Source organism: Sturnira hondurensis, unplaced genomic scaffold, assembly GCF_014824575.4.
Source record: "Sturnira hondurensis isolate 20B ecotype Veracruz unplaced genomic scaffold, ASM1482457v3 Scaffold0017094, whole genome shotgun sequence".
NCBI lineage: Eukaryota > Metazoa > Chordata > Mammalia > Chiroptera > Phyllostomidae > Sturnira > Sturnira hondurensis.
Genome location: NW_028089725.1, coordinates 1 through 127379, shown reverse-complemented (window position 1 = coordinate 127379; position 127379 = coordinate 1). Strand labels below are relative to the sequence as shown.

At 49.3% G+C, this 127379-nt stretch overlaps 6 protein-coding genes, 2 long non-coding RNA genes and 2 pseudogenes across 21 annotated transcripts; 5 read left to right on the top strand and 5 right to left on the bottom strand.

Moving 5' to 3' along the window:
• The first annotated feature begins 2561 nt into the window (after window positions 1-2561).
• LOC119001757 (60S ribosomal protein L15-like) lies at window positions 2562-3206 on the top strand (annotated as a pseudogene).
• Window positions 3207-16225: 13019 nt separating this feature from the next.
• Window positions 16226-22815, top strand: ARMC5 (armadillo repeat containing 5). Its single transcript, XM_037067244.1, has 6 exons — window positions 16226-16718; window positions 18290-18397; window positions 18498-19284; window positions 20341-20846; window positions 21488-21620; window positions 21722-22815. Exons 1-6 carry the CDS (start codon window positions 16259-16261, stop codon window positions 22539-22541), a joined length of 2814 nt encoding a protein of 937 aa, XP_036923139.1. The 5' UTR covers window positions 16226-16258; the 3' UTR covers window positions 22542-22815.
• A 3017-nt stretch (window positions 22816-25832) lies between these two features.
• On the top strand, window positions 25833-31413 carry TGFB1I1 (transforming growth factor beta 1 induced transcript 1). 2 transcript variants are annotated; one of them, XM_037067258.1, is made up of 11 exons: window positions 25833-26021; window positions 27285-27400; window positions 27526-27578; window positions 27681-27823; window positions 27992-28079; window positions 28198-28303; window positions 28415-28609; window positions 29468-29641; window positions 29952-30030; window positions 30341-30489; window positions 30721-31413. In XM_037067258.1, the coding sequence occupies exons 1-11, from the start codon at window positions 26009-26011 to the stop codon at window positions 30985-30987; spliced, it is 1383 nt and encodes a 460-aa protein (XP_036923153.1). In that variant the 5' UTR covers window positions 25833-26008; the 3' UTR covers window positions 30988-31413. The 2 variants fall into 2 exon arrangements, with proteins under 2 accessions (XP_036923153.1, XP_036923152.1); XM_037067257.1 differs by having other exon boundaries at window positions 25836-26021; window positions 29949-30030.
• Window positions 31414-34503: 3090 nt separating this feature from the next.
• Window positions 34504-41840, top strand: SLC5A2 (solute carrier family 5 member 2). 6 transcript variants are annotated; one of them, XM_037067250.1, is made up of 14 exons: window positions 34504-34665; window positions 35231-35302; window positions 35379-35483; window positions 36344-36508; window positions 36817-36922; window positions 37159-37239; window positions 37398-37627; window positions 37956-38091; window positions 38319-38426; window positions 38546-38696; window positions 38819-38987; window positions 39063-39278; window positions 39998-40127; window positions 41380-41840. In XM_037067250.1, exons 1-14 carry the CDS (start codon window positions 34528-34530, stop codon window positions 41466-41468), a joined length of 1896 nt encoding a protein of 631 aa, XP_036923145.1. In that variant the 5' UTR covers window positions 34504-34527; the 3' UTR covers window positions 41469-41840. The 6 variants fall into 6 exon arrangements, with proteins under 6 accessions (XP_036923145.1, XP_036923143.1, XP_036923140.1 ...); XM_037067248.1 differs by lacking the exon at window positions 41380-41840 and adding an exon at window positions 40209-40628; XM_037067245.1 differs by lacking the exon at window positions 41380-41840 and having other exon boundaries at window positions 39998-40628.
• On the bottom strand, window positions 39436-60550 carry RUSF1 (RUS family member 1). Of its 4 annotated transcripts, none has more exons than XM_037067252.1 (13): window positions 60223-60550; window positions 59916-60030; window positions 49407-49452; window positions 47542-47574; window positions 47350-47455; window positions 45025-45126; window positions 43175-43245; window positions 42913-43097; window positions 42774-42831; window positions 42302-42372; window positions 41485-41628; window positions 41305-41409; window positions 39436-40806 (listed from the first exon to the last, which is right to left on the bottom strand). In XM_037067252.1, the coding sequence occupies exons 1-13, from the start codon at window positions 60520-60522 to the stop codon at window positions 40709-40711; spliced, it is 1434 nt and encodes a 477-aa protein (XP_036923147.1). In that variant the 5' UTR covers window positions 60523-60550; the 3' UTR covers window positions 39436-40708. The 4 variants fall into 4 exon arrangements, with proteins under 4 accessions (XP_036923147.1, XP_036923148.1, XP_036923150.1 ...); XM_037067253.1 differs by having other exon boundaries at window positions 41305-41382; window positions 60223-60549; XM_037067255.1 differs by lacking the exon at window positions 41485-41628 and having other exon boundaries at window positions 41305-41382.
• Window positions 47007-47343, bottom strand: LOC119001751 (uncharacterized). The gene is made up of 2 exons (XR_005069628.1): window positions 47266-47343; window positions 47007-47160 (listed from the first exon to the last, which is right to left on the bottom strand). It is a non-coding gene; the product is annotated as an uncharacterized LOC119001751 (long non-coding RNA).
• Window positions 55533-57431, bottom strand: LOC119001749 (thioredoxin reductase-like selenoprotein T; annotated as a pseudogene).
• A 552-nt stretch (window positions 60551-61102) lies between the features above and the next one.
• Window positions 61103-72216, top strand: AHSP (alpha hemoglobin stabilizing protein). 3 transcript variants are annotated; one of them, XM_037067259.1, is made up of 5 exons: window positions 61103-61191; window positions 66370-66452; window positions 71308-71376; window positions 71561-71639; window positions 71847-72216. In XM_037067259.1, exons 4-5 carry the CDS (start codon window positions 71565-71567, stop codon window positions 72048-72050), a joined length of 279 nt encoding a protein of 92 aa, XP_036923154.1. In that variant the 5' UTR covers window positions 61103-61191; window positions 66370-66452; window positions 71308-71376; window positions 71561-71564; the 3' UTR covers window positions 72051-72216. The 3 variants fall into 3 exon arrangements, with proteins under 3 accessions (XP_036923154.1, XP_036923156.1, XP_036923155.1); XM_037067261.1 differs by lacking the exons at window positions 61103-61191; window positions 71308-71376; XM_037067260.1 differs by lacking the exons at window positions 61103-61191; window positions 66370-66452 and having other exon boundaries at window positions 71198-71376.
• A 21469-nt stretch (window positions 72217-93685) lies between these two features.
• LOC119001759 (uncharacterized) lies at window positions 93686-96302 on the bottom strand. The gene is made up of 3 exons (XR_005069631.1): window positions 95781-96302; window positions 94712-94815; window positions 93686-94331 (listed from the first exon to the last, which is right to left on the bottom strand). It is a non-coding gene; the product is annotated as an uncharacterized LOC119001759 (long non-coding RNA).
• A 4574-nt stretch (window positions 96303-100876) lies between these two features.
• Window positions 100877-120003, bottom strand: IL4R (interleukin 4 receptor). Of its 3 annotated transcripts, none has more exons than XM_037067267.1 (10): window positions 119879-120003; window positions 119708-119795; window positions 118312-118450; window positions 116639-116790; window positions 115352-115548; window positions 110484-110640; window positions 107252-107348; window positions 105362-105440; window positions 103413-103462; window positions 100877-102592 (listed from the first exon to the last, which is right to left on the bottom strand). In XM_037067267.1, the coding sequence occupies exons 2-10, from the start codon at window positions 119775-119777 to the stop codon at window positions 101131-101133; spliced, it is 2403 nt and encodes an 800-aa protein (XP_036923162.1). In that variant the 5' UTR covers window positions 119778-119795; window positions 119879-120003; the 3' UTR covers window positions 100877-101130. The 3 variants fall into 3 exon arrangements, with proteins under 3 accessions (XP_036923162.1, XP_036923163.1, XP_036923164.1); XM_037067268.1 differs by having other exon boundaries at window positions 115397-115548; window positions 119879-119999; XM_037067269.1 differs by lacking the exons at window positions 119708-119795; window positions 119879-120003 and adding an exon at window positions 119197-119288.
• Window positions 120004-127379: the final 7376 nt, after the last annotated feature.

Here is a 127379-nt window from a genome sequence, read left to right as displayed (position 1 = left end):
TGCTTCTAGGATTCTCTCCTTCATTTTGGTCTTGGCTAATGTAATTATGATGTGCCTTGGTGTGTTCCTTCTTGGGTCCAACTTCTTTGGCACTCTCTGAGCTTCCTGGATTTCCTGGAAGTCTATTTCCTTTGCCAGACTGGGGAAGTTCTCCTTTATTATTTGTTCAAATAAGTTTTCCACTCGTGGCTGTTTCTTTCCCCCTTCTGGTACCCCTATAATCCGGATGTTGGAACGTTTAAAGATGTCCTGGAGGTTCCTAAGCCTCTCCTCATTTTTTTGAATTCTCATTTCTTCATTCCTTTCTGGTGGGATGTTTCGTTCTTCCTTCTGGTCCATTCCATTGATTTGAGTCTCAGTTTCCTTTCCATCGCCTTTGGTTTCCTGGACATCTCCCTTCATTTCAATTAGTTTAGCCTTCATATGTTCCTCTAATTTGTGACTATAATCTACCAGTTCTGTGAGCATCCTGAGAAATAGTGTCCTGAATTGTGCTTCTGAGAGGCTGGCAATTTCTTGGTCGCTGAGAGTTATTGGCTCTGGGACTTTGAGTTCTTCTTGCGCCATCTTTCGGGCTGTTCATGCCTGTTCCATAGCACGATCGGAGCCCTAGGTGTTCACCAGAGCAGGGCAACTCAGTTGCTGGGCTGTGACCTTGTATGTGGGGGCGGGGTCAAAGAGGAGCAATGGCGTCCTGTCTGCTGCCTCCCGCTGTTACCCCCACAGGTGCGGCAGCTGCCACCATCACCGGGGCTCGCGAGTTTCGTCCCACTGCACTCGAGTGTGCCACCACTGTCAGCCCTCCACCACTGGGTTCACCCCCTGGGGCTTGCGTGGTCCATCTCACTGTGCGCGAATGTGCGACCGCGGTCAGTCTGCCCCACACCCCGACTGGTTCCGGGCTGCCTGCGTGTCCAGGTCGGGGGATCTGTCCTGCCCGACCCAGTTCCGCTGCTGACTCCACCCCTCTTACCGGTCCTGGTTGAACGGTTCGTTGTTGTCGGACTTCTGTATAATTCAATTTTCTGTTCTTTGGCTGTGTCTTTGTTCTCCAAACCTTTGTTGTATTCAAACTTGGTTGTGGGAGAAGGCACAGTGTTTCCACCTGTGTCTCTATCTTGGTGGAAGTCCTCACAATCTTTAAAAAAATAAGTAAATAAATACCCAAAGATACCGTTTAACACACACTAGAATGGCTATAATAAAAAAGACAAATAATTATCAAATGTTTGCAAAGATATGAAAAGATTGGAACCCTCACACACAGCTGACAGGAATGTAAAATGATGCATCTGCTTTAGTTTCTCAAATAGTTAAACACAGAGTGCTGTGGTCCGGCAACTCCACTGCTAGGTATACCCCCACGAAATAAAAGCGCGTTCCCCAAGCCCTGGCTGGTGTGGCTCAGTGGATTGAGTGTGGGTCTGTGAAGCAAAGTGTTGCCAGTTGGATTCCCAGGCAGGGCACATGCCTGGGTTGTGGGCCAGGTCCCCTCTGGGGGGCACACAGGAAACAACCACACACTGATGATTCTCTCCTTTCTTTCTCTCTCCCATATCCTCGCTCTAAAAATAAATAAATAAATGATTTTTTAAAAGCATATTCCTCAAATATCTCATACATGATATTCATAGAAGCATTGTTTATAATAATCCAAAAGTGGAAACAACCCAAATATCCATAAACTGGTGAGTGGATAAATAAACATGGTGTATCCATAAAATGGAGTATTATTCTGAATAAAAAGGAATGAAGTACTGATGTATGCTACAACATGTATGAACCTTGAAAACGTGACGTTGAGTGAAAGAGGTCAATCACACACTATATGATTCCATTTATATGAAATGCCCCAAATGGGTCATCTATACAAGTGGGAAGTATATTAGTGGTTGCCTAGGGATGGGAAGATAGGAAATATTATGGACTGAATGCATCCCCACCCCAATTAATATGTTGAAGCTCTAATTCCCAGTGTGACTGTATTTGGAAATAAGGATGGGAAGAGGGTGATAAAGGCTAAACAAGGTAATAAAAGTGGGGCCTTAATCTGACAGGCCTGATACCCTTATAAGAAGAGGAAAAGACACCAAAATTCTCTCATTCTTCCTTCCTCTCTCTCTCTCTCTACCCCTCTCTCTTCTCCTTCCTCTTCCCTTCCCTCTCCTTTGTCTTACGAAACACAGTAAGAAGTTGGCTGTCTGCAAGCCAAGAAGAGAGAGCTCTCACCAGGAACCCAGTTAGTTGATACCTTGATCTTGGAATTCTCAGTTTCCAAAACTGTGAGGAATAAATGCCTGTAGTTTAGGCCACCCAGTCTGTGATATTTTGTTATGGCAGCCTGGACAGTCAAATACAAGATGATTGTGGGATTATAGCTAAAAGATGTGGGGTTTCTTTGGGGTAATAAAATTTTCTAAACTTGATTGTGTTGATGGTTGCACAATTCTGTGACTATAACAAAAGCTACTGAATTATGCACTTGTGATGATGTAAGTGTATGATAAGACACTACAGCTTCTCTCCCTTTCTGTCTGGCTGCAGCCATTAGGTAAGCCAAGATGGGCACTTACAGGTACATCCAGTAGCTATGGAGGAAGAAACAGCCTGATGTAAGGCACTTTCTTCTCAAGGTGTGCTGCTGGCACTTGGGCAAGCTCTCTATGCTCCACAGGGAGCCTCCTGTCGCCGCCTCCCCCCTCCCCCCACCCCCGCCCCCAGGCCCGATAAAGCTTGCAGGCTGGGATACAAGGCCAAGCAAGATTATGTCACATACCGGATTCGCCTGTGCTGCACTGTGGTAGCCAAAGCCTAGTTCCTAAGGGTTTGACCTACAACAATCCTGTCCCTCACGGTGTTAACCAGCTAAAGTTTGCTTGGAGCCTTCCTTCAGTCTGTTGCTAAGGAGTCAGCTGGACACCACTGTGGGGCTCTGAGAGTCTTGAATTATTACTGGATTGGGGAAGAGTCCATGTACAAATTCTTTGAGGTTATCCTCATTGATCCATTCCCTGAGGCTATCAGAAGAAAACCTGACACTCAGTGAATCAGCAAACCAGTCCTACACAGGGAGATATGAGGGCTGCCATCTGTAAGCAGCAAGAGCCATTGCCTTGGAGAGAACCACAGTCCTAGCACACTGTTGGGGGTTCTTGAGTGCACCTTGGAGAAGGCACAATACCCTCCAGCTCCATCATTACCACTGAAAGTAATATTTGTAAAGTGTTTTCCTAATAAACAATTTAAGACTATCAAAAAAAAGCGGGCACTATAGCTTCTCTCTTTCTCTGCTACCTATCCCTCACCCCTGCCCCCATCACTCTTGAGGAAGCCAGCAGCTTGTTATGATCAGCCCTGTGGAGAAGCCCACATGGTGAGGAACTGAGGCCTGCTCCTGGACTTTTGACTCAGAAACTGTGAGATAATAAATATTTGTTGTTGTAAGCTGCTAAATTCGGGGGTGATTAGTTATGCAGCAACAGATAACCAATATGGTGTCTGTAGTAGCAACAGTCATCAATGTGTGAAAATTCCCAAGACTCTGAGGTTCCTTCCAGCTCTCAAATCCTGTGATTCTGTGACATCTGCTTCCCCAGGGAGCAGAACCCTTAGCTGGCTGAAGGGGTGGCCTGGCTAACTAAGTTTCTTTGCTTTGGGCAGCAGTTACATCAAGTTAATGGGGTGAAAATGTTTACCTCAGGCCAAACCACACTTACTGGGCACGTGTAAGGAAAAGTACAAATTCCGATTGGCTTTTTGAAATGTTGAAAATAACTCTGTTCCTCATCAATACCTACACAATTTCTCCCTTCCTGAAAAGAAAGGATGTTAGGCTTGCTGGAAGAGGGTGCTTTATGCCACTTTTTTGCCTCTTTGCCCTCCAGGAAGGGAATCCAGCATATAGCTGAGGAGTGTGGTAGAAAGAGCAGGAGAGCCAAGGAATTCCCAGCTTAGTGGGAAGTTCACAGCCTGGGAAAGGCAAATTTTAATGCAGGTATGAACCCATGCTCACAAGCATGCATCCCATGCATAGTAGAATCACGTACTCATTGAGGGGTAGCTCTGGAAGGGACCTTAAAGACCATCTTATCCTATATGCTCATTTTACAGATAAAGAAACTGAGGCCCGTGGAGAAGTGATTGGGAAAGGGGTAAAGAGTGGCATAAAGAAGTTGGCATGAAAAAAAGTCTGTGGGAAACTTCTCAGTATCCAAAGAGTTTCTGACTTTACAAATATTGTGCTGAGACATGAATGTGTTGAACCTAATTCAGGTTCAAGATAATGCTGGCCATTAAGAGATGCAAGCCTTTTGAACTGGGAGAGGATATGAAGAGAAAAGGCCAAGTTATCTAATTCTAAGATTCAGGACTTTTTCTTGTTGTTCTTTTCATTTTGAAGAGGAAGTGTTGAAGTGATAGAAAAGTTATTTGCAGGAAAATAAATATAGTGATATTTTTACTTTTAAAATATCGGGTTGGCTTCATAAAGTCCATTACTTTTTTTCCATAGAATAAAAGATGTTTTTCATTTTCACCAATAACTTTATTAACTTGGATATTTTCAGTATGTCGGCTATCTCCTGCTATTGGTTTCTAGTGAGTAGAGGCCAGGGGTGCTGCTAAACATCTTCCAATGCGTAAGACAGCCCCACAGCAAAGAATTATTTGGCCAAAATGTCAATAGTACCAAGAAAATTCATAAACCACTTTTGACACATCTGATCAGTCACAACACCTTCTCCATACACTGCACAATTCTTTTTTTTTTTTTTTTTGCGTTTCAGTTGTATTTTCACCTTTCTTAAAATAATAGAGCCCTGGCTGGCGTAGCTCAGTGGATTAAGCCTGGGCCCGTGAACCAAAGGATTGCAGTTCGATTCCCAGTCCAGGCACGTGCCTGGGCCGCAGGCCAATAACCAGCAGGGGATGCACAAGAGGCAACAATACATTGATATTTCTCTCCCTCTCTCCTTCCCTTCCTCTCTAAAGATAAATAAATGAAATATTTAAAAAAATAAAATAATACACCAAAAATGTTGCATATCTTCCTCATCTTCAATATTAAAATGGCTGCACGAAAATTTACCAATTTTAATAAGATTTTTAAAAATTTTTTAAAGATTTTATTTATTTACTTTTAGAGAGAGGGGAAGGAAGGGAGAAAGAGAGGGAGAGAACCATCAATGTATGAGAAGATACATCAATCAGTTGCCTCTCACAAGCCCCCAACTGGAGACCTGGCCTGCAATCCAGGCACATGTCCTGACCAGAAATTGAGCCAACAACCCCTCTACTCAGCTCACAGGCCAGCTCTCAATCCACTGAGCCATAGCAGCCAGGGCTTCATAAGTCTTTTTTAAATGCACACTAATGTGACGGCTGTCACAATACAATCTAACAAAATTGTATCAAATTAAGTCAAAGACAACTAAGTAGTAGTAAGAGCCATCATACAGAAAAAATGTCATGGACTTTTTGGCCAACTCTCTCTCTCTCTCTCTCTCTCTCTCTCTCAATAGAAGCCCCTGGAGGAGGGGGCTCAATGCCTTTTTCCTCTGAGAAACTGGACACTGCTCATGGCCCTTCCCTCTTGAGGGATTGGCCACCTCTCTTCCCCAAGCAGATCATGTCTCAGTCTTGTTTACTTTCATTCATGGCAGATGGGGGGTGGCTTTCGAGAAAAGTTGCCCTCGCATTCCATCTTGGTTGCCTCACCCTGGAAGTAGGGGGAAAACTAGTGAAGGTTACATGTGATAGACACTGTTCACAAGCATGTGTGTGGTCAATGACAGTTTGCTAGGAGTGTGGGAAACAACCTCCAGGACAGCCCCAGTGATTCCTACTTCCCAGTAGTCAGGCCTTTGTGTAATCCCCTCCTCTTGAGTGTGCACTAGATTTTTGGCTCCCTTTTAGTAAATAGAATGTGGCAGAAATGATAGGTTGCTACTTCCAAGATAACATTACAAAAACATTTCAGCTTCTACTGGGGTGTCCTCTGTCACTCTCTTGGTTGTGCTTGGCCTGCAGAAGCCAGCTGCCATGTTCTAAGATGCCCTAAGGATTGACCTAAGTGTCAAAGAATTGATGCCTGTGTTCAACAGCCAGGGGTGACCTGAAGCCTACCAACAGCTATAACAGTGACCTTAGGAGTGGATCCTTCCCTACTCAAGCCTTGATATAACTGCAGCACTGGCAACACCTTGATTGCAACCAGAAGAACTCAACTAACCTGAGCCCAAATTCCTGATCCACAGAAACTCTGAGGTAACACATGCTTGTTGTTTTATATTATTTGTAAGATATTTTAGGTATGTATTTTGAAAGAGAGAGGAATGGATGGAGAAAGAGAGGGAGAGAAACACTGATGTGAGAGGGAAACATCAATCAGTTGCCCCTTGCCCACCAAGGACTGAACCTGCAGCCCAGGCAATGTGCCCTGACCGGGAATCAAACCAGAGACTTTTTGCTTTGCGTCAAAATGCTCAACCATCTGAACCACACTGGCCATGGTCACGTTTATTGTTTTAAGCCTCTTGGGGGAAATGAGACAGGGACCAGTTTCTTACTGCTGTTGGCTGTTTCTGATGACCAGTAAGAAGAAAGAGACATGGGAGTTTCCTATGGCAATGTTGCAGTGATTAATAACAAATAAAAATAGAAAATAATCCATTCATTTCATATATGCAGTTGAACCATATTTTTCTTTCTATGTTGAGGCCTCAGTGGCTGAAGTTGGCATGGAGGCTAGCTCTCTGGAGTTGGGCTAGACTGAAATTTTTCAAAGCCTTGTGGACCATTCATGTGAAGTTAACCTTTTCCATGCACCTTCTACTCTTTCTCCTAATACCTGCCCCAGTGCCTAGTCCCCCATCTTCATCTTTCAGAGGTGACCAAGACCCTAAACCTGACCCCTCATTCTGCCCAGATAGCAGCAATAACTATGTGTAGAAGAGTAGGTCTCAAGTTTCCAAAATCCAGCCCTCAGCTTGAACCTGGGTAAATCCACTAAATTCTCACAACTCTTGAATATTACACTAGCTACAGGCCTCCTGTTTCCAAATGTTCCCTTGTAAGCCAAGATGAGGTGGGTGGAAAGAGGGATGCAGAACAGTTCTATTTCCCCAAAGGAAAGGGCTTCTGGCAGCCCTTGAGGAGCTAAGTATTGCTTACAGAAAGGGTTTGCCCCTCTCAGAACTAAACCTATTTGCACTAAATTATTTGTAATACTGACTTGCTTATCTTCTTAAGTGGAAAAAAAAGGAAAACAAATGAAAAGACGTAAGGCCTTTCTGGGACCACCCCCATGGAAAGCCTGCATTTGTGTTCTGAAACTGCTCCCACCTCTGTGTCCCCAAAGGCTGGAATCATGTGCACCATGGACTCCTTAAGGGGTGGTCAGAGCTTATTCCTTAGACTAGAAAAGCCTTGAGAGCTGAGACCACATCTGTCTTGTTGGTGGCTGCATTCCCAGAACCTAGCATAGAAACTAGCACTTGGCAAGTGTTCAATAATAAATAATCATGCATAAATAAATTAATTAATTAAGTTACTTATTATAACAAATTTTTTAGTGATTCTGAGCCATCATTAAGGACATCAGTTTTCTTTCTTTTTTAAAAGATTTTATTTATCTATTTCTAGAGGGAGGGAGGGAGGGAAGGAGGGAGGGAGAAAAAGAGGGAAAGAGACATTGATAGGTTGTCTCTCACAGGTCCTGAGACCACAGTGCCCTGACCAGAACTGAACTGGTGACCAGAGGATGCCCAACCCACTGAGCCACACCAGTCAGAGAAAGGACATCAGTTTTGTTGCCACCCTTTAATACAGTGGCATATATTTTTGGTGAAGGTCTAACTCTCCTTACACTAATCATTCCCAAACTACCACACTGTTTTACTATTTAGATTTATTTTTCTGAAATTCTTTTTTTAAAAAAAGATTGTATTTATTTACCTTTAGAGGGGAAGGGAAGGAGAGAAGGAGAGAAATATCAATGCATTCCCAGCAATGGGAACTGGCCTGCAACCCAGGCATGTGTCCTGACTGGGAATTGAACTGCAGTCTTTTGGTTCCCAGGCCCACGCTCAATCCACTGAGCTACACCAGCCAGGGCTTGAAGTTCTTTTTGAAACAAAAAAATTAACAGAAAAGTTGAAAATCCATTATAAAGAAATTTCCCTGTATATTGTAAGCCAGGGGCAGGGGGGTGGGGCAAATGGGGATTTGTAATGGGGTTCAGAACTCAGGGTGTCCAGGAAATATTACAAAAAATATATATATAAGATATCCTCACCCCCATAAGTCTGAGATGGAGGATGGGATGCAGGGACCAGGGCCACTAAGAGTTGTTTTGAATAGGGGACTTCCGCCAAGATGGAGGCATAGGTGGAAACACTGTGCCTTCTCCCACAACCAAGTTTGAACGTTCAACGGGAACGGTAAGAGAGGCGGAGCCAGCAGAGGAGCTGGGTCGGGCAGGACAGAACCCCCACCTAGGCGCTCAGGCAGCCCGGAACCAGTTGGGGTGTGGGGCAGACTGACCGCGGTCGCACATTCGCGCACAGTGAGATGGACCACGCAAGCCCGAGGGAGTGAACCCAGTGGTGGAGGGCTGACGGCGGTGGCACACTCGCGTGCAGTGGAACGAAACACGTGAGCCTGGTGACGGTGGTGGCTGCAGCACCGGTAGGGGCTGCGGAGGCAGGTGGCAGACGGGAAGCCATTGTCCCTCTTTGACCCCGCCCCCACATACAAGGTCACAACCCCGGGACTTAGTTGCCCTGCTCTAGTGAACACTTTAGGGCTCTGATCGTGCTACAGAACAGGCACGAACAGCCCAAAAGATGGCCCAAGAAGAACTCAAAGTCCCAGAGCCAATAACTCTAAGCGACCAAGAAATTGCCAGCCTCTCAGAAGCACAATTCAAGACACTATTTATCAGGATGCTCACAGAACTGGTAGATTATAGTCACAAATTAGAGGAACATATGAAGGCTAAACTAATTGAAATGAAGGGAGATGTCCAGGAAACCAAAGGCGATGGAAAGGAAACTGAGACTCAAATCAATGGAATGGACCAGAAGGAAGAACAAAACATCCAACCAGAAAGGGATGAAGAAACGAGAATTCAAAAAAATGAGGAGAGGCTTAGGAACCTCCAGGACATCCTTAAACGTTCCAACATCCAGATTATAGGGGTACCAGAAGGGGGAAAGAAACGACCACGAGTGGAAAACTTATTTGAACAAATAATAAAGGAGAACTTCCCCAGTCTGGTGAAGGAAATAGACTTCCAGGAAATCCAGGAAGCTCAGAGAGTCCCAAAGAATTTGGACCCGAGAAGGAACACACCAAGGCACATCATAATTACATTAGCCAAGACTAAAATGAAGGAGAGAATCCTAGAAGCAGCAAGGGATAAGGGGACAGTCACCTACAAAGGAGTACCCATCAGACTGTCAGCGGATTTCTCAAAAGAGACCTTCCAGGCAAGAAGGGGCTGGAAAGAAGTATTCCAAGTCATGAAATCCAAAGACCTACATCCAAGATTGCTTTATCCAGCAAAACTTTCATTTAGAATGGAAGGACAGATAAAGTGCTTCTCAGATAAGGTCAAGTTCAAGGAGTTCATCATCACCAAGCCCTTATTATATGAAATGCTAAAGGGACTTATATAAGAAAAAGAAGAGAAAAGATATGAAAAGTGAAAAGACAGTAAACTCACAGTTATTAACAACCACACCTAAAACAAAAGCAAACTAAGAGGACAGCTAGATCAGGAGTGGAACCATAGAAATGAAGAACACATGGAGGGTTAGATACAGGGGAGTGGGAGGAGGAGAAGAGGGGAGAAGGCACAGAAAATAGCATAGACAGTAGATAGAAAATAGATAGGGGACAGGCAAGAATAGTGGGGGAAATATAGAATCTAAAGAACTTGAGACATGTGGTTATAAACTAAGGGGGTGAGAATGGTGGGGGAGGGAGTGTGCGGGTGGAGGGGAATGAAGGGGGGGAATAGAACAACTGTAATGGTATAATCAATAAAATATATTAAAAAAAGAGTTGTTTTGAATATCAACAATTTTGCAGATAATCTCTCCAGTGGTCATTTAACATATCTATAACCTTTAACTGGTTTCATAGATATGTTAAACGGCTGTGGCCATGCTTTGAGCCAGGGGAATGGGAGTGACTTCAACCCATGATGTAACTGGGAGGCAACTCACACTGGGTACAGCACCTGCATGAGAGCTCGCAGATGACTGGCTCCACACCATAGGCCCATGCCTGCCTGGACTTACTATGGCAGCCCAGTAAAGCTGGAAGAATACAGGAATGCTGGCAGTTGTAACTGTGATTGTGGGAGGAGTCGGAAACAGGGCTGCAGAGGGAGATTGGTGCAGGAATTTAAACCCAGGTGCGGCAGCCATGTGGGAGGGGCTATGTGGCTTTGGCAAAAGTTGGGACTGTGCAGGTTTAGGGTGCACCCTTTTTGCCATGTGGCTTAGGAAGCAGGAGAGATTTTGCCTGGAAGAAAAGGGGTGAAAGGATTCTTGCTGATGGGCCACGAGGAGGTGCCACATGGTTTTGGATTAACTGGAGATTGTGGTGGCAACACAGCTGATGGTGCCAGAACCAAGGGGCTGCCTGAACCACAGACGTCTACTTTTTTTCCTGAGCTACAGTCCCCCGGACTGGGCAAAGGAGAGAAGAAAGGACTGTGTGCATTTGTGGGTATTCTCAAGGACTTTAGTATTTTAATGAAGACATTAAGTCACTACTCTAAGTCTGTATAACTTTTTAAATAAATAATCTATTTCCTTTTCACCAATTCTGGCATTGAGAGATGTCTTTCCCTGGCAGTGGGCAAGGCAAACCTAGTGCAGCGGGGAGAGGTGCCCTGGAGCACAAGGGTAGGTCCACTCAGTAATAGTATATCATTCGCACCCCCCCCTCCCTGGGTATGTTCTATAACACTATTTGGGAATAAATTGATGTTTTGATGCATTATCACCTCTGAATACTTTAGTGGGTACTTCTTATCTACTAAGACTATTCTCCTATAGAACTACAACACTACCATCAAAATCAGGAAATTGCTATAGATGCCTCAAATACTGCCCAAGTTTTTCCAGTTAATAAAAAATGTCTTTTACAGCAAAAGGATTTCAGAACCACACATTTCATTCAGTTGTTATGTCTCCTTAGTCTCCATTATTCTAGGACAGTACCTCAGCTTTCTCTTGACACTAATTATTTTTAAACTTTTTCTTATTGGAATGGCACTGCCTTATGGCCTTTCAGAGCTAGGGAATAAATGGACACATACATGCAGGTATGTACACACACATATATATTGACATAAATATTTATTTCTATATCCATTTATACATTTATTGAAAAGCGTAAATCCACTTCGGTACCTCCAATTCCATCCCAGCCTCATTAAAGCCACCAGAGTTTTCTCCCTCTTCCTATTTGCGCCTCCCTTTTCTGACACCCAGAAACCTAACTCATGTCCTTAATACATGTAATAATTTGATCAATAGCTGGTGTACTGAGTCTCCTGTCTCCCCTGCCATCTTCTCCCCGCCCATGGTGCCCTCTCCTCCCCCCGCCAGAGCTCTAACATAGAAACTGTGCTCTGGCCCACTGTGCCTCCTCCCATGGCCAGCACATGCCTATTTGGCTCTGTCTGCCCCTAAAGGCTTCAGACCTGATTATTCAGGAAGGGATCAGAGAGGAAGGGAACAGGGAGGGGAACAGATGAGAGAAGATCTCCTTTGAAGTATTTTTTTTCTTTTCTCTTTTCCTTCTTGCTTGTCCCTTTAGTTTGCATAATTCTAACAACATTCTTTCTTTCTTCTAATTGCTATTTTTAGTAGCCCATTGGCTTAGAAACCAGATTAGATTCACTATTCCTTTTTCATAATACAAAGGTTTTTTGTTTATTTGTTTGTTTTAATTACTGAGTAGATTGAGAGGTCCTGGGTTTTGAGTGAGGCCTTTCCTGGGAGTTGAGAGCATGAGCTTGGTTACAGGGTCTTACAGACATCTATTTTGAACTTACAGAGATCCCCTTTTACTTTAGCCCCTGGAGCTCAGTTGGATTCTGGATGAGGGAGGCTGGCAAACCTGGGAGAAGTCACACATGGCAAGTAGGATGTTAGTCCCTCTTTTTATTGCTTAGGGAACCCCTGGCATCTATTGCAGAGTCTATAGTTAGCCCAGATTGCTGACACTGGTGTAAAGAGGTAGGTGAGTTGTGTGGGTGGGACCCCTGGGGTACAGGAGAGGAGTCATTTGGGATTCTCTGGTGACAGGTGCCCTGAGTTTAGGATGCTGGAATTCCAATCCTAGTTTCTTCCAGCTGACCCTAGGGAAAAACAATGAGCCCCCCAGTCAGAATGGAGTGGGGGTGGGGGGCAGGTTACTCCTACATGATTAATGAAGTTTCTTCATCCCCAAGTAGTTCGGCCATAGCCCCAGATGGAGCCTCTGTCTCCTCCTTTCTTCCTTTTAACTCTAAGCAGCTGCTACCCAAGGGCTGATGTGGGCCTGGGATCAAGGGAGATGAGAGGCAGCATGTCCACGATATAGAACATTGTGTGTGGGGAAGCAGTGGTAGGAAGCAGGGGTGTGGGGGAAGAGAGGCTCTGTGGGCGTTTCCCAGTAATCAAGAGACCTTAAACCCTGAGTTCTAGCCCCTAAGCTGGGACCTACCTCAAACATTCCCAGTGATCTTCATACCACTGGGATCAAAATCAGCCAGAAGGTAAGGTAGAAAGGGGAATTCTTATTATGCCACAGGGGGTTGTCATGTTTCTGGATTTCTTGCCCCTTCTTCTCCTCCCTCCCACCTTAATTGTAGCTGGGGTCAGGGAATCCCCAAGTCCCCCTTTTGCAGGTCTTAGATCTGGCCAGCCACCTACTGCCACCAACGACCTTCTCCCAAATGTTCCCTTAGTCTCTGCCCCTATCCAAGTGTTCACCCACCCTGGCACCCTGAAGTTACTAGCCCTTGGGTTAGGGACTGGGTGTGTCTGTTCTGAGCTGGTTCATCCTCCTCAGCCCTTCCTAGAACATGCTCCCTCTCTTCTGCCACACCCTTAAGCAGTGGACACATATCCCAGGGAGGAGAAGCTGAGGTCACCCAGGCACTGATCAGAACTTCTTCAAGGCTCTCTGTGCCTGCTCCACGTGGGGTGCTGTGAATGAGTCTCTGTGTTCCTGGAGTATGTCTAGGGAAGGGAGGGAGAGGGTTTGGCTTGGGGTGGGAGTGCTGTTCCAGCATCCCTAGCACCCCTCCCAAATCACTTGCCACAACACAGTTGAGTGTACAAGGGAACAGGACTCCAGCTGCCAGACCATGGCCACACCCACTCCACAGCAGGAGCCTGTGTGGGGCCCACCGGGCTCAGCTGGGGAACCTGGGTTTCAAGCCTGAGATCAGAAACAGAACTAGATTGAATTGGAATCAATCTCACTGAACCAGGCAGAAGCAGGGCCAGCCCAGCAGACACAATTTACTAACTCCCACCAAGTCCAAGACCTGATGCTGTCTCATTCATTTCTGTAACCTTAGGGAGGAGCTAGCATGTAAGCTGGCATGATGCTTGTTGACTGACACCACAAGTGAAAGGGCTCCAGACTTGGGGAAGAAAGGTGAACTGAGGTTAACAGAGTCACTCCACTGACCCAGTGTTTTATGTAGGTGATTCCATGGAATCCTCCCCACAACTTTGGGTGGGAGCCATCATCACCCCTGTTTTACAGATGAAGAAACTAAAGCTCAGAAGAGGTAGACCTGTCCAAGGTCGCACAGCTAGGAAGAGACAAGCCTGGACGTTCTGTGCTAGAAGCTGAGAGAGGGGTTACTTCACATTACTTCCCCTCAGCCCCTATTCTCTGTGGGTACAATTCTAGACACAGCAAAGTCTGACAAAAGAAGGCAAAATCTGGGAACAGGGCGCCGGATGCATGGGGCTAATAATGAAAAGAGTCCCATAGGGGTGGGTATTAGGCCTCACTCAACCTCAAAACGGCTACAGTCTGTATTCTCCCAGGAATGCAGGAAGCTATGAAAAGAAAAGGGTCTCACAATGTGGACTCTGCTCTGAGCAGAGATTATATAGTGCTTTGGGAGGACCTCCATCTGGCTCCTATATACTCTGATTTTTACCAATAGAAATGCTTGTTTGGGCAGCCCTTCCCATTGTGTAGGTGAAAGGGCCATGTTCAGTCCCCAATGTCTGAGTACAAGTGAATCCACTCGTGCTATGACAATCCACTGTTTTCCTCTATTAAGGGAACAGAGAAAGATTCTGGGGAACCTGGGAAGAAAGGAACTAAAGAAGGGAAAGGGGCATATGACAATCTTTGGGCCTTTTGACCCTGCCTATAAATGCCACAAGGCATCCCCTCAATTCAGTAGATAGGTCTCCTGGTTCTTTACTTTGGCCCTGGGCCCCTACCAGCCCTAGCTTCACCCTGTAAAGACACTCAAAGGGGTCATACACTCCAGAACTCAGATAATGATCCCAAGTTCAAATCCTCAGGTCCTTCTGTCAGACTGCAGCCTTCTCTCTGTATGGTACCATCTGGAGGACTCGCACCACCCCCTTCCCACTGCATTCCTCACACAACATGCCTGTCCTCTGGCCCCATTCCTCTAGGATGAGGTAGTTGTTCCTCTTGCTGTGATTGGCTCAATCATTCCCTAGGCCTGTGAAAGGATCTGGTCAGCAGCTGCCAAAGGAGTTCTACATCTGGAAGCAGCTGAACAGTGCTGTACAGCTCCTGCCATCCAAAGACTCTCCTTCTAGTTGATGTTCTGTCTCTGGGGCCTCACAAAACAGGCCTAAGCCTGTTACTAGGTTCTTTGAAGGCAGTGATCACAGCTCTGCCATTCTGATTCCTCCAACCTAGGGTTCCCTGATTCAGCCCATAAATCAACAGCCCCACTGGAGCAGAAAAGTTTGCATAGAGTTGCTGATCACCTCCGTCTCCTGGAGGACTGGACTGAAGTCAGAGCTGAAGTTTGGGCTGAAACTGAAGCCAGGATATATTGGCAGGGGCTGCTACCACAGGTGTGTCTGTCCTTTGGTGCTGGCCCAGGTGGAGCTGCCGGCAAAGGCCTTGCCAGACTGAAGACAGACATAGGAGTTCTAGCTGCTGTGGGCAGTCTGGTGGAAGAGCAGGTGGGAGCTCTGGCTGATGCTGTCACCACACTCACTGCTAGTGTAAGGCTTCTGATCCATGTGAGTGTATTGGTACTGCAGCAGATATGAACTGTCTACAGAACACTTCGCTGTAACTGGGGCACTTACAGGTTTCTCACCCTGCCTGTGTGTAAACTTTGGTGTTTAAGGAGCTTGGACCTGTAGCAGGTGTGCCTCGCCACACCCTGGAGAGGCAGAGTTGTTCACCCAAGTGGATGCTCTTGTGCTCAGCACACTGGGTGTATGTGCTCACTAAAGCCACGGCCACAATTAAGACACCTGAAAAGCCATTCGCCATTGTGGGTGCACTGGTAATATAAGCACTCAGCGTTTGCTGAAGTTCTCGCCACATTCACAGTGTGAACGCTGGTGATTGATCAGATAAGAGCTGCACCCAAAGCTGTCATCGCACCAGGAAGTTCCTTGGTGAATAGTTTCGGTAGGTTTAACCCTCTCATTCACCTGATCATTCAAGAGCTCCCCATCTGCGGCCGCTGTCAAGGAGTTTGACAAGTTCCGCCTAGTTCGAGATTCTTAATACCTTAGCGCGGACTTTGGCTCCCTCTTCGATGGGGGCAGCCAAACGCGCCTGAAGGAAAAGTGGGTAGCTGCTGAGGGTAACCTGGCGGCTGACTAGCGACGTCACCTGGTGCTACACGATACTGAAACTCCAAGGACGCAAGTCTAGGATCTCCAAATTACACCAACCCCCTCCCGGACCTCTGGGAGAGGGTTTCCCACCCCACCTAAACCAGGTGTGTTAAGCTTTGCGTGGACTACATATACCAGCATGCACGGCACGCGCCTCCTGGGCTCGCGCAACGATTAAATAACTACTACCCTCGAAGCGTTTTCTGCGACTGTGCAAGAGTCAGTACCGTGATCGAGAACTACAACTTCCGACTTGCTTAATAACTGCGGTGGCGCTATTTAGAAAGCGTCAGAGAGGAGGTTCCTGGCTACGTCCCTCTCTTCCAGTTCCGCTGCCTCTGATCAGCAGCGAAAGGGGGGCGGAGCCTTAGGCCTGAGCCAAGATGGCGGCTGCGAAACCAACCCCTGCGGACTCGCTCTCATTCTGCCTCTCGCAGCTCACAGCGGCGGCCGGGGAGGGTCTAGGTGGGCTAAAGGACACAGCTACCAACGAGACACCCTTAGGCCGTGCGCTCTTAGCCCTTCGCACGCGCTACGTCAAGGCAGCTGGGGGAATCGAGCGCTTCCGGGCACGCGGCGGGCTCCTCCCCCTTCTCGCGCTGCTACGGCAAGCGTCCACCGTGGGTCCCACTCCGTCCCAGACTGTCTCCGGCTCCGCCCCTTCGTCGGTGGAGTCTGAGGCTGCTGGTGGCCCCGCCCCCTCCGTTGCGTCCTCTTCGACTCCCTCGTTGCCTGCGCGCCTGCGCAAGACCCTGGACTTGGCGCTCAGCATCCTAGCCAACTGCTGTACAGAAGGGGCGTGCCGAACTGAAGTGCGCAGACTCGGAGGCATTCTCCCTTTGGGTAAGTGCTCCGCCCTCATTTCCTAGAAGGGTTCCGTGCACGCCCACTTGTTGTCTGTGTCTAGGATGGCTTGAATTCTTTGTGTTGTGTCCTGGGAGAACGTGTCTTGTGACAGTGTGGCACATACCTCTCAAGCTTTCAAGCCTCGTTACGTTTCAGCTCTGTTTATAGTCGATCCTTCCCAGATCAATAATTACAGCCATTGCCTGGATATTGGTTCTCTGGCCCCTCCCTCGCCTCTGGGCTGGTGAGGCCAAAGGGGTTATTTGGTGACTTTTAGATGATTTTGAGCCTCCATTTATGAGGTTCATAGCAAACAATGGCTCCTAAATTGACAGCCCTGTGGCCATTTGATGAGCTAGAGCTTAGAAGATGTAGTGACTCTGCAGTCAGGTAGAACCCTCCGGTGCTAAGTAAAATGGGATAATAATAACTACTTCGCAATACTAGAGTTGGGGGAAAATGAAATACAGATATAGAACTCAAGTATTCTAAGCATATACTGGGTACTAAGAACTAGTAAAGAGCAAATCCTAACAAAAGACAGCAAGCTTTTGTTTCCCAGCAAAGTTGGCGCCTCCTAGTGGCAACGTTGTAAACACAGTTTATGCAGTTTAAGCCTGTATGGAATTATGCCAGTTTTGATAAAATCTTAAAATTTTTGGATAAAATAAAATATCGGTATACTTTAAATTTGCATAAAATTCATCTGGACCAAAATATGTTTGACAACAGGCCTGGCACATTAGTTAGTCCTCAATAAATTAAAGTTTTTATTTTTAGTCATTCAGTCACTGTTTTGCCTTTTAAATATCTCCAATTCCATCTACTTCTATCCCTCTTCCAACATGTGCCCAGAGACCGGTGTCCATGTTCTGGGATGTGCTGGTAGCTGACTTGGTTCAAGCCACTTTCCTTTCTCACCTGGACTATTGCAACAAGCTCCTTGGTGCTTCTGTGCCTTATTTTTTCCCCCTAAAAATCCATTCTTCCCCCTGATTGCCAGATTCCATCACATCACTCCTATTCTTTTTTTTAAGATTTTATTTATTTATCTTTAGAGAGGAAGGGGAGGAGAGGGAAGGAGAGAAATATCAATGTATGGTTGCCTCTCGTGAGTCCCCTGCTGGGAACTGGCCTGCAACCCAGGCATATGCCCTGACTGGGAATCGAACCGTGATCATGTGGTTTGCAGGCCCGCTCTCAATCTGCTGAGCTACATCAGCCAGGGCTCATCACTCCTATTTTTAAAGATCCATGTGGCTCCCAGTTCCCTCACATTCAAGCCCTGATTCCTTGGCCTGGCATTCGAGGCTTTTCATGAGGTCGTAGCAGACATTGAATGGTCTCACCTCTGGACCTTTGCAAAGGCTGCTTCCAAACCTGAAATGCCCTGTAACAGCTCCATCCATCATCCTTCTAGTAAATACCTATCTATTTAATCTTTCAGACCCAATAAGTACTGGTTTCTTCTGGAGGACTTCCCTGACCCTCTCAGGCCACATTCTTGAGGTGATTAATGAGAGACACAAGAATGGGTATAACCCTGTAGGGGCCAAACTCTCTTGTAGTGACTATTCTTCAGTGTGTGAAGACCGACAGCATCCAGAACCGAACAGCCCGTGCTCTGGGAAACTTAGCCATGGAACCTGAGAGTTGTGGGGATATCCATTCTGCTGGTGAGCAGGCTATGATGATAGAGTTGGCTTGAGCTTGGGGTGGGAGAGGGGCTTGGGTGTCTATCTTTTCTCATTCTGTGTCCATACCTTTCCTCTTCAGGTGCTGTTCCCCTACTCGTTGAGAGCCTGACGGCCTGCCAGGACTCACAGTGCCTGCAGAGTGTGGTCCGTGCCCTCCGCAACCTGGCGGACTCACCCCAGCACCGCCTGGCCCTGGCACAGCAGGGAGCAGTGCGCCCACTGGCTGAGCTTCTGGCTGCTGCCCCAGACCCTGCACTGACCTTGGCCCTAGTCCGTGCCCTTTTGGAGCTGAGTCGAGGCTGCTCCCGGGCCTGTGCTGAGCAGCTAAGTCTGGGTGGGGGGCTAGGCCCACTGGTCAGCCTGGCCTCCCACCCCAAAAGGGTGGTACGTGAGGCAGCTATCCTGACTCTTGCCAATCTGTGTGCCCAGGGCCTGGTACGGCCTGCACTTGGCAATGCTGGTGGTGTGGAGGTGCTACTGGGTGAGCTCCAGCGGCGCCGGGGTGCCAGTGGGGCTGGCCCAGCCTCCCAGCAGCCCCTGGTGCGGGCTGTGTGCCTACTTTGCCGGGAGGCCATCAACCGGGCCCGGCTGCGGGATGCTGGTGGTTTGGAGTTGCTGATGGGCCTGTTGCGGGATCCTCGTGCCAGTGCCTGGCACCCTCGTGTTGTGGCTGCCCTTGTGGGCTTCCTCTATGATACAGGGGCCCTGAGCCGGCTACAGGCTCTGGGACTTGTACCTCTCTTGGCTGGGCAGCTGTGTGGTGATGCTGGTGATGAGGAAGAAGAGGGAAGAGAAGCTGCTTCCTGGGACTTTCCTGAGGAGCAGACCCCTGAGCGGGTAGAGGCTAGAAGCTTCCGAAGCCTCAGGTGAGTCCCCACCTGAGCTTTGGGATAGGGATCTGTATCTGCTCTCTTCACTACTCTTACTCTGCTTCTGTCTCAGTAAGACTTTCATTGACTCTGCCTCCTGATTCCTAGTTCTCCCCTGATGTGACCACTTTCCAGTCCCCATTAAACACACCTTCTCTCCCCTGGGTCCACCTTTGACCTTGGCACCACCCCAGCACCTCTGAACTTTGGGGTCCAGACAGGTGCACTGGAAGGTGGTATTTGCGCTGGTTGTAAATAGTATACTCTGGAGTCAAAGTTCTAATTTTGGTACCACCACTTCCAAGCTGAGTTATCATGGGAAAGTTAACTTCTCTGAGCCTCCCATTCCTTGTATGTAAAATTGAGGATAATAATACATACCTACCCCACAGAGTTCTTATAAAGATTAAATGAGGGAACTTTGTGCCATACATGGTACTAAACACTGCTCAATAAATGTCAGCCATCTTTGAACTCTCTGACTTCATCTCCTACCGTTCTCCTTGGTGCCTACTACACTCCTGCACAATGGCTTCCTAGCTACGTTTTTAACATGACAGGTGAGTACCATCTCAGGGCCTCTTTGGTTGCTGTTCCCTCTGCCCAGAGCACTCTTCCTCCCATGTGCCTTGACTAGATCTACCTTCTCAGTGAGGGTACCATCACTACTTTTTTTAAATGTCAGCTTTTCACTCTTCCAGCTTTTTTCTATTCCTTTTCATTTTCTCCATATGTACCCCTTCACTAACTCCACACTAACATACCTTATGCTTTCTGTGTTTATTTTGTTGTTTGTTTCTACTTACTGGAATATAAACTCTATAAGAAGACAGGAAGTTTTGTTTATTGCTATTTCCCAGCGTCTAAAATGGAGCTTAGTACATAACAAGCATCAGTGTTACTGAATGACTTTGGGTTTTTCCCCCTCCTCTCTTTCTCCCCTTTCTCCCTCTCTGGCCACTTCTCCCCCTCTCCCAGGCTTCTGCCACCTTCTTTTGGCCCTCCCCCCTTGCCTTGGCTTTGAGTTCAGCCTCCTTTTTCTCCCCTTTGCAGGTCGTGGCTGGTATCTGAGGGCTACGCTGCTGGCCCCGGAGACATCTCTCCAGACTGGTCTCCAGAGCGTTGTCCGCTGCCTCCACCACCTAAGCTGGCTGAACCAGCCAGTCCTGCCCGGGGCTCAGCCTTCATGCGGACACCTCGCATGCTGCGCACACCAGGGCGCAGTCCTGCTGCCACTGAGGAACCTTGGGGCCGTGAGGGGCCAGCGCTGCTGCTGCTTTCACGGTTCTCCCAGGCTCCAGACCCAAGTGGGGCGCTGGTGACAGGCCCGGCTCTCTGTGGTCTACTGGCCTACGTGACGGGTGCGCCAGGCCCACCGAGCCCACGTGCACTGCGTATCCTGACACGCCTCACCTGCAACCCTGCCTGCCTCGAGGCCTTTGTGCGCAGCTACGGAGCTGCGCTGCTGCGTGCCTGGCTAGTGCTTGGTGTTGCCCCAGAGGATTGGCCCACTCTGCGTTCCCGGCCCCTCACCCTGCGCAGCCAGCACCGTGAGCTGGGTGTGTCTCCCTGCATCTCTCTGCCTCATCTTCCACTTTCGCCCAGAATGAGCTCAGAACCTCGCCTCTCAACTCCTCCTTCTCTCACTGTTGTCTCAGTCCAAACAACCCTAGCCACCAGGAATGAGGAAGGGAAGGCTCCATTGGGCTCCATCCTGTTCTACTCTCTCAGCCTCCAAAGCTCTGCTCCATACTTTGCCCAAGCCTTGGGGCCCAGATACTCCCAAACCAGGCTTGGCCCCGGTAACCTAGAATTGTGCCTGTCGGCATTTCCTTCCCCAGTATACCCTTGGTTCTGCATTGTCGCCTACTGGTGAACCCAGGTTTAGATCCCATGTCTTTCCAGGTCCCACTACCATTTACAACACTACCAGGGACTGCCTTCTCCTGTGTCCTATTTCAGTCCTCAATGGCCGTGACTTACTCCCTGAGCATCCCACTTCCTGTTCCTGCCCTTGACTTCCAGTTCCTAGCACTGGACACCATCTCTCCAGAGCCTGCATCCTCCTTTCCCATGTCCTTATTTCTTTTCCTGAGGTTTTACCCATCTTCCTTTCAGGGGCCCAGAGGCCTGCCTTGTCCATCCCACCCCAATCTTGGACACCAGCTCCCAACCTGACCCACTCTGCCCATCCCTGCAGGTGAGATGCTGCTGCAGAACCTGACTGTGCAGGCCGAATCGCCCTTTGGAGTGGGTGCCCTCACTCACCTACTGCTCTCTGGGAGTCCTGAGGACCGTGTGGCCTGTGCATTGACCCTGCCCTTCATCTGTCGGTGAGGGCGATATGGGTACCTCGAAGGGACCAGGGAAGCAAGGTTGCTATTCCCCGGCCCACCCTTTTCTACCTTCTGAACGATTCTCTTTCTCCTCAAAGGAAGCCTTCTCTATGGCGCCGACTACTTCTGGACCAAGGTGGCCTTCGTCTCCTCCTCTCGGCACTAACTCGGCCAAGTCCACACCCACTCTTCCTCTTCTTTGCTGCAGACTCCCTTTCCTGCCTCCAAAGCCTGATGTCTCCCACTGCCAGCCCAGGCCTCCCAACTACAATCCCCTTGGACCTAGACCCGCCCTCCCCTTGCCTCTATGAACCTCTGTTGGGCCCAGCCCCCATCCCAGCCCCTGATCTCCACTTCCTGCTGGACTCAGGCCTACGGCTCCCTGCCCAGCGGGCTGCCTCATCTACTGCTTCCCCTTTCTTCCGGGCCCTGCTAGCTGGCAGCTTTGCTGAAGCGCAGATGGACCTAGTGCCTCTTCGGGGCCTATCACCCAGTGCAGCCTGGCCTATCCTGCATCACTTACATGGCTGCCGGGGCTGTGGAGCAGCCTTGCGGCCCATTCCCCTGCCAGGCCAACCCCTGCTGGGCTCAGAGGTTGAGGAGGCACTGGAGGCTGCAGGCCGTTTCCTGCTGCCTGGGCTGGAGGAGGAGCTGGAAGAGGCTGTGGGGCGTATCCACCTGGGACCCCAAGGTGGCCCAGAATCCGTGAGTGAGGTATTCCGCCTGGGCCGACCCCGGTTGGCTGTCCACTGTGCCCGCTGGACACTGAGGCCAGGGCAGTGCCCTCGGAAGCGGGCCCTGGCCTTAGTGGGGCTTGTAGAAGCAGCAGGCGAGGAAGCAGGTCCCCTGACTGAGGCTTTACTGGCTGTGGTGATGGGAATTGAAATGGAAAGCAAGGGTACCGGCCTAGACTGTTGACATCCCCTTGGAGGAGACCCAAGAGTTATTGGCTATGAAGGCAGCCTTCCTCAGAGTGGCACAGGGAGGAGGCTAAGCAGGAGTCACCACCGAGGACTAACGGGAGGTTGAAACTAGACCCCAAGATGATGGGCCGAAGACCCAGGAGTGAGAAGCCAAGGCCAAGGTCCAGACATGGGACTCATGATATGGAGAAGAGCCAGGGGCCCCAAGCCACCCTGGCTTTGCCCATCCTTCTGGAATTGGGATTAAAACTTTGGAGTTGGATACCCCTGTTGTGTGGTGTCTCTGCTTACTTTTCTGTGGGCATCTCTTCACCCATAAAATAGGGCCTTTGTATCCTAGTCTCTGTATCTTGCTTGATACAGGCCACCCTTGGCGGGTAAGAGTTTAATAAGTAAAATGCAGCCCTGGAATAAAAGAGTTCCCAGGCTTCTCCCTAGGATGTGGTTTTTGGCCCCTAGGGAAGCCCACTTCCTGCTCATGTGTCTTCATAGCTCACACAGCCACTCAACTGGACGCAGACCTTGGTCAGGGATGAGAGGACAGTGCTGAGGGAATGCTGTTGGTTTGGCAGTGTATAGCCAAGGACTTGGCCTTACTGTTTTCTAAGTGTCCATCACCCATCTCAGGCCTTCAATCTCTGGGTCCAAGTGCCCTCCCGCTGTTTGACTGAAGGAAGACCTACTGTGTTCATGGAGTCTCTGAAGCCTGTCTTGGTCATGCCCAGAGGGTCAAAGCCCTGGGCTGGCACTGAGGTGAGGGAAGAGCTCATATTGCTTTGGTCTCCAAGGCAGGGTCTCCACACCCAGCTCCCAGATCGCTGACCACTCAAATGGCAGCCTAACTTTGAGGAGAATGCCTGGACCGAGCCTGCCAGCCAGCCTCTGCAACACTAAGGCTGAGACTGCCGCCTCTGCCTCTGTGAGCATTTGTCCAGGTCTCACTTTATCAGGCTGTGTTAGAGCCACCCAGACAGCTTTTTAAAGGATATTTTAAAATATTGATTCCTGAGCTCTTTCTGATTGATTTGGACTGAGGGGATGGTGCCCTGGCCATCAGTTTTTAAAAACACCCCCAAGTTGGCCCTGATCAGTGTGGCATGGTTGGGCATTGCCCCACAAGCTGAAAGGTCAAGGGTTCAATTTCTTGTCAGGGCACTTGGCCGGGTTTCGGGTTCGGTTCCTAGTAGCAGGGTGGACAAGAGGTAACAGATCAATGTTTTTCTCCTTCACTTTTTCCCTCCTCCTCACTCTAAAAATAAATAAAGTCTTAAATGCCCACAGGTTCTGATTTGCTGCTGTTGCCCCTGACCCCTTCAGTTTAATTAATGTGGCCTATTGCCTTACTGGGAAAATACAGAATTAAGATTAGTTCTTATATGGATTTCAGCTCAAAATCAGGGCTATATTATAAGAGATAGTATTAGCAAATATAACTACACAGTTGAGAGGCATCTATGGCACTGTGGTTCTTACATTTTTTTCTGAATCATAGTCTTAAAACAAGTACTGGTACACTTGTTAGCCTTGTTTTTGTTTTTGTTTTTTTAATATTTTATTTATCTTTAGAGGGGAAGGGAAGGAGAGAGGAAGAGAAACATCAATGTATGGTTGCTTCTTGTGCATCCCCTGCTGGGAATTGGCCCCTGCCGGGAACTGGCAGGGAACTGGCCTGTAACCCAGGCATGTGCCCTGACTGGGAATCGAACCACGATCGTCTGGTTCGCAGGCCCGCGCTCAATCCACTGAGCTACACCAGCCAGGGCTGTTAGCCTTGTTTTAAGCATTTGCTCCATTTACAACAGAACATTGTATACCTCAGTTCCACATACAAAGAGCTATATGCTGTAAGAAAGCTTACAGTTTAATTAAAAATTATACATAAATCAAAGCCCGTGTGAAATACTAAATTCCTCACCTAATGAAACCACCATTTTGTGTGAAATAATTTACAATGATGCTTTGCTGTACAGTTTCAGCAGCAGATGAATACAGTCACACCTCAGTACTTGGCTTCAGAACTCAAATCCTGTACTCGGTGCGTTCTGGGAGGGAAAATTTTTCGCGGCCTGCTCAGAGATCCTTGCGCTTTCAAGAGCTTGTATGAGTCACAATGCCACCCCACAAGAGGCAATGCTTCATCACTCGTGTTCTGTGTTCAGTACTCGTCGGTTTCAGCACTGGTCATGAATTCCAGAACAAATTAGCCGCAAGTACTGAGGTACCACTGTATCTTGTAAATTGTTTCTAATCCTCACCTTAAGATATTTTATTGATTTGAGAGAGAAAGAGAGAGAGAAACACCCATCAAGTTGCCTCCTGTACACATCCTGCCTGATCGGGGATTGAATTGAACCCACAACCTTTTGGTGTTTGGGAAGACGCTCCAACTGAGCCTGCAGCCAGGGTTCAGCCGGCTGAATTTCTAAGGCTGAAGTGTGCATGTCTGGACTCAGGTCTGGGTCAAGGCCCACAGTTCAATGGCTGTGCACTATTGTGTGTCTATATCCATCCGTAGAGTGTCTTGATTTCTCAGGGTCTCAGTCCAAGGAAGGCTTCTTGTTCCTTTATGTCACTGAAGTCTGTGTCTTTCTTCTCTCTGTCCAACAGTATCTTGGGAAGGGAGTCTTTTGGATGAGGTCTGGGTCACCTCACTGTTAAGGAAGGTCTTTATCTCCAAGGCTGGCTGGGTGGGGTCTGGCTGCCTGGGAGTGTTTTCTGAGTCTGCATGGGGCTTGTGCCTGCATTTCAGTTAAACTGTGTCTGCGTGTCTGTTTTCCGGTCTTGGAGAGAAGGTCCTGCTCTCGGGTCTGCAGAAGGGTTCATTGTGTCTGTCTCTGAGAGATTTGTGTTTAGTATTTTGCCTTTTGGGAGCTCTGTTTATGTCATTGTTTGTTAGCATCTCTAAGGGAAGGTCTGTGAACCTGGGCCCTGACTGATGCTTAGAATATCATTTCTGCCCCCAACCCCCAAATTGTGTCTGGATCAAGTCTCACAGGAAAGGCCTGGGTGGAAGAAGGGCTCTGTCTGACACTCAGGATGCTAACTTTTGGGAGGTGTCTGCTTGCGGGCCTCAGTCTGTGTTTCAGAGTCTGACTGGGCGTAGATTCCGGGCAAGGTCTGGGAGAGCCACTTCTCTGACTCTAGCTGTTGGCGCCTGGGGCTCCTTGCAGCTGAGGCCAAGGCTGGGGTGTGGCAGCCTCCCTACGAGCAGGGGGGCTGGGCCTGCGTGGACGGCAGCCCTCCCTCCCGTATTACACGCCCCCACCCAGGATTCTCCCGTTCATTGCCCCCCACTCCCCCCACCTTTCCCTCTAACCCCATCCCAACGGATCCCGGCTTCCTTACATGGTCACGGCTGGGCCTTGAGCTCCCGGACGTCCTCCCCCACCCCCAACCACCCTCCGCCCCCACCGGACACGGCCCCCGCCCAGCAAGCCCGGCGTGGTCTGCCTGCACCCCACCATGGAGGACCTGGGTGAGTGGGGCTCGAGTCCCCTTGGACGCAGCCCTTCACCATCCCCTGGACCGCTTCCCCATCCTGGAGCCCCCTGGCACTCCCCCGCATCTCCTCATCCTGCCTCCTGTCTTCTCGCTTCTGGCCTCTGCCCGCGCCTTCTTTCCGACTCCACGTCCCCCTTCCTGCCTCTCCCTTCCTGCCTTTCCCTGGCTGGCCGCTCCCTCCCTCCTTTTCTCGCTCTGCTGGAGACAGATGGGCAGGGAGATGCAGTGCCCGCCTATGGGCGCCTGGGCTCAGGGGCTGTAGGATGGGAGCGGTTAAAGGGGTCTTGGGTCCGGGACTGGGAAAGTAGACAGGAAGGGAGGCTATGACATCAAGTTCTGGAAAAGAAAGGGGCCTGCCCTAGGGTTTTGGGAACGAAAGAGTTAAAGCTTCCTAAGTTTGGTACGGGTCATGTAGATGCCAGGGAGAGGTTAAGGGTTCCACCACAGTGTTCAGAGATGAAGAGTAAAGGGGCAGGAACTTATAGGTTCTGGAAGGGAAAGGCGATGGGGGTAGCGGGTAGTGGTGTCCCGGTGGGAAGGAGGCATTTTGTAGTCCCTGTCTGTTGGAACTCGGGCTAGAAGGCAGTGCCTTCCAACTGTGAGACAGAAGGGGTTCCAGCACCTTGCAATAGGGGGTGCTGCTCAGTAGGGGTTACGAGCTCTGGGTATGGGGAGAATAAGCCAATCAGAAAGCAGGTCCCCGAAGACTCACCAATGAGTTGCACAGGGTGGGACCCAGTCCTGGAGGTGGGCCAGAGCAGAGTGGGCTTGTTCAGGTCTGGAGAAGAATTGGGCGTGGCAAAGAAGCATCCAATCAGAAAGCTGGATGCCAGGCATGTAGCCAATTGAGCAATTTGGGGTGGAGCCAAATTTGGCTCCAGTAAAGAGCCAATTTTGACTGCATTAGGGAAGATTTTGAGAATCAAAAAAAAAAAAAAAAAACCCAAACAAACAAAAAAACCCCAGGCTGCTGTATTTGTGCAAGACTCCCAGGATGAGCCATTTGGGATATTCTGGACATAAATATACACATGCACACTCCAGACATGCTGCCTTTCCATGTTTCTGCCTTGGTCTAGCCTTGTGTTTCGTTCTGATTATTCATTTCTGCTCTTAATACTGGCTTTTGTCTTCAAATACTGCCCACTTGGAACGCTTATCCTTTCATGTCTTAAGGTCCTGACCGTGCCCTAACCTTGACCTCTCAACCTCTCACCCTGATGGCCTCTCCCTGCAGATGCCCTGCTCTCTGACCTGGAGACCACCACCTCACACATGCCAAGGTCAGGGGCTCCCCAAGAGCGACCCCCAGAGCCCCTCACATCTTCCCAGCCCTATGGCCACCAGTCACAGGTGAGATCAGATGCTATGGACTGGGTCAACCACTAGGGCCAGGCTGGCCAAGACTAGGGGAATCTGGGCCTGAGTGAGACAGAGTACAGGCCTGTTATCCCACACATGTGTCTGTCTCTCTGTAGATGAGGTCTGGGGAGTCTTTAGGAGCCTCCGGAGATAAGGACCATCTGTACAGGTAAGGGGCCTGGGAACTAGGGAATGGGAAAGTCAACTGGGACTCAAGGTGAGGAGACTTGGATTCCCCACCCTGAACCCAACCTCCCACCTTGTTTCCCAGTACGGTATGCAAGCCTCAGTCTCCAAAGCCTGTGGCCCCTGCGGCTCCACCATTCTCCTCTTCCAGCGGTGTCTTGGGCACAGGGCTCTGTGAGCTAGACCGGTTGCTTCAGGAACTTAATGCTACTCAGTTCAACATCACAGGTACCAAGGTTACTGAGATAGGTCTTGACGGGATGGGGGCAGGGCAGGGAAGAGCAGAGATTAAGGGGGATAGATTTTTCAGAGTAGCAGCTAATAGGACACAAAGCCTTAAGTGGGAGGGTGGGTAGAGCTTGGCCTGATGTCCAGAGCCCTCTCTCCTCTCTGCAGATGAAATAATGTCTCAGTTCCCATCTGGCAAGGAGACTGCAGGGGAGCAGAAGGAGGACCAACCTGAGGACAAGAAAAGGCCCAGCCTGTGAGTTTGGCACAGTTGGCAGGGCAAGAAGAGCGGTGATCAGTCTTAGATACCTGAGTTACTGGAGGGATCATTATTCTAGGAGGCTCTGAGCTGACGCAAGCTGTTTCCTCCACAGCCCTCCCAGCCCATCCCCTGTTCTCTCAAAACCTTCCGCCACCTCCGCCACCCTGGAACTGGATAGACTGATGGCCTCACTCTCAGACTTCCGAGTCCAGAACCATGTGAGTCAGACAGGGGGGTGGGCCACTGTGGTTTTGTGGTTCCCTAACCCATTGTAGACCTTTCCACATGTGCTTCCATTGCTGACTCAACTCATGTCCTCCCTGTTGTAGCTTCCAGCTTCTGGGCCAACCCAGCCACCAGCGCCAAGTTCTGGGAGTGAGGGCTCCCCACCCTCACCAGGGCCGAGCAGCAAGGGCAGCTTAGACACCATGCTGGGGCTGCTGCAGTCCGACCTCAGCCGCCGTGGCATTCCCACCCAGGCCAAGGGCCTCTGTGGCTCCTGCAATAAACCTATTGCTGGGCAAGTAAGTGGAGCTCTGTGGATAGGGTGATAGAGACCCACGCACCCATGATCTTCACTGAGAGCCAGCCTTCGTGCTGCTCCCTTTTAATAAGTAACTCTGGAAAGCGAGTATTATTGTCATTCATATATTATGAACGAGGAAAAACCAAAGCTCTGAGTCACACAGCAAGTAAGTGGCAGGGTGAGAATTCCAACCCAGTTACCATTTATTATGGTCCTTCTCTGTGCCAGGCACAGTGCTACTAGCTCCTTCACAAACCCCCATCTCATTTGATCTTCACAAAATCCTAGTTGGCTCCACCCACCAAAAGCCTCTTTCTCCTCTACTAGAGTCTGGTTTGGTTCTTGGCTTATTGACTGAGCAGATATTATTTACAATAACTGTGCCTAGTGGTTGACATAGATTGTCCTGGCCAATAAAGTGCCTGCTTCCATCCCAGAATTCCCAATTTGAGCAAAGCAGGTGGCATTGACCTCCATGGGCCTTGGGCACTTTTGCCTTCATATGTCTCTTCTTCCATAAAAAAATATTTAAAATTATATTTATGACTGTGTTAATGTAAAGATGAATACATTAATATTATATATGGAATCATTTTTCTAGCTTAGTTTTTTCTTCGGAATTTAAAAGAAATTACAACACTTTTGTGGGCTCCTAAAATGTACCGTGGGCCCTAGGCAGCATGGTGGAAGACCTGGGTTGAATCTCCCTCACTTACAAGACTGAGTGACTTGAACATTAGATTCTTCATCCTCATCTCTGAGAGATGAAACTTGAAAATACCATGCAATCCTTAGCTCATTGGGGACATGGTAGCCCAAGGGCCACTCTAACCCTGGCCTCACCCCCAACTCGAAGGTGGTGACTGCGCTGGGGCGTGCTTGGCACCCTGAGCACTTCGTTTGTAGTGGCTGTTCCACTGCCCTGGGAGGCAGCAGCTTCTTCGAGAAGGATGGAGCCCCCTTCTGCCCTGAGTGCTACTTCCAGCGCTTCTCCCCACGATGTGGCCTCTGCAATCAACCCATTCGACACGTGAGCCCTGCCTGGCCCACAAGTTCCTACACTGTCTCACCCAAGGAGCCTGTGAGATAGGCTTCTTCCACTCACAGTGCCCTCCCTCCCTCCGTCCCAAACCGCCTCCCACCCCGGCAACCCTGCACCTTGGCCTCTTCCATATTCCTTCAGATTCTGCCTTCTCTCTTTGACTCCCAAGATCCTCCTTAGGTCTCCCTTGCCTCAACTCATATTTCATTCTACCCACTCACCGAGGCTCAGGGTGGGAGAGGGAGGCAAGAAGGGATGGAGGGTAACATCGAGTGTCCACTTTCATTTCCTACAGAAGATGGTTACTGCCTTGGGGACCCACTGGCACCCAGAGCATTTCTGCTGCGTCAGTTGCGGGGAGCCCTTTGGAGATGAGGGTGAGCTTGACTCCCACCTTCAAAGCCACGGGTGTGCTTTACATCCCACCTTGCACCCTTTGGCCCAGTTGACTAAGACCTACTTAGTCCCTGGGGCTATGAATTTTCTCCTGCGCTCTTCTGGCCCCAAACCCTCCCTCCTGTGGGTTCCCATCCTATCCTCTGAAGGATAGCTGAAGCTCTGCACCATCACCCCAACCCCCACCTGTGCGCCGACCTCGTCCCCCTCTCCCTACTGCTCGCTCTGGCCCCACAGCTTTCACACTGCGTAGGACCGTTTTCTTTCAGCCCACTCGGTTTACGCCCCTAGGTTTTCATGAGCGCGAGGGCCGCCCGTACTGCCGCCGGGACTTCCTGCAGCTCTTCGCCCCTCGCTGCCAGGGCTGCCAAGGCCCCATTCTGGATAACTACATCTCAGCGCTCAGTGCACTCTGGCACCCAGACTGTTTCGTCTGCAGGGTGCGCTCTGTTGGAGGCGGGGCTTGGGGTGGATGCGCGGGGAGGGGGGGGGGCAGGGAAGTAGGATCCCGAGGTGGGTGATTATTCAGGGCAAGGTGTTCCTAGAGGCAAGGCTTCAAGTCTCAGTGGAACTGTCGGGAGAGGATGGAGAGGGGTTATTCGACTCGTAAATTGAGTTGTCTGGTGGCCGTTCAGCCGCTGATCCATTCTGTCACTACTGCCCTTCCCCAGGAATGCTTCGCGCCCTTCTCAGCAGGCAGCTTTTACGAGCACGAGGGCCGCCCACTGTGTGAGAACCATTTCCACGCGCGGCGCGGTTCGCTGTGCGCCACGTGTGGCCTCCCGGTGACCGGACGTTGTGTGTCTGCCCTTGGCCGCCGCTTCCACCCGGACCACTTCACCTGCACCTTCTGCCTGCGCCCGCTCACCAAGGGCTCCTTCCAAGAGCGCGCCAGCAAGCCCTACTGCCAGCCCTGCTTTCTCAAGCTCTTCGGCTGACTCTCAGTCCCCAAAATCCGGCCCTTCCCGAAAGGACCGAGCTCTTGAGACTCCAAGGCCTTGCTCTTTGAGCTCCGGGTTTTCCCTAACCCCACCCAATAAGCACCACCAGCTGTAGAGACCCGCCCCTAAGGTATGCTACTCTACATTCTCCCGGCAAATCCTAAGGCCACACGCCCCCCAAACGGGACACAGACTGACTAGCACCCCTCCTGAGCCCTTCACTTTATTCCTACCCTCCAGGGAACCCCGACTGCAGGAAGGCCCTTGCAATTACCACTGATCAGAAGCAGGGCTGGTACATTCCTCACCCCCCCCCCCCCCCCGCCCCCTGCGCCCACTGCTTTGTGCATTTTTTTCTACCTACATAAACACAGTCCACGTCATACTGGTGCTGTGTTTGCACCGGCAAGCCTTGCATCGGGATGCCCCGCCCCTTGTGAAGGTTCTTTCTGCAGCTGGTTCTAGGCCACCGCCTTGTGACTGGAGGGAGACCTGCAGCCTTAGCCTTCGCGTATCAGATGATCCTGATGCTGGAAAAGGCGGAGACCAGAGCCACCTTGTAAATAGTGGCAGAGCCAGCGCAGGAGCTCAAGCTGGGCCCCCTAGAACCTTCCTACTTCCACTTCCCCACCTCCGACCTCCTTCAGCTCTCTATATTTGAAATAAGCACTTAAAACTGTTCCCAATCCCCATGGTGCCCGCATTTTGTCTGATTCCCAGGGGGTGGCTTTTCCCCTTCTTGTAAAACCTTCAGAGGTGGGCTCCATCCAGAAGTGCCAATCTATGCCCACCCTTTCGATCCGGGCACTAAAGCACAGCTCCCCTCTTATTATAGTATTGATTCATAACATCTCCCCCAGGCAGAGGGTGACACTCTGTGGTCAGAGCGGTAGCTGAGGAGAGCACTGGGGGCTGGAGGAGCTAGAAGGAGGCTTCTAACTGGGAATCACAGAAGGCTTCCTGAAGGAGGTGACACTTGAGCTATGCCCCAGCAGAAAAGGATGGGGCCAGGGGGATGGCGGAATTAGGTGTGGAGAAATCCAGACTCCATCTGAATTCCCAAGCCCCAGAGGCCTTTCTGAGCCCCCAAACCTTCACCTTGTTCCCTGCAGTCCCCTAGGGAGAGGGCATGGACTCCTGGGCCCAAATTATAGGGGACTTTGAGGATGGAAATGATGGATCCTCAGAGCCGCTTCCAGCTCAAGGAGGAGTTATCAGCCAAAGGGATCATGTGTGGGCAAGAGGCAGGTGAGGTGTACCTATCCTTACTTCAGGCAGACTCCCAGGTCCTTTCCTCTCTGAGGCTCCTCTCCCTGGGTCTTCTCTGGCCTCCTGCTCCTCTCCTTCCACATATTCTCCCTGGGCAATGCTGTCCATCCCCTGGATTATAGCCACTTCCCCGTCTTGAGGATGCCCAAATTGGTCATCTCCAGTCTCCATTCATTTGCCAAGTATTTGTTAAATATTTACTGTACCAGGTGCTGGGGGACCACAGGGAACCAAGTAAACATGGTCCTTGCTCTCATGGAGCTGAAGTCTATCTAGTAAGGGAGTCAGATGACAAGTGTGATGAAGTAATGGGACTTCTATGACTGCCTAGCACCACCTTAGTCCTTTAGTACTAATCACTGTTGCAAATACATGTTCATTTGTTGCTTGTTTATGTTCGTTTCTGAAGCTGGAATACAAGCTCCCAAGAGCTTGTCAGATGACATATGTTTTTGTCATATGATACTGTCTCTCCAGTGTCTGGTATGGTATGTGGTATGTGCTCAATACATGTTTGTTTATGAAGGGAGGAGCAAGGAAGAAAGGAAAGGTGGGAAAATGAGAAGAAAACAAAGTTAGAGAACTAAGAGAAGGTAGAGAAGGGATTAATTAAACCAGACAGTGAGAGAAAGCCTCTGTGAAAATGTGATGTCTAAGCTGAGGCAGCTGAGAAAAAGCCGACCAGGCAAAGAGCCTGAGGAGAGCACTCCACCAGAGAAAGGAGAAAGTGCAAAGGCCAGGAGGTGGAAAGAGCATGGCATATTGGGAAGAAGGAAAGAAGGCCAGTGTGGCTAGATCAGAGCGAGGAAGGTGGGAAGTGGCAGGAGGTGAGATCAAAGAGGAAACAGATGCCCCATCATGACAGGCTTTGAAGGCCACAGGGGGGCACTTCATTTCCTCAGGCACTTCAAATTCATCATCCCTGGAAGCAGATACTGTGGGTGCCCTTCCTGTATCTGCTTGGCCCACCTGGGAAGTCATGCAGACAGTTCCCCGATACCCAGTCTCCCTAGCTGTTTCCTGAGCTTCGGTCTGAGGGTGCTCTCTGGTGGAGGGAGCCTGCTCTCGTAGCCCTCAGGGCTGAAGTGGGTGGGGAGGTTTTAGAAGCTCCAACTAGTTAGAGACTGAAACTGGTGAAGAAATACCCTAGCTGCCTGACCATCTGAGGGTCAGTTTTGAGGTGTGTTCTCCACAGAGTGTGAGAGTCCCCCACTGGGATTGTGTTCCAATTGTTCACAGTGGTAACCTGTCAGTGGACATATTCTTTATTGGCTTTTCCTACTTCACAACTCCTCACAGTCCTTATTGGTATCACCTCCCCAGTAAAGTCCTTGCACTCCAATTCTCACTTTGGGGTCTGCTTTTGAAGGCGCTCCTTAAACATAGCTCATTATATTCCCCGCCTCAGGCACGAACTCAGCTGCCATAGTCAGACCTCCAAGTCTGGTCAGTTCCTGAAGAGAGGCAGAGAGAGGTACAGCTATTCAGCAACTCCCTCGCTTCTTGTATCCAGCCCTGTGCTGAGCAATACAACTTGAGAGATAAATTGGGTCATTTCCAGCTCTTGGGGAGGCTCAGACCTGGACCCAGACAAGGGCCAAACTGTGTGCTTGAAACTGCATCAGAAGAGTCAGAGAAGTCTTTCCTAAAGAGGTAACATGAGATGGGTACTGAAGACTGAGTAGGAGTCGGCCATTTGGGAGGCAGGGAGGCCTCTAAGCAGAAGGTACAATTTACACAACAGTTCTGGGGCATAGAAACACAGGCCGGGCAGAACAAAGGAATAGAAAGGAAATAGAAGGAAACTAGATTTGGTAGGGGAGCAAGGGAGAGGATGGGCAGGAGTTGGAGCAGGGCAGGCCTTGAACATCAAGCTGAGGAGCTTCTGCTTCCTCCTGAGTGTGATGGAGTGTGAGCAGGGGTGTGACAATGTCAGGTTGGTGTTGGAAAGTGATCCCTCTGGATTAGTCAGAACCAGGGGGTGGGCTCAGCCAGGCTCCCTTGGTCAAGGCTGAGAAGTCGGCAGTTGTAGGGGATGAAGTGATATTGAGCCTGAGGCACTGGGGAAAGGGTAGGGGATAAGGCCCAGGAAGGAGTGTTCCTGAACTTGAAAGGGCCCACCTCCCCAAAACCAGTCTTCAGCCTTGATGTGCCCTGATTCAAGGGGGAGTGGGGACAAGGCCTGGATGATTTGTCAGCTCACTGCACCTGAGGTAACCATTAATCTCTACCCTGGGAGAATCCAAGGGCTGGTCCCTTGAGGGGCAGATGTTGGCCAGAATGGAGGAGCACACAGGGTCAGGCTTGCCACCGGGGCTGGAGGATCAGAGCGCCTTAATCGACAATCCTGCTGACATCCTGGTCATTGCTGCTTATTTCCTGCTGGTCCTTGGTGTCGGCTTGTGGGTGAGAAGTGGATGGATGCTGCTCGGGGCCAGGTTTCTGGTGCATGGGGGGAAGTCTCGGGGAGACCTCAGGTAGCAATAGGGGCAGGATGCCTAGATCTTTGAGGGAGAAACCAGGGGGTGGGGAAGAAGGAGAGAGTAAGTCTCTCCACTGTCCTCTACCCCCACAAGTAAGTCCTTTGATAGCCTCGGGGAGGCTTAGCCAACACCCATTCTTTGTCTTTCCACTTTTGGATTGGGCTAGTATTTTCCTCAGGAATAGCATTTTAAATGACTCCTCTGTTCCCCCATCTATATTATGGCTGACCACTCAGGCCTGATCCAAGGGCCCCAGGAAAGTCAGGCCAAATTTAGCCACACTCAGGCTTGGGTAGTTGGACACCAGATTAGGGCATGGGTGGCTCTTGGTGCCTGGGAAGGGATTGTGGGGGTGGGGTATGAACCATCAGGGAAGCCAAGCACTGGTTAATCTTCAGCCTGAAACAAGGCTGAGGAATGTGTCGAAGAGGCTAATGAGGTCCAGAGATGTGCCCTGAGCCCAGCTCTCTCCAACTCCTGCCTCCCAGTCCATGTGCAGAACCAACAGAGGCACCGTGAGTGGCTACTTCCTGGCAGGACGAAGCATGGTGTGGTGGCCGGTGAGAGAGGCTGGGCTGTGAAGTGGGAGGGGGCCTAGAGAAGCAGCCCGGCTTACTCATACCTCTGGTCACCCAGGTCGGGGCCTCTCTCTTTGCCAGCAACATCGGCAGCGGCCACTTCGTGGGCCTTGCAGGAACGGGTGCTGCAAGCGGCTTGGCTGTGGCTGGATTTGAGTGGAACGTGAGGCCCCTTTTTGCCAATAACCCTCATCCCCCGTTGGGAACCTTTGGAAGGGTAGTGCCTAGATAGGCTCCAGGCAGAGAGAATGTGAGGCTAGATTGTGGGGTGGGGTTGGGCTTCAAGTGAGGGTCACACGTCCAACATGGAGGCAGAAGGATGTAGGAAACGACCACTTCCAGGGTAAGGATAGGTCCTGTTCCTGTTGTTTGAGCCTGGACCAGCCACTACTTTCTGTGGCCTTGATTTACTCCTATCTGAAGTGGGATAAACAGCCTCAAAGATAGTGAAGTGCTTGTTTTTTTTGCTCTCTGAAGTTGTGGCCCAATGACAATCTCTGGGCCAAATTAAAGCCCCACTTGCAGAAGTGGGAGGGAGACAAAAGCTCTGGGACTGAGACTCACCTTGGAAAGCTGGAGAGATAAGGGCTTCAAGCTCAGGGCTTCCTGGAGGAGGAGGCCTCCAAGCTGAGCCTTGATGGTTTCTTGAATGGAGAGGAGAGTGGAAGCAGCCCTTCCTGGAAGAGGCTGGGGTCAGGTTGAGGGGTCTGTGCTTGGACTCATGTGCTTGAGGGTAGGGGTTAGGGACCCTATCTTGGGGAGGACTGGCCAGAGGCCATGGCCTGGAAAGACAAGGAGGGCAGTTAAGGGCTCAAGGAAGTGTCAAGACCATGTTCCTTAATGCCCAGGGTTTAGAGAGATCATCTGTATTTTTATCCTCTGGGCCCCAGATGCGAACTCGCCTTTAGAACAGCACACTTACGGAAAGAAGGTCTCTCATACTCCAGCGGGCGGTGGGGAACGCGGATGTGCTCAGGGCAGGATCTCAGGGAGTCACTCTCAGCTGTTGCACTGTGCCCACAGGCGCTGTTTGTGGTGATGCTACTCGGCTGGCTCTTTGTGCCCGTGTATCTGACCGCTGGCGTCATTACAATGCCGCAGTACCTACGCAAGCGCTTCGGTGGCCACCGTATTCGCTTCTACCTATCCGTGCTATCGCTTTTTCTGTACATCTTCACCAAGATTTCGGTGCGCACGTGCAGCGGGTGGAACCGGGTCCTAAAAGGGCAGGCTCACAGGGTCAGGGTCTTTAGAAAGCCTTGGAGGGGAGAGTCCAAGGAGAAATGGATGTAAGATCCTGATGGAGGCAGGGCCTGGAAGGCATAGATTTCTGGAGCTATGGCCACAGTGGGTGGGACCTGCGAAGACCAGGCCATGGATAAATAAGGGAACCTTTGAGGCCTGGCCACACAGGATTGTCGTCTGGGCAGGAAATGAACCTGGGGCCCTGCCCTGGCCTTTGGGTCCTGACTTGCGTGTTCTCCGCTTACCCCAAGGTGGACATGTTCTCCGGGGCAGTATTCATTCAACAGGCTCTGGGCTGGAACATCTACGCCTCTGTCATTGCGCTCCTGGGCATCACCATGGTCTACACTGTGACAGGTGGCTGTGGCAGGGGCTTGGGGAAGGGAACAGGCTTGGGAGACATAAGAGCCTCACTCAGCCATACTCTGCTCACCAAGCCACACCTTCTGTTTCCCAAGTGCATGAGGCTGGAAATGGGCCATCATTTTGAAATTTGTTCTCCAGGAAGTGGCACCTTTTCCATATTAAAGCGACAGGGCCTGTACTAGGAATGGCCTGTCTGGGCTGTCCCCACTGACCCAGGACCATTGCAGGAGGGTTGGCAGCACTGATGTACACGGACACCGTGCAGACCTTTGTCATTCTCGGAGGTGCCTTCATCCTCATGGGTTACGGTATGTCCCAATGGGGGAGGGGCACGGAGGTCATCATGTGTTGCAGGGCTTTCACTCTGGGCGCTGGGGCATCCCATATCTCAGGCGTGTGGGCCGCAGGGAGGGTCTTGGGCGTACGGGGCGGGGCGCCAGGTCCCCTGATGGCCTTGCCCGCACAGCTTTCCACGAGGTGGGCGGGTACTCGGGGCTTTTCGACAAATACTTGGGGGCAATGACGTCGCTGACGGTGTCCGAGGACCCGGCCGTGGGCAACATCTCCAGCTCCTGCTACCAACCTCGGCCCGACTCCTACCATCTGCTCCGGGACCCTGTCACGGGGGACCTACCATGGCCGGCTCTGCTCCTGGGTCTCACCATCGTCTCTGGCTGGTACTGGTGCAGTGACCAGGTGCGGAGTCATGACTTGCGTGGGGAGCCAGGCTGGGGCAGAACCAGAACCACTGTGTGAGGGCAGGGTGGGGGGCAACCTGAGATGGGTGGAGCCTGAAGCCATCTGGTGGAGCTGGGTCAAGGGGTGGTCTGACAGGTCAAGGACCCTGCCAGGATGGAGCTAAATTCGAGGACGTTGGATCCAACCAGCCAGGGCTGCGTATGAAGCATGACTGCTGTAGCCCTGAGCCAAGCAGGGTCTGAATTGCAGCGGCAAGTTGAGGCAAGACCTGAGGGGTAGTAGTAGCTGGGAGGGGCCACAGGTAGTTGAACACCACTGGTCACAGGTCATTGTGCAGCGCTGCCTGGCAGGGAAGAACCTGACCCACATCAAGGCGGGCTGCATCTTGTGTGGCTACTTGAAGCTGATGCCTATGTTCCTCATGGTCATGCCGGGCATGATCAGCCGCATCCTTTTCCCAGGTAACATATGCACCCCAACCCGACCAAACGACCTGTCCCCCATCCAGACCCTTTCTTGTGTAAGGATCCGGGTACCTGCTTTCCATAACCGTTAGTCAAGATTTGGGAATCCGGTCATCCAGTCCCACCTTTCAGGAATGCCCTCACCTCCATTAGAATTCCCAGACCCCACTTCAGGGATCCAAGTTCCTGGACCTGTCCTAGCCGCATCCTGCCCTTTCCCGCAGACGAAGTGGCGTGTGTGGTGCCTGAGGTGTGTAAGCGCGTGTGTGGCACTGAGGTGGGCTGCTCCAACATCGCCTACCCGCGGCTCGTTGTGAAGCTCATGCCCAATGGTGAGGGCGGGCACCCAGGCTACCCCCTGCTCACAGGTGCAGGCATACTTTGGAGAGTGCCACTGGGAGGTATCACCCATCGCCAGGCCCGCACCCTCACTGCTCCCATTGGCTCACAGGTCTGCGTGGACTCATGTTGGCAGTCATGCTGGCTGCACTTATGTCCTCACTGGCCTCAATCTTTAACAGCAGCAGCACACTTTTCACCATGGACATCTACACACGCCTGCGGCCGCGCGCAGGGGACCGCGAGCTGCTCTTAGTAGGACGGTGAGACTGGAGTGTCCCCCGCCACCCCCCCTGCCCGTCAGCCTCGGAGGAGGACAGGAAGCACTGGAAGGGTTAGGGAAAGAATGGGGTTCTGGGTGAAGTCTCATGGCTGCTCACCGCAGGCTCTGGGTGGTGTTCATCGTGGCAGTGTCGGTGGCCTGGCTACCTGTGGTGCAGGCGGCACAGGGCGGGCAGCTCTTCGACTACATCCAGGCAGTCTCCAGCTACCTGGCGCCACCTGTGTCCGCCGTCTTCGTGCTGGCGCTCTTTGTGCCCCGAGTCAATGAAAAAGTGAGCATGTGTGAACATTGTTTGCTTGGTGCTGGGCTTGGGTATCAGAAGCGGCTGACGCTCTCTATCCCGCAGGGTGCCTTCTGGGGGCTGATTGGGGGCCTGCTGATGGGTCTGGCGCGCCTTATTCCGGAGTTTTCCTTTGGCTCTGGCAGCTGTGTTCAACCCTCTGTGTGCCCAGCATTCCTCTGTGGGGTGCATTACCTCTACTTTGCCATTGTGCTCTTCGTCTGCTCTGGCCTCCTGACTCTTGTAGTCTCACTGTGCACAGCACCCATCCCACGCAAGCATGTAAGTGGCAGCCTCTGGACAGGCACCAAACAGGTACCGTGTTTGCCAGTTTGCTTCTAGGTACACCAGTGGAAGGACCTAACTTTCTGTTAAGGACTATTGAGGGCAGGCTGGGGGTCCAGTTTGAAGTTGCATTTGCAAAGCACAATGTTTTCATTTAGTGACATTTATTGGAGGTTTGGGGGAGGTGGCTTGAAAAAGTTTGTAGGGGGGAGTGATAAAGCCCCCTACTTCCTTGGTGGCTGAGAGAGACACAAAAGGGCCTGGTCTTGTTCTGCTGCAGGGCAAGTGCCTGGAGGCAGGGCTGACTGGGTGTGGGGGTAGGGGACTGGACCAAAGAGCCAGACCCTGAAGGATGGGCTCAGGACTCCACAGGTGGAGAAGTGGGGGGAAAGGCGACAGGAGGAAATATGAGCAAATATTTACATGAAGGAATACTGTGTTAGCAAGACTGTAAGACTGGAGTCTAAAGTACTACAATTTTAAGTGCAGACAACTGGGGTGATGAAGCAGAGCCAAGAGCCTTAAACACCCAGCTGAAGAGCTTGGGTTTAGCCTGAGAGCAAAAGGCAGCCATACATCATGTTTGAGCTGAGCGTGGGCTAGGTTGTACAGGCCGGACAGAGGGAGGCCAGGAAGTGCTAGTGTGGATGAGACACCAGGGTGTGGGGTTGGGGAAACAGAACTCCCACTGGGTCCCTGCTCCCACCTTTCCCCAGCTCCACCGCCTGGTTTTCAGTCTCCGGCACAGCAAGGAAGAGCGGGAGGACTTGGATGCTGATGAGGTGGAAGGTCCAGCCTCAACCCCAGTACAGAATGGGCATCCCGAGCACGCAGTAGAGATTGAGGGTAAGTCCCCAGGAGGTGGGACTATGGAGGTGGGGGAACCAAGTTCCCTCAAACTCACTGTAGGGCTTCAATTTTTCCCAGAGTCCCAATCCCCAGCACCAGGCCTGTTTCGCCAGTGCCTGCTCTGGTTCTGCGGAATGAGCAGGGGTGGGGCAGGCAGTTCCCCACCCCCTACCCAGGAGGAGGTGGCTGCAGCAACCAGGCAGCTGGAGGACATCAGTGAGGACCCAAGATGGGCTCGTGTGGTCAACCTCAATGCCCTGCTCATGATGGCCGTGGCCACATTCCTCTGGGGCTTTTATGCCTGAGGCCAACTATGTTGGGACATCGTGAGACATAGCCAGGGCAGGAGGGAAGGAGGAAGGCCACAGTTCCCCTTCTAATTTGTCTGCCTGGAGCCCAATCCAGGCAAAGACTGATTGGTAGTTATGTACTGAGGCCTTGGCCAACCAGCCACAGCCATTCCCCACGCAAAAATAAAGCTGCCTTTTCCCCATGCTCTGCTGCAGTCAAAGTTACTTGACTTCAAAGTTTCTTACTTCAGGCTTTTAAGCTGGGATCTAGCCCTCCATGTGGGCTGCTCACAAGACCTTCTTTTCTGGAGACAAGAGCCAAGTAGCCCTCCACTCATCCACCTCTAGCTGGTGCCTCTCAGTCTTCCAGCCCACATCCTGCAGTCCTGGGGAGAGGTCATGGGGTTATGAGTACTACAGGGACTCCTGGACAGGAATCTGGGCTTACCCTGGAGAGAGAGGTAAGGAGCAGCACAGGCTGGGTAGAGGCTTTATGCCCTGCTCAGGCTTCCTTTGCCTCTGCTGGGTGATCTCTGGCACAAAATGAGGCTAACACTTCATCTGGTTACAGCAAGAATTCATTGAGCTAGCACATGGTAAAGGAATGGAATGGAATAGGTGCTAAATTAAAGATTAGCACCTGCATTTGTAAGCTTCCCCTCACTCCCAGTTCCTCAGTGCCAACTGGGATTTATCACGGAGACTCAACACTGACAAAGCTTCAGGGAGCACCCTAACCTCTCCACTGCACAGACAGGAAAACTGAGGCCCAGACTTAAGCTCACAGAGAACCCAGGTCCACCACCTCCCAGGTGGAGGGGATGGGGGTAGGCACGGCCCCTGGGGAGAAGGCCTCAGAGGCCAAGGAGCCTGAAGGATTTTACCTTTCAAGAACTCTGGGAATAGCTTGTCCAACACTTGGTGTGTGTCCTTGATGATGACCCAGCTTTCTTTCTTAGAACCTGGATGGGGGTGCAGAACCAGGAGCTCTTGGGTCCCCAAGCTGAACAACCTCTCTCCACCCCACTTGGAGTTATCAACAGTCTAGACTGTGAGGCTCTTACCTGCCCGTACTTGGTTCCTCAGTTCCTCCAGCTCTCTTGGGAGGGGCCCATCTTCCTTCAGGGCTCCAAGCACCAGCCCATGTGTGGCAGCCCTTAGGATGGTCTCAGGGCCTGCCATCTGGCTCAGAACAACCTGCACTCGGTCTGGAGACCCAGAGACAGACTGGTACCAGAGAGGGCCACTCCCCAGACACTCGACCCATCACTTGCTTCATTCCTGTCTGACCCCAGAGGCCCTCACCTGGCATGGAAGGCCATCTCTCGTTCTTTCCTTTCCCACTTCACCTCCTGTTGCTCCCCAGTGCTCTGGCCAAAGCAAAATGCCCAATTTCCAAGTGCAACTTCACAGCAGCTCACCGAGGTGGGTTTATTTTGCATGTTTGTAATGGCTAGTGAGAATAAGCACCTTTTAACATTTGACCAGCAGACCAGTAAACTCTAGTACTATTTTCCTCAAGAAGTGACTGGATGGGAAAGGAAAGTGGTCCCCCTGAGATAACTAAAGGTCATAAACTAATTTAAGTGTCACAATATACAAAGTGCTTTTACATAACCACCTCATTTGATCCTCATAAAAACACTGCAGGTAATAAGGTAGGTACCGTTAGCTCCACTTTACAGAGGGGTAAAGTGAACTTTATGGCGAATGCAGCTCTAATTCAAATGCATCAAGTCTGAGTCTAGAGCTCCCTCCAGGACAGCAGGTGAACTCCAAACTGTCCAGAGCTTGTCCAGGGCTTGTGGCCCTGGGGCTGGAGGAATGAGAGGTTGACCCCAGGTGGATGAGCCTAAGGCTGGGAGAACAGGGCACACTTACTTTGTGACTGGTCCCAGTGAAGAAGGTAAGGTTCTCGGTGTCCCTCGACCAGCTGCTGCAGCTCCAAGACACTGAAGGAAAGAGTGTGGTGGGGGAGGAGAAAGCAAAGGTAGGAGTGAACAGCCACCAGTTAACTGTCCATACTTCATCTGTCCTTCACCCACTTCCCATCTATCCCTTAGCCATTACCCATGTACCCCACAGCCACCTTCCATTCTTTCCACATCTAGTCATTCATTATCCTACCCACCCATTCTTCCTTCATCTGACAAATATATTCTTTATACTGACTCTACATTACACACCCAGCCACACTCAAGCACCCATACTGACCCCATGTCTGTTCAGTGGAAATAAAGAACCTAGAGCAGAGGTGGGCCTGGTCAAGGGAGGCCACTGTGTAATTAGAATAAGGTGCATGTGTGGGGGCTGGAGACCAGTAGTCATGAGTGGGAGATACTGGGCTACTTACCTGGAGATTAAGCGATGTAGGGGGACCCCCAAGGACAGAGACAGAGATGGCCAGAAACCTGTGGGAAGTTGGAGTCAGGAGTCCCAGGAAGAGGGACAGACTGAGAGACATAGAACTTGAGACCAAGGGGGTGAGTCACCTGTCCACAATGGCTCCATCCGATTGGCTGAAGTGGGGTCAAGTACCTCCCCACTCTGAAGGAAGTGCTTCAGGACCAGGCAAAGCCGGCCTTCATTCAGGGTCTCTATGACAAGGGCATGGACTGCCCGGTAGTTGGCATAGATGTGGAGGGCAGTGAGGAGGAAGAAACAACTGAGGCTCAAGCTGGAACAAGAGTGAGGTGGTCAGCAGGGGCAGAGGCCCAGCTCGGCACCTCTGTCCCACACTTGCCCTCAGCTTACCTAGGGCAGTCTGACACGAGGGGAAGCATCAACAGGCTGACCAGGAGCCCTGCCAGGTTTACCAGTGTCTCCTGGAAGATGGCAGAGGAGTCGGGAGTTGGAGGGCTCCCCTCCCCAGGCCAGACTGAAGAGCCTTGAGTGCCTTTCACAACGTTCCTCCCTGGCCCAGAACCACCCAGGTCTCCCTACGCTGATGAGGGTGCCTACTAAATTTTTAACATTTTTAGTGAGTATGCTGTCATTTAAAAAAAAAATGCCAGCTGCTTCTCTGCCCAGGGAGATACAGTGCCCTTGAAACATTTTCTTTGTATGGCAAGTCACCTGAGTAGCCCTATGCGTAGGCAAGTAAATGTTCAGAGAATGAAGAAATTTTTTTTTGGTGGTTAAAAAAGGTTGAATTCCCCCCAGTAACTGCTGGGTATGCCATTACCAGTAGACACTTTTACAAAGGGGTCAAATTATGGCCTAGGAAGAAAGGCACAAGATTTAAAACTCTTAACTTGAGAATCAATGTTATTAAATCACTCTGGTGGCTTGAGATGGCCTGACTGAGCTCACCCTAGGAGAAGGGTGAGCCCCAGCCCGCCTGCCTCCAACTTATCATGAGGGAGGAGGAATGTGGATTGGTGCCCCTGACTACTGGGGTCTCCAGGAGAGTTGGCCCTTTAGTGGAGGGGGCCTTAAGTTGGAGAGCTTTTCTTACCCAGCCACCTGGATGAGGGGGTGAGCTAGAAATAGAGGCTGTGGGTCCGACAGTAAACTGGGACCAGAAACCTTGGGAGCTCAGGAGCAGAGGGACTGCCTCTTCCCTAGGTGGGAGCAGTCATATTTTGCAGCAACATCAGGAGAAAGCAAGGGCCTGCTGCAGGACTGAACATATCCCAGGTTACCCCTGTGATGCGTTACTGCCTCTGTGGACTGAGGAAGCCCTGGAGCCCTGGAAAATACAGGTTGGGGGTGGGGGAGGGCTGAGGGCTGGGAAAAAGAGTAGATGAGAGATGGCAGGAACAATGCTGAGAGATACAAAAGATCAAGGCTTGGGTTGTACTTACGTCTTCTTCCCTAACAATCTACAGGAGAGGTAACAGGAAGAACTAGCCCAACCAGTTCCTGAGGGAAGGGATGTGTCCAAGGGGACCCAGGGAAACTGAATTGCTCTATGCCTCACTTCGTCGTTGATAGAATGACAATGGTGAATAGCACCTGAGAAGACCACTATAGGAACTTATGAGTTCATGCAAATACATGGTTAACGCTTAACAAATACAAGGTTGGTGTGAGAGTTAAATGATGCAATGCACATAAACACTTAGCACTTGGGGTTACGGGGGGGCCCAATACCTGTAGGGTTCAGCCTGTAGGGGAGATGACATCCCTACTCCAAGCTCCCTTGGTCAGGGGAGTGGCTGGGCCAGAAGGCCTGCTAAACTGCTGAGTGGATGCCTCTGGCCAGTGACCCCAGCACCTCACAAGCCCAGCACTTTTGGACTTGCCAAGTGCTTTAACATGTGGGGCCTCACATGATCAGAACATTCCCCTCCCAGAGAGGGAGAGGGAGAGGGAGAGGGTGAGGGTGAGGGTGAGAGTGAGGGCTAGGGCTCATACTTGGGCAGTGGGCAAAGGCTAAGAAGATCAGCTTGGACTTATTGCCACCAGAGCCCATGGCCTCACACCTGATCACCTAACCTGAAAGTCAGAGCAGGAAGTACCCGTATTTTTCTGCATGTCTCCCACCCCTTCCCTGAGGAGCATTCAGGTGCTTCTACCTACACTCCTAAATTGTGAGCAAGCCTGACATGCCTGCCCACCCCGTTCCCCCTCGCACCATCCCCCTCAATTCTGCTGCTCACCTGGCTGCTATCCTTGGCTGACACATCGGCCATGTTGTTTCTCCGGGCCTGGTGCATGGTCAGCGCAGCCCGAGTGGCCCCACCAGCCACGCTCACAATGCACTGGGTGGAGAAAGGGAGGAGTGAAGGTGAGAGGGGCCATGAGCTCAGAAAACACAGGCACTTCTGTGAGTGAGCCAAGTAAATGGCTCAAACCAGCTGGAGAAAATGAGGCCTCAGGCAACCCTGCAGCAAAACCCTGCATGCTGTCCTTGGTGCTGGTTCTCACTCTGCACAGATTCTGTCATATCCACCTACCGTCTCATTCCAGGAAAAAACTCAAGTTCTGCCTGCCACACTGCTCTGTGGACCTGGCCCCAAGGACATTCAACTTTCTGAGGCCCAAAGACCATTCTTAGCCCAGAACTCCCTGCCCTCCAACTTCTACATTGGCCGCACCTACTTTGCTGAGCTCCCAGGCTCAGTCTGGTATCTAAGTTTATGCTTGCACTCTGCCTGCCATGACTAACACTCCACTCTCTCCCTGCCCCAGTCAAGGCAGAGTCAAGTCTTCCAGGACATTTCAAAACCCAGAGGTGATCCTGACCTCCAAACCCTCCCATAGAGGTTTGGATCTCTCCCTCTGCAATCTAAAGCTTATTGATGGGAGTCACTGATCACCTTCATTCATCTGATATTTACCAAACCTTTTTTGGATGTCAGGCACAGATTTAAGTGATATAATACAGGCTCAACCCCTGCCCTCAGGAAGCTTATACATCAATAGGCGGTAAGAAACAAACAAGCTGGTATGTAGACCGAGGAAACAATTTCTCAAAGGTAAGTGGTACAAATGAGCAGGAATGACCTGGGACCTGGTCACTTAGAATCTTGCAAACCTTGTTAAACTCTGTCCCAAGAGCAACGGGGCAAGGAAGTGACCTGATCTGACTTCCACTCTTAAGAGGATGACTGAGCCACTCCAAGGACTGAAGAGGGTGAGAATGAAGGTGGAGATTACTGAGGAAGCAGCTGTGTTTTTTCAGTAGCGAGGAACCACCAGGTGACATGGAGATGGAGGAGTGCCTGGACTGGAGAGACTCAGGAGGGAAAATAACAGAACTGAATGGAGATTTAGCTGAGGGTGACAGGGGCAGAAAGTATGGATGACAGCCAGGCTTTTGGTTAGTGTACCTGGGGGACAGAGGTGCTGGGCACTGAGACCAGTACTCTAGAAAGGGTTGCAAGAGAGGGGTGGAGCGGAGTAAGTTCACGGCCCTGTTTTATTCCCTTATATGAAGAGACTGAAGCCCAAAAGGCGTAGTGCAGAATCTGAAACATGGCAGAGGTCTCAATCCTTGTCCACAGCAGTGATTTTCTCTGGGGTTTCCTGGCCTGGTGGGTGAGAGGACGCTCACAGCATTTAGCGCATGGGCCAGGAAGCTACATGTCCTCCACCACAAAGAACTGGTGCATATGAAATGTCAGTAGTGTCCTGAGGAGAAACAGATACATGGCCCTTTGAGATGGGTCTGACATGTCTTCTTAAGTCTTCAGTCTGCACCAGGTACTTAACCCTGTGGTGAAGACATGCTGAACTCCTCACCGAACCTTGCTAGGCTTCAGTTTACTCACCTGGATGAAGCCAACCTGAAAGAACCATGAGGGTGAGCAGCCTGGCAGAGATGAAGGGCTTGCATTTACCCCACTTGCCCTTCTGGCCTCACCATCCAGTCTATGCTCTGTCTTGCCACCGGACCGTGACTCACACTGTTCTTTCTGCTCAGAACACCCACCCTGCCCCTTAAACTCATTCTTCAGGACCCACCCCCAAGAGAGGACCTGCTCCATCACCTTACCAACCAGATTACCTGTTGAACCCTCTTGTCCATACACTTCTCACCTGAAATATCTGGAGCTATAATTCTATACATATTTGTTTAATTTTGTATGGCTTTCTTTCAAAGATGGGAAAGCCCATATTCCATGCCAAATATGCATTAGGCACTCAAAAAATATTTTATTGAAAGAAAGGTAGCCAGGGAGCTGGTCCCAAGATGTTGGCACTGGAGCACCCCTCCCCCTCAGCTCAGAGCTCCCTCACCAGTACTGTGGCTCTACATACTTCTTTCAACCACTTGAGTCACCAGAGGGTATCTAGATGAAGAAGGACCAGAAGGCATGGTTGGGTATGAGTAGAAACGTCTGAAAGTTTTCACTCTTCTAGAAGTGTATGGCACACAGGGTCCAGGCTGGCCTCACCCGTGTGCCCCAAGTGAGTCCCCACACAGCAACACTAAGGAGGGTATCTCGGGTGTAGGGGTGCCCCAGAGGTGTAGTAGGTACCTTGGCCAGGTTGCTGATGCAGATGGTCACAGTAAAACAGATTGGGTATATGGGAGCCATAATCTCCAGGAACATGGCGACATCATTGAGGATGTCAGCAAAAAGTCTGGTGGAAGGGATCAGAGGTTAGAGGTCATAGGCGAGAGATGTTTGTAATAGAAGACTCTCCTCCCTTAAGTCCAAGCTCCTCACCTCCACTGCTTGGCATTACAGTCCAGCTTGCTCCTATTGGCAAGGAAAGGTAGGTTAGCGATTTGGACTTAAGACAAAAACATATCTTGTGGGCAGTGATGGCCATCCTTAGGCCATGGTAGGGTCTAAAGGGCTCAGGAAAAACCACACCCCAGCCAGACGCCTGTCCCAATACCCTGCTGCCTGAAATGCCACCATTAGCTGGGACGACTTTGGTGGTCACTTAGTGTTTTCCCCCCAATTAACTCACAATACACCAAGGAATCAAACTGTCTTATGGCTGCTCCCATTCTCTGGCCCTCTGCTGAGAGAGGCTATCCTGGGTTTCTCTGCCATCTCCCCTCCCCTTCCTTGCACTTTGAGGGTACTCAGCAAGAAGTCCACATATTTTGGACTGGTAAAAACTACATTATGTAACCCCCTGCATTTTCCAGATAATTAGCCCAGAGAAGGGATACGACTCCCCTCAGATCACAGGGCGAGGAGGGGAGTAGGCCAGGAGGAAAAGCCAGGTTCTGATGTCCAGGCCCAGGCTATTTCTATTATACACCACCACGATGACCACCTCTCTTCTGCCATGCAGAGTGACTCCCTGATTCATGCAAACACACCTGGGGACCACCTCCCCAATGGAGGAGATGTTGCAGCCCCCAGCACAGCTCAGAATTTGCAGCATTAGCCCTAACCTTCAACCCAAAATCTCTTAGAGAGAAAGGGAGAATTCCTGGGTAAGGAGTGGGACACACATGGGAAATTCCTCAGAGAATATATGGCAAAGGCAGGACCAGACCACATGGGCCCGGTTTAGGACTCTGCCCTCTAAAGCGCACCTGATTCCACAGAAAGAGTACAGGCTTTAGGTTCAAATTCTACCTCACTAGTTACAAGCTATGTGACATGGATCACTTCCCTCTTTTAGATTTGCTTCACATCTGTAAAATGTACACATTCAATCCTCTAAGATCTTTAATTAATTAATTAATTATCTTTAGAGGGGAAGGGAAGGAGAGAGGGAGAGAAATATCAATGTATGGTTGCCTCTTGTGTGTCCTCCGCTGGGAACTGGCCTGCAACCCAGGCACGTGCCGTGACTGGGAATTGAACCGTGATCGTCTGCTTCTCAGGCCCGTGCTCAATCCACTGAGCTACACCAGCCAGGGCTAAAATCGTTTATAAGAACTAGAGGTGATATATAAAAGTTTATGAGGCACAGTTAGAGTTGTTAATAGCAGCTAGTGTTCACTGAGCACATTATTATGTGCCATGCAATGCCCTAAGCACTTACTATAAACTATCTCACTGTACCTCACAATCACAATCAACAGAAGACAATCGATCATTCCTGAGGCTGCCCAGTACTGACTCAAGGAGGAGACAGGCAGCACAAGACCCTCAATCCCTTCTAGAGAAATGGTGACACTGATCCCATGTGAGACAGGGATCCTGATGACTTGCTCAAGCCCACTCCCCATTCAGCTTGGCAAAGTCCAACTAAGTGACTGAACCTCCACAGTGGCCTCTGGAGTACTATTATTCCTTTTGGGCTAAGCACTGTCCAGTTCCGTCTTCTCTTCCAATAAGCAAACAAAGGTAACTCAGAGCCTTGTGGAAAGTCAGTGCTCTTAAAGGCAAATCTGATCACAGCAATGGCTATGTGGATTCACTGCTACATGACCCTGGGTGAGCCACTTGTACTGGGTAGTTTGACTAAAGACTCCTTAGCTCTAATGATATAATTGCTAAATTTCCTCTACTTTGAAAACTGGTAGGAGAGAGAAGCTGAAAAACAGAGCCAGTGTCGAGACAGACATGACTACTGCCTGGGGACAGTAGCCAGAAGCCTCTGACCTGGAAGACAGACTCACCCCTTCCACCAGGCAAAGATGATGCGGCCCAGCATGCCCGCTGAATCTGGGGGAGAGAGGCATTGGTAAGGAATGAGGAAGAGCACTGGTGCCTGGCAGACCCTAGCACTGAAAATGGCTGATGGACTTGGGTCACTGTCCATGGGAGCTATCTGACACAGTAAGTTCTAGACAGAGGGAGCTGTATGAAGCTATATGACAGGTCAGCAGTGCCTGGATTTAGCAGTTTCTCAACTCAGTATGCACCCAAGAGAACTATGTACTCACGTACACGGAGAGACACGGACCAGAAATCATCTTTGTAGCACTGCTCATAACAACAAAGACTGGGAAAAATGCAAGTGCTCATCAACAGAAGCTCAGATAAATTCTGGTACATTCACTCAGCGGCATGTCAGGCAGATGTGAAGTCAATGGACCACTCATATCAACATGGATGAATTCGAGTAAAACTTCACATGAAAAAGGTCAGGAAGACTATATATAGCACAGCATACTTTTCATAAAGCTCTAAAATAAAACTGAACAATAAAGTATTTAAACCATCAAAAGCAGCAGGAAATCTTGTGTGGAAAGTTCAGATATTCAGGCTCTCAGGTTGGGCAGTAGGTTCACAGATGGTCATTAGAATATAAATAAATAAAAAGGGTCTGAACTGCAGGTGGTGACAGGGGGCTGGGGGTGTGGGCCACAGGGAGAGGCCTCTGCAGGCTAGGGAGTCGTGGAAGTCTCTGGAACCTGCCAGACCCCCAATGCACAGCACCAATGCTCACACTGGCTACCTACTCTGTGCCAGGCACTGAGACACAGGGGAGACCAGTGGCCCAGAAAATTATGGTTCCAGGCTCCAAATCTAGTGTAAAAGCAAACAGCAACCAGTATGAAAAACACTAATGTAGACCAAGGATCAGTTAACTGTGATCTGTGGGCTCCAATTCCCGTTTTTGTAAATAAAGTTTTACTATAACACAGCTGTGCCTATTCATTTATACTATTAAAAAAAAAGCCACTTTAAAATGAAGCCAGAGCTTCCACCCCAGAGGGTGGCACACTGCCTTGCACATCTCATGCCTCAAATGAGGCATGTTTACACGGGGCAAAATAATCTTTGGACTGGGACTAAAGAAACCTTGTGCCTCGAAGAACTGTTTTGCAAAGATAACAAGAAAGCAGATATTATGACTACATGACTGAAAATTAAAACCACTGTTTAGAACCAGCATCACTATGTTATGTTCTTGGCACTAATAGAAATTCCTTCCTTCTATTGATGTAATTGCTCCCCTGACCCTTCTTGTACCCGGTGAACTTGTCTCTTAATCAAAACATTATTTGGGCTTCTGTCTGATGCTTCCTGAAGAGTTATTCTTTTTTTTTAAAAAACGTTAAAAAATTAATCTAGACTTCCGCCAAGATGGAGGCATAGGTGGAAACACTGTGCCTTCTCCCACAACCAAGTTTGAATACAGCTAAGGTTTGGAGAACAAAGACATAGCCAAAGGACAGAAAGTTGAATTATATGGAAGTCCGACTACATCTAGCTGTTCAACAGGGACAGTAAGAGGGGCGGAGCCAGCAGCAGAGCAGGGTCGGGCAGGAAAGATCCCCCGACCGAGGCATGCAGGCAGCCTGGACCCAGTCAGGGTGTGGGGCAGACTGACCTTGGTCACACATTCGCGCACAGTGAGACAGACCACACAGGCCCCAAGGGGCAAGGGCTGACGATGGTGGCACACTCAGGTGCACTAGGATGAAACTCGTGGGCCCAGTGACAGAGGCAGCTGCGGTACCGGTGGGCAGTGGGGGCTGCGGAGGCAGGCGGCAGACGGGACGCCATTGTTCCTTGTTGACCCCGCCCCCACATACAACGTCACAACCCAGCGACTTAGTTGCCCTGTTCTAGTGAACACTTTAGGGCTCTGATCCTGCTATGGAACAGGCACGAACAGCCCAAAAGATGGCCCAAGAAGAACTCAAAGTCCCAGAGCCAATAACTCTAAGCGACCGAGAAATTGCCAGCCTCTCAGAAGCACAATTCAAGACACTATTTATCAGGATGCTCACAGAACTGGTAGATTATAGTCACAAATTAGAGGAACATAGTCACAAATTAGAGGAACATATGAAGGCTAAACTAATTGAAATGAAGGGAGATGCACAGGAAACCAATAGTGATGGAAAGGAAACTGGGACTCAAATCAATGGAATGGACCAGAAGGAAGAACAAAACATCCCACCAGAAAGGAATGAAGAAATGAGAATTCAAAAAAATGAGGAGAGGCTTAGGAACCTCCAGGACATCTTTAAACGTTCCAACATCCGGATTATAGGGGTACCAGAAGGGGGAAAGAAACAGCCACGAGTGGAAAACGTATTTGAACAAATAATAAAGGAGAACTTCCCCAGTCTGGCAAAGGAAATAGACTTCCAGGAAATCCAGGAAGCTCAGAGAGTGCCAAAGAAGTTGGACCCAAGAAGGAACACACCAAGGCACATCATAATTACATTAGCCAAGACCAAAATGAAGGAGAGAATCCTAGAAGCAGCAAGAGATAAGGGGACAAAGGAGTATCCATCAGACTGTCAGTGGATTTCTCAAAAGAGACCTTCCAGGCAAGAAGGGGCTGGAAAGAAGTATTCCAAGTCATGAAATCCAGAGACATACATCCAAGATTGCTCTATCCAGCAAAGCTTTCATTTAGAATGGAAGGACAGATAAAGTGCTTCTCAGATAAGGTCAAGTTCAAGGAGTTCATCATCACCAAGCCCTTATTATATGAAATGCTAAAGGGACTTATATAAGAAAAAGAAGATGAAAAATGTTAACAGTGAAAGGACAGCAAACACAGTTATTAACAACCACACCTAAAACAAAAGCAAACCAAGAGGACAGCTATATCAGGAGTGGAACCATAGAAATGAAGAACACATGGAGGGTTAGCAACAGGGGAATGGGAGGAGGAAAAGGGGGGAGAAGGCACAGAAAATAGCATAGAGGGTAGGTAGAAAATAGATAGGGGGGAGGGCAAGAATAGTGGGGGAAATATAGAATCCAAAGAACTTGAGGCACGTGGTTATAAACTAAGGGGGGAGAATGGTGGGGGAGAGTGTGCGGGTGGAGGGGAATGAGGAGGGGAATAGAACAACTGTAATGGTATAATCAATAAAATATATTTAAAAATAAAAAAAATTAATCTAATGATTAATTTCTTCCATAATAGCAATTGCAGTAAAAACCTCAATAACTTTAGCTAACCATTATGTTCTATGGTCTTCCAATTCATATTATGTAGACATTTATAAACTACAGAGCTACACAAATTTGTAACCAACCAATAGATTCTGAAATGTTAGGAATAAAACTATGTTTTTTTAAATAATTTTATTAATTTTTAGAATCTTATTAATTTTTAGAGAGAGGAGAACAGAGAGAGAAGGCAAAGGAGAGAAACACTGATAGGTTGCTCTCGCCACCCCCAAATGGGGACCTGGCCTGCAACCCAGGCATGTACCCTAACAGGGAATCAAACCAGCAACCTTTCAGTTCGCAGGCCAGCACTCAATCAACTGAAAGCCACAAAAGCCAAGGCAAAACTATATTCTAAATAGCTTCACTTAAATTTTCCTTTTTCCCTTAAATTTTTTTAAATATTCAGCTTTCCCAGTAGTTTTTCACTAACTCCATTAAGTCCTGGATTTAAATATGGCCAAAGATAAAACAATATTGAGACGGGCATCAACAAAATATAAGACACCTAAAGCTATCCTCTGAAAGACAATTTCTTCACCTCAGGCAAACACGTAAAGTTAGAATAAAATCTTAGGTTTTTCACGGTTGACCGGTCAGATACATGGGAACACCCAAGGCTCGAAGTTGAAGGGTCTAAATGCTAAAAGGTTAACTGTCACTAGTGGAATGTCCATCAGCTGGAGAAAGACCCTACACATGCTCAGCAGTGTGTTTAACCTGCAGAAGATGAGAAGTTCAAGCTGGAACAAACCAAGTTAACAAGGTTTTAGCCCTAGTCAAAGGTAACAAAATGCTATCACACCTGAAAAATAGTATCCTGTAACTAACTTCCCAGCTTAACCTGCATTGACTCTTGCCATTATATGAACTTAGGTGAACAGTTCTGGAGTCTTAATTAGAAGGATAAGCCACTCTAACAGATTTTCTGCAGACTAACTTCTTCTGAGCTGGAGACTGCAGTACATCCTACCTTGAGGCTGTCGCAACCATGAGCATCACCAGACATGCATTCACCCAATACCCAGAGACAAAGGAAGTACATAGTTGTGCCAAGTGTTTGGTGGACCCAATGTTGAACTATCTCATAACTTCTCCATAAATCCCTTTACTTCCACAAACAAATTTGGACCTATCACTTTTATTCCCAAATGGAGGCTAACGTATGTGATGCCTGTAGTTATATGACTATTTTTCTACATTATAGTTCTATTTCTGCTAAATTATTCTTATAGTTTTTAAAAATATCTTCAAAAGATACTAAATTCATTGAAGAAAAAATTTATTCAGCTTTGTTCAAGTACAACAAAATTCTGATATATGTTAGGGAAGGGAAGTTAGAAAAGTGACATCCATTCATCTAATATTAATGTTGTAAAGAAGTTCAACTAAACTTTCTTTACTTAGATGAGTTTCAATTATCCCAAAAATGGTAAATGATCTGTTGTGTGTGAATCTGGAGTGTGTTCCTTATGAAATTATCTGAGTCAAAACAAAAACTTAAGCAGATGATTGTTAAATATGTTAGTAGGTACACTGGGCAATAAATTCAAATTTTTTACTTAACATATCTGCTTAGTTTATTAAATATAAAGGCCCAGTTAATCAATCCATTAGATTGATCAAATCAAGATACCTGAACTATAAGAGGACTTAAAAAGCAGTTGGTTTTTAGTAGGTCTCTGATGATCACACACATTCAAACACACACACACAAACTGGTAGAGTACTCTGCATGTAGGATTCTCCCCATAATCGTGTATAATGCCCTGCTCACAATATGCAATATTGTGAAACCTATATAAATTGGGCATGACCAAATTAAAGATGTCTGATAAACTTATAAAGTTTGGTTGATTTTAGTCACAAATTAGAGGAACATATGAAGGCTAAACTAATTGAAATGAAGGGAAATGAACAGGAAACCAATAGTGATGGAAAGGAAACTGGGACTCAAATCAAGGGAGTGGACCAGAAGGAAGAAAAAAATGACCAAACAGAAAAAAAGAAAGAAACAAGATTTCAAAAAAATGAAGAGAAGCTTAGGAACCTCCAGGACATCTTTAAAAGTTCTAACATCCGAATTATAGGGGTACCAGAAGGGGAAGAGGAACAGCCACAAGTGGAAAACTTATTTGAACAAATAATAAAGGAAATCCAGAGACATACATCCAAGATTGCTCTATCCAGCAAAGTTTTCATTTAGAATGGAAGGACAGATAAAGTGCTTCTCAGATAAGGTCAAGTTCAAGGAGTTCATCATCACCAAGCCCTTATTATATGAAATGTTAAAGGGACTTATCTAAGAAAAAGAAGATAAAAAAATATGAACAGTGAAAGGACAGCAAACTCACAGTTATTAACAACCACACCTAAAACAAAAGCAAACCAAGAGGACAGCTAGATCAGGAGTGGAACCATAGAAATGAAGATTACATGGAGGATTAGCAACAGGGGAGTGGGAGGAGGAGAAGGGGGGAGAATGTACAGAGAATAAGTAACATAGATAGTAGGTAGAAAATAGAAAAGGGGGGAGGGCAAGAATAGTAGGGGAAATATAGAATCTCAAGAACTTGAGATACGTGGACATAAACTAAAAGGGGGGAATGGTGGGGGAGAGGTGTGCAGGGTGGAGGGGAATGAAGGGGGGGAATAGGACAACTGTAATGGCATAATCAATAAAATATATTTTAAAAAAAGATTTTACTTATTTTTAGAGAGGATAAAGGAGAAAGGGAAGGAGAAAAACATCAATGTATGGCTGCCTCTCATGTGCCCACAAGACCATGCCCACAACCCAGACATGTGCCATGAATGGGAATCACACCAGTGACTCTCTGGTTCGCAGGCCAGCACTCAATCTACTGAGCCACACCAGCCAGGGCAGTAATGTTCACATTTTAAAAAAACCATTGAGTGGATTTGTGGTAGAGAAAATAACTATAGAGTGTTATTGCATTCCACAAATGTGCATAATTCCAAAATGTGCCTGCACTGAATAACTGTCTCACACTGAGGTTTTCCAAGAGGTACACAAGCCTACCAAGAAGACACTCAGTGTGTACTAATAGCTTGCTGTCTTCAGTACAGGCCTTCCTAATGTTAGTCATGCTGCTCCTGCAAAAATTCCTTAATGTATAAGCTTTCGGTGCTGAAAGGTGGGGCTATGATCGATGATACGGACTGAATCCAAATGCATACTGAGTTTTACTTCATTGTCAAGAATCTGAACAGGCTATTGCATAGATAGAAGGTGACTAGATTCCAGTTCAGACCACACAGGTCCTCATTCAAAGTTATCTCAAATGCACCTGTCAACATGCACTGGTTCTCAATCATGTTGCTCAAGGAGAAAACCATCCTACATCCATAGGCCTTATTTTCTTGGCCCCACCTCCAGATCCTAGGAGCCTTGCATGCCAAAGAAAGCAAAGGAATCCTTGAAAACAATTATTAAGCCTATTAATATTAGTTTGAAGATTGAGAGGAAAGATGCTATGTGTGTATATATTGCTTGAGGGCGGTAATTCTCTACTTCAAGGCAGATGTCTGGGTACCACGGCTAACAACCTGCATGTACTCCTGAAACACCTGCCTGGAACCTCAGGAAACACAAATCTGGAACTTGAGCAGTGGCTCTGGGGCAACTTGAAAAACTGCATCTTTAATGTCTCACTAGGCACACTACTCAGGTTGGCCTCTGAACAAGTGTCATTGCTGCCACAAGGAGCAGTGGCAAAGGCCTCATCTTATTCTAGCCAGCCATGTCAGGCACACTCGGAGTCAGACTGCAGCCAGAGCAGGGGCGGTGAATTGCCCCCCACCCCGCACGCGCAATCTGCCAAAGGCCAAGGTCCGGGAGGAGGCAGGGATCCCAAACAGTTATTCTTCTTGATCTCAAGTGAATGCTTGTTGCCTCTCCCTTTGAAAAGCATTTTGTTTTTATGTTAGCAACAGACTGTCTCTGGATGTTTTTGTGTCACAGTGGCAGCATCAGATTGCTGTGACGGAAACTATACAGCCTGCAAAGTCGAAAATATTTACCATCGGATCCTTTACTTATTTAGACTACACCTTATACTGAGACTGTCATTATGTTCAGGAGGGGAATCACAAAAGGCCGCTGAAAACCAAACAAGTGGAAAGGCCTCATACACTGGGCACTAGAAAGGACAGATAAAACATGCAGAGGTCTCCCAACTTGCTCAAGCTTAAGGGCATGGACCCTGAAGCGGGACACGCAAGAAGGGGAGCTAGGTTGTGGAAAGGGGGTTGGGAGCTTCTCACAACACAGAAAGGTGGTGATATATACCAGCCTTCCCCATTCTCCACTGGAACGGGACGTACTCATCCTTTGCCACAGCCTCCAGCCATAGGCACTGAGGCCTTCTAACTAGATTGCCCAATCCTGGACTTGAAGGAGACTGAGAAGCACTCTGATGGACACCTGAAATATATATGCCGTTCAATCGTCACACATTCCTCACTTTGAGAGGAATCATTCCCTTTCATAGACAAAGCTTGAAGGTAGGAAAATAAAATGGGACATTTTATCAAAAAATCTGAATTTCCAGTTTTTCCAAAAGAAGCTAAAGACACAGCACCACTGGACCTGCCTTCCCTTACTGCCATAATGGGCTGGGGCTGAGCAGTGGCGATTTCGTTCAGAGGTCCAGGTACAACACATCTCCCAGTCAGCCTGCTGTACCTCTCCGTTTTTGTCTCCTGTGTGTCCCTGAAGGCAAACCCCTCAGGCTGGCTGTCATGAAGGCACTCTCTTCCCTTCAAGTACATTTTATTCCACACAAAATTTTCACTGTTCATTTAAGATTCTTGTATTGGATCAACTTAGTGGCTCTGAACATGGCAAGATTGCTTTTACTGGTTGAGAGACAGCTCACTGGCTAGACTCTTATTTTTCTTTTGACTGTGTGCTCATAACCACACAGGTGTGTGTCCTGCACACAAGGGTCACTGGCAGAAGAGGGCCTACTCTGCCCTTCATCAGAGTCAGTCTGCAAGGCCCCTACCAGAATATGGAGGTCAGCACTAGAATACAGTAATGACATATATCCTCCCTATTATCTAAAATTCAACATTGTCCATGGGACTAGGAAACTTAATTTCTACCTGCTTGTCTCTGCCTCATTTACAATTACTTGAGCTGTAAGATCTAGAAACTTTTGAGTTCTAGTAAGGGATAAGTTGTCCACAAATTGTACTTAGTTCCACTCTAAAATCCTAACTGACAAAAAGAGTACAGTGTTAAGAGTGAGACACAGTAGTCAGTGAGTCTGGGTCCAAATCCTGGCCCTACTAAATCTTGCTGTGCCTCAGCTTTCCCCTCTGAAAAAATGTACGAACAATGGCACCCACCTAATGGCTGCTGCAAAGACCAAGTTACATATTATGTAAATGTGCAAAATGCCTTGCACACAGTAGACTGCCAAAATCTTAGCTGCTAATATTATTACTGTTGTTAGGCATGACAACTGATATCCTGTTCCATTAAGAGATCTGTAACTGAAAATGACCACAGAAAAAAATTCCAAGGGAGTTTCTTTTTTTGTTGTTGTTTTTAAGATTTTATTTATTTATCTTTAGAGGGGAAGAGAAGGAGGGAAAGAGAGAAATATCAATGTGTGGTTGCCTCTCGTGTGTCCCCTGCTGGGAACTGGGCTGCAACCCAGGCATGTGCCCTGACTGGGAATCGAACCGTGATTGTGTGGTTCACAGGCCCGCGCTCCATCCACTGAGCTACACCAGCCAGGGCTTGGGAGTTTCTTATATAAAGCTCTATATACAAATTTTCTGTGTTTAATGCAAATTAATTTGTAAAATTCCTTCTAATTAAGAGGGCTTTTTATAACAACAACAGGCTCTAAAGTAAATGGATTCTTTTTCATATTTTAAAGTGGTCTTTTGAAATTAATCTAAAGATATATATAAGCATCGTGCTGGTGACAAGACTAGGGTGCTTAGAAATGACATAAAAATATCAACTACAGGCTCCTACTGCACTCCAGACGCCTAGCAAACAGGAGAGCAATGAAAGAGATCCAAATTAAGGAGTTCGGTGGTATGAAAATGTACTCTGAACTACACCTCCTGGGTTCAAATCCATGCCCTATAACTATGACAACTATGACCCTGGGCAAGTTACTTTTCTGTGCCTCAGATTCCTCATCTACAAAATGAAGGTAATGACAACACTTATCTCAGAGCTACTGTGAAGACTGGGTCAGTACATCTAAAGATTGGCATACAACGAGCATGGCTTGTGCAAGCCACAGACCACTACCACTTCTCCACTGACACCCACTGTGAGAGAGCGCCTTCCCAAAGGTAACTCACATTTGGTCAGTTTGCTCAGTCTAATAGTAAGGGTGTAACCAGGAGCCTCCTGATTCTCCAAAGATCCAGTGAGGCTCATCAACGATGTGGCCAGGCTGATGCTAGGAGCAGAGCAAGCCTGACTTTGGCCTAATTAAAGCCTCAGTAGGAACAGCAGTGAAATACAAAGAACAGTGGAGAGAGCCATGGGTTCTGATGTGGAGCACATGGCAGTTTCTCTTTTCTTCTGTTTCACTCTCCAGGTGGCAGGGCAACAAACTGTATCTTCTATTTTTTATTTGCAGGTTTTCAAAAAGCTGTGCACATTCAACACATGATTACTACAGTTACTATTTATAACACCATCGAAAACGTATTACAGAATCTAAAACGCCTTTCTTTCATTTTTCTCAGAACCTCCTAATCTCCTACTTAGAACGAACTGCAAAAATTTTTTTTCTAGTACTAACCAATTTCCCACACCCTAGGCAGCTGGCAGGTTTCTTTACTCACACAGTCCTCCACAAAGAGCCCAGGGGTAAAGGGGAGAGGCTGATTAAGTTTAGGATCTGGGCTCCAGATAATTTAGGGACTCTAACGCGGCGGCAAGGCTGGTGTGTGGGACGGGGACTAGAATATTCCAGCAGTGTGTAGCTACTCACTGAATAACGCCAATAAAATCTTTAAAACTTACTCTGCTTTTTTTTTTCTTTAGCAGTATACAAGGCACTATTCTAAGCACTAGGGAGATCTGGATCCCTGACCTAATCAGGTATAGGTCCATAATTATACTGATCACAGCACAGAGGCCAGAACACTGGGAGAGCGGTTAAGGAGAGGCTGAGGTCCCTAGCCGAAGGAAAAAGGAGAAGGCTAGAGATCGCAGGGCTGAGAGCAGCGATAGGTCAGGCTCTAGGGGCCCAGCTTACCTTTCACTATCCAGGTGGCCGTGGCAGCTGAAACAGAGGCTTTTGCATTTCCCACCCCTATGCCTAGCAAGACTGCATGGGTGGCCAGGGAGCCCGAGAGGCTGGAAGCAAAGGCCTGGAGAAGAAAAGAAAAGGGGTGAGAAGTGGGCGCAGGGGCATGGAGGTCTAAGTTCTGATATTAGCACTCCCTGGTGTGTGACCTGGCGCTCGTCACAACTGCGTTCTGGGCCTCAGTCTGCAGTCCATAAACGGAGAGACTTGGCCTTCACTCTTCGGCTTACCCCCGGCTATATGCCGCCCCGCTGACCTGCACGGAATCCCAAAGCTGGTAGGGCAGGTAGTCTGGGCTGACGCTATCAGGAAAGCCCTGAGGCAGGAACACAGCCAGGAGACGCGAGAGAGGTGGAAAGGCGGTCCGGGGAGCTCCCCCTCCGCCCGCATCTCGTCCTTCGGGGTTCGCTGTACCAGCCCCAGAGAACCCCCACCAGCACCACCCCCAGGTCTCCCACTGTAGGCTCCCGTCGGCAGCGGCGCAGCAGCCCCGGGCCGCTTGCGAGCCAAACTGCTCAGTGCACAGCGGACCCCCAATACTGGCGCGGCCAACCATCCCCGATCACTTCCGGCTGTCCAACCCGACGGAAAACGTGGCAACGTGTCGGGATGGGCTACGGCGGCTGCAGAGGGGCAATCTTCCTTCGCGAAAGGGCGGTCAGCCTCTGTGCAGACTTTGAGCAAGGCTGGGAGCTAAACTATCGGTTTGTGTCCTCACTGACTCGCCGAGGCTCCGGTGTTGGTCTTGGCCCTTGTTCTTTCTAGTATTTTGTAGCGGAGCCGCGGGAGCAATGAGAACTGACTGGCCAGCGGACAGTACCAGCATTTCTGGGGCCCGCGACTTCCAGTTTTGGGAGAATCAGAGAGCGCCTCTTAGGAAACTTGGCATTAAAGTGGTCACAGAACTTTTAGTTATGTGATTTGCAAGTTAGTGTCTCCCTCTGAGCTCCAGGTACCTTCTTTGTTGTGAGGCCCGTAGCTACATTTTACTTATACTTTGTCCCACGCAACTAACATAATAGTAGGTGCTGAAAAAATACTTGTAAATGAATGTATGATGAGAATTTGGGCCATATTCTCCCTGAGGAGGCCCTGTTAAACTTCCCTTTGTGTTTGTTTTTGGTTTTTCTTCTGAGTGGCTCTGCAGAGCTACTAGAAATTCTCTGCCCTTCAGCTCTCCCCAAGACTGAATTGTTTCTGAAAGGACCCTAAGGACATCCGAGGAGTGAGAAAAGGAAGGAATTGCAGTTAATAGTGTCAGAAAACAAGAGAGATAGGCAAAAAGTTCTTGTGTGTGTGTTGAGGGGAGTCTTCAGACTTTCTCTCCCCTGCAACTCACCTTTCTTTCTCGTCTTCTTACTCCCTCCTTCCTGTTCAGTGCAATGTACTGACTCCAATGTAGAAATTTGCCAAAAGCGCCCTCTTATTATGAGAAAAAAATACCCCCATTCCTCAACCTGGTGTGGGGGTTCAGAAAGAGTCAACCAGAGAGTGCTTTCGTGAAACATGGATTTTGAGCTAAAGGAATTTCAGCTACAGGCTCAAGAGAAACTTCTGTCCCTTCCTTAACTACCTAGAAGAACTTGAATTAGGGGCCTTGCCTGTAATGAAAAGATTATCAGCAATACTTTTTTTGACTTATGTATATGACAGGGAAAACTTTTACTTAACAAACATTTGTTCTTCTTATCCTACAATGACCCTTTGAAACCCCCAAGACACCTTAGCCATCCCTAATTCAAAATGTCTTATATACCTAGATCCCCCTTTTCTGTTTCTGAACCTTGCCTGTATGAACAAGTCTCCAAACCTCTCATGTAGGTCGGGTTTCCATATATATAAAAGATTTGGTTATTTTCTCCTGCTTATCTGTCTCATGCCTGTTTGATGATTACACCAGCCAGGAGAACCTTGAGGGTACAGGAAACTTTGTTCCTTTCCCATACTGGCGTTCTTGGACACCCACTCCCTCCCTGTTTGACTCCCTGCTTAAAACTTCTGATTCTTCCAACTATCACCTTCCTCTGTGACCTCAGCCTAAAATGCCCTTCCACCCCCTTAACTTATCTCAGACCTATATAGAGCCTCTCTGAGATGGGCCCAGGGGACTTCATTTCTCTTTTTTTAAATTTGAGTTGCTTGTTGGGTTACAAAATGTGTAATATTTTCAATGTTAGCTTCTGTGAGTATATGGAACTCTGAGGCCAACCTCTGTGAATGAATCTCATGAGGGGGCCTCAAGTTTGAGTTCAGGGTCTGTCACTTCATATCTTTGAGATCTTGGGCAAGTTTCTTACCTCTCCTTCAGTTTCATCATCTGTAAAGTGGGAATCATACTAGTACCTACCACATAGGGTTGGGATGAGGATTAAATGAATGTCTACATAAGAACACTCAAACCTGTAGAGAATTTTTATAAGAATTTGTCTGAGCCATACAGAGGATACTCCTAGAAGCAATATCTCAACAGAAAAATGCTTCTCAGAATGGCAGTTTGCAGCTTCTCTTATACATTTGGAATTAAGGAGGGAACATAGGGCACACACTCTCCTTGGGGTATGCCCACTCAAATCTTTTTTTTTTAAGATTTTGTTTGTCTTTAGAGATGAGAAGGGAGGGGAAAAGAGAGGGAGAGAAACATTGATGTGTGAGTGGTTGCGTTATGGGAGAAACTTGTTTCTTCTCACCAACGCAGAAAAGAATTACAGATCAGTGAGCCTGCTGCCATCAAGCAGTTTATTAGTGCTAAGTTCTAATGAGAAAGCAAATGCAAGGATGGCCAGAGGCCAGGTGGCTAGAAGCTGGGTGGCCAAAAGAGGGGTGGCCAAGGTCCTGGTGGCCAGAAGCCAGGTGGCCCAGAGGCCCCCATGTGGCAAAAAAGACCCAAGACTGGCAGGAGAGCGAGTCCTTTGTTCTGAGGACTTATATAGTGGTGGGTGGGGGTGAAGAAGCTACATATTGATTAAAAAGTAAAGGTGGTGCCAGCTTTCCTGGGGGACATGACTCCCTAAACATAGGTATGTGGGTCTATTACCCCCAATCCTTAGCTTGCTCCAGGCTCTATTTGTTCGTTTTGTATACATGACAGGAGACAGGCAGTTAATCAGAGTTGTTTTATGGGCTTTTCTTTGGGCCCTGTAGTCTCCCTGTTCTCCCTTCTAGGCCTTGGGATGAATATACAGTCTCAAGGTTTTCCTTTTTCCAGCTAGTGGAGATGACACACACAGACTTTCAAGGGCCACCCCCCTGCACTATCATAGTCTATTTGTGTTGCTTGGAATGCCTGGCAGCCTTATCAGACCAGGCTCAGCATTATTGGGTCAGTGGGTGAGATTTTGCTTTTAGCCTCCTGTATTCAGTTCTGGTTAGTTTGCAGTGGTGAGGGCCCTGCCTTTATTTCTGCTCTGGCTGCTCATTCTACCATAACATTTACCCCTAGCACATCCCCAACCTGGGACCTGGCCCAAAACCCAGGCTTGTGCCCCGATTGGGAATCAAACTGGTGACCCTTGGATTCACAGGCTGGTGCTTAATCCACTGAACTAACACCAGCCTGGGCTCAAATCTCTTTTTTGAGTAAATTTTCTTCTAGACTCTAAGGATCCCTGTGAGACTTGCAACAAGGAGAGCAATGGGCAGTGGTGTCTGCCCATCCCAGGCTAATCTGAAGCTGTCTCCAAGGTCACCTTTTCTCTGACTGTCCGGGGAGCTGACAGCAGCCCCATCTGGGCTTCGCTGCTTTCCCACAACATACATTGCTAGTGAGCCAAAGCAACCCCGCCTGAGCTCTCTCCTGTTGCTTCTTCTGTCTGAAGCCCTTTCTTGCCTCACTGTCCCCAGATCTAATAAACATTAGATCTGGTCTACTCTCAAAATTTAAAAAAAAGGAAGGAACATAGGAAAGTTACATGAAGGTGGGAGAAAGCAAGGCAGGAGTTGGAGTACAGGACAAAGGAGTCATTTCAAAGGTGTGTTAACCCAAATGCACAGAAAAAATGGACAGGGCTTGCTTAAGGCAAAGATATACCAGTTAAAATGCCTGGAGTGTCATCACCCACCATGACCTGCCCAGTTAAGGAGTTTATGATCAGACCACCCTGTGAGGTTACTTTCAATAGAACCCCTTTTTCGTCCATATGAATGAGAAGTTCTTAAACTATGTTTGGCATATAGTACATGCTGTTGTGGAAAAAAGGGGGGTTCTGTAATAAAACCGACAAGTCCAGAGGTGGAAAGTAACCTCACAAGGTTATCTAGCATGTCCAAGGTGCGTGAACCTAGATGTACAATAACAATGGGCAGGGCTTGCCTAAATTTTCACTAAAGAACTTCTGTGGTTCTTTCCCCACCATGTCCTGTGCAGTTAGGAATTTATGATTTATTACCACACCCCTTTTCATCCACTATGTACTACTGTGACATTCTGAGTAAGGATTAGGTAAGGGCCCCAGAAGGTTACTGAAGGATCCTGAGGACAGATGTTTAGTAATCAGAAGTCCCTGGCCCTACAGATGGGTTAAAAATGTTATCTCTGATAATCTCTTATTATGCTCAGGACCCCTACTCGTAGTTAAATTGGGGCAGAAGTTCCTCTTGAGCCCACAGTGTTTTGGTTGCCTCTAGATTAAAACAAACTGCATACCACAGAGGCACACCTTGGGGTGACTTGTTCTGAACCCCACATGGTCAGCACCTATTACAGCCCACTCTTCACACAGCTTAAAATCCCCCTGCTTAAAACCTTTCAGGGGCTACTTACTACTTTTACTGAAGAAGTTTGCAACATTCTCCTCCGAATCCTTCAGTGGTTTTTCTTTTCTTTAAATTAAATGTGTTGGAATGATCTTAGTTAATAACCCTACATGAGTTTCAAGTGTACAATTCTATAACACATCATCTGTATGTTGCACTGTGCGCTCACCACCCAAAGACTCCTTTCCTTCTGTCACTATGTATTTGGTGACACCTCTCCCCTCCTAATCCTCCCTGCATCCCTCTTCCCCTCTGGTAACCACCACACTGTTATCTGTGTCTATGAGTTCATTTATTTTGTTTGTTCTTTAGTTATTTTCTGTTTTATACCCCACAAGAGTGAAATTGTTACTGAACAGCAGTTTGGATCCCACTGCCTGCCGCCATCCTCTAGGCAAAATTCCAAAGGCAAAGGTTTAGTGATAAAGGAAAGAATTCTTTATTCAAAAGCTCCACAATTTTAGAATAACAGCTTCCCACATGCATTAGTCTCGCAAGACTATCAATTAAGGCTAAACACTCCTTAGTTGCAGCTTTAATCATTTAAGCCTACCAATTAAGGCTAAACTCTTAACTGAGTTCTCCTAGCATAGCTTGTTAGTTTTAATTATCTTATTTCTATAGGGTTAGTTTACAAATGAAAACAACATAAGACACAAAAGCCACACAATTGTGGAAGAATGGCAGGCTTCTGTCTCAGAGCCCAGTCCCTCGAGAACACCCAAAGGAGAATAGCCCTGCCTCCCTCTGCCAGGCCAGCCTGGTCCTGGGCTGTGCTAGGAGTTCCTTCCCATCCAAAATACCATTTGCTGGGAAACACAGGCAGCTGCAGCACGATCACACAGGCATCCTCAAGCAAGAAAGAGCCAGTGAGCAAGCCCAAGAGCCAGAGACCGCTAGTCCGGGAGACCAAGAGCCCTTCTTTATTTCAAATCTTTTAACCTATACTTCCATGCACTCTGGAGGCATTCAGCTTCTCAGCCAATCCCGTCCCAGACTGTTTTCCATTGCCTCCTCCTACAGCCCCTTCCTCCTCCCCAGTAATCTGATCACATCTCTGTGAATCAAAGTCATTTGGTTCTTCTCCTTTTCTGTCTGACTTATTTCACTTAGCAAGATACTCTCAGGATCCACCCATGTTGTCACAGATGGCAGTATTTCATCCTTTCTTATAGCTGAGTAGTATTCCAATGTTTATATGTACCATATCTTCTTATACAGTCATCCATCAAAGGACACTTTGGTTGTTTCCATGTCTGGCTACTGTGAATAACTCTGTAATGAACATAAGGATACATATATTTATACAAATACATGTTTTAAATTGGGGGGGGGTTAGATACTCAGAAGAGGGATTCCTGAGTCATAAGGAAGACTAGCTCTATTCCCAATTTTCTGAGGAATCTCCACACTGTTTTCTATAGTGGCTGTACCTGTTCACATTCCCGCTAGCAGTGCATTAGAGTTCCTTTTCCTCTACATCTGGCCCAACACTTGTTATTTCTTGTCTTATTGATCATAGTAGCAATGCCTTTTCTTCACACTTGAAAATAAAACACAAACTTTTCATTATGGCCCACAAAGCTCTGTATATGTACCCTGCCTACCTCTCAGACTTTGTGGCTCATCATTCACCCTTTTACTTCCTCAGCTAAAACAGCAGCTCCGGGAGGGCAGGAATGTTGTCTTTCAAACTGATATATTCCCAGGGCCCTATACCAGTATCTGTAGAAGGTGGGTACAAAATACTTTGTGGACTGAATAAATTTATTCTCTAAATAGCCTTTGTAAGGTAGGTTTTGTTTTATTCATCCTTTACAGACTTAACTGAGGCTTCTATATGTGAAGTCAGTTCAGATTTACAAAACTAAAAATGGCAAAAGCATCCATTCACTTATTCACTCAACGAATATTTAGAGAGCTGCTGCTCTTGTGGTTACTGAAGGCAGGGTTTACACCTGAGGCTGATGATTTTAGAACTATACTATTTTTCCTCTTTTAAAATATTTTTAGGAATTACAAAAAATAATAGAAGAATATATTTGTGCTATTAGATAATTCAGATAATAATACAAAGTGATAATGCCAAATTCTCCCTTGACATTTATCTTCCAACAAATGCCAGTAAATCCCAAGAAGTAAATAGTTTGCCTTTCTACATAGAGAGAGCAAAAAAGAGATTTTATACTTAACCTCCATTCTTGTACCCCCGTACTTGCTGCCTGGGATAGCCTGCTCTAACTATAGTTCATTTAACATTCATGGTCTTAGAGATATTTTCATACCAGTACCTATGTATCTACTCCATTTATTTTATTATATTATTTTTTAATTAAAAATTTTTAATTTTTTAAAAAAGATTTTATTTATTTTTCTTTTTTCTTAATATATTTTATTGATTATGCCATTACAGTTGTCCCATTCCCCTCCTTCACTCCCCTCCACCCTGCACACCCCTCCCCCACCATTGCCCCCCTTTCATTCATGTCCATGTGTCACAAGTTCTTTAGATTCTGCACTTCCCATACTATTCTTGCCCTCCCCACCTGTCGATTTTCTACCTATCGTCTATGCTACTTATTCTATACCTTCTCCCCGCTTCTCCTCCTCCCACTCCCCTGTTCCTAACTTTCCGTGTGATCTCCATTTCTATGGTTCTGCTTCTGACCTAGCTGTCCTCTTAGTTTGCTTTTGTTTTAGGTGTGGTCGTTAATAACTGCGAGTTTGCTGTCCTTTCACTGTTCATATTTTTTATCTTCTTTTTCTTAGATAAGTCCCTTTAACATTTCATAGAATAAGGGCTTGATGATGATGAACTCCTTGAACTTGACCTTATCTGAGAAGCACTTCATCTGTCCTTCCATTCTAAATGAAAGCTTTGCTGGATAGAGCAATCTTGGATGTATATCTCTGGATTTCATGACTTGGAATACTTCTTTCCAGCCCCTTCTTGCCTCTAAAGTCTCTTTTGAGAAATCCGCTGACAGTCTGATGGGAAGTTCTTTGTAGGTGACTGTCCCCTTATCTCTTGCTGCTTCTAGGACTCTCTCCTTCATTTTGATCTTGGGTAGTGTAATTCTGATGTGCCTGGGTGTGTTCCTTCTTGGGTCCAACTTCTTTGGGACTCTCTGAGCTTCCTGGATTTCCTGGAAGTCTATTTCCTTTGCCAGACTAGGGAAGTTCTCCTTTATTATTTGTTCAAATAAGTTTTCCACTTATGGCTGTTCCTCTTCGCCTTCTGGTACCCTTGTAATCTGGATGTTGGAACATTTAAAGATGTCCTGAAGGTTCCTAAGCCTCTCCTCATTTTCTGAATTCTTGTTTGTTTCTTCTTTTCTGTTTGGTTGTTTCTTTCTTCCTTCTGGTCCACTCCCTTGATTTGAGTGAGTCCCAGCTTCCTTTCCATCACTATTGGTTTCCTGTGCATTTCCTTTCATTTCAATCAGTTTAGCCTTCATATGTTCCTCTAATTTGTGACTAAAATCAACCAATTCTGTGAGCATCCTGATCACCAATATTTTGAACTGTGCATCTGAAAGGCTGGCTATTTTTGGTCACTTAGAATTATAGGCTGTGGGACTTGGAGCTGTTCTTGAGTCATAATGTTTGGTCTGTTTGCACCTGTTATGTATGAGGGGTGGAGCCTTAAGTGTTCACCAGGGCTGGGCAACCCAGTCACTGGCTTGTGCCGCTGTATGTGGGGGCGTGATCAGAGAGGGGGAAAAATGGCACTTTGCTCTGCTCCGCTCTCTCTCAGATTTCTGTCCCCTCTGTGGCCTCCCACAAGCAAACTGGGCCCCTCTGGTACTGGTTCCTGGGTGTGTGGGCTCGTGTACTCTCTAGGATCCTGTGGGTCTCTCCAACAAATTCTCTGTGGCCTGAGAGCCTCTCCCGGCCCCTTGACCCTGAAAGTTTTTCCAGTTGGCACTTTCAGGCTCTAATTCTGGTTCGCTGGGGCACTAGCCTGGGCGGTCTGTCTCATTGTTCACTCCTTCGCTTGGTTTATCTGTGTGCAAATGTGTGACCACAGTCAGCCAGTCGCCCTGCACCCTCACTGGGCCTGCCCGTCACCACCCCACGCCTGGGATCCACCAACCACCTCCACCTCTGCTCCTGGGTTGGTCAGACCAAGTGATCTTTCCAGCCCGACCTGCTGCGCTGCTGACTCTGTCGCTGACTCCGCCCCTCCTACCGGTCTGGCTGAGTGGTTCGTTGTTGTCAGACTTCCGTACAGTTCAATTTTCACTGTTTTGGCTGCGTTTTTGTTTCTAAAACTTAGCTGTCTCCAAATTTAGTTGTGGGAGGGGGTACAGTGTTCCCACCTATGCCTCCATCTTGGCGGGAAGTCAGATTTTATTTATTTTTAGACAGAGGGGAAGGGAGGGAGAAAGAGGGAGAGAAACATCAATGTGTGGTTGCCTCTCACACACCCTCTACTAGGGACCTGGCTGAAAACCCAGGCATGTGCCCTGACTGGGAATCTAACTGGCGACCCTTTGGTTGGCAGGCCGGTGCTCAATCCACTGAACCACACCAACCAAGGCGAATTTAATTTTTTTAATTTAATTTTTTAAAGACTTTATGTATTTATTTTTAGAAACACAGGAAGGGATGGAGAAAGAGAGGGAGAGAAACATTAATGTGTGGTTGCCTCTTGCACACCCCCAGCTGGGCATCCAGCCCACAACTGAGGCATGTGCCCTGACTGGGAATTGAACCAGTTACCTTCTGGTTCACAGGCCAATGCTCAATACACTGAGACACACCACATGCCTGCTAGGGCTTCCTTTTTTTTTTTTTTTTAAGAGAGAGGGGAAGAGAGAGAGAAAGAGGGAGAGACACATCGATGTGAGTAACACTAATTGGTTGCTTTTGGTTGCTTTTTTTACATGCCCGGACTGGGGACTGAACCTGCAACCCAGGTGTGCGCCCTGACCTTTTGCTTTGCAGGATGGTGCTCCACGAACTGAGCAACACCAATCAGGGCTTATTTATTTTAATAGATGCATGTCATGCCTTAGTATAAATGTGCCAAAATTTCTTTAGACTCCCATGTTAACGGACCTTCAGGTTGATTCTGCCTTTTCATTATTACAGACTGGCATGGCAAATTCCTCGTACAGAGTTTTTCGTGCATTGATTATGAGCATTCTTTATTTTTAGTTTTTTTCAACATTTTTTAAAAAATAGAGGCCAAGGTGGCATCATTGGGTTGAAAGGCATGTGTATTTTAATTTGAGCAAGTATTATCAAATTATTCCTTTAAAAAGCTTGGTCAGGTTGTATTGTAATTATTTCTTCTAGTGGCAACAAATAGTTTCTACCCTAGATCAATGAAAACATATTCACACAAAAATCTGCACACAGATATTTACAGCAACTCTGTCATGCTTGCCCCAAACTGATCAACCCAGTTGTCCGTCAGTGAGTGAATGATAAACAGGAGTGTGTCCACGGGATGCACACTCAGCAGTGAGAAGGAATGCTCGCTGCTACTTCCAACAACTTGGATGAATCTTAAAGGTGTTGTTCTGAGTGAAAGGAGCCAGTCCTAAAGGTTACGTGCTATATGATTCCATTATAAGATATCCTACAAAATGCGGAACTGTCGTGTTGGGGAACAGGTCAATGCTTGGTAGGGTTTAGTGAGGGGACTGGAGGTTACTACAAAGGGGTAGCAGGGAGGAGTTTTTTGGAGGTGATGGAAATGTTCTGTATCCTGATTGTGGTAGTGGTTACATGAATCTATGTATTAAAATTCACGAATTTTACACCAAAAAGTGCTCAATTTTGCTGTATGTTAAGAAAATGCTATAAATGAAAAAATCAGCAAATATCTATGAGTATAAAGGTGCTGTGAACTTTGAATGTTGATTTTTGAATGTAGAAAGATGTGACAGGAAGTGCACACATCTTTAATGCTGGTTACTTTGTAGAGGAAGGAACAGAAAGAATCCCCTTTTTCAGAGTACGTTTTTTGTTATGTTTCACTCATCTCAGTTAGTGCGGTGTTCTGAAATTTGAAAAACGTCTAAAACTGGAAAACATTAGGAAAATATTTAAAAGAAGAAAAAGAGTGTTTCTACTCTGTTGAGTACCTAGTGATATGTTAGAGAACAAGACATTTCCATTTCCATTCTTGCAGAACACAGCCTGGTAGATAGAGGTCAGTCCCCATATCTTACAGATGGCTCATCTGCAAATTGTGACGTAACTAGTAGCTGCCTAATAGGACTTTTTATAAGGATAAATACCTTAACAAATGCTTGAAACAGTACCTGGCATCAATGGTAAAAATAATGTAAGCTGCTAATAATATATCATCTATGAACTGATAAACTCAGTTAATTTTAGTTTTGTGAGCATTTGGAACCTGGATTCTGTGGTGTGGGGCAGAGGGCAAGGGTCTGGCTCTGGTTTGGTTTCCTGGGCCTCTCCATTTATCTGTTTTTGTGGCCTTGCTATCTCTCTCACTCCGGGGAAGCCTCTCCCTCCTTCCACTCCCCAGGTTGACTATCACTCCTCCTCAGGACCTAGATGCAGGGCGTTTTCCTCTTAGACTGACACTTAACTCCTTGCTTACAGCTAGCTTAGCACAGAGGGACATACATACCCTGAAAAGTGTGGGTGAGGCTTAACAGCACTGCTGGACCTAAAGGTAAGCAAACCTGGGAGAAACATGATTTCACAGCAGGGTAGGATTTGGAAGGTATTTGGGGGGGAGGTGACCTTGCAGGGCACCAGCAATTTTTAACTTCCCGCAAGTTAGTGGAGTGAGGGAATTGCGGGAAATACCCAGAAATGAGAGAAAAGGATACTTAAATTTTTCTTTCTCTAAACAGGCAGATGGCACTTCTTCAGGCTAATAAAGATCTCATTTCCACGGGAATAAAGGAATTTAATGCTTTGCTGAATCAGCAGGTAAGTTCAAGTAACCTGTTTCAAAAGACAGGACTAGTGTGTTGAAGGGTGGGTGAGGGCAGAGAAGAGAGAATAATTTGGAGCTGGGAGAATTGATAGAAACAACTAGAGACAGGAAATACCAATCAGAGAAAAGAGGATGGCAGAGTCTGTGGGTTATTCCCGACTCACATCGCTAACCTCATTCTCTCCCTCCCCCTCCCCCAGGTCTTCAGTGAACCTCTTGTCTCTGAAGAAGACATGGTGACTATGGTGGATGACTGGGTGAACTTGTACATCAACTATTACAGGCAACATGTGACAGGAGAGCAGGAAGAGCAGGACAGGGCTCTGGAGGAACTCCGGCAAGAGCTGAAGACCCTGTCTGTCCCTTTCCTGGACAAATATAGGGCATTCCTGAAGTCCTTGTGAGCACCCGCATCACCCAGTGCTTTTCTCCTAGCCCAGAGGCTGAGGCCTGCCTTTCAAAGAAACCCTTAATTCCTGCATCTGTATACATCGAGTCCTCAGGCTCTGCTCCTTCTTGGTGTTACTCTACCTTGACACCTCAATAAAGACCAACACTGGTTTGGCTGTCTTCTGGCTTTCCTTCAGTTGTCTGTCCTTGACTTGTGGAAGCAGTTGGTGCCTTTCCTTCAGTTCTGCTTCCTAGGTATGATCTTGGAGATTTAATAAAGTAGCAGTGGGAAGCACCAAAATAGCCTAAAAGAGGGGCCAGGGAGACAGGCTCTAAAGAGAAAGTGCTGGGGACAGGGGTCATTGAAAAAAGAGGGAGCTAGGAGTTCTCCAGAAATTGTGGCCCAGTAATGTGCTTGTCTAGAAGACAGTATTGGAGGTCTCCCAGTCTTGTCCATTCAGTGCTGGATGGAATCAAGCAAGAGTCCGCTCACCTCAATTTTCCAATCTCCTGCACTGCCTAACACACCCCTTGTTTTTCAGGGGAGAACCCCTTATTTTGGTGCCATCATTCCTTAGTCCCAGATACCAGGATTGGAGGCAGATTTTCCCCTGCCCTACCTCCTTGCCGACTCATCCTTCTGTCATTCCCCAGGCTAGACCTGCTTTCTCTCTGACCTCCAGACCTTAAGCTTCCTTATTTTAAGGTTCTGGGGTGGAACCAGGCTCATGAGCTTTAAAAACAAAACAAAACAAAATGAAGTTGTTAGAATGAGGGACCCACTGACTGGACGGTCTCTAAGCAAAGCCTCCGAGCGTGGTAGGGCTGGGGGGGGGGGGGGAGGGCTCAAGGTGGTGGGCGGGAGGGGCGGGCCTAAGAGGCCTGGCAGGCGCCCAAGGAGGGAGCTGGGCTCTCTTTGCCCTCTTCGGGCCATTGGCTATCTTGCCTCTCCATCGGGAAAGGGATGAAGCTGAGAGGGCTTGTTTTCTTATCCCAACTTCCCGCAAGCTTTCATTTTGTATCTGTGCACTCCCACCTCTGTCTTTTGGTTTTGGGGTCCCTGTCGTCTGGCTCAAGATCCAAAGGGAACTAGCTCAGTGCCCCGAAACAGTGTGAGGTGGCCCCAGACCCAGCAAGACAATTGCGACCTCCCAGGGAAACGGGGAAGCCGACACCTCTGAAGTGCGACTGGTGGCTAATGTGGAGGCAGGGCCTTCCCACTGCACCCCCAGAAAATCTTAGCCCACTAATGGGGCCCCTGGGCTGTTGAATTGGGACAATAGTCAATAGTGTCCCCTTTGCAAAAAAGACCTGATTACTGTGTAGGGGTGGAGCAGAGAGACCAAGGAACCCTGTTTTAAAAGCATTAGATTTGCTCCAAATGCTGTATAAGGTGCAGCTGAAAAGAATGGTCAGAAACCACTTTGGCTCAATTGATGAAGATAAACTTCCCATAAATGTGGAACTATCCAGCCTCTGGAGCTGCAGGCTGATAATTTCATAAATGCTCAGACAAAGGAAGATGACTAATTATCAGGTATATTGTAGTAAATGGGAAGTTCAACATCTAAATTTCATTCTAACTATTTCATAAGCTGTATGAAATTGAGAAATTCTAAAACAAACTTTAAGGACAGAAACCTGTTAAACTTCACTGCATGTTTTCACATGCTGGTTACCCAAGCATCTGGTCTTGGATCTACAAAGAAGTAAAATTTGGAATATTTTGATTTTTCAGAGATATGGTATGAACCATCAGCATCTGATGGCTCAAAATAATAAAGTTCAATGAGCAGACCAGTGAGTACCCCAAATCCATGATTGTTTCTGCAGAAAAATTAACCAGAGTTAGTAGGAAGCATAATGCTTCCTTTACTTTCACAGCAGTACCTGTCAGCATACCTGAATTAATACTTGAAATAAGATTGTAAACAGAAGGTGAAATATTATAGCCATAACCTTGCCCTTATCCTCATCCTAATATTGACCCTAACCTTAGGGCTGACTCTGAATTTGAACCTCACCTTTAACTTCACCCTGACCCTCACCCCATCCCACTTGACTTTTATCCTGAGCATGATATAGATACACTTACCCTCCCAATAGGGTAAGTGTGAGCTTCACACTGACATTGTCTCTCATTTTCACCTTCACGCTGATCCTGATGCTGAAGACCGTGAACTTTACCTGACCCAAACTTTTACCCTGACTTTGAAACTCAAGCTGAATCTTATCCAGACCCTAACCCTGAAGTTGATCCTCACTATGTCCCTACACTAATTGTGACACTGACTAACTCTGAGCATGTCCCTGACCCTAACCATGACCTTTATCTTCACCCTCTTATTGACCCTGACAAGTCCTAACTAAGGCCCTAAGTACACACTGACTCTGATTCTGAAACTGATCCTTAGCTTCACTGGGATCATCAGCCTGACACTGACCAACACTGACTTTGACCCTGAAGCTGATCCTGACACTACTACCACTGGGACCCTGATCCTGACCTTACCTCTCAAGCTGTCCTGACAATGACCTTCATCCTGACACTGACCCTGCCCCTCAACCCAATCCTTACCTTTACCCTGAATCTGCCTCTCCTGTGACCCTGGTTGTGAACAGAACACAGACTCTGAACCCCACTATATCCCTCTTTCTGACTCTAACCCAGACCATGATACTCATCCTCAATCTGACCTTTGTCACTGAGAATCTGACATTTGTACTGACCCTCATCCATACTTTGACCTGCCTCAGACCCTTACCTTCAACTTTGTTATACACCTGAGCCATACCCTGACCCTTACTGGACCTGCAGAATAAATCTAAATCAAAACTGATATTCAGCTTTACTCTGATCTAGACCTTCACACTGACCCTTACACGAACCATTAAGCTGATTATTACTCTGAATTGCATGCTGAACCTGACCAACCTGATCCTGACCCTGAACTGGACTCTGAATCTACTCTCACTCTGTTCTTGAACCTATCTTCATCCTCTTGACCTCGTTCTGAGCTTCAACCCCACCCAGTTCTGACACTTGCCTTCTCTCAGATGCTCAGTCTGATGCTGATACTAACCATGTCTCTGACAATAATAATCACCCTGACTCACCCTCAAAACTGATCTCTGATATGACTCTGACTGATTCTGAACTCCCCATACCTCAAAATTTAAACTGAATTTGATCTTCAACCTGACTCTGATACTAACCCTGACAAAACACTGACTCTGAAGTTGATTCTGAGCCTGATACACATAAGCACTCTGACCCTAACCTGACTTTGGCCCTCATGCCTTACCCTGTGTCTGACTTAGATTCTGACCCTTAACTTCACATTGCACACGACTGAATCTCACCCTGACCCTGAAACAAGGATGCTGACTCTGACCCTCACCCTGACTTTTCCCTTGATGATAATCCTGACACTGATTTCTTAACCTCACCCTGACCTTGAACTACTTCCCCATACTTACCCTGACCTGGACCTTCAAAATGACCCTGGCTATGTATGACACTAACATGACATTCAACCTGATGCAGACCCTGACTGTGACTTCAGTATGACCATCACGCTACATTGATGCTAACCCCACCCTGACCCTCATCATGTCCTTGCTTTCACACTGACACTGAACCTCTAGTCACCTGACCCTTAGTTGATGGTGACACTGGAACTCTCACCATGATCCTGGCTCTGATCCTAAGTTTTACCTAGACAGTGATCATGACCATGACTCTGACCCTGAGGTATATATGCACTCTTGTCTTGATTCATACCCATTCTGGTGCTACTTTTGGTGCTGCTTCTGCTCTATACCTAAACCTCACTGTGATGCTCACTCTTTTATTTTTTCTTAAAGATTTTACTTATTTTAATTTTTTAAAAATATATTTTATTGATTATACCATTACAGTTGCTCTATTCCCCCCCTTCATTCCTCTCCACTCGCACCCTCCCTCCCCCACCATTCTCCCCCCCTTAGTTTATAACCACGTGTCTCAAGTTCTTTGGATTCTATATTTCCCCCACTATTCTTGCCTTCCCCCCTATCTATTTTCTACCTACCCTCTATGCTATTTTCTGTGCCTTCTCCCCCTCCCACCCCCCTGTTTCTAACCCTCCATGTGTTCTTCATTTCTATGGTTCCACTCCTGATCTAGCTGTCCTCTTGGTTTGCTTTTGTTTTAGGTGTGGTTGTTAATAACTGTGTGTTTGCTGTCCTTTCACTGTTAATATTTTTCATCTTCTTTTTCTTAGATAAGTCCCTTTAGCATTTCATATAATAAGGGCTTGGTGATGATGAACTCCTTGAACTTGACCTTATCTGAGAAGCACTTTATCTGTCCTTCCATTCTAAATGAAAGTTTTGCTGGATAAAGCAATCTTGGATGTAGGTCTTTGGATTTCATGACTTGGAATACTTCTCTTCTCTTGGAATGACTTTCTCTTTTGAGAAATCCACTGACAGTTTGATGGGTACTCCTTTGTAGGTGACTGTCCCCTTATCTCTTGCTGCTTCTAGGATTCTCTCCTTCATTTTAGTCTTGGCTAATGTAATTATGATGTGCCTTGGTGTATTCCTTCTTGGGTCCAACTTCTTTGGCACTCTCTGAGCTTCCTGGATTTCCTGGAAGTCTATTTCCTTTGCCAGACTGGGGAATTCTCCTTTATTATTTGTTCAAATAAGTTTTCCACTCGTGGCTGTTCCTTTCCCCCTTCTGGTACCCCTATAATCCGGATGTTGGAACGTTTAAAGATATCCTGGAGGTTCCTAAGCCTCTCCTCATTTTTTTGAATTCTCATTTCTTCATTCCTTTCTGGTGGGATGTTTTGTTCTTCCTTCTGGTCCATTCCATTGATTTGAGTCCCAGTTTCCTTTCCATCACTATTGGTTTCCTGGACATCTCCCTTCATTTCAATTAGTTTAGCCTTCATATGTTCCTCTAATTTGTGACTATGTTCCTCTAATTTGTGACTATAATCTACCAGTTCTGTGAGCATCCTGATAAATAGTGTCTTGAATTGTGCTTCTGAGAGGCTGGCAATTTCTTGGTCACTGAGAGTTATTGGCTCTGGGGCTTTGAGTTCTTCTTGCACCATCTTTTGGGCTGTTCGTGCCTGCTCCATAGCAGGATCAGAGCCCTAATGTGTTCACTAGAACAGGGCAACTAAGTCCCTGGGTTGTGATGCTGTATGTGGGAGCGGGGTCAAAGAGGGACTATGGCGTCCTGTCTGCCGCCTGCTGCCTCGGCCCTCACTGGTGCCGCCGCTGCTGCCGTCACCGGGCCCACACGTTTCGTCCCACTGCACGCAAGTGTGCCACCACCGTCATACCTTGCCCCCTGGGGCCTGTGTGGTCTGTCTCACTGTGTGCGAATGTGTGACCAAGGTCAGTCTGCCCTGCACCCCAGCTGGTTCCGGGCTTCCTGCGCGCTTGGGTCCGGGGACCTCTCCTGCCCGACCCTGCTCGCTGCTGGCTCCGCCCCTCTTACCATCCCCGTTGAAGGGTTAGATGTAGTCGGACTTCCGTATAATTCAATTTTCTGTCCTTTGGTTGTGTCTTTGTTTCTCCAAACCTTTGTTGTGTTCAAACTTGGTTGTGGGAGAAGGCACAGTGTTTCCACCTATGCCTCCATCTTGGCGGAAGTCCCATAAACCTATTTTAATTTTTTTAGAGAGAGGGAGGGAGGGGGAAAGAAAGGGAAAGAAACATCAATGTGTGGTTGCCTCTTGCACATCCCCCACTGGGGACCTGGCCCACCCATGTGGAAAACCAGTGGGGAGCAAGTTCATATGCAGGACCACGCCCATGAAGAAGTTCATCCGTGGGAAATCAGGCCTGCATTATACCTAGGCTGCTTTGTGACTTGCTCTTGCTAAAACTTTCTCACCCTGCATTCAGGTAGTAAACGCTTGCTGCATGTCTTTAACGTAACTTCCTGAAGTCTGTGCTAATTCTCCCAAGGACTGAAGTGTAACCAGACCTGTGACTCTTATCGTTCCCTTGCATTTGCAACATTTTTCTTTTTTAATCTGTAGGAAGTAATCAGTAACATCCCTTCTGTTGCTATCTGTAAAAAGTAATTACCTAAAGCAAACCTAAGTATAATGAATGAAAACCTTCTTCGATGTATGCTATTAGAAAACCAATAAAAGCTTGTCAAGGCAAGGGTCGGGATGCTCCGAGTGGCCAGGCTGCTCTGAGGTACTCTCCCCCTGAGAAAGTAGCCATGCCATCCCTTTTCCTCCACAGGACTCGGTAGTCCATGTGAATTTATTTTGTCTCGTCCATGACACTGGACACTGTGGGCTGGTGTCTCCAACACTAGACTGGGAATTGAACCAGTGACCCTTTGGTTTCTCAGGTCAACACTCAATCCACTGAGCCACACCAGCCAGGGTTAATGCTCACTCTTAACTAGTGTCTTTCTCATCATGTCAATCACTATGACTGTGATTCTGATTCTCATTTAGACATTCTATTTAATTCTCACCCTGACCCTGATTCTATACTTGACCCTGACCCTCACACTCACCTTTACCTTCAGTTTCATCTTTATCCCGATCCTACAATTGGAGCTAACCCTACACCAGCACTTAACTTGATCTTTACTGTAGCCTGAATCTCAGCCTTATCATGACTGTCACAATGACCACAAACTTGACATTTACCTGACCCTGACCCTGACTCTACAATAATTCTCACACATACCTTCACTATGTCCTTGAAGTTGCCTTGAATGTGAAACTTATGCTGGACTTGAACCAGACTCTCAGCCTGACTCTGACACCACCCCCCCTTACCCTGGCTCAAGTTGACACCCAACCCTGATCCTGACCCTGACCCTGATCCTGAAATTGACCCTGACCCTCATCCTGAGCACGACTATGCAAATTTGCCACACTTTTGACTTTTCATCCAGGGTCTGACACTGACCCCCATTCTGATCCTCACAATGATTCAACATGATTTTGAGCATGACCCTTATATTCATCAAGACCCAATAATTCATACGAACCTCTCACTCCAAACCCGACTTTGATCTTCATCCTTAAATGTACCAGATGCCAACCTTTCTCTTGACTGAACCTGAAATCATACTCTGAATAAGACCATGCTTCTTACCATGTCCTGAACTTGACCTTGAACATGACCCTCTGAGTAAGTAAATGCTTACTCAGATCTGCATTTTTACTCTAACTTTTACTTTTGACCTCACCCTCACACTTACCTTGACCCTGACCCACACTTTGAATCTAACCTCACTGTTAGCCTAACCAAAACCTCACTCCTACACTCAAATTGACCCTGATCATCACTATGTACTTGAACATAACTCTGATTCTGATTGTGAAGCACACCCTCCCCAAGATACTGCAATTCACATCGACTCTTACCCAGACTCTGACCCTTATCTTATCCATGAACATTTGCCTAACTCAATTCACACTGTGAAACTGACCTTCATCCTCAGTCTCACCCTAACACTGATCTGACCTGGCCTGACCTTCACGCTCATCCAGTTCTGAACCTTCTCTCAGACCCTCAGCCTGATTCTGCTACTGACCATGTCTCTTACACTGATATTCACCCTGACCAGATCCTGGTGCTCATCTTGACACAAACAACTCAGATGCTTATCCTCCCTTATGTGAGAATCTCTCACAATGACCATCACCCTGTGACCCTCATGCTGACTCTTCCATTGACAATCTATTTGACCCTGGCCCTGATTCTGATTCAGACCGTTCTTCTTACCCTAACCTTTACTTGACACTCACTCTGACCCTCACACTCTTTCATACTCTCACTATGATCCAAATTCTGACCTTTAATATGACCATCACCACAACTCTGACCCTGAAGCTAATCTTCACATTGATTCTAATTTTCATTCTCATCCTGATTTACATTTTTCCTTTTATTGAATTTATTGGGGTGACATTGGTTAACAAAATTATACAAGTTCCATGACACTGAGCATGATTTGTACCCTTAAGTTCACTCTAACTCTGACACTGATGTAACCTTGTCACCAGTTTTGATTGTCCTGTCATGCTAACCTAGACCTGTTCCTCACATTGGCCTTGATCATTACCCCAATGTTGACACTCAACGTGTCTCTGATGTTTGTCATAACCTCACCTTGACATATAGCATATCTTGATGCTAATTCTCACCCTGATCCAGCCCTCACCATGGTGCTAACCTTTTAACTTGACTCTTGCTTCACCCAAACCCTAACCCTGACTTTGAACTCACCCAACACTCCCCTAAGAAATAACTTTGAAATTAAACCTCACTTTCACACCCATCTTAACCCTAAATCTTTTGGTCTTATCCCTGATACTGTAAGTGATACTAAAACTCATCTTCATTCTGACTTTTACCCTGTTTTTCACACTCAAATTACCATGATCCTGATGGTGACCTTCTACTTCAATCTCACTCTGATCATCATCCTGACTCTAACCCTAACCCTTACCCTGTCCCTGTGACTCTCACCTGAACTTCCATCCTGTCTCTAACTTTAAAACTGACCCTGACACTCACTCAGAATATGACCCTAAAGCTCACCCTAACACTGTCCATGACTGTGATTCATATGTTCAGCCTAACTCTGATCCTGATGCTCACACCAACACTGACTGATTTCTCATCCTCAACATGACCCTGAACTGGTTGCACACACTGTCTCTGACCCTGGTTATGACCATCATACTGACCATGGCACTTACTATGAGGTTGACAATAAACCTGACCCTGATTGTGACCCTCACCCTGACCTGACCCTAATCCTACTCTACAATGAATCTCATCTTTATTTTGAGCTTTATTTATTTATTTAAAAATATTTTTAAAGATTTTATTTATTTATTTTTAGAAAGAGGAGAAGGGAGGGAGAGAAACATCAATGTGCAAGAGAGATATATTAATTGGTTGCCTCTCACATGCCCTCCCTTGGGGACCTGGCCTTTAACCCAGGCATGTATCCTGATTGGGAATTGAACTGGCACCTTAGGTTCACAGGCCAACACTCAATCCACTGAGCCACACTCAGCCAGGACTTGATCTTTATTTAAAGCTTACTGTGCCCTGGCTGGTGTAGCTCAGTGGATTGAGTGCAGGCCCGCGAATCAGAGGATCGCGGTTCGATTCCCAGTCAGGGCACATGCCTGGGTTGCAGGCCAGTTCCCTGCAGGCCAACTCCCAGCAGGGGACGCATGAAAGGCAACCATACATTGATGTTTCTCTCCCTCTCTCCTTCCCTTCCCCTGTAAAGATAAATAAATTTAAAAAAATCTTTAAAGCTTACTGTGATGTTGACACTCACACTCACCCTAACCTTGACTCTGACCCTTACCTTGACCTCTATCCTAACACTAATCAGACCCTCATCCTCATCAAGACCTTGACACTTGCTGCAGCCATCCCCTGAAACCTCATTCAAACCTCGAGTTCACACTTCTCTTGACTCTATCATCACCATGACCCTGAAACTGACTGAATCTCATTCTCATTCTGACCCTTACATGGTGCTAACTGTGATGCTGACCCGGACCTTAACACTCACTATAATGCTCACTGTGACTCTGAACCTGACCATGACTTTGATCTTCACCATGACACTTTTATCCAAACCATTAACTGATCATTAAACCTATATGTACCCTGAATCTGAACCGCCACCTTGATCAGACTTCCACTTAAGCCTAAAATAAGTCTCATTTTCACCTTGACACTTAACTCGATGCTTACTCTAACTTTGATCCTCATCCTCACTTTTACCCTGGCCCTGACATTAATTCTCAAACTGATGCTTACAGTGATCATTATTCTGAACCTGATCCTGAAACATATACTCACCCTCACCTTAACTCTGACTTTTACCCTCTTGCTGACACTTGTTTAAACCTGACTCTTTTCCATAACTCTCAGCCTGATTCTGACCATGATGTTCACTTAGACACACCAGTTCTCATACTCACTCTGACCTTGACTATCACCCTGAACTTGAGCTTGACCATGCATGACCTTCACCCTCACACTGATCTTCAACTTCCCTATCACCCTTACTCGGATTCTAATTTAATATACCCTGGAAGGTTATCATCACTTAATTGACAATATCTTCCATGCAATTTAATATATCATAAGCCTTATCAATTTAATATAAACCTAATTAGTTCAATATCTCTTTTTTTATAAGGGGCCCTCTAGAGCACCTCAGAGTTATCCTTAGGTCAGTAAGACTTCATTTAGAATGTACCAAAAAGTTAGGACATTTGACTGAAAAGGTCGTAGATTACCGTGAAATAATATTTAACTATGCACTTAACCAAAGTGATAATAAAAGATCTCAAAGACAAATACAGAAGGTTATAAGACTGTAACTCAAACTTCAGCTTTTATAATTGAGAAGATTCAGTTTTATTATGTAATCAAGAACTTCAATAAGGCAACATAAAATAGAATATTATTTTGATAAAACATAGATTATTTATTTTGTAGGTAGAAAACTTTTCACAATATCATACCAGGAGCAGACCAATATACAGGAAAACCACCCTTGTAACAGAAAAAGAGAGAACCAAGTTCTAATTTTGCATCAGCTTACTTTTAAAATTTATATTCATTTACTTGATTATATTTATTCAATCTTATTCGATGTGACCACACATAAAATTTCTTTTTTATTTTCCATTTTTAAAGATTTTTATATTTTTAATTGTTTAATATACTTTATTGATTATGCTATTACAGTGGTCCCCCTTTGATCTACTCTACCCAGTATTCCCATTACTTTCAGCAATCCCCTTCTCTTAGTTCATGTCCATGGACCATGCATATAAGTTCTTTGACTTCTCCATTTCCTATACTGTTCTTAATATCTCCTATTTTGTACTTATCAATTACACTTCCTAATCATGCACTTTTACCCCTATTCTTTTCCTCCCCCATCCTAGTTGATAACCAATCCTCCAGATGATCTCCATGTCTATGATTCTGTTTCTGTTCTGGTTGTTTGCTTAGTTTGTTTTTTTTACATTCAGTTTTTGATAGTTGTGAATTTGTTGTCATTTCACTGTTAATAGTTTTGATCTTATTCTTTTTCTTTAATAAGTCCCTTTAACATTTCATGTAATAATGGCTTGGTGATGATGAACTCCTTTCGTTTTACCTTGCCTGTGAAGTATTTTATCTGCCCTTTCATTCTAAATTAATTGTTTCACTGGATAGAGTAATCTAGGTCATAGGTCCTTGCTCTTCATCACTTTGAATACTTCTTTTTTTAAAGATTTTATTTATTTATTTTTAGAGAGGGGAGGGGAGGGAGAAAGAAAGGAAGAGAAAAACATCAATGTGTGGTTGCTTCTCATGCACCCCCTACTGGGGAACCTGGCCTGCAACCCAAGCATATGCCCTTGACTAGGAATTGAACTGGTGACCCTTTGGTTCGAAGGCCAACACTCAATCCACAGTGCCACACCAATCAGGGCACTTTGAATACTTCTTGCCAGTCCCTTCTTGCCTGCAAATTTTCTTTTGAGAAATCAGCTGATGGTGTTTATGGGAACTTTTCTGTAGGTAACTCTCTGCTTTTCTCTTGCTGCTTTTAAGATTCTTTAAGTTTTCTTTCATTGTTTCTTCAAATAAGTTTCAGTTTCTTGCTCTTTCCCTTTTTCTTCTGGCATCCTTATGATTCAGATGTTGGCCCTTTGGAGATGTCCCAGAGGGTCCTTATACTATCCTCATTTTTAAAAATTCTTTTTTCTTTTTGCTATTTTGGTTGAATGCTTATTTATTCTTTATGTTCTAAATTTTTTATTTGAATCTGGACTTCATCTCCTCCACTGATGGTTCCCTGTAGATTTTTCTTTGTTTCACTTAGTGCAACCTTAATTTCTTCCTGGGTCTTTTTTATGTTGTTGCTGTACTCTGTGGGTTCTTTGACCATCCCGATCATCAGTGTTTTCAACTCTGCATCTGGTAGGTTGGTTATCTCCATTTCATTTAATTCTCTTTCTGGTTTTTTTTTCCTGTTCTTTATTTAGGCCATATTTCTTTGTCTCCTGAATTTGCAGCCTCCATGTGTTTGTTTCTGTGTGTTAGGTAGAGATGCTTTGACTCCCTGTCATAGTAGTGTGGCCTATTGGAGAAAAGGCACCTGTGGGGTGGAGCCTCAGGTAATCGCCAGGGTGGGACAACCCCCTTCACTTTGTGGCTCTGTATGGTGAGAGGGCTTGAAGAGGGGACAGTGTCATGAGGTTTGCCTGGCACTTGCTTTGTGCAACTGGTGCCCATCCAGCTCTTGCCCTGGTCCAGAATTCCAGAGGGGCCTGCGTACGTTTCAAGACCGTGTTGACCCTTTAACAGAGTCTTCTGAAAATCTGACAATTTCTTTAGCCATTAGTTTTTACAGCCAGAAGTTATGGGGATTTATCTTCCTGCTGCTGGAAACCTGGGCTGTATGGTCTGGCCTGCAGCTGGGATTGCTCACCCCCAGGACATCTCCCCCACTTTTTTTTACTGTTGTTTAAGTACAGTTGCCTCCATTCTCCCACCACCATTTACTCCCTCCCAATTTTTGTCTATCACATGTGAATGTGGCACTACCTGATCCATGCCCTTCACCCCTCTGCACCACACCAGGTTTCCACACCTCTCCGCCCATCTCCACATATCTACTCTCCCTACCTGTCTGGATGAATGTGGCTTCTTTAAATCCTTAGTTGTCAGAATTCCATACAGCTCGATTTTCTGATGATTATGGGTGTTATTTGTTTTGAGGTCTAGTAGTAATTTTTTCTGTGGCTGTGTGAAGAGGCAAAGTGTGTTTACCTATGCCTCCATTTTGACCAGAAGTCTCTTTTCTTGAGACTTCTTTTCTGTAATCTATCTACAAGTTTTTGTGTTCATTTTAGTTTGTCTCTTGTTCTCTTATCCAATTCAGAAATATTCAGGATAAAATTACTTTATTTTCTTTCACAAAATTGTATCTTTATTTCTTACATCTTTAGCCCCCGAAAACATGCATTTTTCCTTCTGTCTTTTAATTTTATTTATTTATTTAATTTATTTAATTATTTTTCAAGTACAGTTTTCTGTTTATTACTTCCATCCCACCCACCCACTCATGCTCCTCCCTCCCTCCCTCCCTCCTTCCCTCCCTCCCATTTCCACCCTGCTTAGTTGTTGTCCATGTATCCTTTATATTTGTTCCTCTAAATCCCTCCCCTATTTCCCCTGAAATTCCCTCCCCTCTCCCCTCTGGTCGCTGTCCCCCATTCCCTATTTCAGTGTCTTTGGTTATATTTTGCTTGTTTGTTTGTTTTGTTGTTTAGTTTCCTGTTAAAGGTGAGATCATATGGTATTTGTCCTTCAACACCTGGCTTATTTCACTCAGCATAATGCTTTCCAGTTCCATCCATGCTGTTGCAAAAGGTAGGAGCTCCTTCTTTCTTTCTGCTGCATAGAATTCCATTGTGTATATGTACCATAGTTTTTTGACCCATTCATTTACTGATGGACACCTAGGTTCCTTTCAACTCTTGGTTATTGTAAATTGTGCTGCTATGAACATTGGGGTGCATAGGTTCTTTTGGATTGGTGTTTTAGGGTTCTTAGGATACAATACCAGGGGTGGAATTGCTGGGTCAAAAGGCAGGTCCAATTTTAGTTTTCTTAGAAAATTCCATACTGTTTTCCATAATGGTTGTACCAGTCTGCAATCCCACCAACAGTGGACTAGAGTCCCCTTTTCCCCACAGCCTCTCCAACATTTGTTGTTTGTTGCTTTGTTTATGATGACCATTCTGACTGGTGTAAAGTGGTATCTCATTGTGGTTTTAATTTGCATCTCTCTGATAGCAAGCGATATTGATCATCTTTTCATGTGTCTCTGGATCCTCTGTATGTCCTCCTTGCAGAAGTATTTGTTCAAGTCCTTTGCCCATTTTTTAATTGGGTTAGTTGTCTTCTTAGAGTGAAGTCATGTGAGTTCTTTGTATATTTTGGAGATTAAACCTTTGTCTGAGGTATCATTGGCAAATATGTTTTCCCACACAGTTGGTTGTCTTTTTATTTTAATGCTGTTTTCTTTAGCTGTGCAGAAGCTTTTTATTTTGATGAGATCCCACTTTTTTATTCTTTCCTTTAAATTCCTTGCTCTAGGGGACATATCAGTAAAAATGTTGCTGCGTGAAATATCTGAGATTTTTCTGCCAATGCTCTCCTCTAGGACTTTAATGGTGTCACGCCTTATATGTAAGTCTTTTATCCACCTTGAATTTATTTTGGCGTATGGTGTAAGTCAGTGCTCAAGTTTCATTTTTTTGCATGTAGCTGTCCAGTTGTCCCAACACCATTTGTTGAAGAGACTATCTTTACCCCATTTTATGTTACTCCCCCCTTTGTCGAGTATTAATTGACTGTAGAGAGTTGGGTTTATATCTGGGCTCTCTGTTCTGTTCCATTGGTCTATGTGCCTGTTTTTATGCCAGTACCAGGCTGTTTTGATTACAGTGGCCTTGTAATACAGTTTGATATCAGGTATTGTGATCTCTCCTACTTTGTTCTTCTTTCTCAAAATTGCAGCTGCTATTTGGGGTCTTTTATGGTTCCATATAAATTTTTGAAGTGTTTGTTCTATGTCTGTGAAATATGCCATTGGTACTTTAATAGGTATTGCATTGAATCTGTAAATTGTTTTGGGTACTATGGACATTTTGATGATGTTAATTCTTCCAATCCATGAACACGGTATATGTTTTCATTTGTTTGTGTCTTCTTTGATTTCTTTCTTCAATGTTGTGTAGTTGAAAACATGAATTTTATTTTCCTTACCCCTAGAATACCTTAATTTCCCATGAAAATTAAGAAATAAGAAATGGTAAATATTTTTAAGTATATTTTTAAGTATATTTGATTATGATATTACAGTTGGCCCATTCTTTTCTCCCTTTATTCCCCTCTGCCCTGCAATCCACCTCCAACCAGCATGACCCCTGCCCCGCTTAGTTCATGTCCATGGGTTGTACATATAAGTTCTGTATTCTCCATTTCCTATATTGTTATTAACCCCCCCGTCTGTTTTGTACCTATCATTTATGTTTCTCATTCCCTATACCTTTCCCCCATTCTTCCTCTTTTCCTCCCCACTGATAACCCTCCATGTAATTCTGTGATTCTGTTCCTGTTCTAGTTTGTTTTGGTTTTGTTTTAGTTTTTAGATTCAGTTGCTGGTATTTGTGAGTTTGTTGTTATTTTATTGTGCATATTTTTGATCTTCTAGTTCTTAGATGAGTCCCTTTAACATTTCATTTAGTAAGAGTTTGGTGATCATGAACTCCTTTAACTTCAACTTATCTGGGAAGCACTTTATCTGCCCTTCCATTCTAAATGAAAGCTTTGCTGGATAGAGCAATCTTGGATGTAGGTCCTTGCTTTTCATCACTTGAAATACTTCTTTCCAGCCCCTTCCTGCCTGTAAGGTTTCTTTTGAGAAGTCAGCTGACAGTCTAATGAGAACTCCTTTGTAGGTGACTGTCTCCTCTTGCTTCTTTTAGGATTCTCCCTTTGTCTTTATTCTTGGGTAAGTTCATGATGATGTGCCTTGGTGTGTTCCTCTTTGGGTCCAACTTCTTTGGGACTTTCTGAGCTTCCTGAGCTTTCTGGAAGTCTATTTCCTTCACCAGATTGGGGAAGTTTTTCTTCATTATTTGTTCAAATAATTTTTCAATCTTTTGCTGTTTTTCTTCTTCTTCTGGCACCCCTACAATCAAGATATTGGAACATTTCAAGTTGTCCTAGAAGTTCCTCGGTCCCTCTTCATTTCTTTTTTTAAATATTTATTTATTTAAAGATTTTATTCATTTATTTTTAGAGGGGAAGGGAAGGAGAGAGGGAGAGAAATATCAATGTATGGTTGCCTCTCATGTGTCCCCCACTGGGAACTGGCCTGGAACCCAGGCATGTGCCCTGACTGGGAATCAAACTGTGATCCCTTAGTTCACAGGCCCACACTCAATCCACTGAGCTATACCAGTCAGGGCTCTCTTTATTTCTTAACAAGAATTCTTTCTGAATCCTTTTTGAATTCTTGTTTCTTCATTCATTTCTGAATGTTTATTTCTTCCTTTTGTTCCAAATCATTGGTTTGAGTCCTGGTTTCCTTCCTGTCACTGTTGGTTCCCTGAATATTTTGCTTTATTTCATTTTGGGTATCTTTCATTTTTCAACCAAGCTCTATCAGCTCTGTGAGCATTTTGATTACCAGGGCTTTAAATTCTCCATCAGGTAGGTTGGCTATCTTCTCATTGCTTAGCTCTTTTTCTGAAGTTTTTCTCTGTTCTTTCATTTTGGCCCTATTTCTTTCTTTGGGGCCCCTGTTAAGTTGTAAGGGGGAGGAGTCTTAGGTGTTCATTGGGGCAGGGCAACCCTCCTTGCTGTGCTGAGGCACTGCCTATGGGGGAGAGGCCAGAGAGGGAACAGTGCAGCTCACTTCCTTGTCTGTATCCCACTTTCCAACGATCTCTTATGTGAGACTGGGAGTTTCTCCCACCTGGGCAACCACTGTAGTCCACAGTCACTTCTGAGTCTCAGTTTCCCCTTAAGTCAGCCTTGCCCACACGGTCTGCTGCCTCGCGTCGGGCTCTCTCCATCCACCACCTTACTGATCTGGTTGTTTTGTTCGACTGTTTCTTTAATTCTGTGGTTGTCAGAGTTCCATGTAGTTTGATTTTCTGGCATTTCTGGTATTTCATTGTTTTTTAGATTGGTTGTTATCCTCCTTTTCGTTGTCCAAGGAAGCGAAGGGTTTCTACCTGTGACTCCATCTTGGCTGGAATGCTATCAAATAAACTCTTCTAAAAATTTTCTACAAGGTTACATGTCCTACCATTGACATAATCTTCGCACCCTCTCAGATTTCTGGCCAAGATGGAGGCATAGGTAGAAACACTGTGCCTCCTCCCACAACCAAGTTTAAAGACAACAAAGTTTTAGGAACAGAAACGGAACCAAAACACATAAAACTGAACTATACGAAAGTCCGACAACAATGAACAGACCATCCAGACTGGTAAGAGGGGCGGAGACAGTGGCTGGCGGAGCTGGGTCTGGCAGGAAAACTCAGCCGGACCAACACAGCTGTGGGCGACCATTGGTGGATCCCAGGCGTTGGGTTGCAATGGGCAGACCCAGTGAGGGTGCAAGGTGCCAGGCTGCCCGCGGTCACACATTCGTGCGCAGATAAACCAGGCAAAGGAGTGAGCAGTGAGATGGGCCATGCAGGCCCCAGTGTCAGGAAGCAGCAGAGGGGGCCACCATTGCCTCTCTCTGACCCTGCCCCCACATACAGCATCAAAACCCAGCGATGGAGTGGCCCTGCCTTGGTGAACACCTAAGGCTCGGCCCCTCATATGTAACGGGCACAAACAGACCAAAATATGGCTCAGGAAGAACTCAAAGCCCCAGAGCCGACAACTCTAAGCGACCAAGAAATAGCCAACCTTTCAGATGCACAGTTCAAAACACTGGTGATCAGAATGCTCACGGAACTGGTTGATTTTAGTCACAAATTAGAGGAACAAATGGAGGCTAAACTAGTTGAAATGAAAGGAAATACACAGGAAACCAATAGTGATGGAAAGGAAACTGGGACTCAAATCAAGGGAGTGGACCAGAAGGAAGAAAAAATGACCAAACAGAAAAGAAGGAAGAAACAAATATTTTTAAAAAATGAGGAGAGGCTTAGGAACCTCCAGGACATCTTTAAACATCCCAACATCCGAATTATCGGGGTTCCAGAAGGGGAAAAGGAACAGCCACGAGTGGAAAACTTATTTGAACAAATAATAAAGGAGAATTCCCTAGTCTGGCAAAGGAAATAGACTTCCAGGAAATCCAGGAAGCTCAGAGAGTCCCAAAGAAGTTGGACCCAAGAAGGAACACACCCAGGCACATCAGAATTACACTACCCAAGATCAATATGAAGGAGAGAATCCTAGAAGCAGCAAGAGATAAGGGGACAGTCACCTACAAAGAACTTCCCATCAGACTGTCAGCTGATTTCTCAAAAGAGACTTTAGAGGCAAGAAGGGGCTGGAAAGAAGTATTCCAAGTCATGAAATCCAGAGATATACATCCAAGATTGCTCTATCCAGCAAAGCTTTCATTTAGAATGGAAGGGCAGATAAAGTGCTTCTCAGATAAGGTCAAGTTCAAGGAGTTCATCATCACCAAGCCCTTATTATATGAAATGTTAAAGGGACTTATCTAAGAAAAAGAAGATAAAAAATATGAACAGTGAAAGGACAGCAAACTCATAGTTATTAACAACCACACCTAAAACAAAAGCAAACCAAGAGGACAGCTAGATCAGGAGTGGAACCATAGAAATGAAGATCACATGGAGGATTAGCAACAGGGGAGTGGGAGGAGGAGAAGGGGGGAGAAGGCACAGAGAATAAGTAGCATAGATAGTAGGTAGAAAATAGACAGCGGGGAGGGCAAGAATAGAATGGGAAATATAGAATCTCAAGAGCTTGAGACATGTGGACATAAACTAAGGGGGGGGGATGGTAGGGGAGTGGGTGTGCAGGGTGGAGGGGAATGAAGGGGGGGAATAGGACAATTGTAATGGCAAAATCAATAAAATATATTTTAAAAAATCTTTGCACCCTCTCGAGTCCATGAAATTGTTTAATTCTTCCAGAAATATTTAGTTTGTCCCAGCTGAAACCTGATAAGAAAGTTAAATGAGTTTAATAACTATGATAAAAAAAACTTGGCAAATTGCCTGACCAATGTGATTCAGCTGGTTGGGGTATCATTCCATAAAGCAAAAGGTCACGGGTTTGATTCCTGGTCAGGGAACATGCCTGAGTTGTGGGTTCAGTCCTGGTCAGGGTGTGTATGAGAGGCAACCAATCAGTATTTCTCTCTCACATTGATGTTTTTTTCTTTCTCCCTCTCTTTCCCCAACCCTGTGCTGTTTCCTCTCTCTCTAAAATCAGTAAGCATGCCCTCAGATGAGGATAAAAAATAATAATAAATTAAAAGACAGTATAATTTCAAACCAGATCGGGCGCATTCAGGGTGGTATGGCTGTAGATGGCAAAATATAATTTCAAAATAATTTGACTGTAAGCTGATATTTGAGCCTGATAGTCATTCCACCCTAAGCTGAAACATTTCTGTGTACCCAGAGGGTAAGAGGCAGATGAGGTATGATTTAGTTGGATTGGTAGATCAACCTAAGATGTCACTTATGTTACACATTGGTGGGGGGTATTGAGAGTTTATTTATCCCCATCATACAAATCTTTGTGAAACCAGAAATGCAGCTCTAGAAAAACATTTCAATCCCATCTATATTTACCACCTTCTGTTTACAAGATTGAAGAAAAAAAGAAGTTAAAAAATACAAACAGCAATAGAAACACACTTGCTCAAAATCTAGCTCAGAGCTTTCATAAGATTAAATGTCTTCTCTAAAAATGTTAATAACCCTGGCTGGTGTGGCTCAGTGGATTGAGCGCGGGCCTGCGGACCACGAGATCGCGGTTTGATTCCCAGTCAGGGGACATGCCTGGGTTGCAGGCCGGTTCCCAGTGGGGGACTCTTGAGAGTCAACCATACATTGATGTTTCTCTCCTTCTCTCTCCTTCCCTTCCCCTCTAAAGATAAATAAATAAAATATTTTAAAAAATGTTAATAAGAAAAATCTTTTTTAAAAAATATATTTTATTGATTATGCCATTACAGTTGTCCCATTCCCCCTTCATTCCCCTCCACCCTGCACACCCTCCCCCACCATTCCCATCCCCTTTCGTTCATGTCCATGTGTCACAAGTTCTTTAGATTCTGTAATTCCCATAGTATTCCTTCCCTCCCCCCTATTTTCTACCTACTGTCTATGCTGCTTATTCTCTCTACCTTCTCCCCCTCTGTCCTCCTCCCACTCCCCTGTTGCTAACTCTCCATGTGATCTCCATTTCTGTGGCTCTGCTCCTGTTCTAGCTGTCCTCTTAGTTTGCTTTTGTTTTAGGTGTGGTTGTTAGTAACTGTGAGTTTGCTGACCTTTCACTGTTCATATTTTTTATCTTCTTTTTCTTAGATAAGTCCCTTTAACATTTCATATAATAAGGGCTTGGTGATGATGAACTCCTTGAACTTGACCTTATCTGAGAAGCACTTTATCTGTCCTTCCATTCTAAATGAAAGCTTTGCTGGATAAAGCAATCTTGGATGTAGGTCTTTGGATTTCATGACTTGGAATACTTCTTTCCAGCCCCTTCTTGCCTGCAAGGTCTCTTTTGAGAAATCAGCTGACAGTCTGATGGGAAGTTCTTTGTAGGTGACTGTCCCCTTATCTCTTGCTGCTTCTAGGATTCTCTCCTTCATTTTGATCTTGGGTAGTGTAATTCTGATGTGCCTTGGTGTGTTCCTTCTTGGATCCAACTTCTTCTTCTTCTTCTCTGAGCTTCCTGGATTTCCTGGAAGTCTATTTCCTTTGCCAGATTGGGGAAGTTCTCCTTCATTATTTGTTCAAATAAGTTTTCCACTCGTGGCTGTTCCTTTTCCCCTTCTGGAACCACTATAATTCAGATGTTGGAATGTTTAAAGATGTCCTGGAGGTTCCTAAGCCTCTCCTCATTTTTTAAAAAATATTTGTTTCTTCCTTCTTTTCTGTTTGGTTCTTTCTTCCTTCTGGTCCACTCCCTTGATTTGAGTCCTAGTTTCCTTCCCATCACTATTGGTTCCCTGTGCATTTTGCTTCATTTCATTTAGTGTAGCCTTTACTTTTTCCATCTAATTTTCAACCAAAATCAACCAATTCTGTGAGCATCCTAGTTCACATGCACCAGTGCTTTGAACTATGCATCTGATAGGTTGGCTATCTCTTGGTTGCTTAAAAGTATTGGCTGTGAGGCTTTGATTTGTTCTTTTGTTAGAGCCATAATTTTTTGGTCAGGTTGAGGGTGTTAGGTGTGAGGGGCGGAGTCTTAGGTGTTCACTAGGGTGGGGCAACCCAGTCACTGGGTTGTAACTTTGTACGTGGGGGTGAGGTCCAAGAGAGATCAATGGCGCTTGTTCCTCTCTCTTGGATTTCGGTGCCCTCTGCCACTTCCCACAGCAAATTTGGCCCTTCTGATGCTGGTTCCTGGGTGGGTGGGCTTGTGTACATTCTAGGACCCTGTGGGTTTCTCAAGTGAATTCTCCTGTGAGACTAGGAGTCTCTCCTAGGACCTTTTAAATCATGCTTTTAGGCTTTATTTCCTGGCACTGGGGCCCTGGGTTGTGCCATCTGTCTTGCTGCCCATTTTTGCCTAGTTTATATGCTCGTGAATGTGTGACTGAGGTCAGCCCCACACCACCTGTGCTCCCAGGTCTGGCAAGCACCACCTTTTCCTGCCATGACCCCTCTCTGCAGGCCGCTGACTCTGCCCCTCTTAGCAGTCTGGTTGAATGGTTGTCGGACTTCTGTACAGTTCAGTTCTCTGTCTGTTCTGGTTGTGTTTTTGTTTCTAAATCTTTGTTGTCCTTAATTTTGGTTGTGCAAGGAGGCACAATGTATCCACGTACATCTCCATCTTGGCTGGAAGTCTTCTTAAATAAATAAAATCTTTAAAAAAAGAATCCAGAGGTTGATTTGATCACTTAAAGAAGTGATCAAGGATGCAGGCTCTTTTCCTCTCCCACTGTGCCATATTCAGAACACTGCCTTTCACATCCGGGCTTGTCCCCTCGTGATCACGAGATGGGTGTCAGACACCAGACATCACAGCCAAAGCAGAAGGAAGTTGGCAAAGGGCCTCTCCTGGTGCTGCTGTCTTTGGTTAAAAAGGAGAACTGTCAGCTTGCCCTGTGGTTCCATGGCAGAGAGGCAGGGCAGATGGACAGATATGCTACCTGACTCAAGCTGAATTTTCCAGCTGGAAATCAAGAAATGCCAGTTCCCAGGTGGGTGGGGTGTCCGTGAGGGAGCTGGGTGGCCAGAGTCAGAGATCAGTCTGTGGCTGGGGTCAGTGATTAGTCTGTGGCCAGGGCTAGGGGTCAGCATTGCCCGGGTCAGTCGGCTGCCAGGATCACAAATAGGTCCATAGTGTGGGTCAAGAATCAGTCTACAGCTTGAGTCAGGGGTCGTTCTGTGGCTGCAGTCAGGTAACACCTAGAGCGAGGGTCAGAAGTGTGGTTTAATGTCACTCTCTCTGTGCATTGCCATCTCTCTTGTCTCGTTCTCCTCTGGAAAGACCTTCTGGAAGCTTGGCAACTTGGGTCTGTAGGGAGGAGAGAAGGAGAGTTGGGCAAGATCCTACAGAGTGGCCTGTGGAAGAACCCAAGGAGACCAGAGGAAAATGGCAGGAAAAGGGAGAAAATAGAGATAATGTATGTGGCCATATGGTGAGGAATGAAGGCCTTTGCAAAGCCGTGGCTTGTGTGACTTAGTGGATCTAGTGCTGGGCCTGTGAACCAAAGGGTTGCTGGTTTGATTCCTGGTCAGGGCACATGCCTGGGTTGCAGGCCAGGTCACCATTTGGGGGCATGTGAGAGGCAACCAGTTGATACTTCTCTCTATCTCTTTCTCCCTCCCTTCCCTTCTCTCTAAAAATAAATAAATAAAATCTTAAATAAAAGAAACGCGCACACAAATGCTGACCCTACATGCAGAGGTTGCCTGCAAGCCATGTGGACACAGACACGAGTTGGTGGGATGATGCCATCGGGACCATTTGTCTGGGGTTTCTATTACTCCAGACTGTCCTTTTTGCAAAAAAGTAACATGAAGTTTAGAATGTCACTATTCCCTTTATATTTTTAAAAGATTTTATTTATTTATTTTTAGAGAGAGGGGAAGGGGAGGAGAAAGAGTTAGAGAGAGAAATGTGTGGTTGCCTCTTATGCGCCCCCTACTGGGAACTGGCCCACAACCCAGGCGAGTGCCCTGACTGGGAATTGAACTGATAACCCTTGGTTCTTAGGCCCGCACTCAATCCATTGAGCTACACCAGCCAGGGCTATTTCCTTTACGTTTTATACCTGCACCTCCACAACACCCACAGACTGACTCAGCGTATGAGAAGAATGCTAGTAAACACCTGGATGGGCATGGACTATGCGCGGGCACCTTTGTAAGCCTTACGTGCATAACATATTTAAGTCTAACAGTGTGTCCGTCCACAAGGTCGGTGCTGTCATCATTCCAATTTTACAAATGAGGAAGCAAGCAGAGAGAGGTTACATGACTGGCCCCACCTCACACGACACACAGTCCTTGGAGCAACAGGAGTTCCTAATGTTTGTCAACTACGCCCGTTTGTCAGGGGCTGGAGCTGGTGGGGAAGAAATGCAGAAATGAGAGAGGTGGAGTTGCACGGGTGGGGATCTCCCAGGCCTGGTTTTCTGTGTGCACCACCTTGGGACTGCACCTGGACCTGGAGCTGCGGGACAGAGGCAGGCGCTGGGGCCAGAGTGTGCCACTAGGGGGCAGCAGGGACCAAGGAGCTGGCCTCCCGCCAATCTGATGCCGCCCGCCTCGGCACCCGCCAGCTTATCTGTAGATTTAGTGGGAGAAGGTGGGAGTTTGCGGAAGCTTCGGCCGCTGTGCTGCTGCTGTCAGGTAACTTAGGAAGTTAATCATCACAGGAGAAGCTGGCGCCGCCTGGACCTCACCCATCGTGACATGTACTCCTCACCCCAGCACTGTGGGCTGCAGGCACTTCTCTTACCTGTCTTCGGTGGGGATGAAACTGAGGTCCAGAGTGGTCAAGTACACTGCCCAAGGTCACACAGCTCCGTTGGTGAAGGCTGGTTCAAAGAGAGGCAGGATGAGGGTAGAGCCCTTGCTTCTCTGAGTCTCGGTGTTCTCGCCTGTGAATGGGGTGTAAGGATATGGGGGTGGTTAGGACCCAGGGTGCATCATGGGCGAGTCCCACGCAGCAGTCCCAGCTGCTGTGAGGAGCCAGTGAAGTGGTGCCTCGCATGGGGGCTCGAAACCTCTTGCTGTTTTTTTTTAATTAATAACTTTTGTAGGAAAATAACATCAGAAAAGTTATTCAACAGGATGTTAACAGAGATAGATACGTGTTCATAAACATCCATCTGTGACGCCCACGTGTACCAGGTGCCGGAGCAGGGGTGGGATTTCCGGTGGTTTTCTCTTTCCTATTTATACCTTTAGGTTTTCTCTGAACCAGAGGAGGCTGGCACGTGCCAATGTAGTAATCAGAAAAATCAGTTTTTTGGTAAAAAAAAAAAAACAGAAAAAAAACAAAAAAAAAAAAACCCTTACAGCAGATGCACACAACACCTAGGAAAAGTCTTTGTAAAATCAAGGCGGGGGTCTGTGCAGAGTCGGGGCACTGGGGCACCGGAATCAGTGTCTCTGGAGGGCTCCGGGGTCAGCCAAGCCTTCCCCAGGGGTCCGGCCACGTCCGGACCCCTCTGAGCCGCTCCACCTCCGGCCCAGCCTGGAGGGGGCGCTGGGAAACTGAGCAGACAGCATCTCGCTCTGCCCACGCCCATCGCCTGCTTCCGGTGCTGGTCGGTGCGGGGGCGGGGCGGGGGTGGGGGGAGGCAAGCCCGGACTGGGCCCACCTGATCCACTAGACCCCCGCCTCGTGGCTCTTGCGGCAGACGTTTGGTGCAGTCCGTGTCCGTCTTCTCTCTTCCTGCATCCTTCTGGATCTTCTCCCTTGACGCTGAGACAATTAAGTTGCAGTGGACCAAAATGAGCTTCTAGCCCTGCTCTGTCCAATACTGTAATCACTAGCCACAGGTGGCTGTTTAAATTTAAAGGTTATTCAATAACATTTAAAAATCATTTCCTCAATCACAAGTTCCACATTTCAAACGCTTAACAGTCAAACAGGCTAGTGGCCCTGCAATGGGCAGTGTGACGTTTCCGTCACAGTCAAGTTCTGTTGGGCAGCACTGCCCTAGACGCGCAGTTGTCTTGCTGTGAAATCACTTCCTAGTTTTTGTTCTTTGAATCAATGTTCTTTCTTTTCCTGATTTCCTTCCTGTAAATCTAAAATCAAACTTTGATACATGCTCATAATTTGAGAAATGTATTTTGACAATTGCCTTTCCATTATTAAATATTTGAATGATGGAGTGCATTGCCAGGTCTAGAGTGGAGAAGTCCTGACCAGAGAAGGAGTAGGCATGCGCCAGACAGCACTGGAGGGTGAGTGGGGGACACCCAGGCAGAGCAGAAGCCAGGGGCTCCCAACTCAGGTTTAACCAATGGCAGCGGAAGCCATCAGAAACCTACCGAAAGTTTGAAGGAAGCCTGGAGCAGTTGCTAGGGCTGAGAATTCTAGATTTCTAAGCTGTTTGTAGCTTCTGACTCTTGTCACCCATGCCCCAGCCAGGTTGGAGTACACCCAAGAGACAGTGAAGATGATAATATGGAGACTATCTTTAAGACAAGCCTATGACACAGATTTTATTATCCTTCCTTTTTTATAAAGGCACAGGCAGGATAAAGGGGACATAGAAAGCAGAGAAGGGATCTAGGGCTTCACACCCCAAAGACCCTTGGGGTTTCATGCCCAGTTTGGAGACCTGTGCCTGGGAGGGCAAGGACTAGAATTTAAGGGGATTTCTAAGTCTTTTGTCAAAGAAATCCCAAGAAAGGCCCTGGCAGGCAGCCATCCCACCGTGCCAATCAACTCATTCCTGGTGGGAGTCACTGTGTTCCTGAGGGAGAGTGTCAGCAGTGAGGACCTTAACCACCCTGGGCACTGGCATCCTCCACCTGTGCGAGGTCGGAGTCCCACTGGGAAGACTTCCGGTGGCTCCACCTGTGCAAGGTCGGAGTCCCACGGGGAGACTTCCGGTGGCTCCATTTCTTCTCCCTGGCTCCTGCTTAGGGGCAGGTCACATTTTGGGATTGGGGGGACTGAAGAGAGACTGGTGTCTATTGGCCCCTGCTTCTCGGTGGGTGGGGCTAAGTGCATTTAGGCCAAAATATAAATTCCTCACCGCAGTGCCCATATTGGCCAAGCTTGTCTCCACCATCGTCCCTGGTTTGCCAGCTGCAGCTGGTCTTTCGCGCAGTGCGTGTGCCAAACTCCTGTGCCTCAGGGCCTCGGTGCTTCTCCACCCTCTGCTCAGAACGCTCCTCCCCTCAGCTCTTTGTAGTCACCCAGGGCTCAACTCAGGTCACCTCCTTAAAGACTTCCTTCAGCTCCCCACATCTCAGACCGTTTTATTCACAGCCCCCACCAGTATTTGCCATGTTTCCTTGTCTCTGTTTACTGTCCCTCTCCCCCACTGAACTGGAACTTCCTGGAGGGAAGGGACCCTGTCTCACTCAGTCTCCTGGGCACCCAGTGCCTGGCTCTCCTGCTCTCTGCTCCCTCCTTCCCTGTGCTAAGCTGCAAATGGGGGTGTGGGGAAGTGAGAACAGTGGCCTTTCTCCAGCTTTCCTGAAACTGGGAGGCTGGATTTAAGTCCTGGTAAGAGGTGGGGGAGGTGTCTCTAATTCTCCATTCCAGACTCCCCACGAGCAGGTAATTCTGCACCATCAGCCTGAGTTGACAACTGGGGTCTCCTCTCGTGTAAAATCCTGAGTAGAGAACGGCTCCGGCCTCCGTTCTGTTGGACTCCCGACCCAACCGCCTCTCCACCACCCATACCAAGGTGCTCCCTCTGTTTGCTGCTTAACTTTTAAATCGGGCTTTCTGAGACGAAGCTCAGGCAGAGTGGGTTAGAGCTGACACCTGACAGGTGCCATGCTGTACATGAGACGGTGGCCCTTGGGGGCCAGGAGCTGTGCCGTCGGGCCTGGGTTCAACTGTGACTCCAGGCATCCCTAGCTGTGCAACCCTAAGCTAAACCTCAAGGCCTGCTTCCTCAACTGTAAAATTGGGATAATACTTGGACCTGTCCGCTAGTGCTGGCATAGTGCATATACAGCATCTAACATATTGCTTGGCAGTAAACAGTTACTGCTGGTTCAGGCTCCACCATCCACTGTTAATCTCAGCAAGGCCCTCTTCCTCTTTAGAGCAAAGTTCCCCCATCTGTAAACCGTGTGTGTGGAGGGGGAGGTGGCTCTGGCAGCCACAGGGTTAGCTTTGGGCTCAGCACAGTGCGGACATTTTTAACAAACATCAGGCTGCATGTAAGGTAGTGAGCTCCCCGTCACTGCTACTGCATTGTGCAGAATACCAGAGCAGGAAGGAACCTCAAATGGCCAAGCCCCTCACCTTGCAAAGGTGACAAAGCAGCTACTCAGGGACACAGAATGATCACATAGGAGGTTAAGCTCCCCTGCCCGCCTCTGAAGCCCACTCCACCACGCCACCTACCTGGATGTCCAGAACAGGTCAGCTACAGAGCCTGGGTGACAGACACTGCCCAGGCTCAGCTACAGGGCTGCCACCAACCAGCTGTGTGACCTCGGCAAAGTGGAGCAGCAGCTGCTGCCGGTGCCCCTGAAAGCAGCCATCCGACGGTGATGGGAGAGGATGGACAAACACCCCAGCCCCCCACCCTCTGCAGGGACACCGCAGGCGTGTGCTGTGCACAGCTTTCCAAAGCTGCCGGTAGGACAGAGCAGCGGCTGCCCACACTGGCACTGTCGGATAACACACCCTTTACTGCCTCCTGCCCCACTTCCTGGGCAGTTTCCTGGGAGCACCTCCTAAATCAACCAATTGCACTTGAACCCCTGTCTCGGGGACACCCAAGCAGAGAGAGCAAGTTGTTTAACCTCTTGGGCCCGGCTCCCTGGAATGGGAGGGTTGGATGAGTTGGTAGAGATGACGTACTCACCATGGCGCCTGGCAGTGTGCTTGCTTCATCAGTGACCAGAGACAGAACCTTTATTTATAGAAAACACCACCCCTCCCACCCCCCCCTCCTGAGCGAATACAAACCCAGGTTTCAACAATCTTTGAGATGCACACACACAAGTATTACTGAACCCCAGGTCTGGGCCAACGTGCAGGATGAACGTGCCCCGTGTCAGCGTCAGGAACGCCCAGCTCAGCTGAGTCACAGGCATGAGGCTCTCCCTCTGGCCTCTGTGGCCGCCAGCAACGGTGTCCATGGGGTGCAGACCGGCCCCAAGGGAGCTGGGTGTGTTTATTCTGGGGATGCCACGCTTAACAGGAGCCCCCANAGTATTACTGAACCCCAGGTCTGGGCCAACGTGCAGGATGAACGTGCCCCGTGTCAGCGTCAGGAACGCCCAGCTCAGCTGAGTCACAGGCATGAGGCTCTCCCTCTGGCCTCTGTGGCCGCCAGCAACGGTGTCCATGGGGGTGCAGACCGGCCCCAAGGGAGCTGGGTGTGTTTATTCTGGGGATGCCACGCTTAACAGGAGCCCCCAGCCTTACAGCTGTGTAGGGCTCTGGCAGCAAACTCACGGCGTGGTCATCACTCCTTTTCGTGGGCCTCTGTTGCCTTGACTGAGCAGCCCCCATGGGCCAGATCCTGGCTCCAGTGTCAACCTGACGAAGCTCCATCAAACAAATGGGCACCTCTGAGCAAATAACCACCCTCCCGGGGCCTCACTCTCCCATCTGTTTCCCAGGCCTCCCAAGGCCCTCTGCTGGCCGGGTTACTTTCTAGGCTCAGTGTCCAAGCCAGTGACATGGCAGCAGCTGATCCCGGGACTGGGCAAGACACGGGCATCGAGGGCCGAGGTGGACACAACATGCCTTGAGGGGGCATGATGGGGGGAGTATGCCAGAGAAGCTGTGGACTGATGAGGTGGCAAGGGCTCCTCCGAGTCTCGGCAACCTGCCAGCCAGGCTGCCTTGCAGGAAGGCGTTCACAGGCGCAGGCGAGGGGCTCACAGNCGGGTTACTTTCTAGGCTCAGTGTCCAAGCCAGTGACATGGCAGCAGCTGATCCCGGGACTGGGCAAGACACGGGCATCGAGGGCCGAGGTGGACACAACATGCCTTGAGGGGGCATGAGGGGGGGAGTATGCCAGAGAAGCTGTGGACTGATGAGGTGGCAAGGGCTCCTCCGAGTCTCGGCAACCTGCCAGCCAGGCTGCCTTGCGGGAAGGCGTTCACAGGCGCAGGCGAGGGGCTCACAGCCACCAGGGGGCCCTCGCCTAGGACGCACTCGTGCACGTGGGCCCTGCAGAGGGCACGGCCGCCACCTGGAGGCTCTGGCTTGGGCTCTGAGCATTGCTGGGGCCAGGCTGGAAGAACAGAGAGGACTTGCCCTCCAGGGGAACCGCACCTGTCAGGGGGTCTGGGCCCCTCAGAGGGCTCACTGGGGGCTCGGACCTGTCTCCACAACGGCAGCCACAGCAGGGGCTGGACACAACATGGGCCTGGCCATGCTCCTCCTGGCTGTCACACCACTTCAGGTGGCCGCACAGGTGGCAGGTGACGGCTGAGTAAACAATGCCACTGCCCAGGTCATCCCCGAGGGGGTCTGTGGTCAGCTCCAGGGAGAGCAGGGCCTTCTGGTGGTCCTCCCCCTTTGCCACTGGCTCCAGATTGGGGCCCTTGGGGCAGCTGCTTGGGAGGAGTGAGTCCTGAGAGCTGTGAGGCGGCTCCATGTCCAGTCCAAAGGTGAACAGGGGTTCAGGGGCAGGAACCCCTGGGTGGCCAGAAGCGAGGCTCTGGCAGGGCCCGTAGCACCCCTCCCCGCCGCTGGCCTCAACTCCAGGTGTGCCTGGGCAGGTGGCACCGCTGGTGAGCAGGCTGGAGAAGGCCTTGTACCCAGCTGCTCCGGAGGGGCCACAGCCCGACGATCCACCATCCAGGGCGCTGCCCTGCTTCACCGCGCACACAAACTCCCGATAGCCACTGGGGGCAGCCATGGCGGGGGCTGCGGCTGCCCTGTGCTGCAGGACACTCCGGCGGAGGACCTGCTCCCAGGTTTCTGGCTCAGGCTGGAGTGCGGTGGGTGGCTCGGAAGGCTGGGGAGCGGAGAGGATGTTGGGGTCCCCTCCCCCCAGGCATTCGGACAGCTGTGCGTCTGAGGCAAGCTCTTCTGCACTTGAGGACTGGCTCAGGAAGTCGCTGAAGCTGCGGTAAGAGGGGTTGTCGGTGACGACCACGGGCGCCTCTGGGAAAGCCAGGTGGGCGGGGCTCTGCATCTGGGGGGCTGACTCCGGGACGCTTGGTAACTCAGCCCACGGCCTCTGAGCACTCCCGCCTTCTGAAGGTGGATGACAGCAGGACTCCCCCAGGCCCTGTGGGCAAAGGCCCCCATTCTCAGCCCCGAGAAGGTCCAGGAACAGGCTCTCTGTCAGCCGGGCCGCAATGCCCTCCCTGCTGTCCTGGAAGCAGCCACTCTCAGACTGGCAGAAGCTCCCTTTATCTTGCTCCACTTCCTCCTCCTCCTCACTCTCCACCTGGGCCTCTAGCAGCTCCACGCACTTCACTATGCTGACGCTCTCTGGTGAGAGGATCGTTGTGCTGACCGGCCCAGGGCACCACGGTAATTTTTCAGGCCCCTGGGAAGGCCCCTTTCTGGCAGCCTTGGAGGAACTGTCATCCCTTTCCATGTCATGCTCCAGTAAACAGGGCAGGAGCTTAGCAAGACAAGTCTTCCAGTGTCTGCAAAAGCAAAGAAAGGTGTGGTCAGGGGTCAGTGTCTCCACTTAGAAAACTTCTATTCATCCTTCAAAGCCCAGCTTAGTATCTGGGCTGATGTCTACCTATGGCAGAGATGCTTCCTGACTTTACAGTCCAAGAATCCACCAGCCTGTCCTACCACCACCCTGGGAGCTCCCCAGAGGCAGGGCCTGTGTCTTGCTTTGGGGTGTCTGAAGACAAGCACACAACCTGGCACTTAGTACAGACTCATATATAAACTAAGGAAAACACTGTGTCAGGGATGATGGTATTTACAATACTTATTGCCACATAGCATAAGTAATGACCAATTACAATGGCTGTAGGGTCCCTGGGCTCCTGGTGTCCCAAAGTCCCCCACTGTGCCAGGTACAAAGCCTTTAGCTACTGGATTGTGGGCAGGCCCAGGAGGCCCTCGCGGGAGTTAAGGAGGCCAGGGTGGCAGCAGCACACTCAAGGGCCTAGGACAGTGGTATTTGCCAACCAGTGTGCAATGACTCGGCATTTTAACAGCTGGCACAGCTGCACTGGCAGTCCACTCTACCAGCCTTGCTCGGGCCAGACTGTGTACTCACAGGGGGGTTCAGCATGTGCCTGACACACCGGGCAATGCAGGGGCTTGGTCAGCAGCCTACCTACCCAGCCATTCCTCCTCCTGCTGCCCCTCGAAGCAAAAGTGCTGAGTGCCAAGGAAGAGAAGGCAGACACGGAGGGGGCTACCCCCCTCTCCAGGTGGCGCCCACCACACCAATTCCACCCCTTCCAAATCCACACAGGCTGTGACCGGGGCTCATATACATACGGGCGCTTGGCTGGTTCCTGGCCTCCGGGCTTCTTCCCCCACAGTGACACCTGGAACAGAGACAGCCAATGAAACTCAGCGGAGAGCCCTCCCGGCCCACCTGGCATACGGCGATGCTCGGAAAGGAAGCACTGCGAGCCTCGAGGCTGTGGGAAGGCTGTAAGCCTTGGCATCACACGGTCCAAGGTCAGATCAGTGCATTCAGCTCTCTGAGCCTCAGTGTCCTGAGAATTAGCAAGACGACCCTAATATTAAGTTGCTGAGGCTGATGGGAAAAATGGCCACAGTCATCTACAGCTCCTACCACCTCTTGAATCCAGCCTGGCCATGTGACTTGCTCTGGCCAATAGAAAGTGGTACAAGTAACACTGTGCCAACTGGACCAGCCTGCTGGAGGATGGGAAACACATGGCTTAGTCACCTCCAGTGGCCCAGGTGAGAGTCAGACAACTGCCAGACCTGTGAGGGAAGCCACTGGGGATGAACCAGCCCAGAGAAGACGTACCTGGCCTGGCCCAGATCCCCCCAACCCAAACCCACTGCTGAGCCGACCTGCAGAAGCAAGAGTACAGACACGGCTGTTGGCTTCAACTAAGGTTTGGGATCATTTGTTACACAGCAAAAGCTGACTGATACATAAGTGACACTATGCGCAGGACCCTGTAATACACACTTTACATGCATTGTCCTGGTGAAGTCCCATGTCAGCCCTGTTACATAAACACTGCTATAACACACTGTGGAGGACGGTGAAGGCTGGCATCAAAGCTAAGGTTGAGTGCTTGTCGAGGCCGCACTTGACTGCTTGTATCTGCAGGCAGATCAGGCCAGCAGCGACAACAGCTGGGACCCACACAGTTTGAAAAGGAGATAGTTAACCGCAAGCTTCAGCTGAACGAGACTGTAACTTTTGCAGAAGAAACATGTATCATTTAGATAGCCTGGGAACACAGCAATTATGCCTGCAGTGTTTCCCTCAGTCTGCAAAACGTCCTTGAGCTTTATTTAACTAACTCTTATAAAATAAACACAGAGACCATGTTCAGGGTCATTTTCTCTCCCTCAGAGGACAATGCCCCACCTGGTCCCTGCTTTTCCTTAAAACTGTCTGTGTCTTTCTTAATTTCCCATCACGACCCCCCCGCCACCCGCCCCACCAGGGACCTCCTCCCCGCACTGGTCACGGCAACCCACATGAGAAAACTGAAGCTCAGAGAAGTTAAGCCATTCGCTCAAGTCCACCCTGCAGGCAAGTAGCAGAGCCAGGGTTCAAAGCCAGCACCACCGGACTCCAGAGCCTGCCATGGGGTCCATGGAGAACTGGGAACCCTCGCACCTTCTAGACAGAACCCTGACATAGTTCAGGCAAAGCAGACAGGCCCTCCCACTGGGGAAGCTGGCCCCGCCCCCAGCTCCAGGGTGGCCACCTGGTGGGTCTCAGGCACTCCCACTCCTTACGGGGATGGTTTGGAAAGCAGCACGTGATGCAATTCAGGCCAATGGGAAATGAGGAGGGGTCTGCTGGCACTAGAGCAGCAGTTTCCTGACCGTAAGCGGGAGACACAGGAAACACGTCTTTGCCTCCTTCGCCTTCTGGCCACCTGCCCTGGTACAAGCACCTCCCCAGGAGACAACATGCAGATGACCTCAGGGGTCATCTCCTCCCCAGGGCGGGGAGGCAAGGGGGGAGGGGAAGAACCCAGACACCAACCTGAGAGGAACCCACCGAAGGCTGAAAAAGTAGCTACGAAAGCTGTGCAGAGGGGAGGGGAGCCTCTGGGCCCCTAAGGACCACACTGAGTGAGCGCTGACTCCACCTCCCCTGAAACGCCCCTGGCTGCTCAGGTGCCACTCCCAAAGCCAGTGAGTGTCTTCAACACCCCACACGTCCTGAATGCTACTTCCTGATACAGGCGGTCCAGAGCCTCCGAACCAACCCACGCTCCTACCTGAGGCTCCTGGATGACGATGGTCACGAGGGGGCTGTGGGCTGGGTTGGGGATTTGGTCCCACCATTCTCTCTTAATCCTGAGAAAGGAAAAAGAAAGGTGTTGGTCTCTCCTTCCATAAAAATGATTGCAGTTGCCAGTTCTTACCAGGGGTCAGACATGTGTTGATAGGTTGTGGATGTCTCACAAAACAGGTTCTGCTGCCAACCCCACTCACAGATGAGCAGACCGAGGCCCAGAGGGGTGACGTGCCAGCCGAGGGGCAGAAGAGCCGGGTCGTGCCCCAGCATGCTGTGGCCCAAAAGAGGGCCTCACTCGATGTCTCCATGCTCAGTAGGAACAAGCCCCAGAGAAGTAGGACAGACTCAAGCTGCAGAGAATTCTGGGCTTCCCCATCAAAATCCCCTCCACAGAGCAGCCCTGAGCAAGGTGCCAGGGAGCGGCTGGGGCCAACTTGAGAAGCTGAGGAAACTCAGGAGAAACAGATTCCTTCCCTCTGCCTGGGTTGCCTGGAGCCATGGAGAGTCAGCTCTGAGAGGGAAGGTCCTCAGATTACCCCTGGGTGAGCCTCTGCTGACTCCACTCAGTCAGTCAGCATGTCTTTACTGAGCACCTACTATGTACCACTCACTGTGCCAGGCTTCAGGGACACAACAGTGAACAAGACAGACAAAAGCCTTGCCCTCACAGAACTGACCTTCTAGAAGAGAGAGACAGACAAACACACCGAAATGAACACATGACACCCCATTAAGTGCCATGAACAAAAATAAAGAAGGGAACAGAGAGGAAAGGAGCGTGTGATCCAGGAGGGCCTCCCTGAAGAGGTGACCTCTGAGCAGCAACTGATGGTGGATGAGACGGGATCATGGCGATGCCTGGGGAAAGGGCTTTCCGGTAGGGAGCACGGAGACTGCAAAGGCTCAGAGGAAACTTGCTTGGCGTGTTCAAAGAACAGCAAGGAGACTGGCGTGCCGGGACACAGTGAGTGGGGCTGGGAAGGACAGGAGATGGGAAAACTGAGGTTCAGAGAAGGGGAAAAGACAGGCCCAACGTGGCTAAGCGGTGTCAGTGACAAGACATGGAGAGGAAAACTTGCAATCCTTGCACACTTAACGTGTGCCCAGCAAAGTGCGGGGCACCCTTGTGTCAACCCTCAGCCACCACCGACCCTTACTCGGAGGGCAGGGCTCCTCAGTCCCACTTCAGAGACGGGAGGACTGAGGCTCTGAGCCGCCAGGTTTCCTTGGGCTCAACCTCACTGGAAACCAGGCTCCCCCTGCCCTGCAACCCACCGCAACCCAGGACTCTCTTGGGGCCCTCAGGGCTGACAAAGTAAGTCCTCATTACATCCCAGCCTGCAAAGGAGGAGCCCAAGGCTGACGGTCACTCAGCTGCCGAGCACCAGGGCCGGGACCGAGCCCAGGTCTCCTGATTCTGTCAGGGCAACTGTCTAGAGTTCTCATCGTCTTGTCACATGCCCCTCACTGTCTGTCTAGGTCACACCCTGGGCACGATCCACCTCCCTTTGTCAAAGGAAGTCCCTTCCCCATCCCCACCCGGGCCAGCTCATTCCACCACCCCCCCCCCCCCCCCCCGTCAGGGCCTGCCCACCTCCATCAGCACCTGAAATGTTCCTGCCCTTCCCCTGGTTACATTTCCTTCCCCCACGCATCACCGTGGAAACGGTATGGCTTTTGTCAAGCTGACATCTGTCTCCCACAAGGAGCACAGATTCTTGGTCAGTTTGGTCTCAGCTGTTGCCTCAGTGCCTCGCACGCAGCAGATGCTCAACAAACATTTATTGTTGAGCAAAGGACTGCAAGATGATAAACGAGAGGAGGGGCTCCTGCCCACTTCGCACCCCGAACTGGCCGGCCCAGCACTCACTTGACGATGCTGAAATAGCAGGACACGCAGACGACCAGAATGACCATGCAGGCGACGAGGACGCCAAGCGGCAGGTGCTGCTCCCAGGACGTGTAGTCTGGAAGTGGGAGGGAGGCCGTGAGCCTGCATCGTGTGGAGCGCAGCCTGGCTCCACTCCCCAGAGCTGGAGACCCAGACTCAGGAAAGGGTCCTCCCAGACCCTGCATGTCTGGCCACCCCCAAGCCCTCCCACCTCAGCCCCTCCTTCCTCCCTGTGCTTTGAGCCGTTGTCACAGGTCCTCGCTGTCCCCTGCTCCTCCAAAGCTCAGTGACACCTCAGGATCTTGAATTTGCTGCTCTCTTTCCTGAAGCACAGAGGTCAAGGGCAGTGACTCTGGACCACCTGAGGGCAGCGCCTGACTGTCCTACCCTCACTGGTGGCCCAGGACATGCCGACACACCCTCTGCACCTCGGTTCCTCATTGGCACAGTGGGGTTGACAGTGGCACTCATCTCACGGGGTTGGGGGGTCATGTGACTGAACACATTCCGCACCCAGAACAGTGCCCGCACACCCCTGGGCATCTGCTGTCACCGTCTGCACATGGCTGGCTCCTCCCCACGTTTGCTTCGCTGCCGCCTGCTCGATCCCCCGCACCCTCTCTGTCGTTGCCCCCTCATCACTCCACGCCTTACTCTGCTTTACTTTCTTCCCAGACTCGCTACTGTCTGGGTTGAGCTCTGATTCACTTTTGCGCTTTACTTCTTTATTTCCTGTTTTCCCTCCAGAACGCCAGTTCCACAAGAACAGAGGTTTCTGTCGTCTTGGTCACTGCCGACTCTCTGGCGTCTAGCATGGGGCCGGACACAGAGCAGGAGCTCAATAAACACTTGTGGAAACCATGAGCGAGTGTCTGGCACACCGCATAGTCCCATACATGCTATTTCTCATCCTTTCCCGTCCCTTCCGCAGGCAACGTTAGAATCAAATCAATTCAACAGAACTTTCCCAAGGACTTACTGTGCGCCTGGCCCTGTTCCAGCACTGGAGACACAGACACAGGGTAGATACTACCCACGGACGTGCTCACAGTCCAGCATGGGAGACAGGTGGGCGAGGAGACACCCACGGAACAAGCTGAGCAGTGGATGGGTGGATGGACTGGTGGGTGGCATCGGAGCACCTGCCAAGCACCACCGTGCCCAGCACTCTGAAGAATCCTTCTTTCAGTGAATGTTCACAGCAGCCTCCACTCTCCCCACTGAGCAGACCATGCCCGAGGCAGCCTCCCTTTCCCTACCTCCCCTTCTTCTTTGCCACGTAGCAATGTGCTCACCCTAAGGTTTAGGCCAATCACAATGGTCCTAGTTCCCTTTCCAGACATGAATTCCCAGCCTCTACTGCAGTTGGAAGGGGCCCTGTGACAGCCCTGGTCAATGAGATGCAAGGGGAAGTATGCTAGGGAAGCTTCTGGAAAGATGTTTTTGCTTCCTAATGAGAGAGAGAGAGATGAACGAGGTGCATTCCCTTATAGCAGCCTTTCATTCCCATTGGTCCTTGGAGTCTGAGAGCATGTGTAGCAGCCAACTTGGGACCGCGAGGGGACAAGTTTATAGATAAAACACTACCACGCTAAAGACAGCAGGGAGAAAGAAGGCAAGACTTGGGCAACATCACTGAGCTGCTGTAGAAACCTGAAAAGGTCATTTAATATTTCTATTGCAAAAGTCATGTGATAAAGTTGTAAAGTGTTGTTCTGGGGATGCAGCTACTAAGTGAGGGGCTACATTTCCCAGAATGCCTTGCAGCTATGTGTGGCCACGTGGCCAGTTTCACCAATAGAGCATGAGAGGAAGTGATGTGTGTCGCTTCCAGGCTAAGGCTTTTAAGAAGCAGGTGAGGGCTCCCTGCTCTCATTCCCCTTCTGCTGGCTGGATGCAGACAACGGCAGGGCCCTTAGATATCCTTAACTTGGGGTTCACACACCTCCAACAAGGTTGTAGGCAGAACTCAAGGGTCTGGGAACTTGGATGAGGCAGAAATAACATCTTTACTTATCACTAACTTTTGACACCTAGCATTTCCTCCCACTGGGAATGGAGGGAGCAAACCACAGTAGGAGCAGCATCAGGCACTCAGCTCCCAACAGGAGTCCCAGCTCTTCTCACACCACATTACGGCTGCCAGACCATGAAACACCACCTTTGCTCGTCCACCCAGAAAGCCTGGTGTTTGTGAGACCTGCCGCCAGGTCTTGTTCTCAATGTGTGGATGTCTAGTCCTAGATAACAGATGCATTTTAAAATATTTTATTACTGCATTTCAGTAAGATTAGTGTTCCCCTGTATCCTATGTATTTTTAACATTTATTTATTATTTATTTTAAAAGATTTTATATATTTATTTTTAGAGAGAGAGGAAGGGAGAGATAAAGAGAGGACCCAATTGAGCCACATTGATAAGGGCTAAATATTTTATTTTACGCATTTAAAAATGTCATTTTGGCCCTGGCCAGTGTGGTTCAGTTATTTGGAGCATAGTCCCATAACCAAAAAATTGCAGGTTTGATTTCCAGTCAGGGCACACACCTAGATTACGGGTTCAATCCCTGGTTCAGGCGTGTATGGTCCCCAGTCCAGGCTTATACAATCCCCCATTCAGGTGCACATGGGAGGAAACCAACCGATGCTTCTCTCTCGCATCGATGTTTCTCTCCCTCTCGCTCTCAAAGCACTGAAAAAAATGTCCTTGGGTGATGATAAAAATAAATATATAGATTAACTTGGGGTTAATTTATTTATTTTAAATAAATATTAAAAAACAAAATACATAGGATTACAGGGGAAACTAATTTTACTGAAATGCAAGTATAAATACATATATTTTCTCTGAACGGGGTCCACACCACAGGCTTCACCAACTGACAAAGGGGTCCATGATACAAAAAGGGTTCATCATCTTTGTCCTGGAAAATGATGGGGCCTCCGGGAGGAAAACCACCCACAGGCCAGCAAAGTTCCCGTCGGACGGTTGCCCAGGCGAGAAATGCATTTGTACAGTGTTCAGGCACGGGCCTGTGGCCTCGTCTGTGCCCGCAGCCCAGCCTCCCTACCCGGCCAGTGTGCCGCGTCAGTTTGAACCCTGGGACCTGCAGCTAGAGGCGCCCTAGGACCCGGCAGGGGGAGCGTCCGGCCACAGAGTGAAAGTGGGGAGGAGAGACTCTACGTGCTCAGGGCTCACAACGACACTCACGGTTAAGCCACGTGACGCCGGGGCTCCACTCACTCCAGGTGCTGTTGTAGCTCTGAGCCCAGGCCCTCACCCGCGCGCGGTAGGAAGCCCCAGGCTTTAGGGTGCTGGCTGGGAGGCGGAGGGTGGGCTCCCTGTAGGTCACATCATGGACTGTGCGCTGGTGGAGGAAAGGAAGACATCACTGCACCAGCTGGGGGAGGGGAATACCAGCCCCCACTCTGGCTGCTGACCTTAGCTGACCCCACGGTGGTTAAGAGCCACCAGCCTGGGTCTTTGGTTATTCCTGCAACCCAGGCATCGTTTGGCACCTCCACCAGAGTTGTGGGGGATGGGTCCAAACAGTGCCCTCCCCCGCCCTCCCAACCCCCACTAACTGGCCACACAGTATGACTGGGCAAGAAAGAGTGTTTCCTCATCTGTAAATTGATGGTAAGGGTCCCTCCTGTCACTTTCTGGCTGTGTGACCTTACGTAAGTGACATAACCTCTCTGGTCCTTGATGTCCTCTTCTGCAAAACGGGGATCATAAAAGTGCCTACCTCCCAGGGTTGTTGTGAGGATCAAATGGGTTAATGCAGGTAAGCCCTTGGGACAGGGCCTGGCATGCAGGGAGCGTGCCAGTGATCTTCCTGAAGCACAGAGAGCGTCGCTGTGCCCCCCTCTCTCCTTCGTGGACTCCCAGAGCCTCCACAGTCCAGCCCAAACTCACTGGCCCCGAATCCCAGCCCCGCCCACCAGCCCCCACTGGGAAGAGACCTCCAAGGTCTGGTGTTAAGTGGGAAAGCTGAGCTGATGATTAGTACGTGTTGTCTGCTGCCTTTCGTGTTAAAAGAATGGTGGCAGGCAGACTCTGAGAGTCCCCCACCCTGTATCATGCCCGTGTGGTCCCCCTTCTCGAGTGTGGGCAGGACCCGTGACTTGTTTCTAACCGACAGACGGTGCAAGGGCGATGGTGTGCAGGACTGCACCTGCGTGACTGTGTTATGGAGGCTGTAATCCCAGCTGGCTAGGACACTTTGCTCTGCCCCTTGCTGGCCTGGAGAAGGCCACAAGGGATGGAGGGCAGCCTTCTGCCAAGGGCCAGCAAGAACCTGAGGCTCTCAGTCTGACAGCCCCCCCAAAACCAAATGCTGCCAACATCACGGGAGCTTGGGAGGGGCCCTTCTCCAGCCAAGACTCAGGTGGGACCGCAGCCCTGGCCAACTCCTGGCTGCAGCTGGGGACCCAGTGAGCTGTGCCCAGACTCCTGACCCCCTGAAACTGGGGCAGTAACTGTGTGCTGTCACTAGTAGGCAGCAGTGGGCTCAGTGGACAGACACACACATTTGCCTGCACAGGCGTGCACCCTCTCCGGAAGGAGACTCGCGCCCCAGCCCCTCCCCTGCTCCAGCCAGCCTCCCTTCCCTCCTGGCAAGAGGCGGAGCGGCGGTCAGCCTCTGGGAAGAGGAACTGAGGTTGCAGGTGGAAGAGAAACACGGGTCCAGGCCTCAGTGTCCCCATCACTAAAATGGAGACAAGCACTTCCTGCCTGCAGGGCTTTCACAACTGTTGGTGACTATGTTGTGAGTGGCATATAATAGGCACACAAGAAATGCTAACCTCTGTGACCATGAGCATGGCATTTATGGCCCGCAGTGGACTGGTGGCCTCATTTTTTGTGTTTTTTTGCCCCATATACTCCCACCTCCCAGTAATCCTCAGACATGCCATGAATTTTCATGTCTCCAAGCCCTTGCTCATATCGTTCCTTCTGCCTGGCCCAGCCTTCCCTTCCTTCCTTATCTAGGATACTCCCACACACCCTTCAATGCCTAGGCCAAAACTCCACCTGCATTATGGACCCTTGTCTGGAAATCAGCCAGGACAAAGAGAAGCTCCTTTTCCAAAATCCCACAATAAGTTTCTAATATCTCTTTTTAGAATTGATCCCATTCAGTATGAGCCACAGCTGGTGTCTGCAATACTGTAGCAAATGCAGCTGGACAGCAGCCCAGAATCTGTGCCACCGGGGTCAGGCGCCCAAAACTCAGGGTAGGCAAGCCTCTGTCTCCAGCTCCAGGGTTCGTCCTCATTGCTCTAACCCAGAGATTTTCAGCTGGTGCACTTCAAGAAGTTCAAAAACATGCAGCACCTGACTATTTAGTCAGGGGCACTAACCTCTTTTCCCCTGGACTGTCAAATAAAAAAATAACAACAGCCAACGCAACAATAGTTGTCCAGTGTGAATGCCCTGTCTTGAACCATAAATAAAAGGTCATATAAAAGAGTTGCATCTTATTGATCACATTGTATCATAAAGTTAAGTCTGATTGATTAATTCTTGGTAACAGAAATCTTTATACACAAATACAGGCACCTGATTTTCTAAAAAGTCACTTTAGAGCAAAAAGGGTAGGTAATTACTATTCTCTTTTTGTAAATAAATCAAAATTATACTTTTTAAGATAGGCAAAAAGTATATTTTTGATGTGCTGCAGAATTTTAGTAATTAGTTGTATGTACAATGAAATGGAAAAGGGTTGAAAATCGCTGGTCTAAACCAATTGTGGCCATCCATCCCTAGCCTTTGATTGGTTAGAGAGGAGCGTGTGACCAGTTCTGGCCAATGACTAATAAGAGGAATTCTTCAGGTTCAGCTCTGACCTTGGGAAGAAAGCCATGAGGAAGAAATGCCTTAACAGCCTCTGTCCTACCAACAACAGGAGAAGCTGGACCTGGAATTCTGAGGCCTGGGATGGCCTGAGCACCTACAGGCCCACTGAGCCATGGCCCAGGCCCACTGACCAGTTCTGGCCACTGGCTAGAGTCTGGCACCAGGTCCTAAACTGGGCTGCGTTCTAGCCAACCCGGTTCCTGTTCTCTCTTCCCAGAGTCTCCTTTGGGGAACCACCCCCTCATTCTCAGCCCATCTGGCTTGGGTGGAGCTGACCACACCTGCAGGTCCAGAGATGGACATGTGACTCATCTCTGGCCAATCAGAGCATGGCACCATCACCCTCTCTCCTGCCCACAGCCGGGCCCAATGACCCAAGCCCAGGACTCTTGTTAGGACTCCCTGGAAAAAAAAAACTTTTCCCACTGCAGCCTTGGGACCTAGGCCTGGAGCTGCATGTGAGCACGTTGCCCACATGAAGGAAGAGCCTGCCTCAAAACAAAGCCAAGGCAGAACAAAGCCAGGCTAAGCAATGGGTAGAGTCCTGGGAGCTGGGTCTAGCCAACATAGGCAAATACATCGTTGTTTGGATACTTTTCTCCCGGCCATGCTGTGTCCTGAACAGGCACAGGACTCGGGAAGACTAATGGACAAAACTGGACCTGCCTCTTCCCTTGGCATCTGTGCCGCCCCCTCCCCCCAAGTGCTCTCTGAGCCTCACAGTGTGTGGGCCCCACTCTGTTCCTGGCCCACATCCTGGCCCAGGGCCGACAAGGAACCACAGCTGAGAGATGGAAATCCACACCCGCGGCCTCCGTGGCTTGGACAGGAAGAGAAGCAGCAGCAACGGAAGCTGACGTGGGGGCGTCCTACATATGTGGCCCACGCCCTGGGGGCCAAGGGCAGGCCAGCCAGGGCCCAGTACACAGGCACGGCCCAGCGCGGGCCCTCAACAACTCTGACGGAGGGTGTTACTGCCAGGGCGCGGGAGGGCAAAGCCGACGGGGATTTCCAAGGCCTGTGGCCGCAGGAGGAAAGGAGGAGGGTGTTTATGACATTCTTCGTGCCAGGCATGGGGGCCTGTCTGTCACCCACGTGGTGCTCTCAGCAGCCCTACGAGGTGGTACCCTCGTTATCCCCAGGGTAGAGATGAGGAAGCTGAGGCACAAGCAGGTTAAGGGACACGCTCAAGATCACACGGCTGGCAAGTGGCTGGGGAGGCATCGGAGCCCAGCACTGTGGGCCGCAGGGGCCCGAGGTGTGCAGATGTCCTCCAGCAGAACGTCCGAGGGGAAAGGTGGTGGCAGGGCGTGACCTCCACCCTCTCGAGGAGCTGAGCCCTTCCTGTGCTCGGCCTGCCGTCACTCACTTCACAGGTAAGTCGGTTCTGCGTGTGCAGAACGCCAACACACTCCTCTAAAAAGGGNGGGTAGAGATGAGGAAGCTGAGGCACAAGCAGGTTAAGGGACACGCTCAAGATCACACGGCTGGCAAGTGGCTGGGGAGGCATCGGAGCCCAGCACTGTGGGCCGCAGGGGCCCGAGGTGTGCAGATGTCCTCCAGCAGAACGTCCGAGGGGAAAGGTGGTGGCAGGACGTGACCTCCACCCTCTCGAGGAGCTGAGCCCTTCCCGTGCTCAGCCTGCCGTCACTCACTTCACAGGTAAGTCAGTTCTGCGTGTGCAGAACGCCAACACACTCCTCTAAAAAGGGGCCGCCGCCTCTGCTGCGACTGGAACACGAGCATCAGATGCCGTGGGCGTCACGGAAAAGTACACACAGTGAGAGCCCGCAAGACAGCTTTAAGTTACGGCTAAACCTGTTTCATGGGGAAGGGTCTGGGCCCGCAGCCTCCCACCGTCACGCCAGGAATGAGCGTCCCTGTCTGCTCAGCTGAGGCCTCCCTCACTGGTCAGGGTCAGGAGGGAGGTGATGCTGAGCGACTGTCTCACTGTGGGACTCAGTCATCTAAGTGTGTTCCTGAAATCCCAGTGTCCCTCCTGGCCCCTGGGAAACACAGACGTGGCCCAGAGCCTTCCTTTGCAGACGGGGAGCAGGCCCAGAAATAACGTCGCTTCTCCCAACACTGGGCATTGGGCCAGGGGTGGAGGTGCTGGCCCAGCACAGAGCCTGGGCAGAAGCTGGGACTCTGGGTCCCCAGTTGCTGTCAGCTCAGTCATCCTCTCCTCTCCCACCCCAGGCCTGCCTCCCACCCACCTGAGTCCCGGGAGGTGGTGCAAAGCCCCCGCAGGATCCACTCACCGACGCTGGGTCGTCCTCATCTGAAACGACGACCTGGTAGGAGAGCTCGGGGTGCAGGAAACTCTCAGGAGGGTACGGGTTGCCCCAGCGCAGCTCCCACAAGCGGGAGACGACGGCGTCGACTGTGAGGTTCACGGGGGCCCTGGGCTTCACTGCGGAGAAACGGCGTCTGGTGAGGGCCTGTCAGCCGCAGGCCCCGGCATGTGGGGCTTTCGGTGAGCACTGCCTCCGTGCAGCACATCTGTACGGTGCCACACAGCCCCGGTCACAACAGAGAGTCACGGCCCTGACACGCTAACGCTGCTGCGACCCTGCTCAGCACCGCAGTGGCCGTGACCGCCTTCCTCTAGTGAACGCGGACTGTGCCCACTGAAGGTCCCCGAGCTTCAGCATCTCCTCTGTCGTCCTGCACACTGTGGCCACATCTGTGTGCTGTTATTTACTAAGTATTTCTCTTTATTTCGATTCACGTGTTAAAAAACTTGGTCTCTTTTTAGTAAGTCAGATCAGTATATAATGTGCATCAAAGTCAACATACATATGTAAGAATTACTTTACTTTGTGGGTTTGTTCACCGGTCAATTTGGATACCCCTAACCACCAGCAGGATGAGCAGGCCCTTCAGGAACTGCTGATGGAGTGCTGGAGGCTGTGAGCTCTGTGAGACCTGTCAGAGATACCTCCGCTGCTTAGTAGCTGTGTGACCTTAGGTGGATTACTTGCCTTCTCTGTTCTACAGTTTACTCAATTGTAAAATGGGGATAACAACTGTCTTCTGGAAACTGAGGCTCAGAGAGGTAATGTGACTCGCCCAAGGACACACAGTGATGAATGGTGCTTTGAACTCCTGAACTCCTGTCACCCCACCCCAGCGAGCTCCTGGGGAATGCCTGCAGGGACTCCTGGGGGCAGGACAAAGTCACCTTCCGGAGTAGCCCACAGAGGGTGGAAGGACAGTTCCCCCTTCAGTTTCCGATCGGTAGCAAGCATGTCTTCTGTCCAACAGGCCTGCTCTCCACACCCCAATCAGGGCTCTTAAATTCCGGGACTGAAATATCTGAGCTGAAGGGGGCTGGATGTACCGCTGAGCCCAGCCAGCCCCATTTCAAAGATGGGAAGATGAAGGCCCAGAGGAGAGCAAGAACCCCACCAAGTTTAAGAAGTGGCAAGAGCCTGCAGGGCCTTCCCCTGCCCCGAGCCCCGCCAGCTTGGGAGCACCCGAGCCCCGCCCGGCCCGCTCACCGTGCTTGCTGGGCTGGAAGGAACCGCTCCACAGCAGCTGCTTCCCAGCCCACAGGTCCAGCTGATAGGTATCCACACTGACCACGCCGTCCATCAGCACATTGCACAGGCACACAGTGCTTTCTCTGTTCTCGGGGATGCACGTGTGGTTTCTGCAGACATGGGGCTGTGTGAGGCGGGCATGCACACGTGGGTGTCCCCAGGACATGCCTCGAGCAACCACATGCTCTTCCAGTTTCCTGGTTGTCCTGCCTCAAGAGCAAGATCAGGGGACTTGGAAGCAGAGCAGCCAGGGTGAGTGGTGGGGACAGTGGACCAGGACAGCCTTCCCTGCTGGCCACAGCTCCCACCACACCCACCATGGACTCTGATACACCCCTGGTGACGACCTTGGCCCCAGGACTCAGCTTGTCGCTAGAAGCCAGTGCAAGGGAAGAAGCCGTGGCGTTAAAGAATTTGTTACAGCCTCTGTGTGTGTTCTAGCCACCTCTGGAGAGCACAGCCCCCCAGTGTGCAGAGAACTGGGGCGCATGCCCTGTGCACCACAGCGTGACCCCAGAGTGCCTCCCCAAACAGCCAGCCCCCTGCCTTGTGGGCTGGGCCAGCAGGCGGCAAACATTTTCTGCAAAGGGCCAGATGGTACAAGTTTTGGGCTTTGGGAGTCACAGCATTTCTGTCCCAACTACACAGCTGTGCTGACCTAGCACAAAAGCAGCCACAGACAACGCATAAGCAAATGGGCGTGGCTGCGGGCCAATAACACTATTTACAAAACCAGGGGGTGGGCCCTTTGTGGCTCACGGGCCCTAATTTTCCATCTCTGGTCCCGCCCACTGACCACGCACGTACAGAAGCACCGCCCACCCACTTTAGCACACAGAGGAAGACTGCCTCTGTCAGTGCGTCCACGCTCCAGGGTGGCCCTGACCCTGTGTGCCCTGTGTGCCCGACCATGTACTGGGCACTGCCTGTCACGATGCCCCGTGCACACAGGTCACCCCAGTGAGACCCAGGGAATGACGGGCCCCAGTGAACTCCACCACCAACACTGCACCCCGAACAGTGGTCTGGCCCAGAGGGTCTCCGAGAGTGGTGTGGGGACTCACAGGGCCAAACCACTTTCATAATCACACTGTCATCTGCCGTTTTACTCTCTTTCTCCCACAAGCATGCCATGGGGTTTTCAGAGGCTACGTGGCATGTTATGATGTCGTTGATCTGACGGTGTGTGTGCTGGCGTGATTTAACTTTTCTGTTTTAATTTCTCATCAGGTAAACATTGATAGCTATAAGCCAGCGGCCCCCAACCTTTCTGGCACCAGAGACCGGTTCCCTGGCTCACCAGCTGCTCACCTCCTGCTCTGCAGCCCAGTCCCTAACAGGCCATGGGCGGGGACCAGTCTGCAGCCCAGGGTCTGAGGGCCCTGCTATAAGCTCCCTAGACGAAAGCCTTTGGGGCCCTCACTAACTTCTAGGCACGTGAGAGTCGCGAGACCACAGGTCCGAGAACTGCTCGTGTGGCCCAGCACTCCACCCACAGCCGCAGGCCACCGCCTCGGGGACAGTGTACCCTTGGGGAACCACAGTCAGCCCCAGGCCCTCCGGGGCACTGCCGGGACCAGGAGGACTCCCAGCGCCAGCCTTGCGGCCCACCCACTCCCGCACAGGCTTACTCAGAGTTCGGGAAATCCAGCTGGTAGGTGAGGCGGAGCTCAGCGCTGCAGTTGGCAGGGCGGTCCAGCCTCCACTTGCAGGTGGAGGTGCTGATGTAGTCGGAGACGCAGGTGGGCCGACGCAGGACCTGCACACTCCCTGGGGAGACACAGGGGTGCTCTGAGCAGCCGGAGCCCAACCAGCAGAGGGACCTGCGCCACCGGGGCAAGGCGCAAACTGGCCCGGGCAGGACCAAGGGGCCCATCACAAAGCCAGGGACCCACAGCCCAGACACGGTCAGATGCCCGTCCTCACAAAGCGGGGCTGGGACCGGGGCTCCTGGAGCCTCCCAGGTGGCACTGAGGTGATTCTGAAGCTGAAGAAATACCCTGGGGTGCAGGGTCCAGTACAGGATTCACCCCAAGTGCAGCTTCCTGTCATGCAGCCACACCACAGCTCCAGCCACAGCTGCCACTGGTTTGCTTCTGTTCTCTGGGTAAAGGACTAGCCGTGCTAAGGAGAATCTTAGATATCTAATAAATGTCTCAGACTCTCCGCATGAGTCTCTGCTCCCCAAAACCATACCCCTCTGCACCTCAGAAATGTCAACTGCATCCTTCCTGGTGGTTCAGCTCAGAAACCCTAAGACGCCTCTATCTCTCTCTCACCCCGTTCCAGTCTGTCTTCAGACCTCCTCTCTCTGCTGGGCCGAGCTGCCCGGGAGCTGGGGCGCCTCCTCCCTGGCCTCTGGCCCCACCTTGTGCTCACAGACACAGGGTTCTCTTTAGTGCGAAGGGCGCGCCGCTCCTCTGCCCACACCCTGCGAGGTCCTTCCAGACTCAGCCACCCTGGCACCAGGCAGCCTGCTCTGGCTCCTCCTCCCTGAGACCCTGCTCCCCAGACACCTGTGTGGCCCCCTCGTCCTTCCAGCTTTTGCTCGACACTCACTCAGGGGGCCTTCCCCGGGGCGTGGGTTTTCACGGGTTTTAAATTGCAGTCCCCTCTCCACCCGCACTCCCGGTCCCTCCTCTGTCCTACAGGGTCTGGCACAGACAACGCCCCTTTTTATTACAAAATCTTTTACTACAAAGTCATAAGCATGTGATTCTGCAACATAACAATGTCACACTCAAGCACACCACATGACATTTTAGGTGAAAAGTTCACATTAAACTATGAGCCACTACACCCATATGATTTGATTACCCTACCACCCCCACTCAAGCAGGCCTTACTCCTGCCGGACGCTGTGTACTGTCTTCTTCCTCCAAAGGATCTTTGGAATGTACCTATAATTAGGGCCATCTGTCCCTGGCTGTCCCCTCCCAGTACAGTGTGATCTCCTCAAGACCTGGGGTCTTTGTTTTGCTCACTGAGTGCGTGGCCGGAATGGGCCGATGAGAGGCGGTGACTTACCGGAGCCTGCCACCCATGCCAGGACCAGGCAGCTCACGAGGAACGTGAGCCCAGAGCCAAGCCGCCCCATTGGGAGATCCTAAGGCACCTGCCGAGAGAAAGTGCCCCAGTTAGTGCCGATTCGTGTTCCCCACGACTCCCAGCACCCCGAGTGCTGCCTCCAGAACTCACCTCACTCCAGACACAGCTGTGCCCGCCTGTCATTGAGTCTCTGCCAACACCCGGCCCTCCGTGTCCCCCAGACGAGTATGGGTAATCACGAAACCCAACCCAGATGCACAAGGCCCAGAGTGGGAGCCACGAAACGCCTGTCCCAAGAGATGCTTGGGACATGTTGAAAAAAAATACCCCACGGCCTGCTCAGTCTGACGCCCCCCAAACTGGTGGAAGTTCATGATGCACATCTGCACGGAGAGGCTGACGGGCCCTGAAGTAAGGGAAGGCATTTTTCTTCGTTTGTCTCAGTGACTACCAAATTAATTTCCATACCCAACCTTCACTTCAGTGTGTGTCAAAACCCTAATTAACCCCTTGGAGGATTTATAATTCCTTGAAACACAGTTGGAAGGCACTGGCCTAACCGCTCGGCCTCACAGAACAGGTTCAATGGCTGAGGGTGCACCCACGCAGAGACGGGTTAGGCGGCCACTCAAAACGAGGCCGACTGTGTTAGCCTGACGGCATTAGCGGCCCGATTCTTCACTCCTGTGTCCATGTGACCTCGCAGTGTGGCCCCCACCTGCCCCAGTCAGAGAGTCCTCCCTGCCCTGGGACGCTGGGCTCGCCACCAGACTCGCTTTGGCCAGCAGAGTGTCAGCAGGGTGAGGCATGTGAGGCCCCTTGGCACCACGCTGCCTGGAGAACGTGCCCGGGCCAGCCTGGGGGAGGACGAGACAGGCACGTGCCAGCAGTGTCCTTCCGCTTTAGACAGTGGGCAGCTGTCCCCTGCCGTGTGAGTGAGTCACACATCAGCAGGGCTGACCTCAGATGCATGCGGGAGCCCGTGAGACCAGCCACACCCAACACTGGCCCCACAGTTGGGCTGAGTAAGTGCCCCTTTACGTGGTCCTGAGAGGCTCTGTGCCCGTTTGTCCCACAGCATGGGTGCTGGTTCCTGTCATTGCCCCGACCCGGATGTCCAACCCCACAGATGACCCCTGCTGTCCTGTAGTTTGTATCCATGCAATCAATGGAACTCTGTACCTCCCTCGTTTTGTTGATGACATTGCACAAGACATGACCGGGGAATAGAACCGAGGAGGTGCAGACACCCAAGACGAAAACACAACTGAAATCTCCAAATCGCAGGGCCCAGCAACAACCCCACTCACATGCGAACACCCGTCCTTTCAGAAGCTGCTACGAGCACAGGGAGGGAAACACGAATTTATTTACCGAAATAGCAGCACCCTCTACGTTCGAAAACTTACATTTTAAACCTACTATATCGGTAATACCAACTCATGCCATAAAATGTAGAACCGAAGTTTCGCCATGTTCACCCCTCGTGTCACTCGGCCGTGCACAGTGAGGCTTCTGGGCGCCCGGCGCCACCGCCACCCCTCGCTCTGCTCGGTGCCTCAAATGTAAGCACCTGCTGTCCTTCGCTTGGCAGGAAACCCGAGCAGGCTGCTAAACCCCCCCATGCCTCAGTTCCCATGTCTCTGGCGGGGCTTCGAGGATTAAGTGAGCTGACAGCCGTGAAGGCCTCGGGTGGTGACCTGGACACAGGCTTGGCTGGAGCAAGGTCACCACTTCTCCTCACTAAGGAAAATGCTCGGGAGCAGAATCCCGTCGGGTCCAGGGCTGTGCACTTCCCCCACACTCCTGGCAAACGAGGCCTAATGCCCTCTACAGAGCAATGTCCTGGGGCACATTCCCGGCCAGGCTGACAGGGCCCACCCACGCCCCCGCTTGGGTCTCAGTCCTGGGGTCATATCCAGAAAGGCTGATGCCCGACCTCCTCCTGCTACTCGGTAGCTACGAGCCCCTTCCAACAGCTACTGGGTTTCAGACTCCAGCTGCTCCGTCTGCACGAGGGAGTGACGCCCAGATCAGGCTCTCAGGCGTCCTGCGAGGGGAGGCAGGTGTGGACCCAGGGCACCTGCACAGTGTCTGGGGCATGGGAAGGGCTGAAGGGCACAGCAGGAGCCCCACGCCCCCACTGGCTGCTCTCCGGGGACTTCATCCCACTGGGAGGCTCCACCCAGCCGGGTGCCCCCGCCCTCCACAGCTGGGCCTGGCGCTCCTGCCAGCTGTACCCCTTCACTTCCTGCTGCTCCTCAAACACACTAACTCATTCCCACCTCCACACCTCTCCCCTCCTGTCCTTTTCACTCGTACTCCTCCCTCAGCTCCTCTCTCTCACTTACTTAGTCACAAGGAATAAATCAACCCCCAACACTCCCGTACACTCCCCTGTACAACCACAATGCAACCCTCGCAATCAGGAAACCGACATGGACGCACAACGGCCATCTAGTCCACCGACCCTGTTTCCACTGTGCTAATTGCCTCAATACTGCCCCTTACGGGTCAGGATCTAGCAGCGCCTCTGATGACCACACCCTCCCAGCGCCCAGCCCTTGGCTGCTAAATATGACTCTGCTCGGAAAGGACCCAGCGCGGCTTAGAGAAGCGGCCAACTCCAAGCCTGCACTTCTCCCTGCACTGGGAAGGAAGGAAGTGTCCCAAGAACGCTGGGGACACATTAAAAGGACATATGTGTCAGCTCGAATGGGTGCCCACCGGCCCAAATGGGCACAATCGAAGTGTCACAATCAGTGTGACCCCAGCGTGAGGACAGGGACGCAGGTGTCCACGGACAGATCACAGGTCCGGGAGCAGCGGGGGGCACAGGGGGACTGTTCTTTTCACCACAGCAGCCCAGCCTCTGTCTCCCCATGAACCTCGTGTTAATTATTTATTAATTAACGAGTCAAAATCATTCACAGTGTAATGGTCTGTGCTTTATGTGTATGACTGTACATCACTTTCTGTGGAGAACCTGGCAGGCACCACCTTGACCGAGTGGCCAAAGCTGACATCACCAAGAGCAGGGCAGATCAAGTCACTGCTTGATCAGATCGGTGTCCCTGCCCCAAGGCCACAGATCCCACGGAGCATCAGACAAACCTAAACCGAGGGCAGGTTTGTGCTCTTCAGACGTGCCGGGGGCGGGGCAAACGGGGCGGGGCAAATGGGGCGGGGCGAGCGTGAAAGCTGCTCCTCCCAGTGGCCGCCACCGAGCGCCAGCAGCTGCCTGTTCACAGCCAAGCTCTGGTCCCCACGTTGGCGCCTGGCGTCCAGCACATGCTCGGTGTATGTCTGTGAATTGGGTCGCTTTGGACAGGCCATGGGGCCCCTGAAGGACTCAGCACGGGGCTGGAAAGCCCTCCCTGGGGGCGACTGGGTGGTGGGTCTGCAAAGTCCCATAACTTTCCCTCCACGAGTTCACAGATGCCCACAGCATCCTGTGGCAGAGGCAGCAAAAATGTCACTTAGCCCCAATTTTTAACAAAGAGAAACAGAGAGGCCAAGCTTCCCGTCCAAGGCCATACAGCAGAAGGGGTATCTTGGCAAAGTCCTCCGAATGGGTGGACTGAAACATCACATTGTCGGCAGTCAGGGTGTCATCTCCGGTCTGACTCTGAGGGTACTTCCAGCTGTGAGCACATGCACGGCACACACACACATGCCACAGTTCACACCAGGTGGCTTCCCAGGGCGCAGGCGCTGCATTTCAGGGGAAGCCGTGGCACAGACGCAACCAGAGGAAAGGCCTCCCTGAATGTAACAGGGAACAGAGGACAAGGTCAAGGAATTAAAAGGAGTAATTACCAAGTGTCCCAGCTCAAGCAGGTGGCAAGATGAAGCACTGTCAAGTTCACACTCAGTCATGGATTCCCGACCTGCTGGAGTTGGGAGGAGTCTCAGGGGTCAGCTACTTAGCTCAACTGCCAATCTGGACAGAGCTGCCCTGCAAATATCCAATTTCTGACATGCTGAGACCCAGTGTCTGCTTGCATTCCTCCACAGACACGGTGCTCATCCCCAGGTCATGGTTGATCAGAGCTTGACTATGGGAAATATCTTCCTTATGTAGAGCCTTGGATTTGTGCAAATAAAATTCTGCTTGTCAAGTACTCACACTGTGCCCGACACTTGGCTAAGTGTGGTAGAAGCACTACCTTATCGAAACTGCCCGAGAACCCTGCAAGAAGATGGGTTTGTTACTGCCACTTTCCACCCAAGGAAACTGAGGCCAGAGAGGCCAAATAACCTGCCCATTAGGTCCCACAACTAATCAGAGCGCAGCACTAAGCCAGAACCCAGGTCTGTACCCAAGGCCCATTCCAACGTGTGAATGCCTTCGACTTCTTCTCCTAGAACCACAGGCAGAGCCCAGTGAGGTGACTGAAATGAGCCGGGAAAAGCTGGCCATCCCACTGGTTAGTTCCAAACACTGGTCGTCCAAGCACAGGACCAGAGTGCCTGACTGAGCAGCAGGAAAGGCTGAGGATCTTCAGTGTCTACAAAGCCCAGTGAGCCAGAGGTAAAGCAGCAGCTAAATAGACAAAACAAAACAAAACACCAAAATACCCAACTAAAGCTACGTTAACAGGGAGGGGAGACCCAGGACAAGGGAAGCATGCATCCCTTGTGCACACCGTGCATCCCTCTGGAAGAAGCCCTGCTGGTATGGGGCTTGTGGAGAGCAGGAGGGCTGACATGGACAGGCCCCGCCCCCGAGGACAGTGCCCCGCCCCCGAGGCCCAGGGGTCAGTGCCAGAAAGGTGCCGCCCTCCTCCATCCTGCAGCCTCACTACTCACTTCACTGACAGTTAACCACATGCCAAGTGCCCTCTACACGTTTTAGTCATGTCAACTCATTCACTACTCAGAACAGGCCTGTCAAGTAGGTGCTATTATTTCCCCCACTTTTAGACTGGGAAACCCAGGCACAGAACGGCTTAGCGCTGGCCTGAGGTGGCACAGCCGCCACAGCCCCAGACACAATAGGGGCGGCCAGGCTCCAGGACCTCAGCTCCTCTCCTCCACCTGTTTACAAGCCAGAGTTCTCACTGTTTGGGAGATCACCGACCTGTCTGAACATCTGACCAAACTCCAAACCCCCTTTCTAAAAGAGTGTGAACACTGGAGCCCTGGCTGGTGTGGCTCAATAGACTGAGTACCAGACTGTGAAGCAAAGGGTCATTGATTCGATTCCCAGTCAGGGCACATGCCTGGGTTGCAGGCCAGGTCCCCAGTAGTGGGTATGGAAGAGGAAACCACACATTGCTGTTTTCCCCCCCTTCCTCCTTCCCTTTCCCTCTCTAAAAAATAAATTATTTAAAAATTTTAAAAAGAACGGCCAATAAATAAATAAAATAAAAAGTGCGAACAGCCCTGGCTGGTGTAGCTCAGTGGATTGAGCGTGGGCCTGCGAACCACACGATAGCGGTTGGATTCCCAGTCAGGGCACATGCCTGGGTTGCAGGCCCGTTCCCAGCAGGGGACTCACAAGAGGCAACCATACATTGATATTTCTCTCCTTCCCTTCCTCTCTAAAGATAAATAAAATATTTTTAAAAATGTGCGAACAATTGAAGTTTACTTTGAAGTGTACATTCCATCCCTCCACAGATCCCCTGGAGCCCAAGTGAGAACTCCAGGTCAAAGTCCCCCTCTAGGCAATGAGCAGTCTCTGAGGATCTTTGGGCAGGGCTGTGGCGAGATCTCCCTCAGCCCAGTCTGGGGCCAAGAGAATAATAGGATAGGGGCCACGGGGGCTATGAGCAGTTGCTGCAGACCTGAGTCACCCTGTCTCTTCTCCAGGTGGCAGACAGAGTCACTTTCAAATTGAGAACCAGGCCATGAACTGCCTGCTGGTGTCCTTCACTGGCCTCTGGCTCCTGAAGGTGTCTTCCCCCAGGGGCCACAGATCCCCAGGGGACCATGGCCCACCCAAGAGGAGCACCCCTAACACAGAGTACAGTCCACACCCCAGAGTGAGAGCGGCCAATCCAAAAGGGTGCACTGCATCACTCCGTTTATACAACATTTTGGAAACAACAAGGCATGGACACGGAGAGCAGTTAGTGGTTGCCAGGGGTGAAGCGGGGGCAGGCAGACAGGGAGGTGGAGTGGCTATAAAAGGCGACCCCGGGGTGGGTCCTTGTGATGACAGGATCGCTCAGCACCCCAATTGCATCGACGGAGACACAGGGCTGCCCCTGGGATGGACTCCCACACATGCCCCTGAGGGCAGGGAGCAGGGCGGCCCAGCGAGACCAAGGGGGTCTTATGAAAGCACCTCAGTATCCTGGGTGTGGTGATGCACCACAGTGTTGCAAGATGTCGTCCTGGGGGAGACCGAGAGTACGGGGTCTCTCTGTATTATTTCTTACAGCTTCAGGGGGGTCTACAATTATCTTAAAAGTTTAACAGAATAAAAACACCTCAAGCCCCTGTCACACATATACTGACCCTCCTGCCCCCTCTGCCTCCCCCAGGAGTCTCGGGTCCTCAGGCCTCTCTGCACACTGGCACTCCCTGCCCTTTGGTCCCACGCGGCCTTTGCCCCCAGAAACCCCGTCACCGGAGTAGGAGGGTTCCCCTGCTACTCCCTGTCACAGCACCCTGTTTTCTTCGGGCACATACTTATCACCGTCTCTAATCTCACCACTGAGGTTACCAGTGTGAATGTTTATTTCAGGACGCAGACGGCAGAGACGGAAAGCTCTGACTGCAAAAGCTTTTCAGGTTCCCCAGACCAAACGTGTTGTAAAAAGACAAAGTAAGCAGAAGGCTGGAAAAAGGTGGCATCTGCACCCGGCAATCTACACCTCGTACGGTTAATGACCTTAATCATGGCCTTTTTGTGAAGGCCTTAAAAAATCACTAAGACAAACATCCTTTAAGAAAAAAAGGCAAAGGACATAAACGGTTCTCCAAAAAAGGATCCTGTGGAGCCCCCACGCGAAGCAGCGCTTCCCGTCCCGCCGCTAGCGCTCGGAGCTGGGAGTAACCTGTGCCTTTGGACCGTTCAGACTGTGTCTGCGCTTGGGTGTTTGGGAACGCGGCCCCCTGAGGGCGGAGCTTTGCGTCGCCCTGGGCGGTGCTCGGTCCGCAGCTCCCTCAGAAGCGCCCTGTGCAGCGCCTGCGTAGCACCTGGCACACACACAGTATGTGCTTATCAAACAGCTAGCAAATGAGTGGTTGGCTAACCTCCAACAATAACAAGTTCAATAATCTACCTTTAAACACAGGGATATACCCAATTGTAATAATTGCTATGCACAGATAGTGCTTATTACGTGCCTGGCATTGTACTCAGAGCTTACAAGGTATTAATCAACTTGGTTCTCACAACTCTATGGGGGGGGAGGGGCGCACTAAAGACCCCATTTTACAAAGGAGGCGTCTGAGGCACAGAGAGGTTAGAGCCCTTGTTTGTGGCCACAGAGGAGTGAATGGACAGCCTGAGCCAGGAAGACAGCAGAAGCGCCTGGAGTGGGAAGACACCCCTGCGGGCAGAGAAACACATTTAACTCACTTTTTATTTGGGGGGGGGTGGAGGTGAGTGGCGAGTCTCGGAGTGTCAGAGGCGGCAGCAGTAGGAAGTGACGGAAGAGGCTCTTCCTGAGCCAGAGGGTGTAACAACAGGCCT

What these genes read in the sequence shown, in the direction of transcription:
- RUSF1 (XM_037067252.1), bottom strand. Translation starts at nt 60,522, where the DNA reads ATGGTTGGCCGCGCCAGTATTGGGGGTCCGCTGTGCACTGAGCAGTTT. An exon ending in TGTAATGCCAAGCAGTGGAG is followed by an intron (nt 47,456 to 47,541) that starts GTGAGGAGCTTG and finishes CCCTTCCACCAG; the next exon opens with ACTTTTTGCTGACATCCTCA. An exon ending in GATGGAGCCATTGTGGACAG is followed by an intron (nt 42,832 to 42,912) that starts GTGACTCACCCC and finishes AACTTCCCACAG; the next exon opens with GTTTCTGGCCATCTCTGTCT.
- IL4R (XM_037067267.1), bottom strand. Translation starts at nt 119,777, where the DNA reads ATGGGGCGGCTTGGCTCTGGGCTCACGTTCCTCGTGAGCTGCCTGGTC. An exon ending in CTGGATTTCCCGAACTCTGA is followed by an intron (nt 116,791 to 118,311) that starts GTAAGCCTGTGC and finishes CCATGTCTGCAG; the next exon opens with AAACCACACGTGCATCCCCG. An exon ending in TGCTATTTCAGCATCGTCAA is followed by an intron (nt 105,441 to 107,251) that starts GTGAGTGCTGGG and finishes TTCCTTTCTCAG; the next exon opens with GATTAAGAGAGAATGGTGGG.
- SLC5A2 (XM_037067245.1), top strand. Translation starts at nt 34,528, where the DNA reads ATGTTGGCCAGAATGGAGGAGCACACAGGGTCAGGCTTGCCACCGGGG. An exon ending in CAGCCGCATCCTTTTCCCAG is followed by an intron (nt 38,092 to 38,318) that starts GTAACATATGCA and finishes CCTTTCCCGCAG; the next exon opens with ACGAAGTGGCGTGTGTGGTG. An exon ending in TGCCCCGAGTCAATGAAAAA is followed by an intron (nt 38,988 to 39,062) that starts GTGAGCATGTGT and finishes TCTATCCCGCAG; the next exon opens with GGTGCCTTCTGGGGGCTGAT.
- AHSP (XM_037067259.1), top strand. Translation starts at nt 71,565, where the DNA reads ATGGCACTTCTTCAGGCTAATAAAGATCTCATTTCCACGGGAATAAAG. An exon ending in ATGCTTTGCTGAATCAGCAG is followed by an intron (nt 71,640 to 71,846) that starts GTAAGTTCAAGT and finishes CCCCTCCCCCAG; the next exon opens with GTCTTCAGTGAACCTCTTGT.
- ARMC5 (XM_037067244.1), top strand. Translation starts at nt 16,259, where the DNA reads ATGGCGGCTGCGAAACCAACCCCTGCGGACTCGCTCTCATTCTGCCTC. An exon ending in AGAAGCTTCCGAAGCCTCAG is followed by an intron (nt 19,285 to 20,340) that starts GTGAGTCCCCAC and finishes TCCCCTTTGCAG; the next exon opens with GTCGTGGCTGGTATCTGAGG. An exon ending in CAGCCAGCACCGTGAGCTGG is followed by an intron (nt 20,847 to 21,487) that starts GTGTGTCTCCCT and finishes CCATCCCTGCAG; the next exon opens with GTGAGATGCTGCTGCAGAAC.
- TGFB1I1 (XM_037067257.1), top strand. An exon ending in ACTTCCGAGTCCAGAACCAT is followed by an intron (nt 28,304 to 28,414) that starts GTGAGTCAGACA and finishes TCCCTGTTGTAG; the next exon opens with CTTCCAGCTTCTGGGCCAAC. An exon ending in CAGACTGTTTCGTCTGCAGG is followed by an intron (nt 30,490 to 30,720) that starts GTGCGCTCTGTT and finishes GCCCTTCCCCAG; the next exon opens with GAATGCTTCGCGCCCTTCTC.